This window comes from Akebia trifoliata, chromosome 6 (assembly GCF_017979445.1).
Source record: "Akebia trifoliata isolate Shusen 1 chromosome 6, ASM1797944v1, whole genome shotgun sequence".
Taxonomy (NCBI): Eukaryota; Viridiplantae; Streptophyta; class Magnoliopsida; order Ranunculales; family Lardizabalaceae; genus Akebia; species Akebia trifoliata.
Genome location: NC_141380.1, coordinates 22470660 through 22614838, shown reverse-complemented (window position 1 = coordinate 22614838; position 144179 = coordinate 22470660). Strand labels below are relative to the sequence as shown.

At 35.1% G+C, this 144179-nt stretch overlaps 2 protein-coding genes and 1 long non-coding RNA gene across 4 annotated transcripts; 2 read left to right on the top strand and 1 right to left on the bottom strand.

Moving 5' to 3' along the window:
• Positions 1-38259: 38259 nt before the first annotated feature.
• On the bottom strand, positions 38260-53960 carry LOC147400421 (uncharacterized). The gene is made up of 3 exons (XR_015179329.1): positions 53432-53960; positions 52956-53246; positions 38260-49382 (listed from the first exon to the last, which is right to left on the bottom strand). It is a non-coding gene; the product is annotated as an uncharacterized LOC147400421 (long non-coding RNA).
• Positions 53961-65884: 11924 nt separating this feature from the next.
• On the top strand, positions 65885-76780 carry LOC147400420 (uncharacterized). Of its 2 annotated transcripts, XM_086446098.1 has the most exons (4): positions 65885-66871; positions 68389-68478; positions 69146-70407; positions 76356-76780. In XM_086446098.1, exons 3-4 carry the CDS (start codon positions 69153-69155, stop codon positions 76469-76471), a joined length of 1371 nt encoding a protein of 456 aa, XP_086302224.1. In that variant the 5' UTR covers positions 65885-66871; positions 68389-68478; positions 69146-69152; the 3' UTR covers positions 76472-76780. The 2 variants fall into 2 exon arrangements, 1 of the variants encoding a protein (XP_086302224.1); XR_015179328.1 differs by lacking the exon at positions 69146-70407 and having other exon boundaries at positions 76356-76478.
• Positions 76781-94879: 18099 nt separating this feature from the next.
• On the top strand, positions 94880-95722 carry LOC147400419 (uncharacterized). The gene has a single exon (XM_086444587.1). It carries the CDS (start codon positions 94880-94882, stop codon positions 95720-95722), a length of 843 nt encoding a protein of 280 aa, XP_086300713.1.
• Positions 95723-144179: the final 48457 nt, after the last annotated feature.

Genomic DNA, 144179 nt, shown 5'->3' with positions numbered 1-144179 from the left:
TTTAATCTCAAAAACCAATCTTTCCATAAAGGATTGATTGTTTTTTTCAGAATGGTCTTGATTTCCCTATTAGAAATCTCTACCCGTTCACATATTTGTGGATGGTAAGGTGTTGCAATTTTATGAGTAATGAGGTATTTCCTTATCAACGCTGCAATGTGAACCACCATCACTTATGATAGTCAATAAAGTACAAAATCTTGATAAAATGGTTCTTTGACAAAATTGATCTTCACTTAGTGATAGTTTGTTCTACACGCTACAACTTCTACCCATTTGGATACGTAATCAATGACAATGAGGATATACTAATAACCCTTGAAGATAGAAAATGATCCCATAAAATCTAGGCCCCAAATGTAGAAATCTTGATGATCAAGATAGGATTCTGAGGCATTTTACTTCTCTTGAAATTTTTTCCTAGTTTTTGACATCGATTACAAGATTTTCTAAACTTGTAGGTATCTTAGAAAATGGAAGGCCAGAAGAAAACAAACTACAAGATTTTCGCCGTGGTTTTCTTACCACTGAAATGCCCTCCATAGGCATGATTATGACAAAATTCTATAATATTGGCTTGCTCACAGATGGAACACAATGTCTAATGATTTGGTTGGAACATTACTTAAATAAGTATGGTTTGTCCCAAATTTTTTAAAGGAAATGAAGTTTTTCTTGCCTAGTCATTGAGATTGGCAATTGACCTGTAATTAGGTAGTTGACAATGTCAGCATACCACATATTGTTAGAATTAGAAACTTGTATAAGTTGCTCATCGGGAAAAGATTTAGAGATGGGTAAAGATTCTTTAGATGACTTAATGACAATCCTTGATAGATGATCAACTACGACATTCTTTACACCCTTTTTGCCTCAAATCTTGAGATCAAATTCTTGCAAGAACAGAATACAATGGATTAACTTTGCTTTAGCATTTTTCTTTGATAGAAGGTACTTTAATGTAGCATGGTCTGTGTAAACCACAACTTTTGATGCCATTAGGTAGGGGCAGAATTTATCAACATCATAAACCATTGTTAGCATTTCGTCTTTGTTGTAGAGTAGTTTAATTGAGCATCACTAAAGATTTTTCTGGCATACTAGATAACGTGAGGATGTTTATCGATTTGCTAATCTAAAACAACGCATATCGCATAATTCGAAGCGTCGCACATAACCTTAAATAAAATGTTCTAATTTGGAGGTTGAATGATGGGTGAGGTTAACTCGAACTTAAGCTTATTGAACGTGGAAAGACATGAATCTGAGAAGTTCAAAGGAACATCCTTGTCTAAGAGTTCACATAAACACTTTGAGATCTTCCCGAAATCTTTAATAAAGATATGGTAGAAACCTACATGGCTTAGGAATGACTTAATTTCTTTGCATATTCTAGGAGGTGGTGACTTTTCAATTAAACTAACTTTTACTTTATCTATTTCTATCCCTTTCGTAAAAACAATATGCCCTAACACAATTCCGGATGTTAAAATAAAATAATATTTTTCCTAATTGAGGACTAGATTGACTTCTTTACAACGCATGAAGACCAAAGTCAACTGGTGGAGACATTCTTCAATTTGATCCGAAGACTGAAAAATCGTCCATGAGCACTTCAACATATCTTTCTAGTATGTTTGAAAATATACTCATCATACATCACTAAAAAGTAATTGGTGCATTGCATAACCCAAAAGACATGCGACAATACACGAAAATTCTGAAAGGGCATATAAAAGTAGGGGTGCACATGGTTCGGATTTTGGCAAAATTGGAACCGAACCAAACATGATTGGTTCTACAACTTTGGAACCGAACCAATCCAATTACCCTATAGAACCGAACCAATCCAATCCAATCTTGGTTCGGATTGGTTCGGATCGGTTCTCGGTTCTCATACTTAATATTTTCAATTGTAATAAAAATCATTAAAAAATAATGAACTAATCCAATAGTAAATATTATTCCACCTCTCCATTTGTCTGATTCATCGAAAATATAAAATAAAATTTATGTTTGAAACTTCTAATCTAAAATTTATGTTCGAATAAACAGGAACATTAGAAATTTCAATTAGAAATTTATGTTTGAATAAAATTAAAAATAAATTTTTTGTTCTGAAATTTCTGGTATTCTAAAATTTCTGTTCAAATAGAAGGGAACATCAGAAATTTATTTTCCATTCCATCCAAGTTACAGAGAATCTCACACACAGTTATATTATATCCGAGTGAAACTCTTCGTTTTCGAAACGAATGAGAACGACGGCAACAAGAAAGAGAGAGAGAGAGAGTTACCTTTGTGTTTTTCGACGAGGTGAGGTAAGAGAGGGAGACGACCGAGAATGGAACAGACGGCGGCGAGGTTTCAAGAGAGAGAGAGAGACCTCTGTGTTTTTCGACGAGGTGAGCAAAGGAGACGACCGAGAATGGAACAGACGACGGCGCAGTTTCAAGAGAGAGAGAGAGACCTCTGTGTTTTTCGACAAGGTGAGCGAGGGAGACGACCGAGAAGACGGCGGCTAGGTTTTGCGATTTTCAGACTTCCCCCAACTTCTATTCGAAAAAGAAGAGAGAAATAAAGAAAACAAATTTTTTAAAATCATTATATATATATATTGGTTCGGATTTCGGATTGGTTCGGTTTGTTATATTCTTAATCCAAAACCGAACCAAATTAACTGGATTTTTTTTTTCCGATCCGTACCCGAATCGTGGGTGTGTTTAATCCGAACCAATCCAATCCAAAAGCTTCGGATTGCTTCGGTTCTCGGATTTACCCAATCCAATGTGCACCCCTATATAAAAGTAGTTTTTTTCCTGATCGGTGGGAGCAATGGGTATTTGGTTGTACCCAGAGTATTTATCCAAGAAGTAATAATAGAAATGTCCTGCTAGATGTTCTAACAATTGATCAATAAAAGATAGTGGAAAGTGATCTTTAGGAGTCATTGAATTGAGTTTCATATAATAGATACACACTCTCCATCCTATTTGGACTCAAGTGAAGATTAACTCATTGTCTTGGTTCACAATCATGGTGATACCAAACTTCTTAGGAACAACCTGAATGAGACTTATTTAACGACTATCAGAAATGGGGTAGATATTACCTGTATCTAATAATTTCATCACTAGATTTTGGATTACATCCTTCATGATAGGATTTAGTCGTTTATGAGGTTCTAAGGAAAGCTTAACGAAATCCATTAGACGAATGTGCACATTACCATAAATGGATTAATTCCGTTAGTGTTAGCTATGGTCCAACCAATAGCTTCTTGATGTTTTCTCCAAACTTTTAATAACTTTTCCTCCTTAACTACACTAAGGTGTGAGGAAATGATCATAGGAAAATTTTGATTTTTGCCGAGAAATGCATATCTCAAAGTCTCTAGAGTACTTTGAGTTTTAATTTGGAAGACTTGATTTGGGAAGGAACGAGAGTGGAAGTACGAATAGGAAGACTTCCGACTTTTATGTGCCAACGCGTATAGTCTAAGTAAGGAACAAATTCAAGTAAAGCATTAACTTCACTTATGGACTCTTTTATATTAAAATCTTGATAAAAAAAAGGCCAAACATCTTTCCAGGGGATCAGAAAATCTAAATCTTGACACATTCGATTGAGAAGCGCATCTATCATGTTCACTTCTCCAAATCATCAACTACATCAATTCCTTGGATATTATGAAAAACATTCAATTTGACTTTCATATTCCTAAATGCCAAAGTCATAATCTCATTTCTTTAATGAATAACTACATCAGAAGTTGCTAAAAATAGACATCCTAAGATTATAGGAACACGACTATGCGGATTGATAACTGGCTCTGTGTTTAAGACAACAAAGTCAACTGAAAAATAAAAATCTTTGATTTTTACTATCACATCTTTAATTATACCCTTAGGACCAGTCCTTAATAGATCTGTCGACTAAACTCAATGTGATATCAGTAGATTTTGAAACCCCCAAACCTAGTTATTTATAAATTGAGTACAGTAAAAGATTCACACTCGCCTCGAAGTCGAAGAGACATTTTTCAACCACTTGATCTCCAATGTAAATGAAAATTGTCGGACATTCAGGATCTTTAAATTTTGATACAACCATTTGTGGGATGAGAGACGAAGCTTGGGCTGCCATAATGGTTTCTCGAGGAAATGATGCTTTTCTCTTACTTGTGATCAAATCTTTAAGGAATTTGACATAAGAAGGTATTTGCTTAGTGATATCTAAGAATGGAATATTGATGTGCATATTTTGAAAAACTTCGATGATACTCTTGAATTGTTTATTCTTCTTATTGTCTCTAAGACAATGGGAAAATGAAACTTTTGGAATTGGTGGAACGATGGAAAGTTTTTTCAAATCTTGGTCCTTCTCCTTAGGAGATTCTATGATTTCTTCTACTTGAACTTTATCCTTTAATGTGGTATCATCTTCCTCGTTGATAGGTTGGACCTTCTTGTCCACCTTCTTCCCTAACCTCAAGGTATGCATAGCTTGGATGGAGTCTTTTGGATCTCCAAAATGGCTTCCTAGCTCGAATTTACCCTTCGGTTCATTGGGAACCGTAGGTTGACTTTTAGAATTAGGAACAATTTGATTGGGAAATTGACATTTCTTTCTCCCTCCAAGGGAAAGAGCTAACTGGTCCAATTGAATTTCCATCTTAGGTATGGATTCAGCAGTGACCTTATTAATCTGGATTTGATTTTTATTGGTCTGTTGTTGAATTTGGATGAGCTATTGTTGCTGTTTCATCAACTTTGCCATCTTGGCTTCTAAGGATGACTATTGTGGCTAGGTAGATTATAATTGCTCACAAAATCTAGAATTATGGCTATGCATTTAGTATATTTCCAAGATTAATATGGTACTTGTGAAACAATGGCTTGCTTTATGGAAGAACCGACTTGTTTATGATAGCTTTTATTGTAGCTTGGCGGACCACTAGACTAAACAGGTTCATCTTGTTTGTACGAAAAATTAGGATGGAACCTATTATCTGGATGATACATTTGGCAATAAAAATTCTGAAAACAATCTTGAGACTTGTGAAACTGAGTGAGAATCATAGTAAGGGTTAGATGCTAAGATAGTAAAAAAATCTAACTTCTTTCTAAGACTGTGCAAACTACTCACTAGATCAGAAAACAATCTTGAGATCGGGATCTACCTTCATCTCATACATTCCTAGCTTCTTAACGAACGAAATCTTCTCTATCAAACTCTTCATTATTAGTGCTCCAATTTGGAGCACTCTCGCTTAGTTCAACTAGAAAATTGTACACTTGGTTGGGAATCTGGTTCATGAATTGAACCTTATATATAAACTCAATTAATGTACGTTGATTTATGGTTAATCCTCGATAGAAGTATTGCACCAATTATGCTTTGTTAATGACATGGTGTGGGCATTTAACTAACAAATAATTGAATTTCTCCCAAGTTTGGGAAAAATCTTCATTTGGATGTCCTATAAAATTCTTAATTGCAGCCTTCATTATCTCGATTTTGACCTCGGGATAAAATTTGGTCATGAATTTATTGGATAGAACATCCCATGAATTCATGGAATTGGGAGCTAGGGAGTTCAACCATGTGTAGACACCCCATTTTTTTTTCATCTACCTAATTCGATAATTCGTCACCTGGTTTTGGAGGATTCCTAATGATGAATATAAAAAAAACTCGAAGGCTTGTGAGTACTACTTTATTCCTTATGTTTCTAGTTTATTTTCATCCCCCTACTCGTCACAACTCGACATAGAAGTTTACGCACGCTTAGGATCGCTACACTTTACACCCGACTTAGCAAGTACGTACGCATAGGTTCGTTACACAATTCGATAACTTAGAGACCTTGCAATGGTAGAAAAATATAACTTTAGAACTTAGAAATACTCACACAGTGACTGAAAGAAACCTCACTTTGAAATCCCAAAAAAGCTGTAAAAATCACAAAAATTACGAAAATACCCTTCATGACGAAAATATCCTTCATAAATTTTGGATGTCTAAAAAGTCTCGAAAATACCTCCATTGCATTCAAAACGTGATTTCGAGTCTAACGGAACCCAAATCAATGAAAACAGAGAAATTTATGAAAATTTGTAAAAGAAATCATCAAAATGATGAAAATACCCCTAATATACCTCGGACCTTCGAAAAATCTCGAAAGTACCTCCATTGCACTCAGAATGTGATTTCGAGTCTAACGAGACTCAAATCAATGAAAACAGAGAAGTTCAAAAAAAATCTATAAAAATCACCAAAAGACCAAAATACCCTTCAATATCCAACTTTACAATTTAGAGATCCCGAACCCTAGGACGATGTAAATCGAAATCCAATCTAAACTAAAAATAAAATTCAAATTAAAAATTAAACAATTCAACTTAAAAAATCCAAACAATTAAAAATAAAATCAAACAATTAAAATTAAAATCAAACAACTAAAATTAAAATCGAACAATTAAATCCAATAAAAAAAATTTTCAAATTAAAAATAATAATAATAAAAAAATTCGATCAACCAAAATAAAAATTTCAAGTAATCAACCATCAAAATTAAACTCAAATTCTATCAATAAATTTAAAATTTAAAATCGAACCCAATCTAAAATCAAATTTAAATCAAAACTCGACCAATCGAAATCCAATCAACCGACCAATTAAAAATTAAAATCAATTTAAATTTCAAATTAAAACGCAAATTAATCAACCCGTTAAATTAAAAATTAAATTCAAATTAAACAATTAAAAGTCAAATTAAAATCAAATTGAAAATCACCTAACCAATTAAAATGTAAAAATAAAATTAAAATCGAATGATCAACCAATCAAAAATTAAAATCAAATCAACCAACAACCAAATTTAATATCCAAATTCAAATTAAATTCTAATCGAAATTCAAAATTTAAAATCAAATACAAATTCTAATGTAATTTAAAACATCAAATTAAATTTGAAATCAAAATGTCGACTAAAATAAAAAAAAAATTGAAATCAACCAATCGGAAGCAAAATCAATTCATTAACCAATCACAACTCAACAGTAGTAGGCTACCATTAGTACGAGTAGCATGGAATCTCCCTCTCTCATTCTTTAAAAAAAAAAAAAAAAAACAACACGTTTCCTCTCCTTCTTCTCCAAACACCAACGCACCACTCCCACGTCCTCTCTCCCATTTATCCATAACAGCCCACACCTCTCCCCCCTCTCTCCCTCTCTCCCACTCTCACGTTTTGAAGAAGGAGATCATTATAAAACATAAGGGGAGCAAAGGATAGAGGACATGGTTTTTTTTGGCTGTCTTCAATTATTTTTTAAGAAAAATTGCTCCATCATCTTCTCAAAAAAAAAAAAAAAAACCTGCAACTATCCTTTTCCTCATCGATAAACTCAACCACTATCTTACCTCCATTAATATCCCAACCCTTCTTCTTTTCACCATTAAACCCAATCTCCAACGTCTCTCTCTTCAAAAAAAAAATTCCACAAAAAAAAAAAAAACAGCAGCACCTCTCTTTTCTCTCTCTCTTGTTGCACCTCATTTCTTACAAACCATTACAGCCCCCTACCTCTACCCTTCCTTATCTTCTTCCTCTCCATTACACAAAAGAAAAAATAGAAACAAACATTTTTTTTTCGTGGCTGCCATTTTTAAAAAAAAACCTGCAACTCAAAAAAAAAAAAAAAAAGAAGAAAAAAAAATAAGAGAAGAACCAGCAGCTACATCTTCTTCTCCCTCTCTCTCTCTCTCTCTCTCTCTCTCTCTCTCTTTTTGTTCCTTGTGTACCCGCAACAGCAAGTACTTGCGAGTCTCCTAATTCGACCTGAAGGAATCCATACGATATTGCTTCATGTTATAAGTAAGTTTTTTTTTAGTCTTTTTTACATTTTGCTTTTTTTTTTTTGTATAATGTTTCTATGTTTTTCTTATTTATTTATCTTCGCATATTCATCGGGTTAAACTATTTTTTTAGATGCGTTTCCATATTTTTTTTTTCTTTGAAAATTTTTATTTTATTTTACTTTTTTTGTTGTTTATTTTCATATATCAATAGGATAGGAGAATATGTATGTTGTTAATTTGTTTATTGATAGGTTAGGAGAATTATTTTTGCCTTTGTTTCGTTTATTTATATTTATTTACTCCATTCTCGATCGCATTTTTAATGCATTTGAATCAATTCACTGATTTTCGAGGTATGCGTGGCGCCATGGCAATCTTTACAATTCCAAACTATTAATGGATCGATTCGTCCATTTTTAGATTAATTGATATAACTCGCTTATATCAAGTTGGTGGATTGGCTCATTGGGTGTTCATATTGTCAAGTAGATTCATTGATTTTTTTTTTTTTAGCCAAGTCGCAAATATTGGAATTAATCAACTCATGAATTTTTTATGCATGAAAAATTAAGAAATCGATTTTTTTAAGGAAAATCAATGAGTCTACTCGCTAATTTTCATGTGCATTGGAAACCGAAATTTCCCATGAAATTGAACAACGAGTTGGCCCACTGATTTTAGGACACGTGGCAACTCAAAATTTGTGAGTTAACCCATTGATTTTAGGACGTGTGGCAACTCAAAATTTGTGAGTTAACCCACTGATTTTAGACACGTGGAAACTCAAAATTTGTGTGTTAACCCACTGATTTTAGGACACGTGGCGATTCCAAAAAAAAATTGTGATTCTTATGATATAAAAATTGTAAGTCGACTCGCTGATTTTGGAGACATTGAGAATTCGAATCGAATTTTTTAAAAATTAGGCACGTGGGTTAAATCACCAATTTAATACACGTGGCGATTCCAAAAATTAGGATTCTTTTCGTTAACAAATTGTGAGTCGACTTACTGATTTTAGGGATATTGAAAATTTGAATCGATTTTATTTTAAAATTAGGCACGTGGTTAACTCACTGATTTAATACACGTGGCAACTCAAAATTTGTGAGTTAACCCACTGAATTTAATGCACGTAATGGTTCAAAAATCGAATCTCTTTGATAAAATATCGTCAATGAGCCAATTCACTAATCTTATATACGCGGCATTGAAAATCGATTTTGTATTGTTCAAAATATGATCGAATTGATCCATTAAATTTTGGTGTCATGTATGCCTCATTAAATCATGTAATTATTTTAACCGTAGGATTTGTTTAGTAAATCCGATGCAATTTGATGATGATTGGACCCTAGTTTGACTTTTAGTATTTGAATGTTGACCGTAGGATATTTTTGGATCGCAGTAGAGACTGATCATCTTGATCAGGCGGGTTCGGTGCCTAACACCTTCCGAAATCTGTAATCTAACCCCTTATCCATCTCTCTGATCCACAGACCGACCCATATCCATTTAGAGTTTATTTTGGTTCTTAGACTTAAACTAGGTGGCGACTCCCTATTCTCTTAAAAATCCCCGAGATACGTAGATTGGACCCCTAATCCGCTATTTAGTGAAACGGTCGGGGGTCAAGACGATTTCAGTGGCGACTCCACTGGGGACTTTAGGGTCAAACTTGACCCAATCCAAGACTATCCTTAGGTTGACTTTTTCCTCAAGTCAACCCAGTTGACTCAATGAGACTCTTATATTAGGCTAGATCTGGTCCTTTCTTTCATTGGCATGTGATTAGATGTATTCAATTATTTATCTCTGTTGATTGGTTTGATGATTGGATGTATTTAATTTGAATGGTTGGATATTTGCGAAAAACGACCCGGGCGCACTTTGTCCCTTTGCATACACTCACGAGCATGCATACGCATATTTGCATCATGTCATGTCCTTATAAACCCAGTAGTCGGATCTAAGCTAACCTGGTCCTTCGGGACACGAGGGACGCCCGTGAACGCTACAACTTCAGTACAGTACCTTCGGGTATATCAAACTAGAGCACCATGTACTGTTTGACCAAGTAAAACTTGAATAGTATATCGGTGTTTCGGACTGAAGTGACCTAAGCTTTGTCCTAACCTAGCCTCAATCATATAGAAAGCCTAGAACTTAGGTGCGGTCCTATTAGGCCACGACTCGAATTGACCATAAGTGCTCCCGGGTTGTTTTTCTCTAAACTAACCAAAAGGTAAGTGGGTGGACCGATCCACACCGCTCAATTGGAACCCGCAATATCGGTCCAACCCAATAATTGTAATTGAAAAGTTGTGTTGGCCAAATCATTTTCCAACCCATTAGCCCAATTGGTAAGTTGATCTTTCGGATCAATATACGAGCCGATTGGGTTAATTGGTTTAATTAAATGTCAATGAGGTGATATATTATTTTTTTTAATCCATTGGATAAAATCGATCCGAATGTGGTAACTGAACTTTTTTTCTGACCAATTCTATTCAATAGATCAAACCTTTCTTTAAATTAAAATGGTTGAATCACATTAAAGATCGTACCAAAATATAGATGTGGATTAATGTATCAGTAATGAGAGTTAGTTTCTTTTGGTTAGATGGCTCATGATGATGTACAAATGTTGATGGAAAGAACTTTAGATGCGTTCACCACCATCGAAAAGTACAATTTTGGTGCATATGGACTTCAAAGCGTATTTTCTCTCAAGTCAGTAACTATCAATTGGAACCTTTTATGTGCCGCGGCCAATTTCTGGGACCCGAATTACCACGTATTCCGTTTTGGTTCAGTCATACTTTGTCCAACTCATGAAGATTATTGTAATATTATGGGGATAAGCACATTGGGTCCGATGATTCGTCTTCCATCAAAATCCAAATTCACAAACGAACTCTTGAAAGGGTTAGGAGTTAAGCAAAAAAAAGCAAGAAGATTCACAGATCATGGTTTACTGAACATGCAGAGACTTCTAGAAGTACACCAAACTCCTGAACAAGAAAATCCTAGGGATTTCGCTCCAGAACCTCATAGGAAGGCCAGAGATTTTACTTTATGTCTGAGAGTATTGTCAACATATTTTTTGATTTCATTTAGGATGGGTCATCAGTTACCGTGCTTCTTCGCAGATATTGCCGAACAACTTAAAAACAAGGTTAACCCAGTCCCCACAATTCTCGTCGAGACTTTTGAGGGATTATCAAATGAGAATACACCAGGAGAGGCAGGATTTCAAGGAAGTCCACATTTGCTTTATCTGTGGTTATGTATCCAACTTCGCATCGCAGAGTTCCTGCAAATCAAGGAAAGTAAATGGGAAAAATTCACAAGAAAGGAAACATTGGTGGACTTTGCATCCATAGAAGACTGGAAGGACTAGCTCTCAAATTTAACTACACAAGATATAAATTGGGATAGATTGGGATCAAGAATGGATGAAGGCACCGTGCTTTCTTCAAAAGGGTCTGATCATGTAATGCTCACTGGTCTGTTGAATACATCTTTTTATTGCCCAATGATGATACCAAGACAGATAGGATTCCCTTTATGGATCCCAATGCTTCCGAGGAATCGACATCCTATTAAAGAGCTGATTGTGCACTTGGCAGAACACATAGCTACCGCTTGGGACCATCAGTTACTTATTAAATCAAAAGATCAACAAGCATTCAAGAAGTAGAATAGAGAAGTAGAAGAGCATGTAGGGTCCAAGATTGAGTTATCTTTGTTTTAAGAGGAGAGTCTCCTCATTTCTTTTGTGTTCGCATTTATCTCATTGGTATGATTTTTAATAAGAAGTCTTTTTTTTTATAAGGCCCTAATTAATAATAAATCACCTCATCAGACATAAGTTCAACCAGCACAACTCATCAATTATAATAATAAAAGCAAATGCTATCAAAAGGGACCAATTCTTAATTCACCTTTGATGGGGTTTCAGGATACTATTGCGTCCAAACTTAAGCGTCCGCCACCTAGTTGGAGTCGAGAGTCAGGTCGTTTGGAAAAAACATCAGCGCCAAGTGAACCATCAAAAATGGCTTCTGAATCTGAACTCGCAAAAATTCGTAAGATCCTGGCAGTCTTTGCAATGGATATGAACAACATAAAAAGCAAGGTAGAAGTGCTAGAACATATCTCTGAGTCAACAAGGGACCAGCCTGATGATCAAAGGGGCAAGGAACCGGAAGGTAGCATAGCTAAGAATCTAGATGAGGTTTATGAGCTTGACGGAACTGAGGAGTATTTTAATGAGAATCCAATGTTGGCCAACAGAATGACTCAGTTGGAAATAGCCGTGAAAAATATAAAAGGATTGACGAAATTGCAGTAGGAATAGAGGCTTTGAATCAAATTCCTAAGATTTGTCTACCAGAAAAGTTTGTAATGCCGGAAATGGAAAAATTCAATGGAGTAGGCTGCGCAAAAACGCATCTCAAGGTATACGTCACCAACATGCGCACAATGGGCCTCAGTGACGAACAAATAACATTATTGTTCCAGCGTACTCTATCAGGATCAGCGTTGCGATGGTTGATGTCCCAAGATTCAGTTGTAATTGGGACATGAGAAAATATCAAGGATGTTCTGGCACCAGTATAAGTACAGCACTGAAATCGAAACTTCTCGAAGGGATTTGGAATCCACTAAGCAGAAAAATGGGGAAACATTTACTGATTTTATTAGCTGTTGGAGGGCTAAGGCTGCACAGATGTGGGATAGACCATCAGAAAAGGAACAAGTGGCAATCATCTTGAAAAACCTTTCACAGGGGTATGTTCAACATTTAGTTGCCCAGTATCTCCCACATTTGAATCCCTGTTACAAGCCGGAAGCAACTCGAGGATGCTTTTGCCTCTGGGATCTTTCCAACTCTTCTGCCAAAAAACCCTTCACTAATTCCAAACCCAACGTCAGTCATGCCTATATAGCCAACACTTCCACCACCTCAGTTCAACCCCCAGCTCGAACTAATAATCAAGCAAATTCAGGTAGAGCCCTCCCTCGACAGTCACCAATCTAGGGATGACCCTCACTGTAGCCTTTCAGAAACTATTGAAAAAGGGCTCCTCACCCCTCTCTAGCCTACACTTCTGCCAAACCCCCTACCAACTTCACATAACCCTAATGTCTTTTGCGAATTCCATCAAAGCCCTGGTCATCATACTGATCGTTGCATCTCTCTTCGCCATGCCATCTAAAATCTCATTGATGATAAAAAAGTCATCATTCCTACCCCAACACAGCCAAATGTCACTACCAATCCACTACCTGCATATCAACCTCCGCCAACATTGAATATGGTCTCCAACACCCAACTATCATTCGACCCAGCTTCTCTCATACACCTAATCTACGCCAAACCACCCAGTTATCCTCTTGTTGGAATAGCTTTCAATAATGAGGTCTATGCCATAAGTCATGAGCCATTTGATCTAACTGAAGATGAATCATACTGTCTATCCCCACCTCGCTACGATAGCCCATCATATACCAGCCACCTCTTGGCACAAATGATCTCAAAAAGCCCATTCTCTGTAACAGATGAAGATCCCTACCTATTGGCTGAAGAAGACGAGTCATTTCCATTCTCTTGTGATGAAGTTAAGCACATGACACGAGGAGGAAGAGTCTTTAAGCCACCGGAACTTAGCGTTGACAATCCAGCAGTCCTGGTAAGGAAGGAAAAAGTAGACCCCATTCAGGAAACTATTGAAGAGGATGATATCGTGATCAAACAGTTAAAAAAGGCAGGTGCCAACATTTCAGTTTGGGATTTGCTCATGGCCTCCACAGCTCACAGGGAAGCTGTTCTTAAAACGTTAAGCGCAGCCCAAGTTTTCCTCAACACATCTCAATATCAACTAGCCAGTATACTAGGGGCAACCTATGCTGAAAATAGTCTGTCCTTCTCAGATTCAGATCTTCCGAAAAAAGGGCCGAACCACACAAAGCCACTGCATATCACCGTTGACTGCAACGGAATGAGAGTCCCTCTAGTCTTGGTAGATAATGGAAGTGCATTAAATGTCTGTCCTCTGAAAACCGCGACTTACCTCGGGTTCAAGACAGACGACTTCAAACCAACTAGCCAAGGCGTCAGAGCTTACGATAATATAAAAAGGGATGTACTAGGGATTTTGCAACTACGAATATCCACGGGTATAGCAGACTTCCCTGTGGAATTCCAAGTCTTGGATATTCAGTCATCCTTCAACTTATTACTAGGGAGATCGTGGCTACATCAAATCAAAGTTGTACCTTCTACTTTGCATCAGAAGATTAAATTCATCAAGGACGGTTTGGTGATCACACTTCATAGGGATGCCGAAATTATGGGGACTGTGAATGAAATAGAAACCAAGGATAAATCGTTGTCTGAAATTCAACCCGAACAAAAAGAAATACAACTCAACGGGTTTGAATTTGAAAATATTCATGCTGTTCAGTGAGATGATTCTACGAAAGAACTGGTACCTATCGATAATACGTTCAGTTGTTGCGTGGCCAGCATGTTCAAAAGCACGAGATTTTTCCCAGGCATGGGCTTGGGTCGTAGACAATAAGGGATTAAAGCTGCACTAGCCATTCAAGAAGTAGTTGGGACATTCGGATTGGGGTACGAACCTACCAAGGAAAGATAAGGCGAATACGAGGAGGCAAGGGCATGTCATCGATCTAATCAACATTAAGCCTTATTGTAAAACCCTTAATGGACGCTTCGTGAAAGCAGGGGAAGATTTTCCTTATTGTGATTTTTCAGAACCTTTCATCGATCACCTCACGGGTACCTGTCAGCCGGGATTTGAGATTTTCTTTGGAATGAGTTGGCCTGACAAGGAAGAAGATGAAGCATCTAAAGAACTCAAAGGGGCAGATGATTGGCAGACAACTGGGGATTCACTCAATATTGCTCAAATGTTTCTCGAAGAAGGAAACGTGTCAGTCTTGTTAGTCAAAAATGGTACTCAAAACCCACAGTCTATAATCACACTCGCAGTCGGGTTTCTTTCCAATTACCATGTAATTAGTCCTTTGTTGTATGTTGGGTCTAGTCATGATGAGTCTGTCGAGTTTGTAGTAAATCCTATCACCCCATCTATCTTTAATGAAATAGAAGAAGTTTCTGATTACCCCGAGTGCAATAATGATTTAACTGATAATCTGACTTCGAATGATGAATCTTCTGATGAAGAAACTCCTATCGAATTAATTAAACTACTTGAACAAGAAGATGAACGTCGGGCTCAACCAGTAATGGAAGAAACAGATCTAGTCAATCTCGAGACTAAAGAAAATCCTCAAGAGATTAAAATTTGAGTCACCTTATCTCCCGAGGAACGCGAAAGGATAGTAGATCTGCTCATAAACTTCAAGGACGTATTTACGTGGTCTTATGAGGACATTCCAGGAGTAAGTACAAATATCGTTCAACATCGGATTCCATTGCATCCCGATGCTCGGCCAATGAAGCAGAAACTTCGTCGTATGAAGTCAGAATGGACTTTGAAGATTAAGGATGAGGTCACTAAGCAGATAAATGTAGGATTCTTGGAAGTGGTAGAATACCCAGAATGGATAGCTAATGTAGTTCCAGTTCTCAAAAAAGATGGAAAAGTGAGAATGTGCGTGGACTTCAGAGATTTAAATAAGCCAGTCCAAAAGACAATTTTCTGTTGCCTCACAGAGATGTATTGGTCGATAATACAGCAAAGCACGCCATGCTTTCATTTATGGATGGGTTTTCGGGGTACAACCAGATAAAGATGGACCCTCGCTACATGCAAAAGACATCATTCATCATGTAATGGGGAACATTTTGCTACAAAGTCATGCCTTTCGGTTTGAAGAACGTTGGGGCTACCTATCAGAGAGTAGCTACAACCTTATTGCACGACATGATGTATAAGGAGGTTGAGGTCTATGTGGATGACATGATAGTGAAATCCAAAGAACGATCGGGACACGTCGCTGCATTAGAGAAGTTTCTTACAAGGATCCAAAAATACCAGTTACGCCTTAACCCTCAAAAATGCGTATTCGGAGTGACTTCTGGAAAATTACTTGGATTCGTAGTCAGTCAAAGGGGGATCGAAGTAGACCCTGGAAAAATCAAAGCTATACAAGAAATGGCACCTCCTAAGACTGAAAAACAGATTCGAGGGTTCTTAGGCAGAATTCAATATGTCAGCAGATTTATCGCTCAGCTCCCAATGTGTGTGAACCTATATTCAAGCTTTTCAAGAAGAACGAGCCAACAGTATGGAATGAGCAATGCCAAAAAGCTTTCGATCAAGTTAAGGAGTATCTCTCAAATCCACCCATTTTAGTTCCACCGACCCCGGGTGAACCTCTCCTCCTTTACTTGTCAGTCACGGAAGAAGCTATGGGATGCATGTTGGCACAATACGACAAAGACAATCACAAAGAGAGGGCCATCTACTATATTAGCAAGAAGATGTTAGAATATGAACGAAAGTATTCAGCTCTCGAAAAGACTTGCCTAGCACTAGTATGGGCTACTCAAAGGCTTCGGCACTACATGCTCTCTCATTTAGTCATTCTGTTATCTCGGATGGACCCCTAAAATATCTCTTCGAGAAGCCAGCATTGACAAGTAGAACTTCACGTTGGTTGTTGTTGTTATCAGAATTCTACATTACACATATTACGCAAAAGTTCGTCAAGGGAAGAGCAATAGCAGAATACTTGGCTGATCACCCAGTGGCAGAAGGAACAAGACCTATCGATCAATTTCCAGATGAAAATATCCTGAACCTTAAAGAAGAATTGCGAGATAGAGTATGGCAGTTATACTTTGATGGAGCGGCGAATCAGAACGGGTATGGAATAGGGGCAGTCTTGTTCTCTCTTGAAGGATGTCACATTCCGATTGCTATTAAGTTAGCTTTTTCCAATACTAATAATACAACTGAATACGAAGCATGTATTGCCAGACTCGAGGTTGCTTTGAATCTGGGTATCACAGAAATTGAAGTATTTGGAGATTCAGCCTTGGTTATACATCAGTCGTTGAAAGAATGGAAAACTAAGGATGTGAAACTGAAGCCCTATCACGAGTATCTGCTAAATTTAGTAAGGAAGTTCAAAGCCATCTTGTTCCAACATCTTTCGAGGGAAGAGGATAGATTCGCTGACGCTCTGGCTACTCTTTCCTCGATGATCCATTTGCCTTCAGGCATGGAACTAAGGCCCATCACAGTCGAAATCAAAGATAGACTTGCATATTGCCATCAGGTCGACATCGCTGCTCGACTCCCTGACGGAAAGCCATGGTACATTGACATTCAGAAAATATTGGAAAAACAAGAGTTCCTAGTTGAAGCGTCAAGGAAAGAACGACAAACCCTACAGAGATTCGCATCCCAATTCATCCTGTGCGCAGGAAACTTATATAAGAGGTCTTATGATGGAATTCATTTTTCATGTGTTGACGAAAATCAAGCTGAACGATTAATGGAAGAATTGCATTCTGGAGATTGTGGACCGCATATGAGTGGGAAGATGTTAGCCAAACGAATATGAGACAAGGATATTATTGGCCAACAATGGAAACAGACTGTCATCACTTGGTTAAGACCTGCCATAAATGCTAAGTACATGCTAACCTCATACATGTACCTCCATCTCAGTTAGTTGGTTTGACTTCGCCGTAGCCATTTTCTGTTTGGGGTATCGACATAATTGGGAAAATCACACCTAAAGCATCGAATGGACATGAGTACATTCTCGTGGCCATTGATTATTTTACAAAATGGGTAGAGGCCACTTCATATGTTGTTCTCACTGCATCCAAAGTTGTCAAGTTCATCCAAACACATATTATCAGTCAATATGGGGTTTAAGGATTTGCTAGAGATAACCTAGAGGTTTAAGGATTTGCTGCATTCGCTAATTGCAGTCGAGATGCCTACAAAAGTAATAATTTTTTAAGGAACTAAAAAAAGATAAGTTTGCGTGTGATTAGTGTCTCAAAACACTGATTTATCTGCATTTTTCCCAAGCATTTATCTTGATTTCCATCTTTATTTCATTAAATTAGATAAATAAATATGTTAAATATCAAATTATCACATTTCATGTTATATCATGTTACTTAGGCTTAATTGCACAAAATAATTATAAATATTAGAAAATTGATCCCATGTGTTCACTATACAGGTCAATAATCAACTCATCTAGATGAATACCACATCACTTAAGTAAAAGTGCACTGTAATCAAGAAGTCAAAGGAAACAACCAGTAAAAAACTAAGATATGGAGGTCTTTAGAGCAATGCAACGCAGTTAAACCTCAATGTGGCGCACAATCCACCTTGGTTGGATTGCCCTAGAATTTTTCCTGTTTAATTTGCATGTGAGATTATACACAAGAGTGATGACGACTATTTTTAGATCCTTCGAGAATACCTCAAATATATAAATATATAATTTTCCCAATTAAGAAAGAGTCCTTGGGCTCTTTTCCCTTCTCTTCTTCTCCCCCCAATGGCCTTAGCATTTTCTCTGTAATTTTCATTTCCTAGTTATGTTTTATTTCAATAACTTTTGTAATTTCTCAAGAAAATCATGTATCTTTGTTATTATGAATACAAGTATTATTATTATTATTATTATTTTTACTTTCTTTTATATCCTTATCATTATTATAGGCTATATTCCCTCCATTAGTGAGAGGAGGAAGCTTAGGATAAAACTTTAATTCTGTGTTATTTCTTTATCCTTCTATGTTCTTTATAATGTTAATAGGATTCACTTCAAGGTTTTATTCGAATCTAATGGATTAAAACTTTAGTTGAATATCTATACCTTATATGCTTAACTTAAATGTTTTATGTTTATAGATAAAATTAAGATAGAACATGTTTAAACTAAATATTTGGTGGTTACTCTAATCACTAATGATTTTATACGCTAATCGTAGGTTACTCTAATCACTAATGATTTTATATCTTTTGTTTACTTATTACAATTTTCTCTTCTATTGTTTTAATTTCAGCAACATTTTACTCTCCATTTTGTTTCACAAAAATACAAAAACAAGTTCAAACTATAACTTAGATTAACTTCATTTCTTGCTAACTTGGTAACATCCCCAATTTCTTTTGGGTTCGATCCCATACTTGCCCACAAGCTAAGGAGAGTATAAATATTAATTTCTGATAAGATGACAATAACACCACAACTTAGCTTTTGGGCAAATAAGGGATCGAGTCCAAAAGAAATAAGGGATGTTATCAAGCTAATCAAAATTAAGTTAATCTAAGTTACAAATTTAAAAAATGTTTTTGTATTTATGTGAAATATAATGAAGAGTAAATGTTGTTGGAAAATAATGCAATAGAAAGAAAATTTATACTAAGAAATAAGATAATAAAGTCATTAGTGATTAGAGTAATCTAGGATTAGTAAATAAAATTATATTTAAGTTTATCTTTCTGTGCACTCAACCTTAAGGGTTTGGTGTGAGCTCCTAGGATTGGAAGATATAACATGAAGTTTGAAATAATGCTATAGTTAGGATTCCTTTACTCACTAATGAGTGAAGTCCCTATTACTAATTATCTAAATTAAACATATTTTATCTTGATCTTACAAAAATGTAAAACATCTAAGTTAAGCATAAGAGGTGTAGAGATTCATCTAAAGCTTTAATCTATGGGTCAGGTTCAAGGGCCATATGAGAAAACATATGTAAAAACTTTCGTTTTTAATAAAATTTTAAAATATGGGTTAGAAATTTTGGATTGAGCTGATTTTTTGTGAGATGATCTCTATGATGGGAAGATCATCCAAAAAAAAAATCAGCCCAATCTAAAACTTCTAACCCCATTAAAAGTGATTTAGAATGTGGACTGTCGATTTTTTACCAATTTTTATCACTAATTTGTAAATCACTTTTGATGGATTTAGAAGTTTCTGATTGAGTTGATTTTTTGTGAGGATGATCTTTTCATCATAGTAACTATCCTTGAAAAAAATCAGCTCAATCCAAAACCTCTAACTCTTATTTTGAAAAACGAAAGTTTTTTCATATGTTTTCTCATATGGCCCTTGAACCTCCCCCTTAATCTATTGGAGTTGGATAAAACCTTGAAAAGAGCATTATAAACATAAAGAACATGGAAGGTTAAAAAACATTAACACAAAATTAAAAGCTTGCTCCAAGACTTCCTCCTCTTACTAATAGAGGGAATCTAGCCTATGGTCATTGCAAGATTACAAGAAGAAGTAATGAAACCAATACTTGTATTCATGTGGTAACCAATGTACACTATCTCCTTCTTTGAGAAATTATAGAAAGTTGTTACAATAAAACCTATCTAAAAAATAAAAAATTATAGAGAAAATCCCAAGGGCATTGGAGGGAGAAGATAGAAGGGACAAGGGCCCAATGATTCTTTTCTAATTGGGAAAATGATCTATTTATAGACTTGAAGTGCTCTAGATGGATCTAAAAATAATCGTCATCACTCTTGCGTATAATCTCACACGCGGAACATACTATAGCAATTTTAGGGTGCTTCATTCGAAAAGAATTGCTCTATATTGATTTGGAGACATTCGGATCTCCAATTTTGCAAGGAAACTTGATTTGTCTTCTAGATTGCAATGCACTCTTGATTGATTGATTTTGTGTTCATCTTGATGATTTGATCATTGATGTGTATAATGAACACACAAGACCAGTTTTCCGATAGATACATTTATTTTGTTGTAGACACCCCATTTTTGCACTCGCCTGATTAATCAACTCGTCAACCCGATCGCAATGATTCCCAATGATGGATGTGTATTCCATTGCTTTATTTTGTTACCAGATGTGTTTCAGAAATCCGGATGAGGTATCTCGAACTGACAAAATCTTAGAAATCACGCTACGCTAGGAAAATACGACTCCAGAAACATAGAAATCATCATCTTGCAAACCAAAAAGAAGCTTCACGATAAAAATCACTAAAAATTGACCAAATTACCAAAATACCCCTAACATCAAAACAACCCTAGAGCCTACATTACGCTTAGGAAAACCCATTCAAACACATAAAACAACAAATCGGAACCAAATAAAATCATTTCACCAATTTTAACAAAATTCGACAAAATTACGAAAATACCTCTCATAAAGTTCACGACCATTTCATACAAAAAACTTCATAAATGACAAAAACCAACATTCCCATTGAATTCCTTACGAAAAACTGATTCCAAAACATCCTGGAACATGGAAAAACGACTTAAAACGTAAAAAATCCTCTCCGAGGGCAAAATGGTAATTTCACAATTTTAAAAATTAAATATTTTGAAATTAATAAATAAATCATTAAATAATGTAAAGTGAAATATTAATAAAATTAATTTTAAAATGTGAACAAAAAAATCAATCAATCAGACTTTCAGGCAAAATTGTTGAGGGTTCGCAAGATATTTCTTTAAGGACCCCTCCATTTGGGGGTCCAAAGAATTAAAGATATAATAGAGAGGGATTCTCCAAAAATTTAAAGTCAATCAAGCAAGACTAAAGTCAAGATATTAAAGTCAATCAAATAAAACTAAAGTCAAAATTAAAGTCAATTAAGTAAATTAAAGTCAAGTATTAAAGTCAATCTAATAAGACTAAAATCAAAACCCTAAATCAAAATCCTAATCTAAATTAATCAAGTCAATCTCATAAGACTAAAGTCAAAACCCTAAATTAAAACCCTAATCTAAACTAATCAAGTCAATCTCATAAGACTAAAGTCAAAACCCTAAGTCAAAGCCCTAAAGACTAAGTCCATCTCATGAGACCAAAGTCAAAACCCTAATTAAAACTCTAAAAGAAACCCTAATCAAACCCTAATGCTTCTAAAAACTTTATAAATAGGAGCCTCCACACCCTATTTTCGTATCAAAGAAAAAACCCTAGGAAAAGTAGTAAAGAAGCCTCCCAAAAACCCTAATTTTGGAGCCCCAACTCCTTCCCTAACACCCCTACTCCGATTTTAACCTAAAAAACACCCAAAAACCTCTAAAAAACATCTCAAAAATGCACAACAAATTTGAAGCACTCAGATCGAAGAAGGAGATACCTTACCTCGGAGATCAGGAATCAGATCCGGAGATAGAACGAAGTAAGGAATACGGTATAAGGAGCCATTCTAACCAGATCTGAGGGAATAACACTTTTGCAGATCAAAGGTAAATTTTTTATCTTTTATTTTTTTTAATCTAGGTTTATCATTAGCAATGTAGATCTATTTGGGATAAGTAGAGACCGGCATTGGCCGGGCGGGGTTGGTGCCTAACACCTTCCAACCCCGTAACATGATCCCTGGATTCAGATTTTCTATAGTAGATTAGTTCTTTTTATCCATTGTAGGGTCAATTTGGTTCCTAGACCGTAATAACTAGGTGGCGACTCCCAAACCTCAAGGGTCAAAAGCGGATCCGCGCACCCCGCGGATCGAGGGCGCTTTCAGTGGCGACTCCGCTGGGGACTATTGAGGATCAAACTTGAAAAACCCCAAGTATGGGAGCATTGCCAAGATGACCTAGTTTTTTTTTTTAATTTAGTTGGATTTATTTTATTTATTTTTTCTGTTTATTTATTTTTTTTGTCTTGATTGTAGATGATTTTGGGTATTGCATTTTTTTTCCAATTAAGGATCACTTTTTGATGACCCCTAAATAATGAAATATTCAAATTGACATATGAAAATGATGGAATGATGAAGGTTGGGACAGTAATGTTAAAACGTTTTTACAAAATATTCTAGTGAGAATTAAGTCTGGGAACCTTTAATAAAACGTAGATCTCATCGAGTAGATTAATTTAGAACTTGAGTTCACTCAATTTCGTTATCGAAAGCCTTAGATATCATCGATGCAAGTTCAATCTGTAAATCTGGAATTGTTGTTGAATGAAAGTTGGGACAGCAATGTTAAAACTTTTTTACAAAACATTCTAGTGAGAATTAAGTCTGGGAACCTCTTAATAAAACGTAGATCTCATCGATTAGATTAATTTAGAATCTGAGTTCACTCAATTTCATTATCGGAAGCCTTAGATATCATCGATGCAAGTTCAATCTGTAAATCTGGAATTGTTGCTGAATGAAGGTTGGGACAGCAATGTTAAAACGTTTTCACAGAATATTCTAGTGACAATTAAGTCTAGGAACCTCTTAGTAAAACGTAGATCTCATCGAGTAGATTAATTTAGAACCTGAGTTCACTCGATTTCGTTATCAGAAGCCTTAGATATCATCGATGCAAGTTCAATCTGTAAATCTGGAATTGTTTCTGAATGAAGGTTAGGACAGCAACGTTAAAACGTTTTTACAGAACATTCTGTTGAGAATTAAGTCTAGGCACCTATTAATAAAATATAGATCTCATCGAGTAGATTAATTTAAAACTTGAGTTCACTCAATTTCGTTATCGGGAGCCTTAGATATCATCGATGTAAGTTCGGATTGTATTTTCTAAATTCACAGAAAATTCAAATTTATCTAATGTTAGCACAATTAATGTTCCTGAGAGTGAGCTCATCTCAACCATTGTCATTCTATCATCAATGTAACATCTATTGGAATCTCGATTTATTTTGGATCACCCAAAAATAACCCTTGATTAGACCAGAGACAACAAATTTATGGGCTTTTTTAATGTTGGATCACATTAATTATTATTTGTGTTATATGCCCATATAATGTGCCATGATCTCTACAGATATATTTGTGATGTGTTTGCTTTCATCTTAATTTCGATGTGATTGGTTTTGTATTATTTTCTTGATCAATATTCATTTGATATCCATATATGATGACATAATCTGGCCCATGGGCCCATGTGTTTGAAAAAGGCCCCGGGCACACCCCACCCTGTTTTGCACACACCACATACACGTTTACTGTTTTGCACGCTTGCACGTCCCATATAGCCAACGTGGCACTAGTGCGTGGCCCGGTCTCTTCGGAGATGCGACGTCATTCATGAAACCACAACTCCAATCACGTACCTTAGAGTATATCAAACTGGGACATCAATACCGTCTGATCAGGTGATTCTGAGAAGTATATTGGTGCACCCAGGCTGGAGCGACCTGAGCCTTTGACCTATTGTGAGCCACACAGTCACATGTCCCGATTGCCAACGTAGTACTAGTACGTGGTCGGTCCCCTCGTGGGATGCCAAACCATTTATGAAAGCTACAACTCTTGACTCGTACCCGTAGGTATAAAAGATAATCTAAGTATATCAATTGCACTTCTTGGTCAAAATCGGTGCCTAAGCAAGATCTTGCCCCGCTGTACCCTACTGTACGAGGGGGATAGACTACGTCTATTCTAGACGAGAGGTATTTAAGTGGGCCCTTGCTCAGCATTGCGCGCCACCTTTCAACTGGAGATCAAACTGGCTGTTTTTGGCTTCAGAGAAGTGAGTTGAGGTTTTAGATTATCACCTATACGGTATATCAAACCAAGTCATCATGTATCGAGAGGTATATAGGTGTACTTGAGCAAAGGTGGCCAGATAAAATGCATTGCACGTAGTAAGCTTAGAGTCTAGAAACCTTCCTTGTAGGTCACGACTCGAACTTATCGTGGGTGTTCCCGGGTTGTTCATTGAATGGAACCTGGTGAATGATGAATGTATGTGAATGATGAGATCAAAACGCATGTGAATGATGAGATCAGAATGCATGTGAATGATGAGATGAATGATGAGATCAGGAATGTGCAAGTTTGTCTTCAAGGATAAATTTTTTGTTGTTTAACCTGATTTGAAATTACAATATCATTGCGTACACCAACCCAATAAAAAATCCATTTTAAACTTGACCCAGTCCATCTCGATCCAACGATCATTATGAGCCGGACCATTTAAATTGAAATAGAAATCAAATTTTCAAAGAGCAAAAATGGTTTAGGAAGGGAAAGTATTTTTCAGAAAAAGTGTTTTCCAAAAGAAGTGTTCTTTAAAAAAATAAAATTTTCCAAAAAAAGTGTTGTTTTCTAAGAAAAAGTGTTTTCCAGAAAATGTTTTCCATAAAAACAAGATTTTCCAAGAGAAAATACTTTCCAAATAACAAACTATTTTTCAAAGAAAAAATATTTTTCAGAAGAAAATGTTTTCCGAAAGAAAAGAAAATGAAGGAAAAATTATTTACAAAAGATCTATTTTTGCATGAAAAATTTTTGAAATATGTTTTTCACCAAAAACCTATTTTTTTGCATGGATCTTGTAAAATTATCAAAATATGTTTTTCTAAAAAGAAAATGACTTGCAAAAAAATAATCAGATTTGTGAAAGTTTTATTCAATGAAAACATTATTTCCAATAATTTTCAAGAGTGCAATAAAATTATTTCCTTCTGAATAATCATTGAACGGATGAATTGTTTAATGGATTGGTGCACAAAATTCAATAAAATCTCAAGATTCATTTAAAATGTTATCAAGGGGGTGACACTGAAATTGGTTAAATTCACCTTCAAAGAGGTTTAAGGGTTATCATTGTACCTAAGCTCAATCGTCCACCGTCTAGCTAGGGTTACTAGTCCAGTCAGTTGGAACGAACGTCAACGCCAAATCAATCCTTTAGAATTTCTTAACATCGCCCAGTTATTCCCTGAAGATCATAGTACTTTAGTCTTGTCGGTTATAAGCAATGTCTCAGTCCTTAGTCCTAATCAAGCCCGTTGTGGGTAGTTGTATTGAGTTTTCATGAGTTATTTGAGTTAGCTCGAGTCCAATTTTTCAATGTCATATTTTCTTTAGATCGAGTCTACTTTTTTTCTGTCGAGTCGAGTTAGTTTGTCGAGTCATAGAGGTGTCTGTCGCCCCTTTTGAATTTGATTGGCTAAAGGAAATATTTGAATATCTCGAGCGCATTAACGAATTAACTACTAATCTGGCTTCAAGGATAGATTTCTTTCTTGAGAAAGAAGATAAGAGTCAGGCTCAACGTTTAATCAAGAAAACAAAGGTTATTGACCTCGGAACAGAAAATATTTCCTAAAGAGATTCAAATAGAAACCCTCCTATCCCTAAAGGAACACGAGGGGATAATGAATTTACTCAGAAATTTCAAAAGACTTGTTCGTGTGATCTGATGAGGATGTGTTAGGTGCAAGCTTGGGTGTTGTTCAACACGGAATAGATACTCGTCTATATCGATGGAATTAAAGAAGATGTTATAAAATGTATCAGCACTATCCTTACTACATCTTGAGTTTCAAATCACATATTATCAGTCGATATGGGGGTACCTTTTGAACTGATATCTGATAATGGGTCGTACTTCAAAGCATAATCATTATTCTATGTTTAAAGTTGAAGATCCGGAAGCACAAATCATCCCCCTACCGTCCTCAGATCAATGGAACGGTTGAAGCAGTTAGTAAGAGTCTCAAGACTATCATCAGGAAAATGTGTCAAAAACATCGAGATTGGTCAGAAAAATTATCATTCACGTTATGGACATATCGAACTTCAATTCGATCCTCTACTGGAGCTACTCCCTACTCCTTAGTGTATGGCATGGAAGCAGTCTTGCCAGTTGAAAGGGAAAATCCTGTATCTCAAGGTCTTGATGGAAGTTAATTTTTAGAAACAAATTGGGTCTGTCAATGGAGAGGAGTCACTTGCATGTTTGACAAGAAAGTCAAAGTTCATCACTTATGAGTCAAGGATCTAAAGCATCAGACTACCCAAGAAAAAAATTTAGAGTACTCTTCTTCGATCCTAGAAAGTTTGAACCCAATTGAAGAAATTCATTCATTAAGGAAATATTGTCTGGAAAAGTCATCAGACTTCAAGATCATGATGGAAGTGAACTACCAGAACCAACCAACCTTGACCAGATCAAGCGGTACTACATTTAAGGAGGCCATCTTTGGCCGAATCAATTTTCCTGTTACCCAGTTCAATATATCCTTTCTCAACCCCTTTGCAACCTTTTTCAAAAAGAAAAATTATGCCTTTTCTTTCTTAGCCCGATCACCTAACCTAGGGGAGGAAGTTCCGAACTACGTTTTGGTCTGATCCCAAAAATTTGGGGTACGTAGGTAACCTGAGAAGTTACTTCAGGCCCGACCACATCAAAATAAAAAAATATATTCCTCGACAAAGAAAGAATCTAAAAGAAAAAATTCAAAAGAAAAAGAAATATCTGCAAAATGGGGAAGAAAATTCAAAGCAAAATAAAAGAAATGCCACACAAGGGGCATTCGGATTTTTGAGCCTCAAAATCCCTTTCTTTTTATACCCAGTCCTAAGCTTACCTATGAAAGTCCTCTTAAGTACCGCGCGAGAAGTCAAGGAAGATAGCAAAGCATGATCAGACATCAATTCCAGAAATTCAGAAGGGAAGAAGAAAAAAAAAGTCTGCTAAGTTGAAAACCCAAAAAGGGCGACTTAGACAAAAATTAAGGCAAGCTCGCAAGGTTGAAAATCTGAAAGGACAACCTTGACAACAATCAGAGCAAAGAAAAGAGAAACAATTGTAAGCTCGCTAGATCGAAAACCTAAAAAGGCGATCTAGGCAAAAGCTAGGGCATGCTCGCTAGATTGAAAACCTGAAAAGGCAATCTAGGCAAAATTTAGAGCAATGAAAAAATAAAAGAAAATCTCCGTTGAGTTGAGAAGCTGAAAAGACAGTCCGAGCCAAAACATCAGAAGTTCGAATGATCAAGTTTCAATACCCAGTTTGAACCAAATATAGACTCATTGGATACAAGTATCTCGTCTATGATTGATCTGAAGAGTTTCATATCCCTAAATGAACCGACGGGGAGAAAGAACAAATTCTATGATGAATTTCAGAAAGAAATATTTTGTTCCAATTTCTTTGAGCCTGACTCAAAATCTTTAATATAAAAAGTCAAAATTAAAAGTTAAACCTTTATTGCGCTTGCGGTAATCAAGGATTTCAAACTTTCATAACAAGGGCACTTCCATTTCCTAAAGAGTACAGTTTCCCCCCTTACACTAGGGGCATTTATTTTCAAATTATATTCGATTATCCCCAGTGCAATGTTCCTTGTCAAACTAGGGGCATTTTTGTTCTGATACCTGGTCAATTTCAACCCCAAAGGATAAGGTTAACCTTGAATTAAAGGTTACCCTCTTGATAGTAATTTTGAAAACTCCTCAGATCCAAAGAGAGTTAAAATGTTTACCGGACCTTCATAAAATCCAACTTTTTATTAAAAAAAATTCAAATGCGAGGTTAATCTCCTGTTCGTTCCCAAAAAGAATTAGTTCATTACTCTTTCACTCCGAGTAGGTAGAGTAGAACTTCCAAAAAAAAAAATTTAGTTCATTACTCTTTCACCCTGGGCAGGTAGAGTAGGACTCCCAAAATAATTAGTTCATTACTCTTTCACTCCGAGTAGGTAGAGTAGAACTTCCCGAAATAATTAGTTCATTACTCTTTCACCCTGGGCAGGTAGAGTAGGACTCTCAAAAAACTTAGTTCATTACTCTTTCACTCCGAGTAGGTAGAGTAGAACTTCCAAAAAAATATATATATATAGTTCATTACTCTTTCACCTTAGGGCAGGTAGAGTAGGACTCCCAAAAAAATTAGTTCATTACTCTTTCACTCCGAGTAGGTAGAGTAGAACTTCCCAAAAAAATTTCATTACTCTTTCACCCTGGGCAGGTAGAGTAGGACTCTCAAAACAATTAGTTCATTACTCTTTCACTCCGAGTAGGTAGAGTAGAACTTCCCAAAAAAATTAATTTATTACTCTTTCACCCTGGGCAGGTAGAGTAGGACTCTCAAAAAGCTTAGTTCATTACTCTTTCACTCCGAGTAGGTAGAGTAGAACTTCCCAAAATAATTAGTTCATTACTCTTTCACTCCGAGTAGGTAGTGTAGAACTTCCCGAAATAATTAGTTCATTACTCTTTCACCCTGGGCAGGTAGAGTAAGACTCTCAAAAAACTTAGTTCATTACTCTTTCACTCCGAGTAGGTAGAGAAGAACTTCCCAAAAAAATAGTTCATTACTCTTTCACCCTGGGCAAGTAGAGTAGGACTCCCAAAAAGCTTAGTTCATTACTCTTTCACTCAGAGTAGGTAGAGTAGAACTTTTCCAAAAAAAAAAAAAAAAAAAATTTAGTTCATTACTCTTTCACCCTGGGCAGGTAGAGTAGGACTCCCAAAAAAATTAGTTCATTACTCTTTCACTCCGAGTAGGTAGAGTAGAACTTCCCAAAAAAATTAGTTCATTACTCTTTCACCCTGGGCAGGTAGAGTAGGACTCTAAAAAATATATATAAATTCATTACTCTTTCACTTAGAGAAGGTAGAGTAGGACATTCAACTTTCTCCCAACTTTTGCTCAGATTTGTCTCAAATCTCATTAAAATTTTCTCGAGTTTTGTTTTACTCAGTTTCACACAGTACACACACTTGCACATTTGTTTTATTAGTCAAGGAGAATTTTCTAAAATTCAAGGATCTGACACTATTAGTGAGAGCTCTCGCTCAAGGACCTGACAACTTTTTAGTTCGGGGAGAGCTTTACCTTCAAGGATCCGAACGCCTCGACGAATTGCTAAATCAGGCTGCAAAATGAACTGTCACTAGCTTTGGCATTCAGATATCGCACTATCTACCAAAATAGATTTGTTATCTAGTTTGCTTCAACCCTTTGCCAAAGAGGGGCATCTGTAGACACCCCATTTTTGCACTCGCCTGATTAATCAACTCGTCAACCCGATCGCAATGATTCCCAATGATGGATGTGTATTCCATTGCATTATTTTGTTACCAGATGTGTTTCAGAAATCCGGATGAGGTATCTCGAACTGACAAAATCTTAGAAATCACGCTACGCTAGGAAAATACGACTCCAGAAACATAGAAATCATCTTGCAAACCAAAAAGAAGCTTCACGATAAAAATCACTAAAAATTGATCAAATTACCAAAATACCCCTAACATCAAAACAACCCTAGAGCCTACATTACGCTTAGGAAAACCCATTCAAACACATAAAACAACAAATCGGAATCAAATAAAATCATTTCACCAATTTTAACAAAATTCGACAAAATTACGAAAATACCTCTCATAAAGTTCACGACCATTTCATACAAAAAAACTTCATAAATGACAAAAACCAACATTCCCATTGAATTCCTTACGAAAAACTGATTCCAAAACATCCTGGAACATGGAAAAACGACTTAAAACGTAAAAAATCCTCTCCGAGGGCAAAATGGTAATTTCACAATTTTAAAAATTAAATATTTTGAAATTAATAAATAAATCATTAAATAATGTAAAGTGAAATATTAATAAAATTAATTTTAAAATGTGAACAAAAAAATCGATCAATCAGGCTTTCAGGCAAAATTGTTGAGGGTTCGCAAGATATTTCTTTAAGGACCCCTCCATTTGGGGGTCCAAAGAATTAAAGATATAATAGAGAGGGGTTCTCCAAAAATTTAAAGTCAATCAAGCAAGACTAAAGTCAAGATATTAAAGTCAATCAAATAAAACTAAAGTCAAAATTAAAGTCAATTAAGTAAATTAAAGTCAAGTATTAAAGTCAATCTCATAAGACTAAAATCAAAACCCTAAATCAAAATCCTAATCTAAATTAATCAAGTCAATCTCATAAGACTAAAGTCAAAATCCTAAATTAAAACCCTAATCTAAACTAATCAAGTCAATCTCATAAGACTAAAGTAAAAACCCTAAGTCAAAGCCCTAAAGACTAAGTCCATCTCATGAGACCAAAGTCAAAACCCTAATTAAAACTCTAAAAGAAACCCTAATCAAACCCTAAGGCTTCTAAAAACTTTATAAATAGGAGCCTCCACACCCTATTTTCGTATCAAAGAAAAAACCCTAGGAAAAGTAGGTAAAAAAGCATCCCCAAAACCCTAATTTTGGAGTCCCAACTCCTTCCCTAACACCCCTACTCCGATTTTAGCCTAAAAAACACCCAAAAACCTCTAAAAAACATCCCAAAAATGCACAACAAATTTGAAGCACTCACATCCAAGAAGGAGATACCTTACCTCGAAGATCAGGAATCAGATCCGGAGATAGAACGAAGTAAGGAATACGGTACAAGGAGCCATTCTAACCAGATCTGAGGGAATAACACTTTTGCAGATCAAAGGTAAATTTTTTATTTTTTATTTTTTTTAATATAGGTTTATCATTAGCAATGTAGATCTATTTGGGATAAGTAGAGACCGGCATTGGCCGGGCGGGGTTGGTGCCTAACACCTTCCAACCCCGTAACATGATCCCCGGATTCAGATTTTCTATAGTAGATTAGTTCTTTTTATCCATTGTAGGGTCAATTTGGTTCCTAGACCGTAATAACTAGGTGGCGACTCCCAAACCTCAAGGGTCAAAAGCGGATCCGCGCACCCCGCGGATCGAGGGCGCTTTCATTTGTGCAATTAAGCTTACTTAACATGATATAACATGAAATGTGATAAATTAAAACTTAACACAATTATTTACCTAATCTAATGAAATAGGGACGGAAATCGAAATAAATGCTGAGAAAAATAAGTATAAATGAGTGTTTTGAGACATTAATCAAGTATTGAGTTGGTTAGATGCCTTGAACAAGAGGAGATGAGAAACTTTGAAATGGCTCGACAGGCTTCTTACATCGAGTAACTCTAATGTGAGTTGGTAAGAACTTGTAATACATTCCGTCATTTCGAAAACTCTGATTCAATCATCTTTATTATTTTTTGTAGGTTCTTCAACAAGCACGAGAAGGTGCTAGTTCTTCTTATTAGAAGTCATTATGGGTTAGTAAAAAGATATTTTGGTTAGTAATTATGTATTCAACAAAATGACTATGCTTATTAGCATGTAATTTTTTTTGTTTTGATCTCATTAGGGAGCTTTTGGGACCAATGCTCCTTACATTTCAACTAGTATTTACTAGACATCTTATTACCTAGAACCACCTATTGAGCCACATCGGGCAAGTGACTTTGGTCATCAAGGGTACTACTTGGGAAGTAGCGAGAACTATCCATGCATGGTTCACAGACTGTTGGTTCACAAAACCTTCTGAGTCCCAAGCCAATTATGTATCTAAGGAGCATGAGTTTGAGTATATAGTTGAGCCAATTACGTATCAGAGGCTAGGCCAGAGGCTGAAGGAGAGCCAGTGCCTGAGGTAACGCCGACTATGACTCGTTCAGAATAAATCTGGGCTAAGAAGTTCCGTCGTGGTACCAAAAGCTTTTTTTGGCTGGCATGAGTATTTTTATGAATTATTTTGTAATAAAAATACATACCTCGTAAACTTGTGTGAGTGTAAAATTTTTATTTAATTTTACCTAAATTCGTCGATTTTCACATGTCTTGCCTTTTAAATGTATGTATCAATGAATGTCGATTTTCTTTAAAATCAACAAGTTAGTTTTAAAATGCGAAGGGGGAAATCCCTAGGGGTTTTATAAGCAAATTTGTCGAAAAATAATGAAATTTGTTCTGGCCCAACCTTAGCCAATTCTAAACTTTTTCGTTAGCCTTGATTTACCTAAAAATTTACCCTGGCGGTGGGTCACCCTTGGCCAGGCAAAATTTCCCCCACTTTGTAAGTAAGGTATGGACTAGAAATTTTTACGATTTTAAAACTCAAAAATTGATCTTTTGTTCATAAAACTCACGATTTTGTAGAAAAAATTTATTATTCTCTTACTTCAAATCGAAGATGGAGCATACCGACTATTCAAGAATGAGTGATAACGAAGTCGGGGAAGGATCCAATGCCTCGGGTTCTACTTTTCTCAACCTGAATCGATATTCTATCAAGGAAAGCCATACTACCCGATGGATTCAATCTATGTCTACAGATGAATGAGCAAGATGGAATGGTGAGAACAAACTAGGGTTTATTCTATCTTAGTATGAGGTAGAGGTGAAATGGGATTTGATTAAAGCTATGATCAAGTGTTGGATCCCGGATTCTAACGTGTTTTGATTTGAAAAGTATAAGCTTACACCAACTATCAAGAAATGTTGAAAGGATCATCGGGTTTTACTTCTCTAACAAGGTAGTCTCTCCGCCCCTTACACCTAGCTATTAGAATGAGATTGTCCAATTTCTTGGAATTCGTCGCTCTAAGCTAGAAAAGCTAGATGGGGATTCTATTTTGATTCAATTATCAAAACTTTCCATCTTTGAACATACATTTTTGGGTGCTAAGCTGAATATCCGATTTAGTGCCTTATGTTTGATGGTTGAGAAACAAATCTTGTTCTTAGGGAAGATAACCTAGTGGATCCCAACTTGATAAACATAATCACTTAAGTTCGCGAAGTAGTCAGCTAACTTAAATAAGTTTAGTTGAGCTATACAAAACTTTGATAGCTTGCGTTGTTGAGAGGCATCTTTTTTTCTAGGGGTATGCACCCCTTTTGTAGATAAAAACACAAAACACACCTATTTTATTTTTTTTCAAATTGTTGTTTGAAAATTTCTAAATTTTTATGAATTTTTTGTTTAAAAACATTTATTTTAATTATTATTTGATTACTTCCCTGTTCGGACGCCACTTTGGCTTTTTGATCATTTATCATTCATTACGACAATTGAATGTCTTCTCTTATAGCGTCAATTTAGTTTTCTTGACATCGACGAGGGAGTTCAATTTTTGTGATTGGAAAGGAGAATGGGTACGCTTATCTTCAGTCTGTCAATGAGAATATGATTAGATAGGTAGGCTCTTTTCAGCATTCTTCTCAACCATCTCTATCTTTTATTAATCACTGTTTCTTAGTTGATTGGCTTGTCGGAGTCTACTCGCTATTTTTTGTTCCGAGTCCTCCGCCTTTATGATCACATTCAAGGAATCTATTGTCGTGAGGACTTTAGTGACTTAATTGGAAATTTTGGCTCTTTAGACACTCGTTTATGAGATCGACTTTATAGGGTTTGGTAGAATGTGGAGATTCTCTATGCTCCTATCTTTGCTTTTTTTATGATTTTGTTCAGGTACAGTCTTAGCTTAAAGATTTGATGGGTGGTCGTCATTTTTCTAGTTTTGGTCCCCATATTGATTTACGTGTTTCTCGCATCCACGGCTACCGTGATTTGATTGAAAAGCTTCGAATAGATCACCCTTGTATTGAGCGTATCTAGGTATAGTCTAAGCATAGGCTATAGTATGACATTGATTGTTTGAGTGTCGCTTTGAGTGACAGTGAGACTTTGACACGTAGTAATGCTGAGCGGTATAAAGTTGAGATTGATGATATCAAGATGGGGCTAAGCTCCAACACTCGCGTTGATGCCATGGCTTTGTATCTAGTGAATAGAGATCCTACCGATGTAGACAGAGTGATTGTTGATTTGATGGCTCCAGACTGCGACTTAGAGCTTCGCCTAAACGTTTCTTATGTTTCACGTAACTAAACGTAACTTCCATGTATTTTTTGCATCTTTATTTTTTGCACACTTGAAATTACAAGGCGTAATTTTCATGTAAAATTATGCAATGAATGGAAAAATAGTTTTTGGTATTATTAGCCTCAGATATTTACTTCTTATTTTGAAAACTATTGTTTTGATACAAATTCTAGATTTTTCTTCATAGGCCGAAAAGATAAATTTTTGAAAGTCTTAAGATTTTTTTATTTTTAAATTTGTAAAATAAAGTTGAAACAAACCAAGTAAATTATTTTTGTTTGCAAAGTAATTTGAGTAAGGCAAGATTAGGATATAAGTAGGTCAAGCCTGAATATATTGTAGTCATTAGGGTAAAAGGTCAAATAGATTATGTGAACCCATTATTCGTTTCTCCTAGATCCTTTAGACTCATCCCCATAATCGAAAAGGTTGGTTTTCAGGAATTTGAGGGGGTTAAGATGAAAGGTTTATATAAAGAGGAGTGATTGGGTAGATTGGAGATATCCAAAAAATTTTTGGCAACTTTTTATTTTTTTGTTTGTTTTTCTTTTATTCTAACAATATTACCATCGATGCTTGTTAAGATTTTCACCGAGTCTAGTTTTCTATCATTTTTGCACATTGATGCCCTTTTTGGGATTTTAATCGTGTCGGTAATTTTTATCTTGCCACAACTAATTTTTTTACTCATAGCGCCCTTTCAGGTTTTCACTGTGCCCTTTCAGGCTGTGTTATATTTATTAATATTACAAAATAAAATAGATACAAATACTTGAGCCCATACAAATTCCCAATGACTCTAGTTGTCTGGTGATTTAAGTTGAGTTAGCAAATCAGAGACTCTACTTTGTAGTTACTCTTCTGATGATTCAATATTGTTTCTAACTAGGTAGTTGCGTTTGCTTTCGAATATCCAATCTGATTTCCCCTCTCATGTCTTCCAGTGACTCTTAAGACTTGGGTCCGACATGCGGACACAAGCTCACTAACCCTAATTGCTCCTAACTACTTCTTTTTGTTGCTGTCAAATGTTGTTTGAATTCCATCATCGCGAACCAGCTGACTTTAGGATCTTACGTTGAACCCTTTACCTGATCGGAAAGGACTTTTATTAGGCTGTAATGTAAGTTATAGCTATGGTTGAAGAATGAATGGATAAAAAGCTCAAAAATAAAAATAAATGCAAGGTAAGGGCCTTGTTATTTTCCTAAAACTACTTTTTGTTTAGAACTTTCAATGATATTATCCTCTCGACTTTCTCTTGGCCTTCGAGATGTGAATTGAACCTAAGATTGAAAATTCTACTGTTGACTTTCTTTTTTGTATTTTTTAGTTGTTCATAGTTTATCCTCATGCGGGCTAGGAGTTATCTGAACTTTTTCTTTTCTTTTGACTATTTTCTTTTTCTCTTGCTTTTCTTTTTGTTGAAAATACCTAGTTATTCTCCCAAATTGCCCAGTGTATTTTCTAGCTTTTCCCAATTCTAGGTGGTCAAAGAAACGATTAGGCTTAAGGGATTTAACTAAGGGATATTTTGGTAAAATGATGAGAAATGAAAAATGATTTCTCTTCCTTTCAAGTATTGGATCTTAGGCGTACTATTTCTTAACTGTGTCAACATTTAGTAACTCAGAAAATACTTCACCATACATTTTTTTGAGGATTAGCTCACCTCCAGACATCACTTTCTTGACTATGATGAGGCTTTCATAGTTCGGCTTAAACTTGCCTCTTGGATTTTCTTGAATTGGGAATATCTTCTTCAGAACCAGATCCACCCAATTGAAAATATATTGGTCTAACCTTCTTGTTGTAAGCTCATGCAATTCACTTCAGATAGAACTATCCATTACATATTACAACAAGTCTTTTCTCTTCAATTAGGTTTAGCTAGTCATATCATGTTCTAACTCATTCAACTTCTTCCAACTCTACTTCTATAAGGACTTTGAGAGAAGCAATTTCTACCTCAATTAGAAGAACTGGCTCCATCCCATAGACAAGTGAAAATTGTGTTGCCCCAGTAGAGGTTCTATAAGCATGGAGGGCAAAGGGGAACATTTCATGCCAATCTTTTTAAGTTATTGCCATATTTTCAATGATCCGCTTGATAAGATAAGATTTTCACAACGAGTTAGAACATGGATACCATTTATGGTATTTTATCTAAAAATCTTCATAGAGCTTCTTCATGTCTTTGTTCTTCATGTTGTGAGCGTTATTTGACACAATAACACTAGATAAGCCATATCTGCAAATGATATTCTGCATCAAGAATCTGATAACTTACATTATCGCAACGTTTGTGTAAAACATGGCTTCCACCCACTTAGTAAAATATTTTTGATAGCAACCAAAATAAATCTGTGACCATTTGACGCTTTAGGATTGATCGGACCAATGACGTCTATGCCCCAAAATGAGAAGCCATGATGATATCATGTTGTGGAGTTCATTTGGTTGTGCATTGATCTTATTGGCATATATCAAACATAAGTGGCATTTCTTGACATGTTGAAAATAGTCTCTCTATTATGGATTAGTAATAACCCATCTTTATTATTTTCCATGCTTACATGTGCCCATTCATGTGACGGCCGCAGACCTCTTCATGGACAACTTCTATGAGACGTTTAGCTTCATTTCCTGCTAAACACCGAAGGAGAACTTCGTCGTGTGATCGTTTGTAGAGTATCCCATTACTTAAGAAGAATTGTCCTGCTAATCGCTGAATAGTTCTTTTTTTGACTTCTGTAGCTTTTGGAGGGTAGGTTCTGTTTTCTAAATAAGCCTTTATATCAAAGAACCATGGAGTTTATACTTCTATGTTCTTTATCTCAATAAGCGAACATCAAGCTGGCTCATCTTGAATCCCTATCTCCAAGGGGTTATTATTGTTTCTTTAGTGACTCTGATTATGGAGGCCAAGATTGCAAGTACATCTACAAACTAGTTTTTAACCCTTGGCATGTAATTGAAAGTGATTCAAGAGAAATTAGTACTTAGCTCTTCGATATACTCATGGTACAATACCAATCTCTGTTTTCATGCATGTCATTCGCCAACAGTCAGGTAGACAACTATACTAGTCTCCAAATACATCGATCTTATCGACTTTCATTTCTACTACTACCTTGAGACCTACTATGAATGTTTCATATTCTACTTGATTGTTTGTACACTGGAAACGTAACCTAATTGCTAAGGGCACATACGATCTGTCAAGCTTCACTAAAATGCCCCGATCTCATTACCCTTTTGATTGACTGCACTATCAAAGTACAATTTCCAACCTGGTTTGTCTTCATTTCCTCCATTTCTATAAAAGGAATGGTTTCATCTGAAAATTTCTTCTTTTAATGGTTCGTAATCTAGAAGAGGGTACTCTACTAAATGGTTTGTGATAACCTGCTCCTTGATTGCCTTTTGCATGACATACTCGATATTGAATTCTAATAGTAATAGTTGTCACTTAGCAATACGATCAATGAGTGCAAGTGTCTCAAAAAAGTACTTCACTTGATCCATCCTAACAATAAGTTGTACTTTATAGCTTAGTAAATATTGGTGCAATCTTTGAGACATCCAAACTAGGATGCAACATGTCTCCTCAAGCGAAGAATACCTTACCTTGTAATCTGTAAACCTTTTGTTGAAATAATATATCGCCCTTTCCTTGCGACTAGTCTCATCATGCTGCCCCAATACACATCTAATGGATGTTTCAAGTACGGAGAAGTACATTAATAGAGGTCTCCCTAAGGTATGGGGAACTAATGTTGGAGGATTCAACATATACCTCTTGATTTTGTCAAATTCCTCTTGGCAGTCGTTGTTCCAGTTTAAAGTCTCATTTTTTCCTTAGGAATTTGAAAATAGGTTCACAAATTGACATGAGTTGTGCGATAAACCTATTGGTATACTTAAATCTTTCTCAAGAAACCTCATATCTCTGATTCTGTCTTTGGTATTGGCATTTCAATGATTGCTTTTGCTTTAAATGGATCTACTTCAATACTTCTTCAGCTTATGATGAAACCTAAGAACTTTCTTGAAATTGCCCCAAATACACATTTTGAATGATTAAGCCTCAAACTGAGCTTTCTCAGACAATCGGAGATTTTGCGTAGGTTGACGAGGTGGTTTACTTTTGAATCAAACTTAGCGATCATACCATCCACGTAGACCTTCATATCTTTATTAATCATGTCGTGAAAAAGAACAATCATGGCTCGTTGATAAGTTACTCCAACATTTTTTAGACCAAAAGGCATAACTATGTAATGAAAAGTACCCTAAGGTGTGATAAATGTGATCCTTTCTTGGTCCTCTTCTACCATCTTGATTTGATTGTAACCAGAGAAACAATCGATAACGAGAACATGTTATGTCCTACTATGTTATCAATAAGCATGTTGATATGCGAAAATGGAAAATCCTCCTTCGAACTAGCTTTATTCAGGTTTCGGTAATCTATGCACATCCTTATTTTGTTATCTTTTTTCAATAGTGGTACAATGTTTATAAGCCATTCTAGATAACTTGATACTACTAAAAATCCTATTTGAATTTATTTTGTAACCTTGTATTTGACTTTGAGAATCCATTCTGGTTTTAATCTCTTGAGTTTCTACTTGATTGACCTTGCATTGGGAATAATGGGTAGATGGTGCATTACAATATTAGTATCAAGCCTTGGCATCTCCTAATAGGACCATGCGAACACATCTTGGCACTATCGAAGGAATTCGATCATTTTCATCTTCTGGGTTGGGGTTAGAAGGGATCTAATTTTGACTATTTTGAGTCATCTTCGAATCCGAGATTTACTAAGTCTATTTCCTCAATATTTGTTTGACACTCTTCTTGATGACGTTCTACAAGTTTTTTCAATTCTTTTGGCACATCGAGATCTTGTGCACCAAACTCTTCCTCAATCTCCATGAAATCAAAATTGAGTTCGAGATTGCAATCATTCAATCCCACAAGCTTTTGATTTTCTGAATTTTTTTTGAGATTTTATTAATGAAGGTGGACCTTCTAAACAAATACCCTACGAGATAACAAGAAACTAACAACATTTTTTTGAAGGCCTTAGTAGCCTCAAAAGTAACTGAGATAATGTCCCAATTGCGAAGAACATTCGTTTCTTTTGTAGGTTAGACTATCGAAAAAGAGGGAGTCTCCATCAACTCAGTTGTGATAACCATTATAGAATCATAATGGTCATGTGATAGTAATACCTCTTTCAAAGGAAGGGTTACAATAGAATTCAATCAATACTTGGTGTGATTAAAAAACCGCCATTGTTGGTGTTATTCATTTTCACGGACTCTCTTTTCCCGAAGTCCTCCCTGAATAAGCTATTGATGTCATCCTCAAGGGATAGCTCATGTTCGGGGAGTACTTCTTGCTCTTTTTGTGGTTGTAGTTACAATTGCTGGTCATCAATTGCGTTGTCATCACTTATCATTGTATAAGTCAGCACGGGGAAAGTCTCCTTGATGTAAGGAACCTTCCCAAGATCCCAAATCTTAGATTCCTAATGCTCTATCCTTGCTAGCTTGAGCTCTTTCTTTTTTGCTTTCATTGCTTGCTTTTCCTTCTAGGTGGGTTTGAAACCGAGGTTGAACCATGGCATGGCTTTCTGGGTAGAAATAAGCCTTGTTCTATCTTGATTTATCTTCCTTAGCCCTTTCCTTGGATAAAATCCAAACTATTTCATCACCCTTCTGATCATCATCACTGTTGGTGAAAATTTTGCCTTCTTGATATATGTACCTTCTGAAATGTAACTAACTGACTCGAATTGGAAGGAGTGATACATGAGTAGTTCACTCGACCCTTTAATATCTATGTATGGCACATCCGGAGATCTATCTATTAACAATATATCATCAATTTGTTAAATGTAACTTAATTATGGGAAAATTTAATTAGTGGGATTTCTAACATTTATTTTGATAAAATTAAAAAACTAAAACTTGCTAATTCATCAATTCATTAAAAAATGGTATGGTTACAAAAGTGGCTCTTCTATGTCTAATGCCCCTTAATTCATAATATTTTACTCACACGAAATGAATGCCCTGATCATATTTAATCCTTTGGGTTTGGAGAAAGATCACTATTGCATATATCACTATTCGATTACTTAAAATTAATAGCCCATTGGAAGAAGACTATAGTTCTTTGGATTAAGTTCGACATTGATGAAATCAATAGTAGTGATCCGCCTCCAGTGGATTTGTAAAATATTTAAATAATGATTTGTTTCATTTTTGGGAAAACAACAAAACACAAAACCAAATGTAGACAACTCATCGAAGGATTGAAATTGATTCCTACTTAATGTTCTATTGTAACAACATAAACAAAACTCATTACTTCTTAACAAAACTTTTAATGGTGAGATATTTATGTGCATGGTCTATAAATCATTGAATGCAATTCATTTTGACACATTAAAGTCTATGAGGTGACCGATCAACAATCCTGATAAATTGAAAGTAGGATATTTGACTAGTGTCTCAAAGCACCAATTATATGCATATTTCCTAGGCCTTTACCATAATTTAGACCCTAGTTATACCTTTATTATCAAATAAGCATGTTTATGCCTCATATCGTCTCATTACCTACTTTATCACATTAGTTTAGCATAATTGCATGAATAATTAATTAAATTAGAAAATTTTGAAGATCGTGTGGTTGATTGTGCAAACTTCGGATCGGAAGGATAAAAATAAACAAAGTGAAGTAATTCAAGTGTGAAATTGAAATGAAAATAGTTAATATTTGGTCCAACTTTCTATTATGACGTTCTGATTGTAATGTTTTGTTTGAATTGTCCAATTGCGTTTCTTTGATCTTCTAATTTTGACTTGTACAGCTGAACACACGATGATCAAATTTTTAAAAAATATATAAATTCACATAATTATGCCTATTTTAACATGATAAATTAGGTAAGCTAATGACATAAGAGAATTGCATGATTATTTGCTAATTATGGTATAATTAAGCTAAGAAATATGATAACTGTCTTAATAAAGTGGGTTAAATAATGGATTCTAAGGCATTGATCAGGCTTGTTTCGTATAAGGTTGTTCTAGTTTTCTAATGTTTTTCATGAAATAGAGGTTTAACTTGCTTTTAGCCTGCATAATAAATAATACATACTTTAGATCATATCAAACACAAGTTCGTAGTTAACACAAATCCATGCAATCGATAAATTAATTTGTTAAGTATTTGTTAACGATATATTAACATCACACATAACAAGATTAAGATTTAAGAAAAACTCTCTCCAACTACTATAAAAAAGATAATTTTAGATAATAAGAAAAAATTCTTAAGAAATATTAAATAAATGTACAAGTTAGATTGGAAAATACAATCCACTAAATTCAAAGGCTGGAATAAGTGTCATCATTTAAAAAGATAAGTCAATTTTTTTTTTAATACGTAAAAATGTTAATATAATTTTTTTAACACTTACTTAATAGTCCATGTGTAACGCATGTGCATGTTCCTAATTATGATAAAAACAAATTCTTACAAAAATAAGTGGTTTAATAAGTAAACCAATTTTGATAAAAATTACGTCAAATAATCGATTAGATCTGAGTTCTAGAACACTTTTTTCGTAATACCAGTCATCGTTAACCTACCCTCATCTTCAACCATTAAGATCTAACACATATTCTCATTAAACCTTCATAGCCCCTAAACAAGATAGAAGTTAATTTTCGAAAGTAGAAGATGATAGACTTTTGGGTATAAAAGGGTTTTCTTTAAAAAATTGAATCCCATGCTTTGAAGAAGGGGTTTGAATATACTTGAAGAAGATTTTATTTTTTAAAATATTCAATGATTTTATTCTAGGGGTTGAAGTTGATGGATTGAAGACGAAGCTATAAAATTTTAGGAGCTTGAAAATGATGGATTTTTTGGTAGAAATATCAAGCATACGATTTGAAGCTATGGATTGAAGACAACCAAGGTTAAAAACCCCATTGAACCCACCTTCATGCTAAACATTAATACTTGCTTTCCTAGCAAAAATACAGTTATTATGAAAAAGAAAGAAAAATAGAATAATTGACTCTCTATCCATAATAATCTAATAAGTAATGCTTCCCGCAATACAAATTAATTGTAAGTAGTAATTAATAATTATTTTTTCCACTAATTGAATATAAGAAGAATAAGGAATGCCACTGAGGTTATTTAATATAAGTTAATTTATATTCCTTCCTACTATTAAGGTTCTTCTTCGATAATGTATCAACTATTCAATCTAGGCTATCACATATCTAACCATGCATGGCATAGAGATCTTACAGTATGCAACAACGAATCGAAGCAATTCATTGGTTTCACATCAAAATACATTTTCGATTCAAATAGTTATCAATGGATAAGAAAGAACTTATCGACTGAATCGAAAACTTTTCTTAATATACCCGGTAATACATATAAGAATTCTCATCATCGAATCTCACCTTTTTTAATAACTCATTGATGATCGAGCAGTAGGTATTTCTCTCAAATTCTCATCCTCATCACTGCCAATAAAGATCTCATCATTAACATCATAGTTGTTGTCCTTCATCACCTCATCGTCATCATCTAATATTATTGTCATGAAGCAAACCTCAACAATCATGGGTAGAATCATGTGGCCCATGTTAGAATATATCTTAGTAATTGAACATGTGAAAGAAGATATGTACATTACCATTTCCTGTTTGATTTCCGTTAAGATGCTCATTCCAGAAAGCATATTAGATATGATCCATATAGATATAAAGTTATATGTTAGGAGAATAGAATTCACTAAGTACGTTTGTATGATTGAGGGAATTTTTACCCCTTGAAGTATATTAGAAACTCCATCTTCTGAGTTAGAGATAATGGAGTTCCTAATATCCTTTAAGATGTAGAAATTTCCTCAATCAAACGAACATACTTAGTGAATTCTACACTCCTAACATATTACTTCACATCTTCGTGAATCATATGTGATATGCTTTTTAGAATAAACATCTCTATAGAAATCAAAGATAATAGTATTACACATCTCTTTTTCACAATACAATGGCTGAGAAAAATTCTAATATGGGTCGTATGACTCTACCCATGGTTTTCGAGGTTTGATTCATAGAAGTGATACAATATAACGACGATGATGGAGAGGAGGTGGTGGAGGAGGACGACACCGATGACAGCGAAGATGACAACAATGAAATCATTATGGATATTAACGTGGACGAGGATTTGAGAGAAATACACACTTCTTGATCATCAATTGGGTCATCTAAAAAAATGAGATTTTATAGTGAGAATTCTTGTATAGGTTCCAAGATATATCTAGAAGAGCATTCAATCGATGAGTTCTTTCAAACTTTCTTTATTGTCTAATTTATATAGCTTCATCTATTTCAAGGTCTTTATATTTTCAATATCTTCCACCCTCATTTGTCTCTCATATTCACAAGCTTGGAGACCCCATCTCAATTTGAGAATTCTTGTGTGTTTCAAAAACACGGTTATAAGTTGGAACCAAATCAGACTTCAATTGAATTTCAAGTTGACTTGACTCAGAGTTAATCATTTGAACCAACTCACTGACTCATCTTGATCTTAACTCAATCGAGTCATGAATCAATTGAGTCCGATTAAAATCTCAACAAACTTCAATTTTATAACAAATATTCATTCCGTTAAAAAAAATCAATTTTAGTCTATCTTAGACTGAAGAACATGTAAAGACTGGATCGAGGTCCTCATTTCGGTCATGTGAACTTGAATGCTGGACAAAAGACATCTCAGCCCTCTAGATTTCATGGTTCAAATTAAGTTTGAAATTTTTTTTTTTTTAAATAATTTTTCTTGCAAAGTCTTGTCTTTCAAAATGGACGACCAATGAACTCCTAAATTGAAAACATAAATCCAACAATATGTGTTTTTTTTTTCTTTTACTCGAACTTGACTAAATGAACATTCGATTCTAATACAATTATCCCCCCCCCCCTTCATTCACACACACACACACACACAGAACCTGAGGGGTCATGCCAACATGAAATCTACTATCTCAAAAGTGATGTTCACCACAACTAAGAATATATCTCGACCATAAAATAACACTAGAGAAATAATATGGATAAGCATTTTACATATGTCAATAAAAAAAATTCTTTCACAATCCGTTGTGCCAAAATGGTCCAATTTATAGAGAAAAATTAATCTTAAAATATTGTCAAATTTAGAGGATGTGTCAAAGATTTGATAGTTAATGCCAAAAGATTTTATAAGTTGTCAAATCTTTCTTGTGGTCATTCTTTTTTCTAGTATACTTCACAAAAGAAATTATAGCACGAAACCATTAGCAACATAACTTAAGAAGCTCAACAATTCAACTGTTAAAAATCAAGCTCATTGAACAATTACGGACATTACACCTCGATGTCACATATTACATGAACTAATGAAAATGAAACGACGAATAAGTAAAAAATATTTATTCTATTTTCAACTAATTTAGGAAATTGTTTATGTCTAATGCGAAAATCAAACCTCACAATAGTAGAAGAATATGCAGTAGAATTAGGGCATGTCAATTATTACAAAGCTCGAAGATCTCATTATGCAAGATCAAGAGAAGTGAACTTCCAAAACATATTGTTAGATCTAGTGAATGTGTGTAAGATTTTGTAATTAATGCCAAAAGATTTTATAAGTTGTCAAATCTTTCTTGCGGTCATTCTTTTTTTAGTATATATCACATAAGAAATTATAGCACGTAACCAATAGAAACATAACTTAATAAGCTCAACAATTCAATTGTGAAAAATCAAGATCATCAAATAATTACATGCATAACAGCTCGATGTCACATGTTGCATGAATTAAGGGAAATGAAGCGACGAATAATTAATAAATATTTTACTCCATTTTAAGTTAATCTAGGAAATTGTTAATTTCTAATGAGAAAATCAAAGCTCACGATCATAGATGAATATATGGTACAATCATGACATGTCAGTTATTATGAAACTCGAGGATCTAATGATGCAAGATGTAGAAAAGCAACCTTAAAAAAATATTGCTAAATCTAGTCAATATATGAAAGATTTGGTAATTAATGCCAAAAGATTTTATAAATTGTCAAATCTTTCTTGTAGTTATCATTTTTTAGTGTACATTACAGAAGAAATTATAGCATGTAACCAATAGTAACATAACTTAAGCAGCTCAACAATTTAATTGTCAGAAATCAAGATTATCGAACAATTATAGGCACGACGACTCGGCATCACATGTTGTGTAGTAATGAAAATGAAGCATTGAATAGTTTATAAATATTTACTCAATTTTAGGATAATCTAGAAAATTGTTAATGTCTAATGAGAAAATCAAAACGCACGGTCGTAGATGAATATGCTATTAAATCATGGCATATTAGTTATTGCGAAACTCAAGGATCTAATGATGCAAGATCAACAGAAGCGACTTTCCTAAAAATATTGTTAAATCTAACTGATGTGTGAAAGATTTGGTAGTTAATGCCAAAAGATTTTATAAGTTGGGAAATCTCTTCTATAGTCATCATTTTTTTAGTATACATTACAGAAGAAATTATAATGTGTAACTAATAGCAACAAAACTAAGAAGCTCAACAATTCAATTCTGAGAAATACAGATCCTCTAACAATTATGGACATGACAGCTTAATGTCACATGGTGCGTGAACTAATGAAAAATGAGATGATGAATAATTAATAAATATTTAGTCTATTTTAAATTAATCTTGAAAATTATTAATATCTAATGAAAGAATCAAACCTCATGATCATAGATGAATATGCTATAGAATAATGACATGTCAATTACTATGAAGCTCGAGGATCTAATGATGAAAGATAAAGAGAAGCGACCTTCCAAAATAGATCAAGTGAAACGGGCTTAAAATGTACCATAAAAATGACTTTATGTTGTAGCATGCATGTCATGTGGATGAACTTAGGAAAAAGAATGATTTTAGCCTTGCATGTAGATGCTCACGTGAAAGAGATTATATGTCACTGATTTGTTGAGGGTAACTTAATTTCTTGGGTAAAATTTAATTAGTGTTATTTTTTACATTCAATATAGATCAAACCAAATGACTAAAATTTGGCCGATTCATCGATTCATTATAAAATGGTGCAGTTAAAAAAAATGAATCTCACGACTCTTGTACGTCTAATGTCCCCTAGTTCATGTATGTGAATTCTAGTTGGCTCAAAATCCAAAGATATTTTGAGACAAGAGAATTCAAAATCCTTTCTTGGATACATGAGATCAATACCTTGATCAAGCCAAATCCTTCGGGTTTGGAGGAAAATTGATGTTGCATAGATTACTATTCCATAACTTAAACTAACCCATTGGAACAAAAATACAGTTCGTTGGATTAAGTTCAACGTTGATGGAATAAATAGTAGTGATCTCGCCCCCAATGGAACTGTTAGAGATTGAAATAGGAAAATGGTGATTTATTTCAAAATGATTTTTTGGAAAAACATCAAGAAATAAAATCAAATGTAGAGAACTCGTCGAAGGGTTGAAATTGTTTCCTACCAAATGTACTCTTGTGAGAATAAAACCAAAACTCGTAACTTCTTAGCAAAGACTTTAATGGTGAGAAATTTCTGTGCATGATCCATGGACCATTGAATGCAATTAGTTTTGACACGTTAAAGTCTATAAGGTGGTCGACAGACATCAAAGCAAATTGAAAGTAGGATATTCTGGCATATGGAGGTCATCCTTGGTTTTCTAAATATTTTTATATAGGTGATTGAAGAGTACGTTAGAACTTTGGTCTAAAATAGTTGATGAATTGAATAAGAACTATAGAACCTAGGTTTAGGAAAGCAATACCTTGAATGTCAATTTTCATAGTAGAAAGCTTATTAGTTATGAAGATCAAGGCATGAGCTTTGCTCATTTTCCTTTAATTGAGATTCACCTTTGCACTCGTGAGGAAGATGTTATTAAGAAATCACGATCACCTCTCATCTATCCTTTACTAACCGACATTTCTAAGCGATGGATCTACAAACTCTTTGATGATTTGTAATACAGGAAATCAATAAAATTTGTATGCCTAGCAATAGAAAATGTTGACAATAAGAAAAATCATTAAAAGACATCTCCAGTCAGTTTTTATAGAGAAGAATAGAAAGATGAGATCAATTTTTCTATATTTTTTAAGGGAAGGAAACCTTTCTTTTAGACAACGGTTTTATGTAACATTTTAGGCATGATGTTCAAGAATGATTAATAACGTTGGTCTTTAAAACACCATGAATGTTCTACTATTAATAACATTTATTTATTTAAACTCTATAAATAAAATAATGCTTAAGTGTAAAATGCCATAATGTTTTCAAAAATGAATGAGGGAATAAAAAAAATGTGGCAACAAAAAGCTCACCTGATTTTTCGAGGTTCATGTTCTCTCTTAACAACAACAACCGATGAAGGTCACCATTCGATTATTCTCTCTCTCTCTCTCTCTCTTACTATTTAGATCTTGGTACTTTCTATCTCTGTTCTCTTCTTTATCATTCCAAAAAAGGAATTTGGAGTTTTTTATTGCAGGATTTCTTTCAAATCGAAGAGTTGAAAGAAACCACCTTAGCATAAAGAGACAAAATGTACCTAGGAATCTAGGATCTTGTCATATTGTTTCTGATTTAATTTCTTGTTGGACTATATTTTGCAGTTTTTCGTTGCCAAACAATCTCTTCGATCGATAAGATATGTTGTTTCCATAATCTCTTGCGGTGGTCTATAGTTCAGTTGTCAAAGTTGATTTCATCATTTTATGCCCAGGAGATTGATTTTCTTTTTTGTCTGTTTTTGTTTTAGGGCTCATGAATTGGGTTTCTTGAAGAATTGAATCACAAGGTGTGTTTCTAAACCCAAATTTCTCTTGATCGTAGGATTTCTTTGTTCTATGATCTGTCATTTATCCAATTTTTATGTCTCAATATTGGTTTGATTTATAGCTTGATGGTTTGAATTCTAAGAAGAAATCTCTCAATTCGATTTATAAGGCATTATGTTTTTTGAATTATAATCTTAGTGGAGTTTTTGGTGGAAAACTATTTGTATGATTCAAGCACACATAATCATTTTCTAAACCCAATGATTATGTTTTTGAATGTTGAGTTGTTGATCTCAATAATTATGTCTCGGAGGCATCAGATATAATTGGAATGTGATAGTTGTTGATTACATTGTAGTTGAAAGGTGTAGTATGAACTGTCGTTTCTTTGCAAATGCAGATCGTTAATGTGATTAAATCTTTTTGTTCTTGACTTACAATCCATCAAAACAAGAACTAAAAAGGTCTTTTTTGATTTTTACACTTGTGACGAAGAGCATTCTATAATCCTAATGATAAATTGCAAGTGGAAGTAGATGCCATAAAAAAAAGATAAGAGGAAAAATAATAAATTGACTAAAAGGTTTGATCAAATGCAAAGCTTTAATAGTTTCCCACCAATCTTAAATGTGATCAAAGAGTCTGTAATGCAACTTTTACTTTTAGTTCTTTGGGTTTATTTTTCTATATTGTGCTAGATAGCCACTCAAAAAAAAAAAAAAAAAAAAAAAATCATTTAAGAATATTGTTCTTTTTAAATTTTCGTAAGTGGGGGTGGTAAAGCTCTATTTTCAAGTTTGATACTCAGAGGTTCACACAAGTCATTCACGTTTCAAGGTAGAATTAGGTTTTTTTTTTTTTTTTTTTTTTTTTTGATAAGTTGAAAATTTAATAAAAAAGAACAAAAAAAATGGGGTCACAGGTGACCAATCCGAGAAGAAATACAAGAAAATGGGAATAACAAGAAGACCAAACACGACTATAGTAGAATCATGAAATTCCAAGATGTGGCACCGAATAGCATAACAAAAACGAACTGCATACCTTTTCTATTTCCTTGCTTTGCAAGACCAAGCTGACTGAGAACATACTCAAGCTCTTTTATTCAGAAGTACATCAATTTATCCTATGGTATACATACAAGTAATTGTATCACATGAAAGACCATTTTTGGGATAGATGAAAGAACACCATAACTGAAAAATAAAAATAACAAATATACTAGAATTTCCATCATATTTAAGAGTATATACAAAAAATAAATAGTTAACCTCAATGTCACAGATAAAAGTGCTTGTGCTGCAAATTATAGTTAATAACATGTTCAATCACTTTAGATCCAATGTAACAACCCAAACACTTCTGTCGTAATTGACATTCATATTGAGTGTAAATCGCCCAATCAGCTGACACTTCAGTTCATGTTAGGAATACAATATATATAAAACTTGTACTTGAAATAATGGATTTTAGGATAAGTGGGTTGTAAGATTTAATATAGGCAGTGCATCTTTAGTAAGTACTCTCCCAGGGATGACATGCTTTTATTTTAAGTATAATAAAAGAAAAGAAAATCTGACAAATGAAAAGTGGGATCGAAGATTTCGTACTAATCGAAGATAGAGATGACAGTAAAATCTGAAAAATGAAGATTTCAGAAAAGAAAATAATTAATGAAGAAAATAAAGAGAAAAAACTTGCAAAGACGTCACTTCTTTTCATAGACAAAGTACTAAAACAATCAAGTTCTAATAATCACGTGATTGTCTAGGTCATATGAAAAGTGTTCTAGTAGCAAAAATTAGATTCACATGCACTTCTTTCCACTTAGATGGGCTTAATCGGTTCTCGCAAAAGTTCACATTTGGGGGTCCGTTATTATTTGTGAAAAAGAATGGAACGATATGATTAATGAGGGTTAGGAATGCTTTGGAAATAAAACGGGAATTTGACCAAAAAAGTAATATAATCCTCAAATCATATGTAAGACTTAGGAGCCAAAGAAAACATTCTAGTTAATTAAAAATCTACTAATTTCCGATTATGACAAGTTGCATTTTCAGACCACACTTAATATTGTAAAATCTTATTGTATTTGCCAAACAAGATTTTGCACAACATACTCAAGTAGTTGTGGAGCTGTATTTTCAGACTATTAACATGCATGTCCATAATTTAAAAAAAAAAAAACTGTGTTATAGCAAGCAAGGTTGTGCTTACCCTCACTTTTACTTATTCCGACTCAATCAACATTGCATCCTCAACTAGGCTATAATCCAAGAGGTAAGATTTCCCTTAAAAGTTTAGGGATGAAAGAATTATAACATCAACATTTCCGAAGTGAGAATGCAAATAGGGAAAAAAACTGATTCATCTTTAAGTACATTTACAAGGAAAAAAACATTTTCTAGAGACAAGAAAACTCGAAGTTGATTTTTAGTGTGGGTGATCTCCAAAATGCGATTCATTAGTTAGTTAACAAAAAATTATTGTACCAAAAAATAGGGTTGTGTGTTTTGCCAAAGGTATAATATCATTGAAATAAATAAGAGGAAGCCTAATGATGCTGGACGATGAGGGGAGAGAAGAAAATGGGGGTTTAGTGAATTTGGTTTAGGATTTTGGGTAAAGATTAAGGATTTGAGATTGGATTTACGATTTAAGTTAGGATAGGGTAAACTCAAAAGGTAAAATGAAAGCAATTATTGTAGGTATGACACAATCCCAATGAAAATGGTAAAAGGTTTGTAGGGTAAGGTTTCAATGGAGAGAAAAAATAAATACCTACCTCGATAGAGAAAACAAATGTACCTTGGACTCACTCTAAAATGGCCTCATACCACAATATTAATGGGAATATCAAAGCTCTATCTTTCTTTTTCTTCGTCATTGAAGAAAATTACAACAAGAAGCAAGTAGTTATAATGTTTTTTAAACCCTAAATCTATTATAAACATCCAACTAAAATAAGGATATCCAATGGTTGTAAACAAAACTTAAAACAACTTAAATAAAACAAAAGTAAAAAATACATGTCCCAATCCCATAACTTTATTTCCCTTGAATTTTCAGCCTATGAAAACTCATTAAAAATCTATAAAAAGTTACCAAATTGCCCCCTAACACCTATGCTAACATCATAGGCTAACAAAACATCAAAATATGCCCAAAAAACATACAATTAAAGTCCTAAAATAGAAATTTAAATAAAAATTAAAATCTACTCTTCAATATTTGATGTCCCCATCACCTAAGATGTGGGTAAGAAACACTTGCATTGAGCCCATTGATACCATGATTAGTTAGCCCACTCATTAACAAACATTACGTTTATCACACTTTTAAATCGGACCTTAAATCGGGACTAGTAGTTTTGAACATCTCAAACTATGGGTAGGTGTAAGATAAAGTACAATGTGTCTCCATGATCTCTAGGGAAACTTGGTTAGCCATGTACACTCTAAACCCTTGTGTGGCTAGAGTTATTCCATGTTCAAGAATACAAAAAAAATATACATCTATAACTACTTTTATCTGCTTTGCTTTGTTGTCTCATTCCACACATGGAGTGAAATAAACAAAGGATACTACAACTCTCAATTAATAGAGTTGGAGATGAAGCTAAGAACTTGGTCCACTCAAACATAACATGTCAGCACTGGTAATTGTAGGCAATAGAAAACAAAAATGTTCCTCAAAACTGTGCTGTTTTGATTGCATTCATTCAAATTTTGTTAGGGAGAGATAAGATTTAGCAGCAGAATGTCTCTTGCCTGTCATTGCACCACTTTAGTTTTGGTTCATCCAAACTCAAATTAGATGATTTACCATTATAAATAATCTTGGTAATTATTCAATTGGAAGGCATGTGTACTTATCATTAAGTGTAATTCAACATATTCGGCAAAGTACATCTCAAATTATAAAAATCCTCATTAGGTTTGCTACCACCTCAACCTCTCACTAAACCCCCATTGTCTCCGTGGAGCACAATAATTATTCAGAAATTAAGAACACAACATATTTTCTTGAGAAATTTGATTGTGTAAGGGCACATAACTAAAGTCTTTTATCCTCTATATACTTTTTTCTTTTCCTTGTCTATGTTTTTAATTTTTCATAAATTTGAAAGCAACTTCAATTTTTTTCCATGATCAAAGGCTTCAAGAATGGATCACTGAACTTCCAAATTCTAAATGTTATTAGAATTTTTTGCTCTCTTGGTCAACCCCTAGGCAAACCAACCTACCAAACAAAATAGCAAACCTAGGAAAAAAAAATTCTTACAAACTCGATCCGTTTTGAAGTGGTAGGCAAACCCAAAATCATACCCGTAAATCAGGAAACGTAAGATAGGTTAATTGACTAAAATTGATTTCAAAAATTGTCTTGGGAGGATGATTAGGCTCACATCCAGCAACATAGGGTCGTACCTTCCCAGTGAAATGTTATGTGTCGACTCTACAGATCTCCTAGGAAAATCTTCCATTTTGTTCATAGAGTTCAAACATCTAATCTAAGCATACAACAATGATTAACATAGCCACACCAGCTACATAATAAAACCTCTAAAACAAAATCCATACAAGGTCTCCATAAAATTTTCCCAAAAAAAAAAAAAAGAGCTGCAGCAGTTGAAATTACCACAAAAACACAATAATTATTTAGAAATTAAGGATTGGAACCTAAATAAGTTTACCTTATCTGGTTGAGGCCTGCAACTACTGATTTGAGCTTCGAGAGCTTTTCATTATCAATTGAAACCCTAAAGTTGGAGAGATTTCAGATTTCAGATGGGGTTTAAAAAAAAATCCAGTTGGCACTTCACCTCCTTATCACCATTTCCCTTTCTCAAAACCAAATCCATCTCTCTCTCTCTCTCTCTCTCTCTCTCTCTCTCTCTCTCTCTCTCTCTCTCTCTCTCTCTCTCTTTCAGAGTTAGAATCTCAATCAATCTGATCCAAAGCTGTAGTTTTCAAGCTCACCTACTCTGCTCAAATCAATAATATTAACACAGACATCAGGGAGAAGAGAAAGACAAACAGATTGTAAACAAATCGCCATTAAAAAGCAGATATAGAGAGATTCTTCTCTTCTGTGATCTCTTAAAACTATAAAGAAAGAAGAAAATGAAGAAATCAACAAAATTCGTTGTTGGAGATACAAAAAATCAACCTGAATCTTTATTTGAGATGAGAGAATCTCGCGAGATGAAAGTAGAAGAAAATTCGCAATCACATTTAGTTATGAGTCCGCTCTCCCAGGAGAGGAGTATACGAACGACTCTTTTAGCCGTTGGATTTTAACAGGTCAGATCTTGGGATTTATAGCCATGCAAGAAATTTGCAACATCACACACCTACTGCTGACAAGGAATCCATATTCCAAATCTAAAGAAATTTGAATCTTTCCCTCTCCATCTCCCAAAATCCTGCCGCAACAACCCTAACCTTTCTGTCTCTATGGCATGGATCGATACCTTTAATTGACGAAAAGTTTAAAAAACAAACATGTTTTGATCTTCAGGTTCAAAAAATTGATCTTTTCTCCCCCTTTTTCTTTTGCTTTGGATCTAATCTGATTTCCATGATTCTCTACATCTTCTCTTTGCGATCTTCGATTTTATTTTATTCTTTTTTTTATTGATCATTGGAATGAGAAAAGAAATTGGATGAAATGTGCAACCTCCACCTTGGTAAAAAAACTAATAATAATTTAAAACTCAAAAAAAAAAAAAAAAATAGAGTCGGAAGTTGTGATTAGCAATCATTGGTTTTTAAACTCGTCCAAGACCGAGAAGTATCACCCGAGTAAACTCGATATCGGAACTGAACGAGATCAACTCACAAAGTATTTTGAGACGATCTCGTATCGTGAGATAAGCGAATCATTTCGGACGATATTTTTCAATATCTCGAACGATACAAACGAGACAGTGCAGAACATGATTAACTCACAAGTTAAATGAGACGTATTGGACGAGATTTTGAAAATCTCGTTTGAGTTAATCGAGACAAATGAATTAAAGCCTCAACCCTTTATTCTTGCACTTCTAAATCGATTTCTTTTTATTTTATATTTTTTTGAATTCATTTTTTAATAGGAATCATTTCTGAATTTTTCATATTGTTAAATGGTTAAAAACCATTGTCCCAATGTCGAACGAGACGAGACGTATCGTCCAAGTCAACTCGGTATTGGAGTTGAACGAGATGAGACGTTATACTAAGTTTAAAAACCATTTTAGCAATAGTAGTCTTTAACTATTACTCGTACTTTCCTAAGCACTTTTCTGTTCGCCCTTTCTTGACTGAAAAAGAGAAATAGAAAATTATACCCAAATGTGTGTGTGTATGTGTGTGTGTGAGAGAGAGAAAGAGAGAGAGAGAGAATCTTGATTTAAGAGTTTCATTGTTTTGTTTTCGTTTGTTCGAGCTTGATCGACTTCGTTCACAACAAATAGATAGGAAAGGGGTTCATTGTATCTGCTAGGGTTTTGGGAGAGCAACCTAAAATTGAATTGATTTTTTGTTTTAGACTATAGATTATGTGGGAGCAAGAGTGTGATGTGGCAAAGCAATCTGAAACTAAAGTTTCCTTAGATTGAAAAGAGAGAAAACGAAGATATCATAAATCCTAAAATGATTCATCAAAAGTAAGGAACAAAGGTACTTTGACTCAGATTGTTCAATTAAATTATATTAGGACTCATACTTTTGAAATAGAAAGAACAATAGTTTGAGAATCCCCCCTTTCTCCTAGATTCCTCCAATGATCAATAAAAAAATAAAAAAATAAAATCAAAGACCGCAAAGAGAAGATGCAAATAATCATGGAAATCCGATTAAATATGAAGGAAAAGAAAAAAATGAGAAAGGATCAATTTTTTTAAACCTAAAGATCAAAACATGATTGTTTTTTTACACTTTTTGTCAACTAAACATATCGATCCATGCCAAAGAGAGAGGTTAGGGTTATTGTCGTAGGATTTTGGGAGATAGAGAGGGAAATATTCGAGTTTCTTTAGATTTGGAATACGGAGTCCTTGTCTGCAATAAATGTGTGATGTTGCGAATTGCTTATGTGACTATAAATCTTGAGATCTAGTCTACTAAAATTCAACAACTAAAATAGTTGTTCGTATACTCCTCTCCCATGAACTAGCGTGGGAGAGCCAGATTCATAAAGTTATTAGTTGTGTAAAAGTTTTAATAATAAACTCCAAAGCTATATTTAGGCACATTTTTGGGTTAAAGAATAGTCCTAAACGGTTCTTAACTAAAGACTATTTACAAATTATAATTGTCCCATAAAAATGTGCCTAATCAATCATTGTGTGTAGTGACATACAAATGGAAATCAAGTAATTTGCCATGCTATTACACATTTTGCAACCAACTTTTTGACATTACAAAGTCTAATCAACAATAAAGATGGTTTGCAAAATACGGTCACTAGTAAAGAATGATTGGAAAATAAATGGTCAAAATTCATTGATGGAAAAGATTTCAAAAATACAAATTTTATTATTTGATTTTTGGACTTCATGCGAGTTGATTGTTTAAATTGGTTAACTGTTGGTGAGAATCTTGCTTATGGAGGATGGTAATGATATACCTGCAATATACTACATATTTGAAGGTATAAAAATGGTGTTATATTCTTATGTACTGATTTTTTATGAAAATAGAAAGAAGAAGTTTGAAATAATTCTTGATTTTTGAATTTAATGTAATACAAAAATATTATCTAAAATTAATGGTTGAGGCATGCACAAAGCACTGTCCTAAAATAAAATTCGCTCTAATTATGATACCTCAATTCGTAGGTGTTTGCATTCTAGGATACAACAACCCATGTTTCCAAGAGGTTCGACAATGTTATGTGCTCTCACAACGAAGAATAAAAGTATACTAATAACGATAAAATAGCGAAATTTGTTTAGTAAAATATGAGAGAAAATTATTTTATTAATTTTTTAAATCGACTAAATAAGAGCATATGAAATATAACAAGATGTCAAAAAGGCTTTTGCTCAAAAATTTAGAGGTACACCTGAACTAACAAGTAAAGAGTTAACCATATCTTTCAAAGTTATATTTGTTCTTTCTGCTATATCGTTCTACTGGGGAGAATAATAAGCAGTAGTTTGATGTAAAATTTCATTTTCTTGACAAAATACAGTTAAATGATTAGATTCATATTCTGCCCCTCAATCATATCTTAAAATTTAAATTTTCTTTTCAAGTTAATTTTCAACTTTAGATTTATAAATTTTAAACATTTGTAATAGTTCATCTTTACTACTTAAAAGATAAATCATACAAAATCTAGTGTAATCGTCAATAAAAGTTATGAAATTTTTTTATTGTCTCTAAATTGAACATATTTGATATCACACAAATTAAAATGTATTAATTCTATAGGTTTTATAAATCTTTCAACAATTTTAAAAGGTTTTTTTAGCAAAGTTTGACTCAACACAAGTTTCACATTTTTAAGATGTATCAAAATGCATTTTAGGAATCATACCACTATTTATTAATTTGATAGTCAATCTATTATTAACATAGCTTAATCTAACATGCCAAATATTAGAACACCCAAAAATATAAGCAGAAGAAGTAAAATCAAAAATTACATTTAGTTTGAATAACCCATCACATAGATAGCCCTTGCCTACAAACATTTTATTATTTGTGATTATACATTTATTATACGCAAACACCATTTTGAAACCTCTTTCACTTAAAAAATAATCTAAAATCAGGTTTCTTCGAATGTTTGGAACATGAAGCACTTCATTCAGAGTTAGAATCTTGGTAGATGTGAAATTCATATTCACTTTTCAGTTTTTCGATTATAGCGGATGTGGATGAATTTTTCATGAACAATTTTTCATCTCCAACGTTGTTGTAGGTGGAAAACATGCCTCTCTCAGAGCATATGTGTTTGATGGCTCCCGTATCCAACCACCAATCATTAGAATTTCTTACCAAATTTACTTCTGAAACAACCACTGATAGGTTCTGAGTTTCAATCACATTTGCTTATTCATGTTTCTGATGGTGGTGTTGATTTTTCTTTTTGTGATAGTTCTTGGCACGGTGTTCAGGTTTATTATAGAAATAAAAATTTCCTTTGATCTTTTGGATATTGACTTTTAGACTATGCAAGTTCTTCTTTGCATTCTTTTTTTTTTTTTTTGAATTCGAGTTTGAACTTTCTAGTGAATTTGAAAGGTTAATCTTTCACTATATTCACTTTAGAAATCATAGAATTTGTCTCATTTTTCTTTTCATTCTTTCGATTATTAATGGGATTATTGTTCTCCTTCCCATAGAAATCAATTTATGAAACTTTCCTTGACTTGTGGGGTAAGGAAGCGATCGAACCCAAAAGAAAGTGGTTAGTTACCAAGCTAAAGAAATGAAGTTAATCTAAAGTAATATCAAAATCTATTTTTGTGTTTTGTGTAACAAAAATGAAAGTAAAATTCATTGGAAAATAATCAATAATAATGAAAATTAAACTAAGAATAAGAGAAGAATATCACTAGTGATTAGAGTTACCTAGGGCTTGCATTTAAAACCACATCAAGGTTTCTATCCTTCTTTTAACTCACTCCAAGGACTTGGTGTGAGCTCTTTAGGTTGGAAGATATAGCATGGAAGCTTGAATAATATAGAAGTTAGAGCTTTTTCACTCATTAATATGTGAAACTTCTACAACTAATTATCTAAATAAAGCATGTTTTATCTTGATCTCATCTAAGCATAAAACATCGAAGTTAAGCATGAAAGGTGTAAAGATTCATCTAGAGCTTTGATCCATTAGAATTGGATAAAGCCTTTCAGAGAACCCAATAATCATCAAAGAAGTATAGAAAGATAAAGAACAAAAATATAGCAATAAAAACTTGCTCCTAAGCTTCCTTCTCTTACTAATAGAAGGGGTCTAGTCTATGACTATTGCAAGGAAACAAGAAGAAATAGTAAAACTTGAAGAAATAGATACTATCCTAAAATGAAAAAATTACAAGAGAAGATGCCAAAGGCACTAGGGGGAAAAGAGAGAAAGATGGAGGAAGGACCCCTAAGAAGGGGGGCTTTTCTAATTGGGAAAGGGGTCTATTTATAAACATTAGATGCTTTAGAAGGACCCAAAAATAGCCGTCATCGCTATTGCGTATATGATCACATGCGAAACATACTCGAGGAATTTTAGGACACTCTAATCGAGGCCCATCGTGTCGTCCAAGGTGTTCACCACACCATGGTAGCATTGGTCTTGAAATTTGGCCAAGATGCTTGTTTGATCCTCTAAATTGAAATGCAATGTCTAGTCTATGATTTTAGGGTCCAATTTAATGGTTTAATCTTTGATCTGCATAAGAACACGCGTAATGTGGCGCCCCGCCGAACACTAACACAAATCCTCATGTCAGATCTCGAGGTACTGGTGGCACCTCGAAATTTCGGCATGGTCTCCTCTGTTTATGTTAGCATTCCAAGCGTTCAACTTGCACCTGATAAACGACATACAATCCTGCATATAACAAACAAAATATAATACTAGCGAAACCTATATACGTCTAATAACGTACGAAAGATCAGAGCGTGGAAGAAGAAATTATAATACAGGATTATACGAAAATTTCTCACTCTAACATAAGTCTTATCGCTCAGAACAAAATCTATAATACTTTTTGGATAAATCGACACCACTAGGGGTAATAACCCCAATACTCACCAAGTGACGAACTCTGACTGTCTATTTGACCTACCAGATGATTCTCATTCGTGCTCTATATCTGCCTCGCCAAACTTCGGATCTGAAACTAAAAAATGGAGAAGGAAAGGGTGAGTAACAATGGTTACCTAGTAAGGAATAACACAATTTCTGTCAATAACCTCTTCTAACATGAACGAATAAGCATACTAAATCATTTTAAAATATACAAAATTTTACAGAAGAAAATACGATTAACTGGTACATATAGCTAGGGATGAACAACTAAACATTTTAAAACTCACATTACGTCGATCAGCAGTACTCATTATAACATTCTCTTTTTATACAAATTTAATTGATCAAATGGAAACAATAAACATGGATTTCATTTTATATATCAAAATAATCAACAGATACATAATACACAATGGTGGAGTATTAGAATTAGAGAGTTGGGATTCACGACTGGATCGCTCCCAATCGGGACACGATGTTACAATTCTTCTCTGGCTTTTAGTTCCTGATTTTGTGGCCGGTCACTGCATGTACCACGTTTGGTTGACCATTTATCCGACTCAGGCTGGCCGTTTGACGTGACCGTAAGCAATGGGTCTCTTTTCGATGTGTCAGAACGTTCGACTACTATAGATTATTAGTGATCACTGACTAATCATCTTCGTCTATGCCTATCAGGCGTACATGTGATTCCCAAATATACAAACCATTCGTATACGACCACATTTACATTACAAGTTCACTGGTAAAGATAGAGAGGAATATCCCGGATTCCAGTTGTGACTTCACTCTCATACGCGTCCCATACCACGTATAAGCTTGGTGGTCCCTATCGTACATCCCAGGATAGTACACCACTCCGGATGATATGACGCACTATCCCTTCAGGCATTCACAAACTCTTTAACAACTCACAAAATAGTTACATATATATATTATTTTCATTTGAAAACAAAAGAGAAATTAACAATACAAGGTTGAGAATGGATATCCAGTTTCCTACCATGCAAGTGTGGCCACCCGCCCTAAAATAAATAACATAACGGAAATGTAAACAGCGCCTCGCACTAACAAAAATTTAAATAAACATGCAACCAACAATATTATCCCTGGATATCTGTTCACCAAACTACACACAACACAACAACGTAAAATGCAGACATCACCCCTCGGGTATGACTCTGACATTTTACCGTTTCATACCCTTTTTCCATTTTTTCGATTTTTACAGTTTTCAATCTCTTCAATAAAATATCAATTTTCTGATATTCATCAACTCAATATGAGTTCATTGAATATTAAATCACATTTTCCAACTATAGAATTTATTTTTATCAATAATATTGAAAAATAATACAAATTTTATATCAAAACAGGGTCTGAGCAGTGCACAAGACCCAATTTATGGAAATAACCCGTTAAAATACAATTAAACATATCAATCATGCAATTTCTGACGTGAATTTTTGAAATAACAAAAGGATTCTATATTTTGGAAAATATATCCAAATCTTTTTTCGATAAAATCCTAAATAAATTTTCACAATCTACGATTACTAATAGAAATTGAGAGTTCCTTACAATCTCTAGACGACGGAATTGAAGTACGTGCACGAAAATCGAGGCAAATGGTACGAAAATTGAGATGGACCGAACTTCGAAGTGGCTGATTTTTGAAGATCTCGACGCCGTCATCCTTTCTCCCTTTTGCGACGAAGGACGGTTTGACCCCGAAACCGATGAAATTCGAGGTCGAAGTTTTCGAAATTCCCGTATATAAATATGACTGATTTTTGACGATATCGGGTGAAATAGAAAGTGAAATGACAAAAAGGTTGGGTGGGTTTTGTAGATGTCGAGGCTGCGAACGTTTCTCCCTTCTGTTGCGGTCGTCGACGGTGAGCCGTTTGTAAAATCTGAGGTAAAATATCGGAGAAAAAAAAATTTTCCGTTTATTATTGCGGTTGTATGGACAAGTTGGGGAAGATGAGATAAAAAAAAATTAAAATATTATTTATATAAAATTTGGGACGAATTCGATATTTTGTCAATTGTTTTAATCGACGATAACTTGGCCATCCGAACTTCAAAACTGACAAATGAATACTCTATTTCGCCTAATTTTTCGTTTCGGATCTAATGGTATAGTCAATTTCTACCAATTATGTCTCTATTAAAAGTTTACATTTTTTGCCTGATGTGACCCATAAACTTGACGTCGTTTTCGTTTTTGACGATAATTTGACTTCCTGATATAATAGAATCTTAATAATTTTTATTCTAGCAAAAAATTACTATTTTAACTTGGTCCGACCCGATAATCGAGGATTTTGCAACTTTTATATTCAGACTCGCATTTAAGCGTGCTTACAGGCTAAAATATGTTTTTCGATCATTTTGAATCCAATGGTGAGGTCAGATTCCATTAAAAATGATCAGAAACATCCTAAAATTTTACCCCTAAGTCCCACTTTTAAGATTTTTTTAAAATTCCACTATTTATTTTTTCCTCGAGATATAAATTGAAAATTCGGGGTTTTACACGTAATTAGGATTTTTCAATAAATACAATTTATTATGTACAATTAAGTCTAATTAGCGTACAGAAACATACAACGTGATATTTCGAGGCTTAAAATAATTATTAACTTAATATGGAGACAAAATGAGAAAAATCAAGATAAATATTTGATAAAAGTGTGGATAAATTAGTATTTTGAGACACTGATTACACTCCCAAACTTACTTTTTTATAGTACTTAAAAAATAAAACTTTCACTTTCGTAAGCACTTCGACAGCATTTAATGAATGCAACAAGCCCTTAAACCGCTAGGTTATCCTTAGTGGACGAGTTTGACTTGTAAGGGTTTGAAGAGAATATACCCACAAAATTCAAAACTTATATTAAAAACATAAGTTAGTTATGATTTGTTAGTCATTTGGAAATAACACTTAGTATAGAGTCCCAACTCTCATTTTTCTATTGAAAAACTTAGACTTAAACTAACCTTTAAGAAATAGTAATTCTATCTTAGAAATTTTAGAGATTCGATTTTCTAGAGTGAGTTCGAAAAAATCTTTAATCTACCTAAGAATAGTTTGATTAACTTAGTATTTAATTCAAAACTTAGCATCCTGTCTGGCGTAGTGAGAAGTGTAGATGTTCACTTTAATACCTCTAAGTTTTATCTATGATATTTCAGTCTACTCATGTTTTCACACTTTATGACTTTCACCCTGCTGAAACTTTAAACTTATAAACTTTGAATTTTTATTTATTTCTTTACTTCAAGGGATTTTTTTCTTTTCTACTCATTTTTATAAGAAAATAGGTAGCCCTTTTCAAGGTAGCTAGACTAATTCAATAGTTGTTATTCAAGATATAATCACCCTAGTTCTATTTTTCTTCTAATCAGCTAACCAAATGAATAAGGAAGTCAAAGTTCATCAAACCCAGTTTTTCCTAATACTTTAGGTAGAAAGAAGGTAAAAAACTTAGGATATGTGTGGATTGACTTTTCTAAGTACTTCTGACTTTTGCGGGAAGTCAGAAGCACTTTAAAGGTGTTTGGATAAATAACTCCTGGAAAAAACTACTTTACTGTGGAGTCATTTTAGTGTTTTTTCACGAAGTATCGATGGTGTTACTTCTCTAAACTACTCTTGCGCGGAGCCACAAAACATTGTCAAAATGACGTGATTGGGATAAGTATGCCCATCATAAATTTTGAAAATTACAAACCTACCTCAAAAAGGCAATTGGAATAATATAATATTACTATCCATTGATATGATAGTAGCCTTTTGGTGTAACATTTGGGACAAGTATACCCCTCATAAATTTTGAAAATTACAAGCATACCCTTAAAAATGCAATTGCAGTAATATTATATTACTATCCATTGATGTGGTGGTAGCTTTTTGGTGTAGCATTTGGGATAAGTATACCTCTCATAAATTTTGAAAATTACAAGTATATCCTCAGAAATACAATTAAATAATATATTTTATTATTATCCATTGATGTGATGGTAGCCTTTTAGTGTAGCATTTGAATTTGGATTTCTACCTCCCTCTATTGCTCACTCAATGATTTATCCATGAGCATTCCAACCATGGTTGAAATTTTCTTATTGCAAGATTGATGTGAACACTTACACACAAATTTACTATCCATTGATGTGGTGAAAACTTTTTCATATTTTTAGTGGTTATATATATTTGCTCACAATATCTTCTATTTGTTTATAATTGTTGGGTGTTTATATTAGTTTTTTTGGGTAAAAACAATAACTTTTATTTCTTTTGAAGAATAATTTGTTGAGTTGTAACGCTAAAAATAGTAACTGATACTTATAAGGGCATTTTGATCATTTTAATAGAATCCAAAATAGTTTTCAAACACAAAGCTCTATCAAAAGTACTTTTGACAGTACTTTTCAGAACCTGCATTCAAAGACACAATAGTTATCCATCTATTCCAGACAGTACTTCAAAAAGTATTTATGAAAGTACTTCTGGCTCTCGTATTCACACGAGCCGTTACTTAATTCAACCTAGATTCTTGGTAACCTTATTAGAAGTAACTACAAATAAAAGGTAAATTTACTGTAATTTTTGTTTAAGAGAAACACAAATGAGGATTCTAAATCAAAGCTTCCAACTAAAAATTAATTTAATATTTTTAACTAAATGTTTAAAGATACAAACAAAGATCTTGAACAAACAACAAAATTAACACCAAAATATTTTTTCAAAATTTTTATGATTTTTGGAATAAAAGAAGAAAAAATAAAAGAAAATCGACCCATACACCCTCAAACTTAAATATGATATTGTCCGCAATATTTCAACATGTACATGCAAATGAAAATTTGAAATTAACAAGCATAAATAAAGTGGGTTGGATAGTACCTAAAAACGATCCTACAGTTTTATTGATGCTTGACACAATGTCTCTTGAAATGAGACAACACACTACTCACCACTATTACAACATTGATTGTATCTGTTGTATTAATCGTGATCATGTTGTATTATGCTAGAAGCACCACAAAAGATACTGTGCTCATAACCTAGGTAAATGGATTCTATGCTATGTAGGATAAACACACACTAGTAGTTTCAATCTACATTTTGTAAAATAGTAATAAGACGAAATAACTAAAATCCTAAGATTTGGATGGTAATGATAGGTATGAGTATCGCTTAATGTTATAAGGGCTCAACTCGTCACTTTTAAGCATGTAGCCGTCTCGATTCGTCGATGACTATTTGAAGAGGGTCAGCAAGGTGAAGACTTATCGATAAGTAGACCATTTTTTTTTGCTAAGTGTTGTGCAACCTTAAACATATGAGACCAATTATGATTTTTATTTTAGAACCTACCGCTTTGATTCCAAACTGGTAACTATTTCCAATGAAGGAAATGGCCAAGTTATGGGCCAACAAAAATGAAAAACTATATTACTCACTTGAAATCTAAAATTACAAAAAATGAAAACAAAAATAGTGAGTTGCTTCTTAGCAGCGCCAAGTTTAATGTCTTCAATTAGACTTATTGGAGTTGAGAATTTCAACTTGGATTACATAGATTGCCTCCCAAGCAGCGCTAAGTTTAACGTCTTTAGTTGGACCTATGAAAAGGTGTTATTGAAAGGAATTTTCTTATCATCAAATTTGATTGACACCTTAATTGATTTTCCATCCCGTGTGTAACTTGGACAAATATTTATGACTCGAACGATATGAAAATTATGTTGCAAAATATCCAACATCCTACTTATGTGTTTCTGTATTAAGAAATTCACCTTTTTGAGAAATTGTTCAACTATTGTGTTCCCTATGATGATGAAGATTATAAGACCAATAAGGTCTCTATAATTCTGCAAAATAATAGGTTGGGAGGAACACATACTTTGATCGATTTCTAACTAAGTTTCACTATTGGTGGTGATTAGACTCTTAGGAGTTAGTGTAAATAGAGGATTGAAATTATTTTTCATTTTTTCTAAGACAAGATTATCTTTCGAGAATGGATTAATAGACAACTCTAAATAAATTTCTTCTTCCTTGATAGGTTGTTCCAAAGATTGATTTTTGGGATTGTTTCTTCTAAAAACAAATCACTCTCTTATAAAGAGATAGCTTGTTATTCTAGTTGTAATTTCATCTTCCCTATGGTTGGTGTTATAACCTGATTGATGTCTATTTTGATTTCAAAGGAAAGTGGGTTATCAACTATGGATAGACAAATATGGAGTTCCTCGGGGAATTGAAATTGGTTTCTAACGGTATCTTAGAAGAGTGGTGGATTTTTTGGGATTGGGATATCCTCATTTTTGAATTGATCAAACTTCCCTTCTTGTTCTAAGGATAGCTTTAGGTATCTTAACTGGATCTCCATATGGGCCAGGGCTTAAGCATTTTATTGTTATTGTTAGAGAAGTTGTTGTTGAATGAGTTGTTATTGATTTAACAATTTCATCATCATGGATTCTAATGCGATTGGTGGTTGAAAAGTTGAAATAAGACAATCGTACATCGATTGAGACTCTATGAATGGTTGAAAGTTTGAGTAAGATTGTTGATGAATCATTGAGTTGTCGTGCGTATGGGTGTCGAAAAATCTATCCCGAGTGAACTCGTTCTGCTTATATGAGAAATTTGGAGGAGACTAACTTTTCGAATGATATGGATGACTGAACGGGTTAGGGCTCGGCATCAAATAATAATTGTACTTATGAAAGATTTGGGATTGCTTATTCCTTATGATGGATAAGTTTGGGCAACACTCGACTACGTGACCATAACTGTAACACCCCGAATTTTTAATTCGTATCTCGAGGAAAAAATAAATAGTGGAATTTTAAGAAAATCTTGAAAGTGGGATTTAGGGGTAAAATTTTAGGATGTTTCTGATCATTTTTAATGGAATCTGACCCCACCATTAGATTCAAAATGATCGAAAAACATAGTTTAGCCTGTAAGCACGCTTAAATGCGAGTCCGAATATAAAAATTGTAAAATCCTCGATTACCGGGTCGGACCAGGCTAAAACAGTAACTTTTTGTTAGAGCAATAATTTTTAAAATTTGATCATACCATTGGGTTCATAACGAAAAATTATTCAACATGGACTATTTATTTGTCAAATTTGGAGACCAGAAAGTCGAATTATCGCCAAAAACGAAAACGACATCAAGTTTAGGGGTCACGTCAGGCCAAAAATGTAAATTTTTGATGGAGACATAATTTGTAGAAATTGACTATACCATTAGATCCGGAACGAAAAATTAGGCGAAATAGAGTATTCGTTTGTCAGTTTTGGAGTCCGGATGGTAAAGTTATCATCGATCAAAATAATAACCAAAATACCGATTTCGTCCCGAGACCTTATATAAATAAGTTTTTATTTTTTTTATTTAACTATTCATCTTCCTCAACGCGTCAAACCAGCCACGTTTTTTAAAAAAAAAAATTTGTTTTTCTCTCGTTCTTCCAACGTCGATTCGTCGCAAACGGTCCACTTTCGACGATCGCCGCAGAAGAGAAAAAGTTTCGCAGCTTCGACATCTACCAAACCCACCCAAGATCCATTCATTTCATCTCCTTTTTCACCCGATATCGTCAAAAATCAGCCGTATTTTTATACGGAGATTTTCGTCACTTCGACCTCGGTTTTCATCGATTTCGGGGTCAAACCACCTTTCGCCGTAGAAGGGAGAAGAGACGAGCACGTCGAGATCTTCGAAACCACCAGGCCAGTTTCGAAAATCAACCGCTTCGAAGTTCGGTCCGTCTCGATTTCCGTGCCGATCGCCTCGATTTCCGCGCACAAGCTTTGATCCTTTCGCCTAGACATTGTAAGGAACTCTCAATTTCTATTAGTAATCATAGATTGTGAAAATTGCATTTAGGATTTTATTGGAAAAATTTGGATGTATTTCCGAAATATAGAATTCTTTGTTTATTTCAAAATTCACGCCAGAAATTGCATGTTTGATATGTTTAATTGTATTTTTAACAAATTATACGTGGGTAGAGTATTTTAACGGGTTATTGCCATAAATTGGGTCTTGTGCACTGTTCGGACCCCGTTTTGATATGAAATTTGTATTTTTTTAATATTATTGATAGAAATAAATTCTATAGTTGAAAAGTGTGATTTAATATTCAATGAACTCATATTGAGTTGATGAATATCAGAAAACGGATATTTTATGAAGAGATTGAAAACTGTAAAAGTCGAAAAAAGGGAAAAAGGGTATGAAACGGTAAAATGTCAGAGTCACACCTGAGGGGTGATGTCTGCAGTTTACGTTGTGTTGTATGCAGGTTGGTGAACGGATATCTAGGGATAATGTTACTGGTTGCATGTTTATTTACTTTCTGTTAGCGCGAGGCGCTCTGTTATGTTGTTTATTTTAGGCCGGGTGGCCACACTTGCATGGTAGGAAACTGGATATCTATTCTCAACCTTGTATTGTTAATTTCTCTTTTGTTTTCAAATGAAAATAATATATATATGTAGCTATTTTGTGAGCTGTTAAAGAGTTTGTGAATGCCTGAAGGGATAGTGCGTCATATCATCCGGAGTGGTGTACTATCCTGGGATGTACGGTAGGGACCACCAAGCTCATACATGGTATGGGACGCGTATGAGAGTGGAGTCACAACTGGAATCCGGGTTTATTCCTCTCTATCTTTACCAGTGAACTTGTAATGTAAAGGTGGTCGTATACGAATGGTTTGTATATTTGGGAATCGCATGTACGCCTGATAGGCATAGACGAAGATGATTGGTCAGTGATCACTAACAATCTATAGTAGTCGAACGTTCTGACACATCGAAAAGAGACCCATTGCTTACGGTCACGTCAAACGGCCAGCCTGAGCCGGATAAATGGTCAACCAAACGTGGTAAGGGCAGCGACCGGCCACAAAATCAGGAACTAAAAGCCAGAGAGAAATTGTAACATCATGTCCCGACTGGGAGCGATCCAGTCGTGAATCCCAACACTCTAATTCCAATACTCCACCATTGTGTATTATGTATTTGTTGCTTATTTTAATATATAAAATGAAATCCATGTTTAATGTTTCCATTTGATCAATTAGATTTGTATAAAATAAAAAAAATAAAAAAAAAGAGAATGTTATAATGAGTAATGATGATCGACATAATATGAGTTTTAAAATGTTTAGTTGCTCATCCCTGGCTATATGTACCAATTAATCGTAGTTTATTCTGTAAAATTTTATATTGTTAAAATAATTTAGTATGTTTATTCGTCATGTCAGGAGAGGTTATTGGCAGAAATTGTTTGTTTCCTTACTGGGTAACCATTGTTACTCACCCATTCCTTCTTATTTTTTTTAGCTTCAGAGCCTACAATTGGCGAGGCGGGCATAGAACCAGCAAGTGAGGACGATCTGGTGGGTCAGATAGACGACCAGAGTCCATTACCTGGTGAGTATTGGGGTTATTACCCCTAGTAGTGTCAGTTCCTCCAGATAGTTTTGTGGATCATATTTTGAGCGTTAGGAATTTTGTTAGAGTGAGGAATTCTTGTATAATGGTGTATATAAGCTTTTTCTTCCGCACTCTAATTTTTGTACGTTATTAGATGTATATAGGCTTCCGCTAGTACTATATATTATTTGTTTATATACAGGATTGTATGTCGTTTATCAGGTGCAGGTTAAACGCCTTGGAATGCTAACATAAACAGAGGAGACCATGCCAAAATTTCGAGGTGCCACCTAGTACCTCAAGTTTTGACATGGGGTTTTTTGTTAGCGTTCGGTGGGGCGTCACAGATGGTATCAGAGCATAGCATTAGATCCGTATGGGATACAGATCTACTATGTTTTGAAGAGTGGACTGATACCATAGATATTAGAATAATATTAAGAATTCAAAATTCGAGCTTATTAGTAGTTTCGTATTGGAATTACGAGCTCTTCCGTGTCTAGAACTCATAAAGCCTGGTATGATTAAGATAGGATTCTAGGTTCGTTCTTTTAGTAATGAAAAGTGGTGTTCATTACTACATCCTTTGTTAAAGTAGTACATGATGCTTTCATAATAACGACTTTAGTCATATGATGATAAATGCCTTCTTACTGATGAACAGAGACGAGATGAGCGAACGAGGCAGAGGTAGAGGCCGAGGGAGAAGCCGGAACGCCGTAGAGGCGGGACAGGCGCCGGATCAGACCTCCGATCCGATAGCGCAGATAATGTCGTTTATGGGGCAGATAGCTGAGTCCCAAAACAAGTTTAGAGAGGAGATGCTTGAATCACAGGCTAGATTAGCCGAGGAGGTGGCAGAGTTGAGGGAGCGTCAGGCTTCTTCACAGGGGACCGATCCCATTCCACCTCCGGATCCACCACAGAGACCACAGCCACAGGTTGTACCATCGAGAGTCACGAGGACTCCCCCACCCCAAACACAGATAGATCCGGGGATGTGGCTACAAAATTTCCAACGACTACGTCCACCCCGATTTGGAGGTTCTTCCGACCCGGCTGAGGTCGAGGAATGGGTTTTAAAAACCCGGGAGATTTTGAGTGTCATGCAGTGCCCGAGAGACCAGTGGGTAACGATGGCTACATTTCAGTTCGATGGGGATGCCAGCCATTGGTGGCGATCCGAGAGGAATGTTTTGGGAGAAGGACCTTTTGAGTGGGTCGACTTTGAAAGGATGTTCTTAGACAGATTCATATCCGAGACGGCTCGAGAGATCAAACATCAAGAATTTTCGGGATTGGTGCAAGGCAATCTGTCTGTTACAGATTACGAGCTGAAATTTACCAGATTGTCACGATATGCACCCGAGCTTATTCCGACTGATCTGCAGAAAGCCCGCAGATTTTTCAGAGGACTGCAACCCTACTTGAGGGCTAGGATGTCAGTGATTGAGACCACCAGCTATAGAGATACGGTGAGTCGAGCTCAGAGGGTTGAGCGAGAGGAGAGGGAGTTACAGACTTCGAGGGGGCAGACCAGTCGGCCCCAAGCTTCTTTTCCACCTAGATCTGACCCGGCCAAGAGGCCGATGTATTCGAGATCGAGTGCCTCTGGACCAGCATATCCACAGTACCGTACTCCTACTCCACCGAGTTATGGATCAGTTGGGGCTCCAGTGAGGCCAGTAGGGCCAAGGGGACCAATCGGACAGATTTCGAGACCACAGGCTCCAGCTTCCCGACCAACCGCTTCGCAGAGACCTATACAGACGGGACCACTGACATGTTTTTCTTGCGGCCAGACAGGACATATCAGAAGAGACTGCCCTCTATCACAGCCACAGGCAGGGGTGACTCCCAGACCCCAGGGCAGGGTTTATCATCTGACCCAGGAAGAGATACCCGTTTCGGATGAGGTGTTGGAAGGTACAATCTTAATTTCTAATATAAAGATTCGAGTCTTATTCGATACCGGTTCCTCTAGATCTTATATTTCCACTGAGATTGCACAGCTGCTAGATTTAAAAATTTCTGACACAGGCCGGGTTATGAAATTATCTACCCCATTGGGAGATCGACAGATAGCCCAGAAACTTTGTCGAAACTGTGTAATTAGGATAGATGACCAAGAAATGATTACCGACCTCATGACATTAGATTGTTGCGACTTTGATGTCATCTTGGGGATGGATTGGCTAGTACAGAACCATGCCCAGGTCGATTGTTTTGCCAGATCAGTAGTCTTTAGAAGACCAGGGTATCCGAAAATCAAGGTTCAAGGATCTAGGTATAGAAGAGATGCTCCTTTACACAGCCAATTGGGAACTTTGAGAACATCAGAGATAAAAACGTCAACGGATATGGTAGAGGTAGTCAGGGAGTTTGGGGATGTCTTTCCAGAAGAATTACCGGGTTTGCCGCCATGTCGAGAGATAGAATTCTCGATTGACTTGATGCCAGGCACAGGGCCTATTTCTATTTCTCCATATCGAATGGCCCCGGTAGAAACTCGAGAGTTGAAAGTGCAGATTGATGAACTTATGAGCTTGGGATTTATTCGACCGAGTTCCTCACCCTGGGGAGCACCGGTTTTGTTTGTCAAGAAGAAAGATGGGTCGCTTCGATTATGCATCGACTATCGGAAGCTAAATCAAGTGACCATTAAGAATAAATACCCTCTTCCCCGTATCGATGATCTGTTTGATCAACTACATGGTGCCCAGTACTTCTCTAAGATCGATTTGCGATCCGGGTACCACCAGTTAAGAATCCGGGAGGCGGACATTCCGAAGACTGCATTTCGGACCAGGCTAGGACACTTCGAGTATCTAGTGATGCCTTTCGGTCTAACGAATGCACCGGCAGCATTTATGAATCTCATGCACCGGGTATTTTGGGAACATCTAGATCGATTTGTTATTGTATTCATAGATGACATCTTGATCTATTCCAAGTCAAGGGAGGACCACGAAAGCCACCTCAGAATCACACTACAGTTGTTACGAGAGCATAGGCTATATGCCAAGCTTAGCAAGTGTGAATTCTGGCTTCAGAAGGTGAAGTTTTTAGGACACGTAGTGTCAAGTGAAGGGATAGCAGTAGACCCTTCCAAAGTTGAAGCTGTACTATCGTGGAAACAACCAAAGACAGTGACAGATATCAGAAGTTTCCTCGGAATGGCAGGATATTATAGAAGATTTATTAAGGGATTCTCCACTCTTGCAGCACCATTGACAAAACTAACTCAGAAAAATGTTCGGTTTGAGTGGGATGACAATTGCGAAGCTGCATTTCAGGAACTGAAGACAAGATTGACGATCGCTCCAATTTTAGTATCTCCGATTGCAGGTGAGGGTTTGACGATCTTTACTGATGCATCCGGGATTGGTTTGGGAGCTGTACTAATGCAATTTGGGAAGGTTGTAGCATACGCATCTAGAAAACTGAAAAATCATGAGAAAAACTATCCTATTCATGATCTTGAGTTGGCTGCGATAGTGTTCGCACTACGCATTTGGAGACATTATTTATATGGAGAGAAGTTTGAGGTATTCTCCGATCATAAGAGTCTCAAGTACATATTTTCACAGCGAGAATTAAATATGAGACAACGACGTTGGATGGAATACCTCAAGGATTATGACTTTACCCTTGAGTATCACCCAGGAAAAGCCAATGTAGTCGCTGACGCGTTAAGCCGAAACACTGTAGCTTATATGATGACAAAAGAATGGCAGTTGCTTGAACAAGCTACAGAAACCGTTTTTGAGACTCCAAGAGAAAGGTATAGACCGCACATATATCTGGGTACATTGAGGATTGAAAACGAGCTGATAGCACGAGTTAAAGGAGTCCAGAAAGTAGATGAAGATGTGGAAGGATATGAACTGAGAGCTAGGGACCTGACTGACCTAGATTGGTCGAAAGGATCAGATGAGGTTCTCAGATTTAGAGGTAGGATGTGGATACCTCAGGACTCACAGTTGAGATCCGATATACTGGGTGAGGCACATCGTTCTCGATATTCTATTCACCCAGGAGGTACGAAGATGTATAGAGATCTGCGAAGAAATTTTTGGTTTCCGGGTATGAAGAAGGTAATCGCAGAATATGTAAGTAGATGTTTGACATGTCAACAGGTCAAGGCCGAACATCAAAATCCCGCAGGCTTACTCCAACCATTACCCATAGTAGAATGGAAATGGGAACATGTGACTATGGATTTTGTAGTAGGGCTGCCGAGAGCCACTGATGGGTCAGACGCCATATGGGTGATTGTTGACCGACTCACGAAATCGGCACACTTCATTCCGATTCGAGTCTCGTTTGGCATCGATAGACTGAGCTAGATATACATAGCTGAGATAGTTCGACTGCATGGAGTGCCAGTTTCTATTGTGTCAGACAGGGATCCTAGATTTACTTCTCGATTCTGGGAGAGTCTACACAAAGCCATGGGTACTCAGTTGAACTTCAGTACGACTTTTCATCCACAGTCTGATGGACAGTCTGAGCGAGTTATTCAGATTTTAGAAGACATGCTGCGGGCATGTGTTTTAGATTTTGGAGGAGGTTGGAAACGTCATTTACCTTTGGTAGAATTCTCCTACAATAATAGTTTTCAAGCCAGTATCGGCATGGCACCATTTGAAGCTTTATACGGTAGGCCGTGTCGATCACCAATATGTTGGGCAGAGACAGGAGATGCCACAGTGTTGGGACCCGAGATTGTTGAGGAAACTACTGAGATAGTACGCAGCATACGAGACAGATTAAAAACCGCTCAGAGTAGACAGAAAAGCTATGCAGACAAGCGGCGCAGATCTTTGGAATTTCAAGTTGGGGATAAAGTATTTTTGAAAGTATCGCCCAGAAGAGGAATCTCCAGATTTGGTATAAAGGGTAAATTAAAGCCGCGTTTTGTGGGACCATTTGAAATAGTTGAACGGATAGGACCAGTGGCTTATAGATTGATTCTACCTCCGCAACTTGAGCAGGTTCACAACGTGTTCCATGTGTCCATGCTGAAGAAATATTTGCCAGATCCTTCGCATGTAGTTGATTTACGAGAGTTAGAGGTAGACGAAGATGTGTCTTACGAGGAAGGTGCGATACAGATACTTGACAGGAGAGTAAAACAACTCAGATCTAAGTCTATCCCTCTAGTCAAGGTATTATGGAGACACCACAACGTTGAAGAAGCCACTTGGGAGAAAGAGTCAGAAATGAAAGCTAAATATCCAGAATTATTTCAAAACTAAGGTACGATTTCAATTTCGAAGACGAAATTTTTATTAAGGGGGGGAGAATGTAACACCCCGAATTTTTAATTCGTATCTCGAGGAAAAAATAAATAGTGGAATTTTAAGAAAATCTTGAAAGTGGGATTTAGGGGTAAAATTTTAGGATGTTTCTGATCATTTTTAATGGAATCTGACCCCACCATTAGATTCAAAATGATCGAAAAACATAGTTTAGCCTGTAAGCACGCTTAAATGCGAGTCCGAATATAAATATTGTAAAATCCTCGATTACCGGGTCGGACCAGGCTAAAACAGTAACTTTTTGTTAGAGCAATAATTTTTAAAATTTGATCATACCATTGGGTTCATAACGAAAAATTATTCAACATGGACTATTTATTTGTCAAATTTGGAGACCAGAAAGTCGAATTATCGCCAAAAACGAAAACGACATCAAGTTTAGGGGTCACGTCAGGCCAAAAATGTAAATTTTTGATGGAGACATAATTTGTAGAAATTGACTATACCATTAGATCCGGAACGAAAAATTAGGCGAAATAGAGTATTCGTTTGTCAGTTTTGGAGTCCGGATGGTAAAGTTATCATCGATCAAAATAATAACCAAAATACCGATTTCGTCCCGAGACCTTATATAAATAAGTTTTTATTTTTTTTATTTAACTATTCATCTTCCTCAACGCGTCAAACCAGCCACGTTTTTTAAAAAAAAAAATTTGTTTTTCTCTCGTTCTTCCAACGTCGATTCGTCGCAAACGGTCCACTTTCGACGATCGCCGCAGAAGAGAAAAAGTTTCGCAGCTTCGACATCTACCAAACCCACCCAAGATCCATTCATTTCATCTCCTTTTTCACCCGATATCGTCAAAAATCAGCCGTATTTTTATACGGAGATTTTCGTCACTTCGACCTCGGTTTTCATCGATTTCGGGGTCAAACCACCTTTCGCCGTAGAAGGGAGAAGAGACGAGCACGTCGAGATCTTCGAAACCACCAGGCCAGTTTCGAAAATCAACCGCTTCGAAGTTCGGTCCGTCTCGATTTCCGTGCCGATCGCCTCGATTTCCGCGCACAAGCTTTGATCCTTTCGCCTAGACATTGTAAGGAACTCTCAATTTCTATTAGTAATCATAGATTGTGAAAATTGCATTTAGGATTTTATTGGAAAAATTTGGATGTATTTCCGAAATATAGAATTCTTTGTTTATTTCAAAATTCACGCCAGAAATTGCATGTTTGATATGTTTAATTGTATTTTTAACAAATTATACGTGGGTAGAGTATTTTAACGGGTTATTGCCATAAATTGGGTCTTGTGCACTGTTCGGACCCCGTTTTGATATGAAATTTGTATTTTTTTAATATTATTGATAGAAATAAATTCTATAGTTGAAAAGTGTGATTTAATATTCAATGAACTCATATTGAGTTGATGAATATCAGAAAACGGATATTTTATGAAGAGATTGAAAACTGTAAAAGTCGAAAAAAGGGAAAAAGGGTATGAAACGGTAAAATGTCAGAGTCACACCTGAGGGGTGATGTCTGCAGTTTACGTTGTGTTGTATGCAGGTTGGTGAACGGATATCTAGGGATAATGTTACTGGTTGCATGTTTATTTACTTTCTGTTAGCGCGAGGCGCTCTGTTATGTTGTTTATTTTAGGCCGGGTGGCCACACTTGCATGGTAGGAAACTGGATATCTATTCTCAACCTTGTATTGTTAATTTCTCTTTTGTTTTCAAATGAAAATAATATATATATGTAGCTATTTTGTGAGCTGTTAAAGAGTTTGTGAATGCCTGAAGGGATAGTGCGTCATATCATCCGGAGTGGTGTACTATCCTGGGATGTACGGTAGGGACCACCAAGCTCATACGTGGTATGGGACGCGTATGAGAGTGGAGTCACAACTGGAATCCGGGTTTATTCCTCTCTATCTTTACCAGTGAACTTGTAATGTAAAGGTGGTCGTATACGAATGGTTTGTATATTTGGGAATCGCATGTACGCCTGATAGGCATAGACGAAGATGATTGGTCAGTGATCACTAACAATCTATAGTAGTCGAACGTTCTGACACATCGAAAAGAGACCCATTGCTTACGGTCACGTCAAACGGCCAGCCTGAGCCGGATAAATGGTCAACCAAACGTGGTAAGGGCAGCGACCGGCCACAAAATCAGGAACTAAAAGCCAGAGAGAAATTGTAACATCATGTCCCGACTGGGAGCGATCCAGTCGTGAATCCCAACACTCTAATTCCAATACTCCACCATTGTGTATTATGTATTTGTTGCTTATTTTAATATATAAAATGAAATCCATGTTTAATGTTTCCATTTGATCAATTAGATTTGTATAAAAAAAAAAAAAAAAAAAGAGAATGTTATAGTGAGTAATGATGATCGACATAATATGAGTTTTAAAATGTTTAGTTGCTCATCCCTGGCTATATGTACCAATTAATCGTAGTTTATTCTGTAAAATTTTATATTGTTAAAATAATTTAGTATGTTTATTCGTCATGTCAGGAGAGGTTATTGGCAGAAATTGTTTGTTTCCTTACTGGGTAACCATTGTTACTCACCCATTCCTTCTTATTTTTTTTAGCTTCAGAGCCTACAGTTGGCGAGGCGGGCATAGAACCAGCAAGTGAGGACGATCTGGTGGGTCAGATAGACGACCAGAGTCCATTACCTGGTGAGTATTGGGGTTATTACCCCTAGTAGTGTCAGTTCCTCCAGATAGTTTTGTGGATCATATTTTGAGCGTTAGGAATTTTGTTAGAGTGAGGAATTCTTGTATAATGGTGTATATAAGCTTCTTCTTCCGCACTCTAATTTTTGTACGTTATTAGATGTATATAGGCTTCCGCTAGTACTATATATTATTTGTTTATATACAGGATTGTATGTCGTTTATCAGGTGCAGGTTAAACGCCTTGGAATGCTAACATAAACAGAGGAGACCATGCCAAAATTTCGAGGTGCCACCTAGTACCTCAAGTTTTGACATGGGGTTTTTTGTTAGCGTTCGGTGGGGCGTCACAATAACTATCGCACAAGACACATAAGGATCATGTTCATCTACTCCTATGACATACTCGGACTTATGGAGTGGGTTGTGAATTGGTGGCTTTTGAAAAGAATTAATTCTATCATGTAGACTATTTACTTCATTCAATATGTTCGATATGATATACTCATAACCATTCTCCATCGAAAGATAAAGGGATTGAACTACTACACTCCTTAAATGTCTATTAAGCGCTCAAAACACACAATCGATCAAAAAAGAAAAAAGTAAATACTAAACCTAGATAGGTTGCCTAACTCTAGATAGCTCCTAATTGGGTAGAAATTACATAACTATCCTTTCAAATCAATTCTGTGAAATCAAGTTTGGATCATTTAGACCTCCAGATCGAAGCTGACATGTAATGCATAAGTAAGGGCACTCTTAAGTCGCCTTCTTTTTAAATAAACTGAGTCTATCCCTTCTAAGGGCAAGATCTTACTAGATACCAAAAGTGATCAAGAAGCGCAATTGGCAGAACTTGAAGTAGATTTTTTCTATTAAGTTCATAGGCCTTATAGTCAAGTTTAATTGATTTTAATTAATTTGATTGGATGACTAGTGAAATTAATTGTCCTAATTAGAGTAAGGAATTGGTAATCACTTCCAAACCTTATCTTATTGAGTCATCCCTAAGAGAGGATGCTCTTTACTACATAATTAACTAATCCAAGTGTATACAAAGTTGAAAATAACAAAAAAATACAAGGAGTAACCCATTAGCAAGGAGAGGCATGGGTACTTTAAAATTATCTACTAGGTCAGATAGGGTGAAGATGAGTTGAGTCAACTTAGGCCACCAACTCCAGATTTAGTATGCGAATCTAAGGAGTCGTGATGATATCGTCTAACCATCGTCCTTCCCTAACCTTGAGGAAAAACGTATCCCAAGCCTCGATTTCACAAAGGAATCTTAACAAGATTCGATCCCGCAATAGGGGCATCGAGCTGCCTTTGGGAAATTATTTAGTTGGATGTGCAAGATTAATGGGTGCTACAAAGATATGCAGACAAACCAGTATTTGTTAATTGAGTAATAGAGGCAGATTTTGAACTATATTGAGAAGAATAGAACACACACAATAGCTCAAGTGTCGTCGAGTTCTGATTTTGATTATGACTCAATTTTTAGGTTTTTAAGATTTAGTAGTTAGTATTTATCATTTTCCTTGTACTTATTTTAAAACTTATTGGATATTGTGATTGTTATGAGTACTGATTCTCTCTTAAATAGTTGTTACAAATTTTGATACGTAACGACATTCCGATTTCAGGTATGATTCAACATTTTAACCATTTCCCATTCATGCACATAATTTTAAATATTGAGGACATAATTTGTTTGGGTTTGGGATATGGTTGATTCTAGGTCCATTTTTGGATAATATTATTTTCAAGATCTTGGTACCTATATTTAAACATATAGCTTTAAGTTCAAAATTAGTCTTATGTTTGAAAACTCTAATCTTGAGTCCTTTTAAATATTCCTCTTTAACAAAATTTAGAATAAAGTTATTTTAAAAAAGTTCATTTCATATCTGACTAAGATACTTGGAGTTTAAGCTAAATTGAGTAGGTATTGACCCTCTTATCTGTCTAGGGTGTTAGGAAAAATCAAGTCTAGTGATTAGACTAAGTACCTTTAAAAGGGCTACTTACTTCAAAATTCAAAACAATAAATATGTGTAAATGACAACAAAATGAAGCAAGAAATGGAAAAAAATATAGTGAAAATACTCTAAAGAAACTAAGGTTAAAAAATAGAAAAAGTTAAAAAGAGCCTAGAAAGATCACAAAAATATTTAAATTTTAATGGGGTGAAAGTCATCAATGGTAAAAATGAAAGTAAGCTGGAAAATCACAGATTAAGCTCTTTAGAGGTATTAAAGTTAACATCCACATGTCTCATTAACTTAGGCAGAATGCTTAATTTGGAGTTAAACTAGGGGTAACCTGTGGCGCCCCACCAAACGCTAACACAAATCCCAAGGCCCAATCCCGAGGTACTAGGTGGCACCTCGAAATTTCGGCATGGTCTCCTCTATTTATGTTAACGTTTCACGGAACTCAAACCTGATAAACCAATTTATAATACAACCTGTATATAAAGCTGTAAATACAGGAAAATAACAGCGGAAGACTAATTACATCTAACATGTAAGTAGATCAGAGTGCGGAAGATTTAATCATATACAGGCTTACCAAAACACTCTCACTCTAACAGATGCCTAAACTCTCAAATCCAAAAACTACATACATCCTGGATGAAACTGACAATACTAAGGGATGTGGCCCTAGTGCTCACCAGGCGATAAAATCTGATCGTCGATCTGATCGACCAGATACTCCTCAATTACTGCCTCTACGCCTGCCTCGACAGCTGCAAGTGCTGAAACTAAAAAAAATAGGAAGGAAAGGGTGAGTAACGAAAGTTACCCAGCAAGTCCACAGCCAATTCCTACTAATAACCCTTCCTAAGCATGATCGAATAAAGCATACTGAATATTTTTAATACATGCAAGGTTTTACAAGATAAAATACGATCAACTGGTACATATAGCCAGGGATGAGCAACTAAACAGTTTAAAGATTACACATTGCATCAATCATCCATACTCATTATACATTTTCCATTCTATGCAAATACCGTTGACAACATTAAAGCGATAGACATGCTTTCCAGTTTATAATTCGAAATATAACAACAGATACATAATACGAGTGGTGGAGTATTGGAATTAAAGAGTTGGGATTCACGACTGGATCGCTCCCAGTCGGGACATGATATTCCTCAATAACATCGTAGTTCCTGATTTTGTGGCTGGTCGTGTCTACCACGCTTGTGGAACCATTTATCCGGCTCAGGCTGGCCGTTTGACGTGACCGTAAGCAATGGGTCTCTTTTCGATGTGTCAGAACGTTCGACTACTACTAGATTGTTAGCGATCACTGACTAATCATCTTCGTCTATGCCTATCAGGCGTGCATGTAATTCCCAAATGACACTCCACTCGTATACGACCATCTTTACAAAACACGTTCACTGGTAAAGATAAGAAAGGAATGGACCCGGATTCCAGTTGTGACTCCACTCTCATACGCGTCCCATACCACGTATGAGTTTGGTGGTCCCTACCGTACATCCCAGGATAGTGTACCCCTCCGGATGATGTGACACACTATCCCTTCAGGCATTCACAAACCCTTTAACAGTTCACAAAATAGCTACGTATATATATGATTTTTCATTTAAAACAAAAGAGAAATTAACAGAACAGGGTTGAGAACGGATATCCAGTTCCTACCATGCAACCGTGGCCACCCGGCCTAAAATAAATAACAGTACTCAGCGCAAGTGCTAACATAATCGGAAATAAACATGCAACCCTTTCATTAATAACCTGGATATCCTCTCACCAACCTACACACAACATACAATGTAAAATGCAGACATCACCTCTCGGGTGTGATTCTGACATTTTACCGTTCATTCCCTTTTCCCATTCTCTCAACATTCTCATTTTTCATCCTTTCAAATCAACCATTCATTTTCAATCTTTCAAAGTCATTCTTTTGGTCTTTCCATTGAAAACCATCGAAGTTTATAAAAAAATAAGGTCCCAGCGATGCTCGGGACCAAAGCTGTTAAAAATAGTGAAAGCTGGTGAAAATTTGGCTAAGTGTCAGAAACTCAAATTTTCAAAGTTCTCGAAATTAAAAACGGGTTTTTCGAAATGAAAGTCTTGATCATGAGATTCGACACCATATAGTTTTTGTAATCTAATTCAAAGGAACGCGAAAGTTATTTCATTTTGAAAACTTGCCGAAAACGTCGAAAAATACGTTTTGTTCTTGAAACCAAAATTCGGATTTTGATCCTTTGAGATTTGGATCTTGAAACCATTTCCATTGTTCCAAAATGGGGGGTAAAACCTTAATTTCATTAAAGAACTTAAAGTAAATGGAAAGTAAAAATTAAAGAGGACAAATGGAAAGTAAAAATTAAAGAGGACATTTACTTAAATGTTTTTAATGAAATAAAGGGTGGAAAATAGTGTATAAGGTGTGAGGAAGTCAAGCCAAGAGTCAGAACACTGTTCTGAAGAGAACTGTGTCTGTCGGTGGCTGTCGGCGGCAGGAACAAGATTCTATCGGTGGAACCAACAGATTGGTCTTCGGCAGATGTCGGTGGGACCGACGGTCCTGCCGACAGTGTAAAATTTCATCGCGTTATTTGGTTTCGTCGGTGGCAGAAACCTCATTCTGTCGGTGGGACCGACAGAATGCCTTCGGTAGGTGCCGGTGGCACCGACCCTACCCGCCTACAGCCTGAACCTCACTCGCGATTTTTGGGTTTTTCGATCCCTTTTTCGATTTCCTTTTTCATTCTTCGAACCATTCTACCCACCCACGATTTTGTTATCAAGATTCGATCAAACATAAGCAAAACACCTACTTCTACCATGAATTTGAAATCGAACAACAACTTTCTACGATTTAAATGCAAACAATAAGTTTTGTTTTAAAACCCTAAATGCACATTTCGGAAATCTAAAGCTACCAATAAGAATTGGAAGTCCCTTACTTGGTTGTGGACGCCAAGGGTACAAGCTAGCACTACAACTCAAGGTTGGATGGCTCAAGAGTCGAGGTTGGGCTGACTTGGATGCCAAATGAGCAAGGGTTCGCAAGGTATCCGACAATGACGATCTCCTTCGCTTCTATAATGAAGTATAGACCTAGCTCCTAACTTGATGAAGCCCTCGGACGGAAGATGTGGAGGTTTACTCGAGCTACCGGGCTGGTTTTGATGGAGGATGGAGAAAACGAACAAGAATGAACAACCAAAGGTGGTGAAGTTGTAGCCCTCGACGTGGCCGACAACTTTGCCTTCTTCGTCGAGGTTCAACTCGGCTTCGTTCGCTCACAAACTTGACGGAAATGGGTCGAAACCCTTGGGTTGAGAAGTGGCTGCCGTTTGGTTTCCTTGGAGAAGAAGAGAAATGAAATGAAATAAAAGAAATAAGATTTCTTTTATAATAAAGCTGATGGCATACTTGTAATTTTCCCATCATTTCTAACTTCGTTCGTAACTTAACCATTCGGACTCGGAAATTGACAAGTGAATATACCATTTCGAATAATTTTTCGCTACGGACCTAATGGTATCATCAAATCTTTCCGATTCTCGCTCTAACGAAATTCCACTATTTTGGGTCCCACTTAATGCGAAATTCGAGGATTTTATAACTTTTCTACCCGAATTCGAATTCGGACTTGCTTACAGGCTAATGTATATATTTCGATCCTTTTGAATCTAATGGCGAAGTTGATTTTCCTAGAAATTAATCATAACAAGATCCGAGTATTTTACTCTAAGTCTCTCCTTCGATATTTTCTTCCAAATCTCACCATTTACTTTCCTCGAGATATGAGTTGAAAATCCGGGGTGTTACATTCTCCCCCCCTTAATAAAAATTTCGTCCTCGAAATTTGAATCATATCTTATCGAACTTTTTCGCCACCCTACTAACACAATATGTATAACCAACCACACTTGTATGCGATTATCATTCATTCATGTTTTCAAACCCATTTCTTTTATAACTCCTAACCACATGTCACATAGTTTTCATCAACCCAATACATGCATCCAGTAATCACTCCAAATCATTCTCATGCCCCAACTAATTTATCATTTGTATAATCATCGAATACAATGAACTCACATCATATCAATTCCCCACCAATTTCTATCAAAAATTCCTTTATACCTCCTCTATCATTTATCATTGTTTTCCTTGCCAACTATATCGCCTAGGATGCGTACTTGCACCTACAATGAAAATCACTCTTTAATATGTTGTTTTACTACAAACACCACTATACTAACACTACTTCGCAAATCACATCAAATCTTTATTCCCAATACACCAACATTTCTACATTCGAATCCATATTCCAAGTTTTGCTTATCGTGATATTTCCTCAAGGCCTTTGTCATAATCTTCGTGATTTAAAACCTTAATCATGAGGGTAACTCTTACATCAAACAAATTGTTTCACAATTAAATCACGCGTGAAGGGTATGTAAAACACTTCTTCGGCATAGCACGTAGAACACGCAGTGAACCTACTTAAGATCTATTCGACTACTTCAAACGGTACCATAAGCCGCAAGTCACATGCCTTCTTTTCCTACTCCCAAAATCACAGTATTGGCCGGTTACTGTTTAAATATCATTGTAATATCAATTAATTCTTATTCATGTAACTATATATTTTTCCTAAATCATACATATTTCTACTTATCGCCCAATACTGATAGTACCATGATTAGCCTTTACAAATCCCACAACTATCTCTTGTGAATTTCAATTCATAAGCAGTATCGTTGTCTTAACTTCTTCATCTATTTTCTCACAATTCTCTTAAGTCACCATTAATGCAACCTTATCACAACATTATTCTTCCTCGTATATTATATTGATCCACCTTGTTTTCAAAACTACCTTTTCTACCTAAGTCTTCCCTACCGTCATTCCAATTCGTTTTAGCAATACTATTCACTTATACAATCGTCAAATTCAACATGCTCCCCCATTCATAAATTTATTTCTTATTTCTCCTAATGAAACGTATCTTTCACACATCAAGTTTTACTTCAAAATACTCGTTCATTCTTGTCATCCACAAAAATTTCAATTTTCAATTGCATACCTAATAAAAAAAAAATTTTCTTTTGTAGGTTCCTACTTAATCTTCAAAGAACCTCATTTTTCCTCCCCAAGGTATCACTCTAACCTCACTTTCTAACAGTTACTTTTAGCCTTAACTCACCCATACTCAACACCATATTATTATCACGTCTTGAATATACTTATACCACAATACACATCTCTACTCATAATACCCTTCCTACCTTACCTAACTGTGCCTATCTCCTCAACATTCTTTGTCCCATAGTTTTTCACAACTTTTCTGATAGTGTTGTAACTAGTTTTATTACTCGATCCGTCTCAATAAATTTCTAGCTCCAATAAATGGGAAAAATCTTAGCAACAATATATGATCTAAAGGAATCAATATTAAATAGAACTCCAATTTCTAACATCATAATTAAAAATCATACCTTCTAAAACATTGTCAGAAACAGTTAGTTCCTCTTGGGTCACACTACCTGCCTGCGGCTGTGATAGATGACACTCTCTCCTAATATGTCCCACTTGACCACACCCATAACATGTTAATGACTTTGTCTTTATAGATTTCTGTGGAGTGGGCAGTCGGTAAACTGGAGTCTGAATCCTCTGGGTCTGTCTCGTTGGTACTCTTGGCCCTATTGGCCTCGTTGGAATTCCAACAACTCTATGACTTGGTGATGAGGGAACCCCACAACTCGGTGGTTGAGTAGCTCTATTCTGTGGGTAAACTGATCCCGGGGAGATTGGCCTCGAATACATCGGCCTCTTGGCCGGGTCTGATCTGGAAAGATGAGAGGTCGGGGGTTGACTGGTCTGTCCTTGGGATATTTTTAATTCCATCCCCCCTCGTTTTCGACCGCTAGTTCGATTCGCTTGTGATGCTATAAGCATGCCATCGACCTTGTTAGAATCCAGTGACCTTATTGTTCCTTGAATTGGCCCATCTAACATCTTTCTGAGCCACGCATCTTTAATCGGTTGTCGTCGACCCGAACATTGCACCCCTTTGTGTCCCAACTTACCGCATTCATAACATGCCACTACTTTTTCTCTCGATCGATTTAGTATTATATGTTGTTTCTTATAAAACTCTTCCATCTCTTGCACGGGTATTTCTATAGTCTCGCTACTTATGTATGGTAGTTTTTCCCGTGACCCTACTAGTTTCGTAATTGTCTGTCTCTTGTTGGATCCTAAGTGCCCTTCTTCAAATAGGCTTGGAGGCGATGATTGTATTATCCTTATTTCTTCTCGTAATCCTTCCTGTGCTGGGATATCTACTCTATGGTTCTTTTGGGATTCATCCTTAAAATAGTGGTCGAGCTTTTCTTCTATTCTTTCTAGTCTTTTCGTTAATTGACCCACCATGATCATTTGAGCCTCAAACATCTCCAATTGTCTCTTTTCCATGCGTGCTTGACTTTGGGATAATTCCAAGACTGCTTCTATTAACTGTTCTATCTTGGTGAGTTTACTCGACCCAGGTAGGTCTTCCCCACCACTTTGACTCTGCGTCGTGGGTCCAGTTGTAACTCTACTTCCTTGCATCTTTCCTAACCTGCGAGTTCAGTAATCTACTATTTATCAGAAGCAAGGTACTCCTTAGATCCATGTCAACATCATTCTTACGAAAGCATTAACCATGATTATAATACGTAATCTAGTAATGAACACCATTTTCATTACTGTAGAATGAACCTAGAATCTTATCTTAGACTTACTAAGCTCTACGGACTTCTAGACACGGGAGAGCTCGTAATCCCAATACGGAACCACTGATAAGCTCGGACATCGGATTCCTAGTAACACTCTAGGATTATCTTTAATGCCTGTGGTATCAGTCTATTCTCCAAAATATAACAGATCTGTATCCCATACGGATCTAATATTGTGCTCTGATACCATCTGTGGCGCCCCACCAAACGCTAACACAAATCCCAAGGCCCAATCCCGAGGTACTAGGTGGCACCTCGAAATTTCGGCATGGTCTCCTCTATTTATGTTAACGTTTCACGGAACTCAAACCTGATAAACCAATTTATAATACAACCTGTATATAAAGCTGTAAATACAGGAAAATAACAGCGGAAGACTAATTACATCTAACATGTAAGTAGATCAGAGTGCGGAAGATTTAATCATATACAGGCTTACCAAAACACTCTCACTCTAACAGATGCCTAAACTCTCAAATCCAAAAACTACATACATCCTGGATGAAACTGACAATACTAAGGGATGTGGCCCTAGTGCTCACCAGGCGATAAAATCTGATCGTCGATCTGATCGACCAGATACTCCTCAATTACTGCCTCTACGCCTGCCTCGACAGCTGCAAGTGCTGAAACTAAAAAAAATAGGAAGGAAAGGGTGAGTAACGAAAGTTACCCAGCAAGTCCACAGCCAATTCCTACTAATAACCCTTCCTAAGCATGATCGAATAAAGCATACTGAATATTTTTAATACATGCAAGGTTTTACAAGATAAAATACGATCAACTGGTACATATAGCCAGGGATGAGCAACTAAACAGTTTAAAGATTACACATTGCATCAATCATCCATACTCATTATACATTTTCCATTCTATGCAAATACCGTTGACAACATTAAAACGATAGACATGCTTTCCAGTTTATAATTCGAAATATAACAACAGATACATAATACAAGTGGTGGAGTATTGAAATTAAAGAGTTGGGATTCACGACTGGATCGCTCCCAATCGGGACATGATATTCCTCAATAACATCGTAGTTCCTGATTTTGTGGCTGGTCGTGTCTACCACGCTTGTGGAACCATTTATCCGGCTCAGGCTGGCCGTTTGACGTGACCGTAAGCAATGGGTCTCTTTTCGATGTGTCAGAACGTTCGACTACTACTAGATTGTTAGCGATCACTGACTAATCATCTTCGTCTATGCCTATCAGGCGTGCATGTGATTCCCAAATGACACTCCACTCGTATACGACCACCTTTACAAAACACGTTCACTGGTAAAGATAAGAAAGGAATGGACCCGGATTCCAGTTGTGACTCCACTCTCATACGCGTCCCATACCACGTATGAGTTTGGTGGTCCCTACCGTACATCCCAGGATAGTGTACCCCTCCGGATGATGTGACACACTATCCCTTCAGGCATTCACAAACCCTTTAACAGTTCACAAAATAGCTACGTACATATATGATTTTTCATTTAAAACAAAAGAGAAATTAACAGAACAGGGTTGAGAACGGATATCCAGTTCCTACCATGCAACCGTGGCCACCCGGCCTAAAATAAATAACAGTACTCAGCGCAAGCGCTAACATAATCGGAAATAAACATGCAACCCTTTCATTAATAACCTGGATATCCTTTCACCAACCTACATACAACATACAATGTAAAATGCAGACATCACCCCTCGGGCGTGATTCTGACATTTTACCGTTCATTCCCTTTTCCCATTCTCTCAACATTCTCATTTTTCATCCTTTCAAATCAACCATTCATTTTCAATCTTTCAAAGTCATTCTTTTGGTCTTTCCATTGAAAACCATCGAAGTTTATAAAAAAATAAGGTCCCAGTGATGCTCGGGACCAAAGCTGTTAAAAATAGTGAAAGCTGGTGAAAATTTGGCTAAGTGTCAGAAACTCAAATTTTCAAAGTTCTCGAAATTAAAAACGGGTTTTTCGAAATGAAAGTCTTGATCATGAGATTCGACACCATATAGTTTTTGTAATCTAATTCAAAGGAACGCGAAAGTTATTTCATTTTGAAAACTTGTCGAAAACGTCGAAAAATACGTTTTGTTCTTGAAACCAAAATTCGGATTTTGATCCTTTGAGATTTGGATCTTGAAACCATTCCCATTGTTCCAAAATGGGGGGTAAAACCTTAATTTCATTAAAGAACTTAAAGTAAATGGAAAGTAAAAATTAAAGAGGACAAATGGAAAGTAAAAATTAAAGAGGACAAATGGAAAGTAAAAATTAAAGAGGACATTTACTTAAATGTTTTTAATGAAATAAAGGGTGGAAAATAGTGTATAAGGTGTGAGGAAGTCAAGCCAAGAGTCAGAACACTGTTCTGAAGAGAACTGTGTCTGTCGGTGGCTGTCGGCGGCAGGAACAAGATTCTATCGGTGGAACCAACAGATTGGTCTTCGGCAGATGTCGGTGGGACCGACGGTCCTGCCGACAGTGTAAAATTTCATCGCGTTATTTGGTTTCGTCGGTGGCAGAAACCTTATTCTGTCGGTGGGACCGACAGAATGCCTTCGGTAGGTGCCGGTGGCACCGACCCTACCCGCCTACAGCCTGAACCTCACTCGCGATTTTTGGGTTTTTCGATCCCTTTTTCGATTTCCTTTTCATTCTTCGAACCATTCTACCCACCCACGATTTTGTTATCAAGATTCGATCAAACATAAGCAAAACACCTACTTCTACCATGAATTTGAAATCGAACAACAACTTTCTACGATTTAAATGCAAACAATAAGTTTTGTTTTAAAACCCTAAATGCACATTTCGGAAATCTAAAGCTACCAATAAGAATTGGAAGTCCCTTACTTGGTTGTGGACGTCAAGGGTACAAGCTAGCACTACAACTCAAGGTTGGATGGCTCAAGAGTCGAGGTTGGGCTGACTTGGATGCCAAATGAGCAAGGGTTCGCAAGGTATCCGACAATGACGATCTCCTTCGCTTCTATAATGAAGTATAGACCTAGCTCCTAACTTGATGAAGCCCTCGGACGGAAGATGTGGAGGTTTACTCGAGCTACCGGGCTGGTTTTGATGGAGGATGGAGAAAACGAACAAGAATGAACAACCAAAGGTGGTGAAGTTGTAGCCCTCGACGTGGCCGACAACTTTGCCTTCTTCGTCGAGGTTCAACTCGGCTTCGTTCGCTCACAAACTTGACGGAAATGGGTCGAAACCCTTGGGTTGAGAAGTGGCTGTCGTTTGGTTTCCTTGGAGAAGAAGAGAAATGAAATGAAATAAAAGAAATAAGATTTCTTTTATAATAAAGCTGATGGCATACTTGTAATTTTCCCATCATTTCTAACTTCGTTCGTAACTTAACCATTCGGACTCGGAAATTGACAAGTGAATATACCATTTCGAATAATTTTTCGCTACGGACCTAATGGTATCATCAAATCTTTCCGATTCTCGCTCTAACGAAATTCCACTATTTTGGGTCCCACTTAATGCGAAATTCGAGGATTTTATAACTTTTCTACCCGAATTCGAATTCGGACTTGCTTACAGGCTAATGTATATATTTCGATCCTTTTGAATCTAATGGCGAAGTTGATTTTCCTCGAAATTAATCATAACAAGATCCGAGTATTTTACTCTAAGTCTCTCCTTCGATATTTTCTTCCAAATCTCACCATTTACTTTCCTCGAGATATGAGTTGAAAATCCGGGGTGTTACATAACCTAAGGGTTTAAGGGCTTGCTGCATTTGCTAAATGCAATCGAGTTAGCCTATGAAAATGGCATTCATTCATTTTTTTGTTTAATTTTATTCAGGACTAGCAAAATTTAGGTTTGGGGGTGTGGTAAGTGTTAGAAAATATAGGGTTTCAGGTTAATTATAAGTGTACTGAGCGTAATTCCCAACCTAGACTTATTGTTCTTGAGAAATAGTCCCGAAATTATGTTTTTAGTTGAATTAGATTAATAATTATGTCATTTTTACTTATTTTATTCAATTTATTTTGGATTTAATTTTCTCATGTCATGTTAGTTTTGTAGACATTCCAGAATCTTGAGGCCAAAACATGATAGTCTAAAGTGATAAAGATCAAAAGATGAAGGAAAACATGAAAGACCAAGGTTAGAGTTAACAAGTTGATTGTGGCATGGTGAACCCTGCCCCAGATGCAGTACAAGTAGTAAGTTGGTAGATTTCTTTTGTCACACACATCTTATTAAGAAACAATGTTATCAAGTAGAACTAAAATCTTATCAACTCGAGTTCTAGATCTTTTGAAGTTATAAATACACCCTTCTGGTTTATAGAGAAGGCTTGGCAGAATTATATATATCTCTCTCTTTTTACCTCTTTCCCTTCTTTATTTTCTTATTTTTAGATTATATTTCTATTTTATGTTCCTAGTTTTTAAGTAAAATAAAGATTGTTCTTCTTTGATTATCAATGAAAATTCTGTTGTCCTTGCTAATTATTCTCTTGTGTTCTGCCATGGCAAGATGCTAATCTTCCCGCATAAGATAGGAGGAAAAAGCCTAGAGTTAGTGAATTCAAGTGTTATTTTGATTTTCTTACATTTTCAGTTTAATCATTTTAATGGGTTATTTTCAAGGAATTCCGAAGGATTAAAGGTAATTTAGTAGTATTTCATTTACATTTGGCAAATTTACCAAAACATGCACAACTTTTCAATTATTTACCAAAACGGTACACTGTAGCAATTAATTCTGAAAACGATAAATTTACCGTTTTCGTAATTAATTTTTTTACCAAATCGGTAAAAACAGTAAACCAAATATTTTTTTTCGAAAATAGCCTTTTCTTAATTTTTACTGAAATTACCGTTTTGTCATCTCCTCTTTCATAAAAATTTCTATAATTTCATTTGTAATGATTTCCTTCGAACAACTTTAGCAAGAAATCGAAGACGAAGAGGTTTGCAACCTCCCCCCCCCTCTCTCTCTCTCTCTCTCTCTCTCTCTCCATTGGGGAGATCTAGAAAATATTACAAGTTTCCCTCTCTCTCTCTCTGTCTCTCTCTATCTTTATCTCTTTCCGTTGTGAAAACGTGAGAAACTTGAGAAACTTGCAAGTTTCTCCGTCTTTGTCTCTCACTGTTGTGGAGATCATGAGAATAGTTTCGATTTATCTCTCTCTGTTGTGGAGATCGTGAGAAATTTGAATCGAAATTGTTTGTGTATGTGTTTTGGGGTATTCGAACCCTAGATTGTAAATTCGATTAGGTACAATTAGGATTTGAATTTTTAGACTATTTAGGGTTGATGTAAATTTTATCATTTAATGACTAATTTTTTGGATTGATTTAGATTTGTTAGAGTTTCACGTTTACTGTTGACTTTCTAGAATTGTATTAGATTTTTAATGTTTAAAGAAATGCAATGATAATTTTTTCATTATTTAGTTTTATTAAAATTTTATAGAATTTTTAATTATAAGATGATATTTTTCTCATGAGTTAGAACTACAATTATTAGTGTCTTAGAACTTGATTATCGTGTTGCATTTAATGTGTTTGATGTATTGCTTCTTAAAGGTTCGATAGAATGTGTACCATTTTTTCCTAGTATTTTTATAGATTTTCCATTTTGTCACAAATAATCTCACTCTTAGTATGAAAATATCATATGTAGGGAGAATGTAATAAATGGATAAAAGGAAGATTTCGTTAATATACTTTTATGATGGAGAGATTGTAGACCCATTTGACGGATTTAAGTATAGTGATAAATGCAAGAATAAGTATGTTGGACGTGATATTTCATTTAAGATGTATGAAGTCACCGCATGTAGTCGAGATGAGATTATTTTGAAGTTAAAATACTTGTATATAATTAGTCATCCATTCGTAGAGATAGATATAGAAAACGATGCAGACGTTAAAGAGATGTTGTTTGGAGTACCGGAAGATTCCCAAACCATATACGTTTTCATCATGAAATCTCGACGCCTTGTTGAAATGAAAAATGATACCAAGCGTATGAACTATGAATTGTATTCTAGTCTTTCATTTTGAGTTTGATCCCAATTCAAATTTTTGACTAGGAAAATATAATGGTCATAATATATGTGAAGATGGTTGATTATTACAAATGAATTTTAGTTTTAAGCTAAGAGACCTTTTTAGGGAGAGTAGTTCGTCTTCTAAAAAGGGGAGGGTTTCCTTAGGTTCCCATTTCTTACAATTCCTATCGCAAATCAGGTTTGTTGATCTATATCTGGATCACCCTCCTGATATTTTTAGCTAGATTAGGTATCTTGCTCTTGATATTGTTAGCGATGGACATTGCTATTGGGTTTTTGTCGATATGATTCCCCTTTTGGATGTAAATTTGGCATTCATTGTTGTTACCACACATTTGCTATGTTTCTCTTATCTCTGTCCATGTTGAAGTTAGGATATTATTAGTTTTAATAAAAATCTGTACGTCAAGGCTCAAGATTTCAAATTCCAAATCCCCTTTCGACAGGAAGAAATAAACATTCACAATGAAATTGGATACTTCGTAGTGTAACTTCGAAGCTTCACTTATTGCTTCAACCTTCCAAAATTAACCCCACCAAGCTTGTGAGTAGAGGGAAATACGATTGACTTAAGCTGAGCTTGAGCATAAAATTTTTGAGGTCAATGCTTGAGTGTTGTATGGGTGTTGGCACAAATTCATAATCTATTTGGAAGCGAGTATTATCCAAGTCTTACGCTCAAACAGAAACAGTAGTAGTGATTTCTTATTTGTAAACCGTGCAAACATCTTTCAAATGCTTAATTACAGTACATACCTCATGTTTTACACTCAAAGTGTCATATATTTAACTGGTTTGCAGACAAATTGCTCAGTGGCAATAGTTTGGATTTATGCCCATCTTCTCACCATCGGTGGGACCTATAAGAATGTACCTTTAAAGACTCAACAGAGTTACCATACTGTTCGTGATGGTCTTGTCGATGGTGCTCTATGGTAAGGCTTTCGGCCTTTATTTTTGTAACTGCTCTGTTTTTGTTCTCTATAGTTCTAGATTTTGTTAATTTATTATTGTTTTGGGTAGTAGTTACATTGTTTAATATGTGATTCAGTTGTGTGTCCATATATGATATGTAAAATTTGTAACCAAGATATGAGATCCAGTTGTGTATGGCCGTACATTTTTTTTCATTATATAACATCTCATGGTATGGACGTACGGTTACATATTACTAGGGCGAATCGTACCCACCAAATTCGTGTAACATACCTATATGCATGTAAGATAGCAATTTTTTGATTTCTGAAACATGTATAAATCAGTTCTATGTTTCAGTGATTTGTTAAGATACATGTATTTTTCATATAAGTATATCACGCACAAAACATGGTGACATAGGAAGACAATGAAAAACCTTTGAATAGTGTCTTTTAATGTACACCTAACATGTAAGGTCTATTCTACCTCAAATTGCCAGTATGTAACCAATAAAAGGTGTTGCTAAATTTTTCTTCAATGCATTTATTTATGAAATGTCGATTTTTTCATTTATACTAGCCTTACGACATTGACTAAAATAGTTCTGATCTAATGTCAGAAGGAGCCTTCTAACATTGACTAAATAGTTCTGATCTAATGTCAGAAGGCTCTTTCTGACATTGATTAAAATAGTTCTTATCTAATGTCAAAAAGAGCCTTTTAACATTGAGTAAAATAGTTCTGATCTAATGTTAGAAAGCTCCTTCTGACATTGACTAAAATAGTTTTGATCTAATGTCAAAAGGAGCCTTCTAACATTGAGTTAAATAGTGCTGATCTAATGTCAGAAGGCTCCTTTTGACATTCACTAAAATTGTTCTGATTTAATGTCAAAAAGAGCCTTTTGACATTGAGTAAAATAGTTCTGATCTAATGTCAAAAGACTCCTTCTGACATTGACTAAGATAGTTCTGATCTATTAAATTTTTAATGTTTAAAGAAATGCAATGATATTTTTTTTCATTATTTAGTTTTATTGAAATTTAGTAGAATTTTATATTATAAGATGATATTTTTCTCATGAGTTAGAACTACAATTGTTAGTGTCTTAGAGCTTGATTATTGTGTTGTATTTAATGTGTTTGATATATTGCATTTTAACGATTTGGTAGAATATGTACCATTTTTTGTATATATTTTTATAGATTTCCCATTTGATCACAAATAATCTCACTTTTAGTATAAAAATATCATATGCAGGGAGAATCTAATAAATGGATAAAAGGAAGATTTCGTTGATATGCTTTTATGATGGAGAGATCGTAGATCCATTTGGCGGGTTTAAGTATAGTGGTAAATGTAAGAATATGTATGTTGGACATGATATTTCATTTAAAATATTTACCGACATGATGTATGAAGTCACCGCATGTAGTCGAGATGAGATAAATTTGAAGTTAAAATACATGTATAGAATTAGCCCTCCATTCGGTGAGATAGATATAGAAAACGATGCAGATATTAAAGAGATGTTCTTTGGAGTACCGGAAGATTCTCAAATCATATACATTTTCATCACGAAATCTCGACGCCTTGTTGGAATGAAAAATGATACTAACTGTATGCATACACAGAATATGTTTGAAAATAGGTATGGGACATCATGAACTCGTATCTATTATAGAAAAAAATTTATTTGTTATATTTTATTTATGGTTGATACGAATGATTTACGATTTTACACATGCAGAAGGGAAAAAATGTTAGAGCCGATTGTGGTCCCTTCGAAGTTGTTGAAAATAGAAAGATGTGTAACTAGGTTCGTTATTTCTTTAATTTTATTTTAAATTAAGAACTTGTTGTAGTCTAAGTTATATCGATGCAATTCATCTCTAATTATTCATTCAATCCCATTTACAAAGGAATGTTGAAAACGATCCTATTTCAACAAATCCAACCAAGGAATGTAATGATACTGGACGAGTTCAGGATTCATCACCTATTAGGTTAGTATATGAAATTAGGCATATGCTAGGGTGATTCGAAACTTAAAAAATCATATATAAATTTTTCATGAATTTTTTTATTCATATTGTCATGTCTATAGTAAAGTTGGGAGTTCAATTTATCCACCCGGGCATCGAAATGTTTCAGATTCGGATCCCTCCAATCCAGACCTATGCGTCGATATTTCAGGATGTTCAACTCTTATGTATGTCTACTCGTTTACTTTCTTCAATTAATTCTCTTAGAAATATTTCTAAATTTGGCACGTCTATGTTTAGATACAATTTTCCTTCTGCAATGAATTGTCTGTTTGATGGTGGGGATGTTGATATGAATGAGAGTGTTTGCTCTCTTAGAGAAAAAGTAAATTCTTTGAGTCGCGTAATTCATCCGAAAAGAAAGTCTTGGAAAATAGTTCATGTAGTAATTTCGACGCAAGAGAGGAGTTTAGTTGCAACGTAGACATGAGATTAGATTCTGATAAAGGATCTGATGGTGTTGAATCTGACAATATGTGGGAAAAAACTTATGATGAAGGATACGATAGCCCATATTTTGAGGATGAAGTTCTTGAGTTTTCTCTTGAAAATCGTTCTAGAGGAAGGATGTAATTAAAAGTTGTTAATAAGTATGGTTCAAAAAATTTGTTTCAAGTAGCTTTAAAAGAGTGTACGATGTTGTCAAACTTCCAAATTGAACCCATAAGGATTTGTCACACAGCGATCTCCGCCAAGTGTGCTAACCAAAGTTGTCCTTGGCGCATTCATGCTACTAAACTCCACGGGGTTCCAACTTTTGAAATAAAGAAGTTAATCTCCAATCATACGTGTGCATTACCAACACGTGATCGTGACCATAGGCAAGTCAGTAGTCGTTGGATTGTAGTTCGAGTGAAGGCGACTTTGAACGAACATCCCAATATGACACTTGCCCAAATTATCACGTATATTCAAAAATACTTTGGTGCTACAATTTGGTATCGTAGGACGTGGAGGGCAAAAGAGTTTGCTATATCGGAATTGGTTGGTTCATGGGACGAGTCATATCGTATATTACTATCTTATTGTGCAGAGTTAATGCGTGTTGATCCTGATGCTGTCACTGTACTTGTATGTAGAGAAGAAGATAGGTTTGCGATATTTTTTTGGAGTTTTGGTGCTTGTATTAAGAGTTACAGAAATAACATAAGAGGTATTATATCAATTGATGCAGCCCACTTAAAAGGTAAATACCGTGGCCAACTCTTAGTTGCAACTAGCTTAGATGGTAATAACAAGGTTTTTCCAATAGCTTTTGCGATCGTCGAGAGTGAAAATACTGATTCTTGGTCATGGGTTTTTCGAATCCTCGGAGATAGAGTTATTGGAATTGAAAGTCGGTTCGTATTGATATCTGATCATCACCCAGGCATTCTGGAGAGTGTCCCTCTTGTATTTCCCAACGTCATCCATGGGTTTTGTTTAAGACACCTATGTGATACCTTCATACGTGAGTTCAAGGACAATGTTGCCAAATAGAAGATCTGGATGATGGGAAAGATATATAGCATTCCAGCATTTGAACGTGAAATGCTTGAGTTGCACGACATTCAACCCAAATATTACAAATGGTTAGGTGCCATCGATAAAAAAAAATGGACTAGAGCTTACTTTTCTACCAAACGATATCGCATGATGACGACGAACATATCTGAATGTATGAGCAAGATTCTAAAATTAGAAAGGGAACTTTCGATTACAACTCTTGTTCATGCAACACATACTAAGTTATCTAAGTAATTCTTTAAGTGGTCTGAAGAATGCAAACTATTCAAAGATCAGTTGACTCCTTTTATTCTGTGTGAAATTAAGAGATTTGATATTCCATCAAATTATGTGGATGTTCGTCAAACTAGAACGCATATTTACGAGGTTGGTGTACTTAAAAATAAATATGTTGTCGATCTGGGAAAGTTGAGTTGCACATGTCGTCGTTATGACCAGCTTGGTCTCCCATGCCTTTATGCCATTTCTGTCATCAAGCATGTAAAATGTCACCGTATGATTTTTCAGAGGATTGGTTCACAGTTGATCTATACCGAGAAACATACAAGGATTCCATCAATCCCACGGTTGATGAAAGTCAATGGATTGTTAGATGTGATGATGTGATCGTATCCCCTCCAGATGTCGTAATGCAGCTCGGTAGGCCAAAGAAAAATAGAGTCAAAAGTCAGTCCGAGAAGCATTTATATTATCGATGTGAAAATTGTGGATGTTGTGGTCACAATCGTAGGAGATGTGTGTACCCTCCTGCTTCATAATTGAGGTTGGCTTCTACTCAAAAAATAGTTATGAATATTTTTGTACAATCATATTATATTATGATTTAGTGTAAAGAAGATCCTTCTGATATTGTATAAAAGACATTTTCTAATATAATGTCAAAAGGATCCTTTTAATATTGTATAAAAGACATTCTGATATAATGTTAAAAAGATCCTTTTGACATTATATCAGAATAATTGTATTTAAGTGTCCATAGGATGAAATATAGAAAGAGATATTTTTGAGAAATAATGATCTTTTTATTTTACTTGAGGTGTCCATATGAATCATTATGATAAAATTAATTATTTTTTATGAATTCAATGTCAACAAGATCTTTCTAACATTTTATTTATTCATTATATTCAATTGTCCATAGGATCAAATATTTAAGAATTTATAAATGGCTGAACATCTATTTCTTTTCGGTCAATGAACATGTTTAAACAAATTTATATATTTTTTGGTCAATGAACATGTCTAAATAATCACTTAGGTATATGATTTTGATTTATTTTATAAAATTATAAAGATGTTTAAACAATCAATTGGATTATGATGGTCCATCATTTTGTTATAGTATGAAGAATCACTTGTAAGCGTTTTGCAAACATGAGCTTATTACTATGTTTGTGTATATTTTAATGGCTTAAATTTTAAACATTATTGTGCAGGTATATTTGGATGGCTAAATACTATGTTGTGTTCATTGGACGTAAGCCTGAAATATACTCTACTTGGGAAGAGTGTTATAGGTGTGCCGATCGTTATCCCGGAGCATGTTATAAATCATTTAAGGTATTAGAAGATGTTGAGAAACACTTTCTTGTCTGAATCAAAAGAAAAATGACAAGTTGGAGGCTTGTGGGATGTCTTGTGTTTTAGTTGGTATTAGTATGGTTTTATTAGCAGTTATGTTGTTAGGTTTTTATGTAATGTGATGTTATTAGAAACAAACCTTTAAAATTGTAATTGAGCAATGACAACTCCTTTTTGTTTAAAATGGTTGTGAATGATATAAGTAGATGTTTTATCCTCCCCAAAAGTTAAATAATATTCAATAAGATGCCTCTATAGAAGGTAATTTATAGAATTTTTTTTAAATGATGATACGACCACCTTCTGTTTTACACAATTCTTGAGTTACTAGAATAGATCTTTATCTCTATAAACCATATTACATTATCTAAAAAGTGATTTGTGTCCCTCTCTCCATTCTTTCATTGCTAGGACATTGTCACGTATCTTTCATAATGAAATTAACATGATTTTAAATTTGAGTTATAGGTTTGTATTGTCAATATCACTTTACTAACAAGAAAAAATAATACGTAATTACAATAGTTGAAGTGGGTTATATTAATAAACTTCATCGCCCATTTCAATAGTTGGGTAGTGTTAGTGAAAAAATAATTGAAAAGTACTCAACCATTTTTATTAATAAAAATAAAAACATTCTGATCCCATTCTTTAACACATAAATAACAAAAACATCAACATTTATATCACGCTCATACATCCTCCTACAAATATATTAGGGACTACTATCTTGATTAATGTCATTCTCCATATAATATGGAGAGCGAATATTGTTACTCTCTAATACCTCATCTATGAAATCAAAGTTCACATTTGAATGTTTCGCATTATCAGATCCTAGAATTTGTTGTCTACTTTTTCGGATAAACATCCGTCTATTTTCATCATACATGTTATTATCGGTACTTTTGTAGTTGTCTGGGTTGTCCTTGCTCATATACTCTCCTATCCTTTTCGGAATAAATATACACAGACTTCTCATCATACGCCTTAGTTTCTTACCATCATCGAGTAAATCTTGTCAGACCGCATTTTTTCTAGCCTTCTCGTTTTTATCGGTTGATTCAATAAGTTTCGTGTACATCTGAGGCTCGTAATAATCAAGTTTGAGCTCATCAACCTCATTCGATTGCATATTTGCCATGTTAGAACTCATATTCCTTTGTAAAAATAACTCCAAAGGTGTTTGTATTTTTTGGATAAAAACACCATCCTATTTATAGAATCTTAAGCTCGTTTATTGTAAAGTCTTATTTTATTCAATACATAAATAATATAAAAAATAAGACATAATGACTTGACTTGACATTCGTGACATATTAAATATTTTGTCTACTTTTACAAAATTATTTTTATAAAAGATCTGTGTAAATCTAAGTGATTGAATGACTTGACTTGATATCTATGACACATTGATTCTTTTGTAAAATTTTAAAAAATTAAATTTTTGAAAGATGTGTAAATCTAAGTGAGTGAATTACTTGACTTGACATCAGTGACACATTGATTATTTTATAAATTCTAAGGAAAAAAATATTTCCAAAGATCTATGTAAATCTGAGCGAATGACTTGAGTTGACATCTATGACACATTGATTTAGGCAATTGAAATTTGTGAATTTTTTGATAAAATTGGAACATGTAGCTCCAAGCCTGAAAAAAAGGCAATGTCACAAGTATCATTCTAATAATACATTTTAAAAAAAAATTAATTTTTTTATATCAAAATGATTTATATAAACATCTCAAGTACAATAGAAAGATGATCATTTCTCATATAAGATCCCTTTGTACATTTCGAGAAATTTTTTAGTCTCTTTGGGATATTTTATCTCTGAACATTGATTCTTACAAATTTGTATCCAGTCGACCCGTCATCTGTATCTATATTTTTAAGAAAATGTATGGAAACTTCTTGACGAGAAGAATCGAGTGTCATTGTCATGTTAATCGTGGTTTATTTCTATACTAAATTTAGAAGAATTTTGATAGAGATGTTGAAATGCATTTTGTTATTTCACATGATTTCCATTGGATGGTAACCTTCTTTTAGTAGGTACTTGTGTCCAAATGATCCTCATATTTTGTGTTGTCTATTACTTGCACATATATAAATTATTCATTGAATGATATGTTGCAATCTTGTGATTTTTTTTTTCATTTTATGACATTTCTTTCCTTGAGAATTTATTGGGTTCCATCAAGAAATATTACGATAAGAGTTAGTTTTGGTTTGTGATGCTTGTGGTCATAGTCCCTAGTAAGTATTTGTTGGGTTGGTTTCAGCATGGCATTGAGTTGTTCATTTACGATGTTGATTATGTCCAATGGTTATACCCATCTGATCAATGGAATATTGAATTGTTATGCCCTCCTGCTTAGAAATTTATATGAAGGTTCTTGTCTGAATGGTTATTATTTAGTCAATGATATGCATATTTTGAGCCTTTTAACATTAGATGAGAACTTTTCATAAAATCTGAGGTATGTTATTCAATGTGCAATTGTGTTGTTTGAGATTCAAGTCCTTTGTAGAATATCATCTTTTTAATTGCTAATTATTCTCTATTAAACATGGATAAAATTGTTATATTAATAATTATCAAAAGACTAAATGGTGTTCTTTTATCCTTTAAGTAGTTGATATTGATATTGGAAAGTGAATATCAATATGAAGGTTTTACTTGGTATACAAATCTTTTGTAGCTTCAAGTGAAATACTTTGTATATCTTCAAGTTTAAATGCAAACATTAATACAATTTATATGACTCGCATTATTTATTGTAATAGCAAGTTCCAAAACATGCAAATATGACCATTTATTTTATTTTCTAAGACAAGAACCAAGGAGACTAGGGATATATAGGTGTATTTTAAAGGTTGTTCTTTGATCATCTAATCCATTACCCAAGTTACCAATACAACGTGAAGCGGATGAGGGGTACTGTTGTAGTTATCATTATAACTATTTTTTATATGTATATTAATCTATACATACTTGTTTTAAGGTTTGTAATAGATGGTCAAAATAATCCCTTGTTAAGTCCATTTAAAGGATTGGTTAGACCAATCAATATATTATTATGCATTTTATCTTGAAAAATTTACACGTGTCTTATTATATATTGGATAGTAAAGAGGAGTAAACTATTCATCTTCATTTTTTTCAATGCCTACCCGATGGGTCAATTGTTGATTTTCAGTGACAAAAGTATGACATGCCATGGAAAATTATTTACAAAAATAAGTGAATTATTGATTTTCAATGGCAAAAGTATGACATGCCATGCAAAATTAGTTACAAAAATAATGTGTTCTTCACGAAGTACGAGCTCAAAGATAGTATTAGTTATTACAAAAAATTAATTGTGTTTTCCATCAACTTATATGGGGGTGCCCATAGGCTATTTGAGAATTTCGAAGAACTTGTGGGACAATCTAGGTCCAACTCCTTAGTAGGGAAAGTTGGTATATATTTAAATATTGAATAACTTTAAACATTTAATCTCATAACTCTCCTTCTATGCTTTGTAGTAGTCTATAAATATTGAGGAAAATAATTACAAAATTTCTTTAAAAGGTTTTTCAATATTTTTGGGAAAAAATATGTCAACTACAAACTTTTATTGTCAAATTTGAAAAAGAGACATGAGTTCTTTTCTTTTTATTTTATTTGGATTAACTTCAAGATAAGCTACTTAAAGATGATGTCTAATGATGAGACTATCGTTGTTCTTCTCACCGGAGTTAATAATAATCTTAGTTGTACCTTACTTGTGGGGTAAGTAGGGGATCGAACCCAAGAGAAAGGAGGAATAGAACTAAGCTAAGAAGATAAAATTCAAATTAACTAAAAGGAATTAAAACTATTTTTTTTTGTATTTTTGAACTTATAAGAAGATGTAAAATTGCTAGAAAATAAACTAAAGTAAATGAAATTAAAAGCAAGTAAACTTATGAATTAAAACACCATTGGAGGTGGATCTACCTAAAACATGTTAATGAGCAATTTCTAGTCTCTAGCCTTTTTATAACTCAATCATAAGGGCTTGGTGTTAGCTCCTTAGATCGGAAAGTTTTGCAATTAAAATGAAATAAAGAAACAAAAACAAAGTAGAATTTCTTGAGAACTTCTTACTACAAATTATCTAATTTAAGCATACTTTATCTTGATCTAATCTAAGCATAAAGTATCTATATTAAGAATAAAATGTGCAAGAAACTTAAAGAGAATTCATAAGCATTTTAAATAAAAGAAAGGCATAAAATTAGAAATAACACAAGAACTTGCTCTAGGCTTTTCCACTCTCCAATGGAGGGGAACTTAGCCTAATGTCATTGCAAGAGAGGGAAGACAAGAGATGAAAGAACTTTTCTTCATTTCATGGAGAAAATTACAACTTCTTCTTCTTCTACTTCTTACAAGACTAGTTAACCTAAAGAAAATAACTAGAAAATGAAAATACAAAAAATAAGAGAATAGGCAAAGAGCCTTAGATTAAAGGAGTCTTGGATAAGAGAACCAAGATGGGACCCTTTCTCTAGAAATGAAGGCTCTATTTATAAAGAAAAATGTGTGTAGAAGAGTCTAAAAGTAGCCTCCACTTTTCTTTGCACAAAAAGACAAAAGAGGAGAATATGAGTTAAGGATTAGGGCATTCCAAAGTGTTAGGGCATTCCAAAGTGGGCCCAAATGCTTTTGCCTTGAGATTTTGATTCCAAATTGTTGATTTTCTGCACAAGAAACACACGTAGTTAGATTTATCTAGTAAATGAATTTATTTATATATAATTAAGTCTAATTAACATGCAACGTGGTGGTTTGAGACTTATCATGATTATTATCCTAATATAGAGAAATAGGTACAAAAATCAAGATAAATATCCGGAAAATGTGCTTATAATTGAGTGTTTGGAGACACTCATCATCTAACATAAAACTAATGGTACATTATTTTAGAGTCTTTAAAAATATAATCTTTCATACCAGGTTAGAATCCTTGTACAATTTAAAACCGTGTAAGTGAATATGCTACATGAATAAAACGGCCTGTAATCCCTAAATGTATATGCAAAGAATGTTCCCCATTCCAAAAGATACCCAAAAATACTGTCATATTTTCGTTTCTTCATTAAAGGCAGTAATCATTATAAAGTATCAATTAATAAATATTATCAAAACCACTAAGGACCTCTCTTCGATGGTCTCAAGCATACAAAAGAAATGTAGTATAAGCACATTGTAGCAAATATAAACAACTATATGTGCATGAATCCACTCATGTTTGATCCCACGTAGAAGTATAAACAATAGTTATATATGAAAATTGAAGTTGAGCATCCACATAGTACAAATCTGCATCAAACAATTAAAGAAGATGAGTCAGTTCAGTTATAAAAATAACTTTATTAATTAATAAGATGAGTGAGTTCTAACAATTGCCAAATAACACTATTTTACGTTATTATCAAGTCATGTATTTTAGTCAATGTATGAAGGAGTCTTTCAACATTAGATCATACGTGTGTATATATATATATATATATATATATATATATGTATATAATTTATTAATTTTAAAAAATTTATAAGTCGTCTTTTGACATTAGATCAAAAGTATTTTAGTCTATGTTAAAAGGTTCCTTTTGACATTAAATCAGAAATAAATTTTTCAATGTCAGAAGGTACCTTTTGACAGAAGTAATATAGACATTAGATCAGAAGTATTATAATCAATGTCATAAGGTGCCTCTTGACATTAGATCAGAAGTAAATTCTTCAATGTCAGAAGACACCTTTTGACATTAGATCAGAAGTAAATTCTTCAATATCAGAAGACACCTTCTGACATTAGATCAGAACTACTTTATGTAATGTCAAAAGGCACTTTTTGACATTAGATCAGAAATATTATAGTCAATGTCATAAGGTGCCTCTTGACATTAGATCAGAAGTAAATTCTTCAATGACATAAGGTGCCTTTTTACATTAGATCAGAACTATTTTGGGAGATGTCAGAAGGCATCTTTTGACATTAGATCAGAAGTATTATAGTCAATGTCATAAGGTGCCTTCTGACATTAGATTAGAAGTATTATAGTTAATGTTAAAAGGTGCCTCTTAACATTAAATCAGAAATAAATTCTTTAATATCAGAAGACACCTTCTGGCATTAGATCAGAAGTATTATAGTCAATGTCAAAAGGTGTCTCTTGACATTAGATCAGAAGTAAATTCTTCAATGTCAGAAGGCACCTTCTGACATTAAATCAGAAATAAATTATTTAATGTCAGAAGGCACCTTCTAACATTAGATCAGAAGTATTATAGTCAATATCATAAGGTACCTCTTGACATTAGATCAGAAGTAAATTCTTCAATGTCAGAAGGTACCTTCTGACATTAAATCAGAAATAAATTCTTTAATGTCAAAAGGCACCTTCTGATATTAGATAAGAAGTATTATAGTCAATGTCATAAGGTGCCTCTTGACATTAGATCAGAAGTAAATTCTTCAATATCAGAAGGCACCTTCTGACATTAGATCATAAATAAATTCTTTAATGTCAGAAGGCACCTTCTGACATTAGATCAGAAGTATTATAATCAATGTCAAAAGGTGCCTCTTGACATTAGATCAGAAGTAAATTCTTCAATGTCAGAAGGTACCTTCTAACATTAAATCAGAAATAAATTCTTTAATGTCAGAAACATGATTTTCAGCATTGGATCCAAAATCTACTTTGTATAGTAATAATACCTATGTCTATGAGTCAAACAAATTATCTTTATTTGATTTGAATGAAGTGCCTCTAATGTCACATGAGAACTCAGAATTTGTCAAATGACTAAATCTCCTTTTCAATGGTTAAAACATGAACAAATGACTAAAATTAGAGCAACTACACAGTTTTTAAGAAAAGAAGGTAATAGTTAAGATACAATTAATTGATAGCAAGTATTAAGAAATGGGTATTCTTCAACTTTTCTTCTCCTCTACTAAAAATCCGAAAGTAATCTTCAATAAATTACAACAAAATACAGATCTCAACACAACCCAAATCCCAAAATTCTCACAAACCCACAGAGAAAAAAATCAGAAATCTAAGTTCCCAACAAAGTCATTGTTGCTACCACCCAATGAGTAATTGAGTATATTAGTTTAAGAAAAATCATTCTTTTAATCTTCTCCACTAACATTGATTATATAAAAATAATAGAGTCACGGTGCAATGTCAGAACAATACCTTAGTATCTTGTGTTTTGTCTGCTAGTTATATGCATCTCAAACATCTGAATCTACACACAATATGACAAGAATATTATAATTAAAAGATGATACTTATATTGCTTTAATATATGAAGTAATGAGTATTTGAATGATTCCACCTTTCATAATTCAACAAGGCATAGTAAATTAGATTTTATATTTGTTTACCTGACGACAACTCAATTACTTCTTTATTGTTGTTTTGTTGATTTCTTTTAACTTTGCCCAACGTTGCAGTCCGAGTTCGAAATGACACATTTTGTCTTTGGGATGTTTTCTTTCGTAATGACATGCCATTCTCTGAGATAGTCCCTGGTTGTCGTGATGACCAAAATTTTAGAATTTTTCGTTTCACTTTCCATATCACAAGGGCTACATAAGAAAAAGTATACATTTATAAATACTTTAAAATCATATTGTGAATATTAAACAATCAAAGCGACTCACCTTCAATTTTTCTTTGACTATTATTTACATCACGATCGCTCTCATCCTCTTCCACATTACCTGTAAGTATTAAAAGGTTTAATTTAGTACTAATGTATACATATCATAATTGAAACTCGTCATTTATCTTCACATTCGGTACACAAAACAAAATACTACTTAGTTCTATCAGTACGATTCACATGTACACCTTATTATAATAAAATTGTACACCTCATTTCTCATTAAGGATCCATTGGAAATACAAGTACTAAATTCTATATCCCCAAAAGAATAATTGTCACATGAGATCATATTGTATTTTATACAATGTTAGAAGAATCATTCCTTCTGACATTGTATTCATATAAAAATACAAATTAAGTAAAATAGAACAAATCTAACTAACTCCTCTTAGTTTTCCTATTCGGTTGGGCAGGCCCCTTTCCTTTTCGGGTTCTTTCGTTCATTGCATATTGGGCTCATCGTCTGCTAGCGGAGGAGATGGAGACCGTTGTTGTGGATGTAGAATTTTGTATGCTTCCCTTTGGAGCAACAACTATGTCTCTGCTTCTTGGTTGGGCCCTAAGGAAATGGATTCCTTTAGTAGACCCAACACTTTGTTTCTCATCTCAATCTAACTCACATACATATGTACTAATTAATATTGCAAAAATGAGTAAATAATAAGGCACAAGTTCGATTCAAATATGTAAAATTAAATATATATATAGACTATGAAATTACCAATTTAGCGACATCCTCGGGGACCGACGCTCTAGAAGATTGATTTTGTCGTTGTACAAGTCCAATACAATTGTCCGGGTTCTGGACAATCGTATGGGATATGTTTGTGAACCATCGTTGGTAAGTTGATTCCGCATCCCATGGAGAAATTACTTTTGCTCCCAAATGTTTTAATTTTCAAACATGCTTGAACCAATTCTTCCAGTGTTCCTTCCTAAATTTGTACTCTACCCGATAAGCGAGTACATTGAGGCCCTTTTGTTCATAGGTAGGCCGTATCGGGTAGGGAGGGATGGTTTGGACGTATCCAAACTGTCGAAGACACCTTACTGGATGGTAAGGTTCAACGACGTTGTCCGCCCGTAAACAACCATCATAGAATGTCACTGGGTTAATCGGAATATATTGTCGATCCTCCCTATATGGGTCCCAGATGACCTGCCAAGCATATAAATTAGATTAAACATAATTACGAGCTCATTATATTATAGAAAATGGGATACAATGCATACCTCTTCTTTGACCATATCATCTATGGTCTCACGTAAGCATTGAAGTTCGTCGTTAGAAACAATATTTACAGAAGTTGGTTTCCACCGCTTCATACGTGGGTCACTAACCTTCCAATCGTTATTTAAATCCACTTGGAATCGTGGGAAATGCTCATAAATCTATGCCTGTAAATAAAAATACAAACTTGTTATTGCATTTGTTATCAAATTAATAACAAAACAAGATCTAAGTTACGCATACCTGCAGCAATGGAAGATATCCCGCTATCTGTGTCACATCTTTTCTTGATGCGCACCCTAGTTGTCTATACAAAATCGCAAGTACAGCTGTCCCCAAGAGAAATCCTTGACGTTTTAAACGTCCCGTAATAATGTAAGGTATTTCGCAAATACCTTCTTCCCGATTTTATCAGCAAAGATTGTACATCCCAAAACATATAACAGATATCTTCTGACCACACTATCTAATTCTTGTTGAGTTGCAGTGTAACTGTACCCTTTAAAATTTTGAATTAACCAATTCATAGAACCGTGTGGCCCCTATTAAGGTGTATTTCAGCCGCTACCTCTTCAAGTTAAAGATCCAAAGTCTCAACCACTAAATGTCTAGCTGTTTCACCCAATAATGACCTCAAAAAGATTGACTGACCAGTAATTGAAATACCTAATATCTGGTCTATTTCATCTAGAGTAATAGTCATCTCACCGAATAGGAGATGAAAGGTATTCGTTTTAGACTGCCATCTCTCAATGAAGGCGGTCAATAGCGTTTTATTCAAAGAATGATATTTGAACCTAGCAAGGTTTAAAAGACTCGAATCTTGAACTTTTTGTTGAAAAGTCGGTGTCTCAATCTCGAAATCCCAATCATCCAACTTCTTCGAATGATTAAAGATAGTGAGGGCATCGATTGCCTACAAATGATTACATGACGAACATAAGAAAAACAAATTGCCTGACAACTAATTATATCAAATAATTGAAAAGTTAATGAAGAACTTACTTGCGATTGCCAAATAAAGAACGCTTTGTGCGTCCTAAAAGTTCGTAGTACTGAAAAATCCACAGGACCTCCAGGAATTGATTCTTCACGATGTTCTTCTGAACTTGGTCTAGGTACATCGAGGTTTGAATATCTTCTTCCTCGGGTTCTAACCATTTTGAGGACAGAAAAGAGAATAAATAAAATCAATTTCGTTTAATGCATAAAATCTTCCAATGTTCAGTAGGAATATTGCTCAAGAAGTAAAGTAAGTTTCTCAAGCCCCTTACATTAAAGCACTATATAATGCATAACAGAAGTTATATTAAATTCAATAGAACTGAATAGAAGTGCACTAAATAGAAATACTAAAGTACATATGTAGTGGTCTCCCATCCCTTACCGACACTGATAAAGATAACAAAAAAACCTATAACATGGTCAGTAGTCACTAATATCATACATTAGAGTTTGATCATCAATTTAAACATAGCATAGAAGTGAAACTATCAACTATAGCAGCAATGTCACTGATCTCTTACATTAGAGCTTGATTATCGATTTGAATATAGCATAAAAGTGTAATTGTCAACTATAGCAGCACTGTAACTAATCTATTACATTACAGCTTGATCAACATTTTGAACATAACTTAGAACACCATTGTAGTAAATAAATCACAGAACACTCATTATATTAATCATAATAATCACAAAACACCATCATAGTCACCAACAAAAATATATTGAAACATAAAAAAAAGAGAAGATAAAGAAAGAAAGGTAATAGAGGACAGATTGACAGATTTTTTAAACAATTTCTGCTCCAAACAAGTAGAGAACATGTTTTTAAACAATTTCCCAGATGTAATACCCCATCACACGCAGTTTTATCAAGAAATTTGTGTTAATTCCCTTTCGATTCTGAAAATTTTAAGTCTAAAACATCCATCCAAGTCTTAATCGAACGGTTGGTTGAAATTGAAGAAATAGAAACTAAAATTATAGCGAAAATAGAATCAGTGAACTTAACAAAAACTTAATCAAAGAGTAAAAAAATAAGAGATAGGGAGAGAGGGAAGAGACTAATCTCGGTATTGTTTGTCGATGGAATCGCTTGCTGAAGGAGAAGAATTTGTAATTGCAATCGCTAGAGAGAGACCTTAAAATCGAAGATGACGCTGGGGAGAAGATGATTGTGGGGAGTTTTTTCCGCTACAATCATTAGAAAGAGAAAAATAGGGAAGACGAAGATGACGTAAGGATTTGCAAAAAGCAACAGACCTTAAACTCGAAGAAGACGTTGGGGAGAAGATGAATGTGGGGAACACTGCAATCGTTTGAGAGTGGTAAAGAGAGAAGGACAAAAAGTATCAGCGCCGTCAGTCGTCTCCTCTCTCATATTTGGAAATAAAATTTAAAATTGGTGGGAATTGCGTGCTGACCATTATGAGAAGTGATGGTTGAGGTACTTTTCTCAAAATTACCTTTATAAATATTTCTTAATCCAAATACATAAGAAAGTGCTAATGAAAAAGAACGAATATATTCCTTAATGTTAAATTGAAAATCATTTTCCTTGTGGTCAGGGGAATTTCAAAATCCAACAAATGGAGGACTTATGTTGGTGATGGACAATCGATTGTCACTGGAAAAATCTGCAGAGTAGAAATTTATTATTTTCCTTAGAAACTGAAATCCTTATAATTTTTTAGGTGTAATCAAACAAACCCTTACTTAAGGGTAAAATTGGGATCATACAGGAAAATTTGACGAAAAAACTACTCTCCAAAAAATTAAATTTGAAAAGTACCAATTTGGTACTTCTTATAAAAGTACTATTTTGACTCTAGTGGGAAATTACTTTTTTAAAGTATTGAATGTCCAAACGATAGAGTAATTCTTCATTATCTCTGCCAGAGCCAAAAGTACTTAGAGAAGTCAATCCAAACAAGTCCTTTGACTATCCGCAAGATGGGTTTTGACAAATAGGCATAGTGACTTCTTCACAAAGACAAATTCACCAATGCTCTTGCGCAGAGTAACAATTCAAAGGAGTTGCTCATATAAACAATTTCTAACTCCCTGCAAGAGTCAAAAGTAGCCTATGAGTCCTATCCAAACGTCCACTAAGTTTCTATTAAAAAATAAATAAATTTTCTTTATTTTCTTACACATTTATGCTTTCCTTTAAGGATAATGAGGGTGGTGATTCCATGTTACTCGTACTACAATACTTTTTCCTTCGATGAGTTGTGATTGGTCAATTTAATTTTATTTTGATTTTGAATTAAATTTTGATTGGGTTTTGCCGACATGAAATTTGATGTTCTTCTGTACTTTTAATTTGATTTTGTATTTGATTTTAAATTTAAATTGTCCACTTAAGATTTAATTTCAATTTGGTTTGGTCGATTAAATTATATTTGGAGTTTTGAATTTGTTGAATCAACAATAAAGATAATTCGATGGAATTTGAATTTGAATTTATTGGTAGATTGATTTTTCGTTTTTAATTTGATTTTGAATTTTATTTGGTTGAGTAATTTTCAATTTGAATTTTTTATTAATTGATTTGGATTTTTTAATGGATTTTGATATTTAATTTGATTTAATTTTTAATGGGGCCCTTTGTTAATTTTTAATTTTTATTAGATTAGACTTTCAATTTGATTTCAATTTTGTTTATCATGTTTTCGTAAGGATCAATGTTTCTTGAGAAGTCGTTGTAATTGCACACTCTTTCGATTATTGTTTCTTTTTGTTGAGTGCTTACTAATTGATATACTATTTCAAACAGGCAGGAATGCTTCTGAAGTCACTTGTGATAATTGGAGTCACGGTCTTGTAGACACCACCTTTTTTGCATCTGTCTAATTATACAATACGTCGGCTGGCTGCCGTGAATTCCTATTGATAATCACAATGAACTCCAAGGCTTATGAGTATTGCCCTTGATGATTTTCATTTCTAGTCCTTTCATCTCCCTTACTCGCTACGATTCGACATAGTAATTTACGCATACTTAGGATCATTGTATCGTAAATCTGATTTAGCCAACACGTACGATTTAGGTTGGCTACAAAGTTCAATAATTTAGAATTCTCGCGACTGCAGGAAAACACAACGAGAATGCCCCTCATGAATTTTGGACCTCCGAAAATTCTCGTTACTACCACCTTCGCATTCAAAATGTGATTTCATACTAATGAGATTCAAATCGATGAAAATAGTAAAATTTATGAAAAATCATAAAATTTACCGAAGGAAAATGATTTTTCTTCTAACATGACGCCAAAGTTTACACTCTTGGACTAATATTTATTCTTGTTATATATAAAAGAACTACTATTGGCAATCTAACTTTTGGTGTGAAGATTGTGATTGGTTGATGTGGGTAGTGGTTGATGGGTTAGGGTTGTGGGTTAGATAATGAATGGGGTATGGATAGTGGTTTGTGGTCTTTTAATGTATTGGGCTTGGATTTTAGTATGGGTTGTAAGTTATTTTGGCTTTGATGGAGTTTGTTTTAGATTGAATTTTCTAGGGTGGATTTATTTTAGGGTTTAGGTGATATGGGATCGATTTTGGGTTGAGGGTAAGGTGAGAAATTACTTTAGGAAATAGGTAAAGGTTTGTGGGCTTCGAATAGGCTTAGGGTGTTTGCGGGTTTGGAGGTGGAGTGATGGAAGGTAGATGAATGGTAGGTATCCCAAATCTCACATATTTTAATTTATTAATTTTTTTTAGGTTTTTAAAATCATGTATTTGATCAAAAATGCCACGTGTTGGCAACTTGGACCTTTTAGGCCCGTTGGAGAATTTTATCAATTTTTTGAATGCAAGCGTGGAGCAGTGAAGGTTGGGACAACGTAGGATGAGTCTGGTCCCTTTGATGGGTCCCTTAGACCATTGGGTGGTCCTAGGGGCAACGATTCAATCAAAACTACCATTTTTTACTGTTTTGGGCCTTAGAGGCCCGTTGGCCTATCTTGTCAAAAAATCGGTGTTTTGCATGGAACGGGGTAGATGGGAGTATGCTAATCTTTCCCTATGGGCCTGTTAGACTCTCAAGGGGTCTTAGGGGCCTCAATCTTGACACAAACGTTGTATTTTAATGATTCGGGCCTTCGAGGCCCGTTGGCCAAGTTTATTGAAAAACTACTATTTTTGGGTCCTTTCGAGTAAGGGCACGTTCAAATTGGGGTGTCTACAAGGGTATAATAGAACCAAACCAATCCGATAACCGAACTAATCCGAAGTATCTATAACAATATATATATATATATATATATATATATATATATATATATATATATATATATATATATATATATATATATATATATATTTATTATTTAAAAATCAAACCCTTTGTTAATTTTGTTCTTCTATTATCTATTTCTCTCTTCTTCAACTTCATCTCCTCTATATTTTTTTTAACAAAAACTCAAACAAAATGTACACAAATCTCTCTTTCAACTCTCAAATGGGATCAACCCATTTAAAGAAATTTTTTTTAAAAAAGTTTGATTCCTTATTTTTTTATGAGAACCTTTATGCCGTGTTTGTTAGATGAAATATACTAGACGAACCTAAACTTAGAGTCGTTAATCTACCATTTATGGATTACTTTCCTCACTAATCCATCCAAAATACCAATTTTAAATTTGTTATTTTTTTTTTCTAGTCTCATTGAGCTTCCTCTAATATTCAATTTATACAGATTTCAGTCAAACTTTAATCATAAACTCATTTTCATTTTTAAAATAGGCATTATTTACGATTTGATCCAAAGAGTTCCTCTTTTGAAAGAAAAAATACTAGTTTTTCTATTTTAAAAGTATGAGAATTGAGAACCAATCCGAACCAAGGTTGTTTTGGATTGGTTTGGTTCTATATGATAATTGGATTGGTTCGGTTCCAATTTTTTAGAACCGATTATGTTTGGTTTTGTTCCAATTTTGCAAAAATCCGAACCATGTTCACCCCTAGGGGTGACAATAGTTCTTGGTCATCTCCTATTCATATATGATAGGGGTGTCAATGGATAGTCGAAATCCGATTTAATAATATCCACTCCTATATAATACGTATATTATGTATTCATGTTACACAACAAAACTTTTATATATACATATATGACATTGGATATATATGTCATACAACAAAACTTAATCATTTAAACTTCATCTCCTCCAATCAAAAACATAGAATCAGCCATAACCACGTCTTCATCAAAATGGTTTCGAGGTTCGACTGTGCCTTGTCCGACCGGCGAGCATCAGGTATATATTCTTTCTTTTTTCCTCTCCCTCTTTCTCTCTTGCAGTAAAATCCTATTTATTTTTCTCGACTGTGCGAGTTCCATAACCACTGTCTTCTCCGGTTGATGAGCATCCAAGATATGTCATCTCTCTCTCTATGTCACACACAGAGAGTAAAACCCCATTTTATTCGATTTGTGAAGAGTAAAATGGGTGGAAAATTATCATTTTTGGAGTTGAAAAATTAAAGAAATTCGATTCATTTTTTTTTAATACTTCGACTAATTGAGGATAATGGTATTTGGTAGGATTTTTTATCGGATCGGATATTATCTGATATCTGATATAATTTTCAATTTCGAATTCAAATTTGGTTAGTGATATACGATCGGGTTCGAATTCAAATTCGGATTTTGTTATTTTGTTTTTTGGATTCGTATTCGGATATAGCAATATCCGAATCGGATATCTATCCATTGATTGCCCGAATATAATGATGGAAACATTTCCCGTTCACCCTCTCTTTTATCATTGAAAAAATTATGTTCCCTTACCTAACGAAACATAAATAGAGCGAAACTCATTCGACCGAACCCTCGATAGAGCCTTCTTTCGTGAACTCTCTCCCTCTAAAGATTACGGTGGTTAGTTCTCCATCAACGAAAACCCTCAACGGTGGTCGGTTCTCACACCAAGTTGATAGCAAGTATTAAGAATAAACGGAGAGAGTCATCTCTCATTTGCGCCTTCGGCAGAACCCTTCTTGCTTTCTCTTCTGTAAATTTTTTTAAGTAAGAGTTCTTTTTCTTCTCTAACCATTCTTGAACATTTATAAGGTTTTGTGCTTTTTAGTTATTGGTTTGGGGTATAGCTTGGAATCAGATTCATTATTTTGGGGCTAATGGTAATTCAAACGTGTGTAGAATAGTTATAAGGCTTTGTGTTTTTAAGTTTTTGGCTTGGGGTTTAGCTTGGAATCAGATTCATTGTTTTGGGGCTAATGGTAACACAAACGTGTTTAGAACAATCATAAGGTTTTGTGTTTTTTAGTTATTGTTTTGGGATTTACCTTGGAATCAGATTCATTGTTTTGGGGCTAATGGTAATACAAATATCTATATACAAACTACTTAACTAGATTATTCTCATCTAACACATATGTTAGTAGTGAATGAAACACAACATAGCAAGCTTTGTATGGAAATGTACTCTGTTTTGTCAATCACCTTTCAATTATACTTGATACTCTTAATTATACATTACTTCTTGAGCGACAGTCTTATTGAACATTGTAAGATTTTCTGAATTAAACGAAACTGATTTTATTTATGTTCTTTTGTGCTCAGAATGGTTAGAAGCAAGGGAAATAAATGTGCAACCCCTCTTGCCACCGGACCTAGTACCTCTGAACATGAGGAATAAGACATTCCTGGAGGTCCTGTAGATACTTCAGTACTGCGCACTTTTAAGACGCACAAGGCATATTTTATTTGGCAATCGCAAGTAAGTTGTATATTAACTATTCCTATAAATTGATATAATTAGTTGTTAGGCAAATTATTTTTTCTTATATTCGTCATGTAATCGTTTGTACGAAAGCGATGCGTTAACTATATTTAATCATTCAAAGAAGTTGGATGATTGGGAGGTTGAAATTGAGAATCTTGCTTTTCAACAAAAAATTCAAGCTTCTGATCTATTAAATCTTGGTAGGTTCAAATACCAATATTTGAATAAGACATTGTTGACCGCCTTCATTGAGCGATGGCACCTGAGACTAATACATTTCATCTCTCATTCGGTGAGATGACAATTACCTTCGATGACGTCGACAGATATTGGGTATTCCAATTACTAGTGAGTCAATTTTTGTGAGGCCATTAATTGGCGGAGCGGCCAGATGTTTAGTTGCCGAGACTTTGGATGTTCAATTGGAAGAGGTGGCGGCTGAAATGCAACTGAATAGGGGTCATACTGTGTCTATGAATTGGTTAATTCAAAATTTTAAGGGGTACAGTTACACTGCAACCCCACAAGAAGTAGACAATGTTGTTAGAGTATATTTGTTATATGTTTTGGGATAAACAATTTTTGTCGATAAAATCGGAAATAAGGTATTCTCAAGATACCTTACATTGTTGCGCGACGTTCAGAACGTCAAAGACTTCTCTTGGGGTACCGCTTTACTGGCGATTTTGTATAGACAACTGGGGTGCGCATCAAGAAAGGATGTGACACAAATAGCTGGATATCTTCCATTGCTATAGGTATGCATAGATTAGATCTTGTTTTATTATTAATTTGATGTATATATAATAACAAGTCAGTATTTTCATTTGCAGGCATGGATATATGAACATTTCCCACAATTCCAAGTGGGTTTGAATAATGAATATCATGTTGGTGACCCCCATATCAAGCGGTGGAAATCAACTTTTGTAAATGTTATTTCCACTGACGAACTGCAACGTCTACGCCAGACCATAGATGATATGGTCAAGGAAGAGGTAAGCATTTTATCCAATTTTCTATAATATAATGAGCTTGTAATTATGTTTAATCTAATTTATATGTTTGGCAGGTGATCTGGGACCCATATAGAGAGGACAGACAATATTATCCAATTAACCCAGTCACGTTCTACAATGGTTGTCTGAGAGCGGACAACGTCGTTGAACCATACCACCCGGTAAGGTGTCTTTGACAGTTTGGTTATGTCCAAACCATCCCTTCCTATCCGATACGACCTACCTTCGAACAAAGGGGTCTGAATGTACTCATTTATTGGGTTGAGTACAAATTTATGGAGGAACATTATAAGAATTGGTTCAAGCATGTCTTCAAATTCAAAACTTTGGCATCTAAAGTAAGTTCTCCATGGGATGCTGAATTTGCTTATCAACAATGGTTCGCCAACATATCTCATACGATCGTCCAGAACTCGGACAATCGTATTGAAGTAATACGACAACGACCAACTCAATTTGATAGAGCGTCTGTCCCCAAAAACATCGCTAAACTGGTAATTTCATAGTCAGTAGATTAGATTTTGCATATTTGAATCAAACTTGTGTCTTATTATTTACTCATTTTTGCAATATTAATTAGTGCATATGTATGTGGGTTAGGTCGAGATGCGAAATATAGCATTGGGTCTACTGAAAGAATCCATTTCCTTAGGACCCAACCAAGAACCAGAGACATTGTTGATGTGCCAGAGGAATGTGTACAAAATTATTCATCCACAACAACGGAGTCCATCTCCTCCGTTAGACGATGATGGAGGTCAATCTGCAATGAACGAAAGAGCCCAAAAAGGGAAGGGGGCTGACCAACTGAGTAGGAAAACTATGAGGAGTTAGTTAGATTTGTTCTATTTTGCTTAATTTGTATTTTTATATGAATACAATGGATCCTTTATGAGACGTGGGATGTACAATTTTATTGTAATAAGGTATACATGTGAATCGTACTGATAGAACTAAGATGTATTTTTTTTTTGTATCGAAAGTGAAAATAAATGAAGATTTTCAATTATGATATATATACATTGGTACTAAATTAAACCTTTTAATACTTGCAGGTAATGTACAAGAGGATGAGGACGATCGTGATGTAAATAATAGTCAAAGAAAAATTGAAGGTGAGTTGCTTTGATTGTTTAATATTCACAATATTGTTTTAAAGTATTTTATAAATGTATAACTTTTCTTATGTGGTCCTTGCGATATGCAAAGTGAAACGAAAAATCCAAAAAATTTGGGCATCACGACGACCAGGGAGTACCACAGAGAATGACACGTCATTACGAAAGAAAACATCCCAAATACAAAATGTGTCATTTCGAACTCGGGCTGCAACGTTGGGTAGAGTTAAAAGAAATTGACAAAACGACAATAAAGAAGTAATTGAGTTGTCGTCAGGTAAACAAATATAAAATCTACTTTACTATGCCCTGTTGAATTATGAAAGGTGGAATCATTCAAATACTCATTGCTTCATATATTAAAGCAATATAAGTATCGTCTTTTAATTATAATATTCTTGCCATATTGGGTGTAGATTCAGATGTTTGAGTTGCATATAACTAGCAAACAAAACACAAGATACTAAGGTATTGTTCTGACATTGCACCATGACTCTATTATTGTTATATAATCAATGTTAGTGGTGAAGATTAAAAGAATGATTTTTCTTAGACTCATATACTCAATCACTCATTGGGTGGTAGCAACAATGACTTTGTTGGGAACTTAGATTTCTACTTTTTTCTCTGTGGGTTTGTGAGAATTTTGGCATTTGGGTTGTGTTGAGATCTGTGTTTTGTTGTAATTTATTGAAGATTACTTTTGGGTTTTTAGTAGAGGAGAAGAAAAGTTGAAGAATACCCATTTCTTAATACTTGCTATCAATTAATTGTATCTTAGCTATTACCTTCTTTTTCTTACAAACTGTGTAGTTGCTCTAATTTTAGTCATTTGTTCATGTTTTAACCATTGAAAAGAAGATTTAATCATTTGACAAATTCCGAGATCTCATGTGATATTAGAGGCACTCCATACAAATCAAATAAAAATAATTTGTTGGACTCATAGACATAGGTATTATTACTATACAAAGTGGATTTTAGATTTAACATTCTACCTTAGTTTGTAAAACTGAGTTCTCATATTTGGTTTTTTATAAAACTGTGTTTTTGTTTGAGATTTGTTCATATTTTTGCAAAACTAAGATGAAACGCTATAGTTCAGAGTGTTTATGTTATTTCGATTACCGGCAAGATGTTATAGGCAAAATAAGAACAAGCCATATCCAAAATCACGCTATTGTGGTGGTGTCCCTGACGCAAATATCAGGATCTATGATGTGGGGATGAAGAAGAAGGGAGTTGACGAGTTCCCATTTTGTGTCCACTTGGTGAGTTGGGAGAAGTAGAATGTCTCGAGTGAGGCTCTTGAGGTTGCTAGGATTGCCTGTAACAAGTACATGACCAATTTCGCTAGGAATGATGCATTTCATTTGAGAGTGAGGGTACATCCTTTCCATGTTCTGCAGATCAACAATATGCTTTCATGTGCCGGAGCTGATAGGCTCCAAACTGGGATGAGGGGTACGTTTGGGAAACCTCTTGGAACTTGTGCAAAAGTAAGCATTGGTCAGGTCCTTCTATCCGAATGCTGCAAGAATAACAATAGCAACAATGCACAGTTACACATTATTAGGGAGAATCTTACCCACGAAATTCGTGTAATATACCTATATCCACGTAAGATGTCAATTATCTGATTTTTGAAACTTGTATAATTCAGTTCTATGTTTCAGTGATTTGTTAAGATGCACGTATCTTGCATACAAGTGTATCACATACAAAAAATAGTGACATAGGAAGGCAATTAAAAACCTTTGAATGGTGCCTTCTAATGAACACCTGACATTATCAGAATTTACTTCTGATCTAATATCAAGAGGCACCTTTTGACATTGACTATAATACTTTTGATCTAATGTCAAAAGAGGCCTTCTGACATTAAAGAATTTATTTCTGATTTAATGTCAGAAGGTGCCTTCTGACATTGAAGAATTTACTTCTGATCTAATGTCCAGAGGTACCTTTTGACATTGACTATAATACTTCTGATCTAATGTCAAAAGGTGTCTTCTGACATTAAAGAATTTATTTTTGATCTAATGTTAGAAGGCACCTTATGACATTGACAATAATACTTCTAATCTAATGTCAAAAGGTGCCTTCAGACATCTTCCAAAATAGTTCTGATTCAATGTCAAAAGGTACCTTATGTTTGGAGTGCTGATTCCATTTTATTCACCCTACTGCTTGTAGATGAGAATAGGTGGTACAATTTTGATAACAACCAGATTTCATCCATTAACGAGGAAGACGTCAAGTTTGTTGTTGCTTATGTGTTATTCTACTTATGTGCTTACTACGTTGTTAAGGAAAGTATTTTTATAATATTATGTTTATAGTGATTGATATTTATTATACTAATTGCATCAATTTTCAAATGCTTAATTGTAGTACATACCACATGTTTTACACTCAAAATGGCATATATTAGACTGGTTTGCGGAGAAATTGCTCGGTGGCGATAGTGTGGATTTATGCCCATCTCCTCACCATTGGTGGGGCCTATAAGAATGCACCTGTAAAGACTCAACAGAGTTGCTGTACTGTTCGTGATGGTCTTGTGGATGGTGCTTCATGGTAAGGTATCCGGCCTTTATAATATTCTTGCCATATTGTGTGTTGATTCAGATGTTTGAGACAAAGAGAACTAACTGACAAAATGCAAGATACTAAGGTATTGTTCTGACATTGCACCGCGAGTCTATTATTTTTATAAAATCAATGTTCGTGGAGAAGATTAAAAGAATGATTTTTCTTAGACTCAGATACTCAATCACTCATTGGTAAGGCTTCCAACATTTATTTTTGTAACTGCTCTGTTTTTTGTTCTCTATAGCTCTAGATTTTGTTAATTTATTATTGTTTTGGGTAGCAGTTGCATTGTTTAATATGTGATTCAGTTGTATATCCATATATGATATGTTAAATTTGTAATCAAGATATAAGATCCATTTGTGTATGGCCGTACATAATCTTTTTCATTATATAACATCACATGGTATGGACGTACGGTTACACATTACTAGGACGAATCCTACCCACCAAAATTCATGTAGTATACCTATATTCATGTAAGATGCCAATTTTCTGATTTTTGAAACATGTATAATTGAGTTCTATGTTTCAGTGATTTGTTAAGATGCACGTATTTTGCATACAAGTGTATTACGCACAAAAAATAGTAACATAGGAAGACAATTAAAATACTTCTGATCTATGTCAAAAGGCGCCTTATGACATTGGATAAAATATTTCTGATCTAATGTCAGAAGGCCTCTTTTAACATTGACTAACGTATTGTTCTGATCTAATGTCAAAAGGCACCTTTTGACATTGGATAAAATACTTCTGATATAATGTCAGAAGGCGCCTTCTAACATTGGCTAACGTATTATTCTGATCTAATGTCAAAAGACGCCTTTTGACATTGGATAAACTACTTCTGATCTAATGTCAAAAGACGCCTTTTGACATTGGATAAACTACTTCTGATCTAATATCAGAAGGCGCCCTCTGACATTGACTACCGTATTGTTCTGATCTAATGTCAAAAGGCGCATTTTGACATTGAATAAACTACTTCTATATAATAATTTTTTATGCATTCTGTGTGCATTATGTTGGATTGCGTATTATGTTTATTAAGAACATTTCATATGTTCATTTTTAAGAAGAGATGCAGTCGAAATTTCTATAGAATTATGAACTTTTTAAAATTAAAAAATATTATATTTATAAATTTATTATATATCATCCTCACAAGAAATAGGATGGTCACTATGATGAGAAGATCATCTTCACAAGAAATAACCTCAATCTGAAACTTATAAATCCATCATAAGTGATTTACAAATTATTGGACTAACTTTTTTTCGGATGATCTTCCCATCATAGAGATCATCCTAAAAAAAAATCAGCTCAATCCCAAATTCCTAACCCATATTTTGGAAATTTATTAAAACCGATTTTGTTTTTACATATGTAATTTCATATGGCATACCTTGATCCATTCCCTAAATATCAGCTTTGTAAATATATATTTATAAGGGTAATTTGGTAATTTTTTATGCATTCTGCGTACACTATCAACCTTAACTATATTTGACTCATCTACTTTGATTGGTTCATGCAGATTTCAACTATGTGGATGCTCAACTTCAATTTTATTAGTGTTAGCTATTGTTTCTACTTTTACGTGGTATCAAACATGAGTGGATTCATGCATCTATATTTGTTTATTTACTACAATGTGCTTCTACTATATTTCTTTTTTATGCTCGAGACTATCGAAGAGAGGTCTTTAGTGTTATTAATATTATTAAGGTTTATCATGAACATTTGATATGCCTATTTTTAAGAGGAGATGCTGTCGAAATTTCTATAGAATTATGAACTTTTTAAAATTAAAAAATATTATATATATATCTGGGGGCGATTCATGATTACTGAAATAAGGAAAAATATAACTACTGAAAGTCATTGCCATTTATGGAGAAAAGAAATGTGTAACTTTATTCTATATATAACTGTATTTTTGAGTATATTTTGGAATGAGAAACATTTTTTGTATGTACCTTTGGGGATTAATTTGCAGGCATTGCCATTTATTTAAGAGGTTCTAAATTTTGTCATTATGTGTGAGTTGGCCAACATGATTATTATCAAATATTATAAATTCAATCTTCAAGTTTTAAAGTTCTAGTAGCAACAATGCACTTAATTGCGATGGCCAAATAAAAAAAAGTTATTTCATATGGCATATTCACTTACACGGTTTAAAATTTTTAACTTGTACAAGGAATTTAACTTGGTTTTAAGGATTCTATTTTTAAGGACTCTAAACTAATGTACCATTAGTTTTATGGTAGACATCATCTTTAAGTAACTTTTATTGAAGTTAATCCAGATCAAATAAAAATTAAGGAATTGATGTCTATTTTTAAAATTTGGCAATAAAAGTTTAAAGTGGATATATTTTTTGGAAACTATTGAAAGGTCTTCCAAAGATTTGTTTTCAATTTTTTTTTTAATATTTACAGACTACTACAAATCATAGAATGAGAGTTATGAGATTGAATAAATAAAATTATTCAATATTTAAGTCAAATCATTCACTCAGATTTACACAGATCTTTGAAAATATTTTTGTCCCGAGAATTTACAAAAGAATCAATATGTCAAAGATGTTAAGTCAAGTCATTCACTTAGATTTACACAGATCTTTGTAAATATAATTTATAAAAATTTTACAAATAAATCAATGTGTCACAGATGTCAAGTCAAGTCATTCACTCACTCAAATTTACACAAATCTTTGAAAAAAATTCTCGAAATTTTACAAAAAGAATCAATGTGTCACATATGTCAAGTCAAGTCATTATCTCTTAATTTTTATATTTTTCATGTATTGAATAAAATAAGGCTTCACAATAAACGAGCCTAAGATTTTATAAATAGGAAGGTGTTTTTACTCAAAAAATACCAACACCTTCAGAGTTATTTTTACAAAGGCAAATCAGTTCTAACATGGAAAATGTGCTATAGAATGAGGTTGATGAGCTCAAACTTGATTATTACGACCCTGAAATGTACTCGAAACTTATCGAATTAATCTATAAAAATGAGAATGCTAGGAAATATGCATTTTGGCAAGATTTGCTTGATGAAGGCAAGAAACTAAGGCGTATGATGCGAAGTCGGTGCATAAAACCTTGGTAGGGAGTTGTGTCGGTAAAATTAAATAGTATAATATAATTACATGGTGACACTATCATTTATGATGAGTTAAATGTAGTTTGGTAAGTAATATCTATTCTTTGAAACTATTAGTTCACGTCCGATCAAGCTTAAACTGAGACATGTGGATATTATGTATGTAGCAGTGTTAATATGCATTTATTGACCCTAATAAATAAAGTGATAAATTTATTAACTTTTGTGCAGGGAGTTAGGTGGGCAAAATGAAATATGGTGACATGAGCATTCATAAGGAATTAAATGTCATTTGGTAAGCATTAAATTTCAATGTAAATGCACTTAATAACTCCATTAATAGTTATACGACTTTATATTCATTATATAGTCTTATTGAGGGAAAGAATCCAAATTTTATTCCTACTTAGAAGTTGCAATGAATCACGATGAGAATATACGTCGTGGATTTCGGACGGGAGATGCATATAGAAAGCACATGCTAGAAATCGAATGGATTCTACTTGTAAGGGATTCAAAGAAATTGATTAAAACATCCAAACTCGTGTAAGTACCTATCCCAAAAAGACGTGCGATTTCGATGCCGCATCATAACCTATATTCACTCCAAGCGGCAGTTATGAGTAACCTTAGGTATCAAGAATGTGTAGACGAGTTGTATGGATTTCATCACATGAAGTTGATAACGATCCCAACTATGCATCTACTTATGCTATGTCGGATGAAGACAATGACAGTTCTTCTGACTTTGAAGATTAATTTTGTTACTATAGACTTAAGAATTTAATTACGTATGTTTAGATTCTAAAGTTTTTGATGAAAAACCAAGTTTGATTAATTTCATCACAATATTAAATGTGTCGCTTGTAAATTATTTTTCATCTAATTTATGTACCATTTAAAAAGTTGACAAGGCAATAGAGGATCTTTTAGATCATCTTTATGTGTTTGAAGTGTCATTTACTAAATTCATAATCTATTTATCCTTTTTCTTCCCCTTGATTACAATGTAAATGGTCCTATACTTGTCATGAAATTTGAATAGATTTAACAAACACTGAAACAATGTCAGAATGAATATTTTGACATTACATCTAAAGTATTTTAATCAATGTCAGAAGGCGCTTTCTAACATTAGATCAGAAGTAATTTTGTCAATGTCAGAAGGCGCCTTTTGACATTAGATCAGAAGTAATTTAGTCAATGTCAGAAGGCGCCTTCTGATATTAGATCAGAAGTAATTTAGTCAATGTCAGAAGGCTCCTTCTGACATTAGATCAGAAGTATTTTAGTTAATGTCAAAATGAGACTTTTGACATTAGATCAAAAATAATTTAGCCAATGTCAAAAGGCTCATTTTGAGATTAGATGATGATTTTTTATTAAATGTCTAAAGAAGCATTTTGACACACTACAAAAAAGGGGCTTTTAGAGGCCTTTTTTTGGGGCGATTTAGCAAAGCGTCGCCTAAACAGCAACATCAATAGCGGTTTTAGATTAGTCGCCTTCCAAGAGACTAAATCAGTGGCATTTGGTGAGAAACGCCTCAAACAATCAGAAAATAGATGCGATTTTTGGTAAAACGCCTTCAAAGAGACGATGACCATTGCAGCTCCTCAGGTTTCTATTTTAGTCACTCTTCCAGTTCTACAGTTTTGAGTTATTTGTACCATTTTCTGTTATTTAGTTCTCATCCGTAAAAAACTCTGTTAGATATGTGTCTAACAAAATTATTATGCCACTAAAGGTGATGATTCAAGTGTATTGCATGTGTACTGTATGGGATGAACCCCTCTCTCAAACTGCATAGTCATTTATGCCTGACCTGAGTTGATCTTTGGAGCTAATCGAAGTTGGACAAAAGTTGCTATTGTTCATTCTCCTTCAATGCCGCATCCAATACCATATTTTAATGTTTTAGTACTTGCTTCTACCATTGTCTATTTCTAAGACTTCCATTGGCCATTTATTTGAAAAAACATACATGCTATTGGTGGCAATATGGGCATTGTCAACTTGGCTAGTGCGGTGGTAGAGATTTATGCAGGATTTTAGCCGATACAAGTACTTTGTATTGAAGTCGAATGGGTTTGGAGGTAATTTTAGTTAGGGTAGGTTTTCGAACCCTAGTTTCAGATCAACCTCTCTTCTTCTATTCTTTTATAGTTTTAAAGTTTTGTTAATATTTAATTTCGTTATTAGTTTCAAGTTTGTAAGGGTGCTAGTTTCAGATCAAGATCAATAAAATAAGATAATTTTCTTTTCTATCATTTCTCTTATTATGATATTTATTTTCTATGAAGCCAAATGATTATTTTAATTAAAACTTGCATATGAACCCAGGTTGATTTATGTTCTTAGGTGTTTCATTATTCTGTACTAATAATTAAAAACTATTTTAAATTATCGTAAATTACGATGGTTTGATCATAAATAAAGTCAAGTTAACTCATGCTTACTTTTCGGTAGTTTGAATTAGAATTTTAATATTAAAATTTGACATTGAATAAAATAGTTTTGATGTAATGTCAAAATGCTCCTTCTAACATTGAATAAAATTCTTTTGATCTAATATCAAAATGAGCATTTTCATATTGACTAAATTATTTATTATTTATGATCAAATATCAAAATGAGCATGTTGATATTGACTAAAATAGTTCTGATCTAATATCAAAAGACGCCTTTTGACATTGAATAAAGCAATTCTAATCTAATGTCAAAAAGTGCCTTCTGACATTGACTAAAATACTTCTTATCTAATGTCAAAAGGCGCCTTCTGACATTGACTAAAATAGTTTTGATATAATGTCAAAAGGCTCCTTCTGACATTGTTTTAGTATTCGCTAAATCTATTTAAATTTCTTACTCATTCTTGCCTTACATAGTCAATAAAACAAGTATGTGACACCCCGCCAAACGCTAACACAAATCCGAAGGCTGCCTCAAGGTACTAGGTGGTGCCTCGAGATTTCGGCATGGTCTCATCTGTTTATGTTAGCGTTCCACGGAACTCAAACATGATAAAACAGTAATCAAAACAAATCTTGTATAAAACATGTGACAAAAACATACAAGGTATGGAAGAGACTGAATGACGAATGGTAAAATATACAGGATTACAAAAATTTATCCTCGATCTAACATAGCCCTAGCAGTCGGTCCCAAAACACTATGTACACCTCCTAGGACGAACATACTCCTAATAGAAGTAGTCATGATGCTCACCGGACAACGAACTCTGGTCGTCGATCTGACCGACGAGGTGTTTCGTGGCTAATAGCTCAGCACCCGCTGCGCCAACTGAAGGCTCTACAACTAAAAAAAAATGGAAGGAAATGGTGAATAACAATGGTTACCCAGTAGGTCCACAAATAATTCCTACTAATAACATCACCTAATGTGATCGAATAATTGTACTGCATTATTTCAAAACATGCAAGTTTTACAATTGAAACTACGAATAACTGGTACATATAGCCAGGGATGAGCAACTAAATAGTTTAAAAGTAACACATAGCATCAATCATCCATACTCAATATACATTTTTCATTTATGCAAATACAGTTGGTAATATTGAAATAATAGACATGCTTTTCAGTTTATAATTCGAAATATAGCAACAGATACATAATACAAGTGGTTGAGTAATGGGATTTGAGCGTTGGGATTCACGACTGGATCGCTCCCAATCGGGACATGATGTTACAACATAAATCTGGCTTTTAGTTCCTGATTTTGTGGCCAGTCGCTACACTTACCACACTGGTGACCATTTATCCGGCTCAGGCGGGCCGTTTGACGTGACCGTAAGCAATGGGTCTCTTTTTAATGTGTCAGAACGTTCGACTACTACTAGATTATTAGTGATCACTGACCAATCATCTTCGTCTATGCCTATCAAGCTTGCATGTGATTCCCAAATGACACTCTACTCGTATACGACCACCTTTACAATATACGTTCACTGATAAAGATAAGAAAGGAATGAACCCGAATTTGCTATTGTGACTCCACTCTCATACGCGTCCCATACCACATATGAGCTTGGTGGTCCCTACCGTACATCCCAGGACAGTGCACCCCTCCGGATGATGTGAACACTATCCCTTCAGGCATTCACAAACCCTTTAACAGCTCACAAAATAGTTACGTATATATATAGTTTTTCATTTAAAACAAAAGAGAAATTAACAGAACAGGGTTGAGAATGGATATCCAGTTCCTACCATGCAACTGTGGCCACCCGGCCTAAAAATAAACAACAGTACTCAGCGCACGCGCTAACATAGTTGGAAATAAACATGCAACCCTTTCATTAATAACTTGGATATCCTTTCACCAACCTACACACAACATACAATGTAAAATGCAGACATCACCCCTCGGGTGTGATTATGACATTTTACCGTTCATTCCCTTTTTCCATTCCTTCGACATTCTCACTTTCCATCTTTTCAAATCAACCATCCATTTCCAATCTTTCAAAGTCATTATTTTGATCTTTCCATTGAAAACCATCAAAGTTTATTAAAAAACAAGGTCCTAGCGATGCACAGGACCAAAACTGTTAAAAATAAGGAAAGCTAGTGAAAATTTGGCTAAGTGTCGGAAACTCAATTTTTCAAAATTCTCGAAATTGAAAATGGGTTTTTGAAATGAAAGTCTCGATCATGAGATTCGACAACATATAGTTTTTGAAATCTAATTCAAAGTAATGTGAAAGTTATTACATTTTGAAAACTTGCCGAAAACGTCAAAAAATACGTTTTGTTCTTGAAACCAAAATTTGGATTTTAATCCTTTGAGATTTGAATTTCGAAACCATTTCCATTGTTCCGAAATGGGGGGTAAAATCTTAATTTCATTAAAGAACTTAAAGTAAATGGCCATTTACTTAAATGTTTTTAATGAAAATAAGGGTGAGAAATAGTGTATAGGCAATGGGGAAGTCAAGCCAAGAGTCAGAACACAGTTCTGAAGAGAATTGTTTCAGTCGGTGGCTGTCGGTGGTAGAACCATAGTTCTGTCGGTGGAACCGACAAAATACTCATCGGTAGGTGTCGGTGGGACCGACGGCATCTACCGATAGAACAAAATTTTTGACGGCTTCTTGGTTTCGTCGGTGGTAGAAGCCTCATTCTGTCGGTGTGACCGACAGAATGCCTTCGGCAGGTGCAGGTAGAACCGACCCTTCCCGCCGACAGCCTGAAACACACTCGCGATTTTTGGGTTTTTCGATCCCTTCTTTGGATCTTTGTTCCGTTCTTCAAACCCCTCAACCCACCCACAAATTCAACATTAAAAACATTGATAAAACATCATCAAATCTCTATTTCTAGCATGAATTTCAATTCAAACAAAGATTTCTACGATTTAGAACAAGCAATAAGGTTTGTTAAACAACCTAAATGCACATTTCGAAAATCTAAGGTTACCAATAGGAATCGAAAGTCCCCTACTTGATTGTGGACGCTAAAGGTGATGAACTCATACAAGAATCAAAGTTGGTGGTGAAAGAGTTGGTGTTGAGCTGAGTTTGATGCAAAGTGAGCGAGGGTTTGCAACCCCTTTGACGACGGCACTCCTTTGCTTCCACAATGAATGGTGGACCTAACTCTCACTCGATGGAACCCTAGGTGAAGATGTGTTAAGATTCACTCGAACCATATGGCTGGATTTTGATGGAGGATGGGGAAAACAAATGAGAATGGGTTAACAAGGAAGGTGAGGTTGTAACTATCGTCGTAGCCGACAACTTTGTCTCCTTCGACAAAGTTCAACGGTCCTTCGTTCTTAACGGATCTTGAGGAGAAGAGAAGGAAAAATCCTAGGTTGAGAAAATCTGAGTTTTTGGTGCTTTGGAGAAGAAAGAGAATGAGTTAAAAGAAAATAAGTTTTCTTTTATAACAAGTGCGAGGGCATACTTGTAATTTTCTTATTATTTCTAGTTTCGACCGTAACTTGACTATCCAGACTCGAAAAATGACGAACGAGTATACCATTTCAAATAATTTTTCGTTACGGACCTAATGATGTGGTTAAATCTTCTTGATTTTTGCTCTAACGAAATTCTACTATTTTGGGGTCCCACTTAACGTGAAATTCGAGGATTTGTTAACTTTTCTACCCGAACTTGAATTCAAGCTTGCTTACAAGCTAAAGTATATATTTCGATCATTTTGAAACTAATGGCGAAGTCGATTTTCAACAAAAATGAACATAGTATAATTCGGGTATTTTACTCTAAGTTATCTTTTTAGAATATTCTTTGAATAAATACTATCTGATCTCCTCAAGATACGAGATAAAAACACGGGGTGTTACATTCTTCCCCCCTTAATAAAAATTTCGTCCTCGAAATTAAGATAGTACCTTAGTCTTTAAAACAATTCTGGGTACTTAGCCTGCATCTCGGCATCTTTTTCCCAAGTGGCCTCATCAATGTTGTGGTGCCTCCACAATACTTTGACTAAAGGAATGGCTTTGGATCTGAGTTGTTTTACCCTCCTATCAAGTATTCGTACCGCACCTTCCATGTATGACACGTCGTCGTCTACTTCTAACTCCCGTAAGTCTACCACGTGCGAAGGGTCTGGTAAGTATTTCTTCAACATGGACACGTGGAATACATTATGAACCTGCTCAAGCTGTGGGGGTAGGATCAATCTGTAAGCCACTGGACCAATCCGTTCAACTATCTCAAATGGTCCCACAAACCGCGGCTTTAACTTGCCCTTCACGCCAAATCTGGAGATTCCTCTTCGGGACGATACTTTCAAGAATACTCGATCCCCGACTTGAAATTCCAAAGGTCTGCGTCGCTTGTCCACATAGCTTTTCTGTCTACTCTGAGCAGTTTTTAGTCTGTCCCGTATAATACGCATTGTCTCAGTAGTTTTCTCAACAATCTCGGGTCCCAATACTGTGACATCTCCTATTTCTGCCCAACATATCGGTGATCGACACGGCCTACCGTATAAGGCTTCGAATGGTGCCATGCCAATACTAGCTTGAAAGCTATTGTTGTAGGAGAATTCCACCAACGGTAAATGGCGCTTCCAACCTCCTCCAAAATCCAACACACATGCCCGTAGCATATCTTCTAAAATCTGAATAACTCGCTCGGATTGTCCATTAGACTGTGGGTGGAAAATTGTACTAAAATTCAATTGAGTACCCATGGCTTTGTGGAGACTCTCCCAAAATCGTGAAGTGAATCTGGGATCCCTATCTGACAGGATGGAAATCGACACCCCAAGTAGTAGAACTATCTCAGCTACGTATATCTGGCTTAGTCTGTCAACGCCAAATAAAACTCGAATTGGGATGAAATGTGTCGATTTCGTTAGTCGATACACGATTACCCATATAGCATATGACCCGTCACTGGCTCTTGGTAACCCGACTATGAAGTTCATGGTCACATGTTCCCATTTCCATTTCACTATGGGTAATGGTTGGAGTAAGCCTGCTGGGTTACGGTGTTCTGCCTTGACTTGTTGGCAAGTTAGGCATCTACCTACATATTCTGCAATTACCTTTTTCATACCCGGAAACCAAAAATTTCTTCGCAAGTCTTTGTACATTTTTGTACCTCCTGGGTGTATCGAATATCGAGAATGGTGTGCCTCACTCAGTATGTCAGACCTCAATTATGAGTCCTTCGGTATCCACATCCTACCTCAAAATCTGAGAACCTCATCTGATCCTATCGACCAATCCAAGTCGGTCAGGTCCTTAGCTCTCAGTTCATATTCTCCTACATCTTCATCTACTTGCTGGGCTTCTTTAATACACGTTATCAACTCGTTTTCAATCCTCAACGTACCCAAGTAGATGTGCGGTCTGTACGTTTCCCTCGAAGTCTTGAACACTGTTTTTATGGCTTGCTCAAGCAATTGTCATTCTTTCATCATCATGTGAGCTACAGTGTTTCTACTCAATGCATCGGCAACAACATTGGCTTTCCCTGGGTGATACTCGAGGGTAAAGTCGTAGTCCTTGAGGTATTCCATCCAACGTCGCTGCCTCATATTTAATTCCCGTTGCGAGAATGTGTACTTAAGATTCTTATGATCGGAGAATACTTCAAACTTCTCTCCGTATAGGTAGTATCTCCAAATACGTAATGCGAACACTATAGGGGCTAACTCAAGATCATGGACAGGATAATCCTTCTTATGATTTTTCAACTTCCTCGATGCGTATGCTACTACCTTCCCACACTGCATTAATACAGCTCCCAAACCAATCCCAGAAGCATCTGCAAATATCGTTAGACTTTCACCAGGAGTTGGTGATATTAAAATTGGAGCGGTCGTCAACCTTTCCTTCAATTCTTGGAATGCAGTCTCGCACTTGTCATCCCATTCAAATCAGAAGTTTTTCTGTGTCAATCTCGTCAACGGTGGTGCAAGGGTGGATAGTCCCTTAATAAACCTTCTATAGTAGCCGGCCATCCCAAGAAAACTTCTAATATCGGTCATTGTCTTCGGCTGCTTCCACATCAGCACGGCTTCAACCTTAGAAGGGTCTACCGCTATCCTTTCATTGGACACTACGTGTCCTAGGAACTTCACCTTCTAGAGTCAGAATTCGCACTTGCTAAACTTGGCATAAAGCTTATGCTCTCGTAGAATCTGAAGTGTAATCCTGAGATGTCTCTCGTGGTCCTCCCTCGACTTAGAGTAGATTAGGATATCATCTATGAACACAATGACAAACTTGTCGAGGTGCTCCCAAAATACCCGGTGCATCAAATCCATGAATGCTGCCGGTGCATTTGTCAGACCGAAAGGCATCACTAGATATTCAAAATGCCCTAGCCTAATCCGAAATGCAGTCTTCAGAATATCTGCTTCCCGGATCCTCAACTGGTGGTACCCATATCGCAAATCAATCTTAGAAAAATATTGGGCACCCTGTAGTTGGTCGAATAAATCATCAATGCGCGGAAGGGGATACTTATTCTTGATGGTCACTTGATTTAACCTCCGGTAGTCGATACATAACCGAAGTGACCCATCCTTCTTCTTAACAAACAAAACCGGTGCTCCCTAGGGTGAGGAACTCGGTTGAATAAACCCCAAGTTAGTAAGCTCATCAATCTACACTTTCAACTCTCGGGTTTCTACCGGGGCCATTCTGTATGGTGCGATGGAGATAGGCCCTGTGCCTGGTACAAAATCAATTGAAAACTCTATCTCGCGACATGTAGGCAAACCCGGTAATTCGTATGGAAAAACATCCCCAAATTCCCTGACTACCTCTACCGTATCCGTCGATGTCTCTAGTTCCGATATACTCAAAGTCCCCAACTGGTTGTATAAAGGACCGTCTCCTCGATACCTGGATCCTCGAACCTTGACTTTAGGATAACCCAGTCGCCTGAAGACTACCGATCTCGAGAAGCAATCGACGTAGGCATGGTTCTGCACTAGCTAGTCCATCCCCAAAATGACATCAAAGTCAGGACAATCTAACGTCATGAGGTCGGTACTTATCTCTTGGTCTTTTATCCTAATTACACAGTTTCGACATAATTTTTGAGTTATTTGTCGGTCTCCCAATGGTGTAGATAGTTTCATTAACCGGCCTGTATTAGAAATCTCTAATTCTAGCAACCGTGCAATATCAGTGAAAATATATGATCTAGAAGAACCGGTATCAAACAAAACTCGAATCTTAATGTTGGAAATAAAAATTGTACCTTCCAACACCTCGTCTGACACTGGTATCTCCTCCTGAGTCAGGTGGTAAACTCTGCCTTGGGGTCTAGGAATCACCCCCGGCTGTTGCTGTGCTGCAGGGCAGTTTCTCCTTATGTGTCCCGACTGTCCGCAACCAAAACATGCTAACGGTCATGTCTGAACAGGTCTTTGTGGGATGGGTGGTCTCACACTCTGTCTAGTTGGTCCCCTTGGCCCTGTTGGCCTCACTGAAGCCCCAACTGGTCCATAACTCGACGGTATAGGAGCTCGATACTGTGAATACATGGGTCCAGAGGCACTCGATCTCGAAAACATCGGCCTCTTGGCTGGATCAGCCCTAGGGGGAAATGAAGTCTGGGGTCGACTAATCTGCCCCCTTGAAGTCTGCAACTCCATATCCTCCTGCTCAACCCTCTGAGCTCGACTCACTGTGTTTCTGTAGCTAGTGGTCTCGATCACTGACATCCTGGCCCTTAGGTAGGGTCGCAGTCCCCTGAAAAATCTACGAGCTTTCTGCAGGTCGATCGAAATGAGCTCGGGTGCGTATCGTGATAACCTAGTAAATCACAGCTCGTAGTCCGTAATGGATAGGTTGCCTTGCACCAAACTTGAGAACTCCTGATGTTTAATCTCTCGAGCCGTCTCGGATATGAATCAATCTAGGAACATCTTCTCGAAATCGGACCACTCAAAGTATACGACCATTTACATTGTAATCAAGGGGAAGAAAAATGATAACTTCCTGAATTTGGTGATCTTAACCCGTAATCGAATTTGGAGGTTTAACAAACAATAACACAGTCATCTAATTCATCAATCACAATAAACGAAATAATAATAAAAAATTAAAAATAAAAGATAAATCATAAAACAAGCTCAAATTTCATATTATGTATTGAAATTCCATTATGTCACAAGGTCAATGAGAAGCAATATGGCACTAACAAATGAAATTGAGTCACATAATTGCTTAGAAATAAAACACAATCAGAAGCAATGGTCATGATGCCTTTCATATCTTTTGGCTCTCTCCGCTATATCGTGTTCGCTTATTTTCCTCACGGTTTAGATTTTTTCTACATTGCCACTGTTCTAGACTCGTACCTTTTCAATATCACAACTCTTTGAAAGTTTCAAAATCTTCACAAACCCCCACATGACAGAGAATTCTACGTCAGTTGGAGAGTAATATTTATGGTACAACGCACTCCTCACCAATCCAGATTTCTTTTGCGTGCTGAGTGATTTTCTGGTCACTGCAGAATTAACATGCATTGCTTCCACAACAATATATTAACCGATGAAATTGTAACAGAAAAATAGTAATTTCTCTCAACGGCCCACCAGTTCCACATCCCACGTCCAGTACCTACAGTGACAACTGAAAAGCTGAACTTCAAAATTTTCCCGAGATGAAAATATAGAGTCTTATAATGATTGTAAGTACATCTGAATGAAACAAACCTTTTGGCCATGTTTTAAGCCTAATTTTAAAGTAAGAAAGTGCTCATGCCGTTTGATACTCATGCATAGTGCTCATGCCGTTTAAGATAATGCCATCTGTATAACCACCTCAAGAATAGTCCGCAACCTGAAGTAGGACATATCTTCCTACAAAGAGTGATGCGTAAAACAGTCATCAATCTTACTAATTGAATGTTTCCAAATTAAGTTAAAAATAGATAAATGGGATACAGTAGTACCTGATTGAAATTAAATTCCAACCCACGGTTTGCGTAATCAATATATTTTAAAATAAACATTCCACAATCCCATGTATTGGTATGTTTGGGAATGTTCTTACGATCGTAACAAGGCCAATGTGGGATGTCAATCTTCACTGACCCCATCTGCTTGAGTACTATCGAGAAAAATTCTTTCTACGCATTAACAAATTATAATGTGATAAGTATTTGTGGAATTCCTTACTAAATTATCGTAATAATCATTAAATAACTTATCAATACATACCAATGCTTTAATTTCAACTTTATAGACTGACATACAGTCCTTAGAGAGGGAATCCAAAAATTCTAATTTCTTATTTTTTATGTCCAATATTGCAATGGCCCAATGAGCGTTTGCGTGAATGGGAAAAAATACCTAGCGATTAATAACAATGTGAGAATGAGAGGTAATTTAACAATAAAATAAATATACGGAGGCACGAGATAAGAAAAAAACAAACCTTATCACAAGATGTTATATGATATTTAAGATAGTCAAGTCTGGTAAACATTTTGAGGTTTATATTTAGTTGGAATTTTTCGCCCGACACACTCTCAAAATTATTCAACAAGACCTTACCCACTGACTAGTCAGAGTAATCTTCTTGAGCTTCCTTAAGTAATACCTACACCGATTAATACAAAATGCATTATAAAGATATATACATCTAACTTAAAGATATGTAAATGATGTGTCTATGTCAATTGGACGTACAATATACATTCGACTAAAGAAATGACATTTGAGAAAATGATCTGGATGTTGCAACTCTCTCCTTTTAAGAAATTTGCAATATACATCGATTATCTGTGTGGTAACAAAGTCAGAGAAATATTTAATCATTCTAGAATTGTAACACCCCAGATTTTCAACTCATATCTCGAGGAAAGTAAATGGTGAGATTTGGAGGGAATTATCGAATGAAAGACTTAGAGAAAAATATTCGAATATTGCTATGATTAATTTTGAGGAAAATCGACTTCGCCATTAGATTCAAAAGGATCGAAATATATACATTAGCCTGTAAGCAAGTCCGAATTCGAATTCGGATGGAAAAGTTATAAAATCCTCGAATTTCGCGTTAAGTGGGACCTAAAATAGTAAAATTTTGTTAGAGCGAGAATCGGAAAGATTTGATGATACCATTAGGTCCGTAGCAAAAAATTATTCGAAATGGTATATTTACTTGTCAATTTCCGAGTCCGAATGGTTAAGTTACGAACGAAGTTAGAAATGATGGAAAAATTACAAGTATGCCATCAGCTTTATTATAAAAGAAATCTTATTTCTTTTATTTCATTTCATTTCTCTTCTTTTCCAAGGAAACCAAACGGTAGCCACTTCTCCACCCTAGGGTTTCGACCCATTTCCGTCAAGTTTGTGAGCGAACGAGTCCGAGTTGAACCTCGACGAAGAAGACAAAGTTGTCAGCTACGACGAGGGCTACAACTTCACTACCTTTGGTTGTTCATTCTTGTTCGTTTTCTCCATCCTCCATCAAAAACCAGTCGGGTAGCTCGAGTAAACCTCCACATCTTCCGTCCGAGGGCTTCATCAAGTTAGGAGCTAGGTCTATACTTCATTTTAGAGGAGAAAGGAAACGTCATTGTCGGATACCTTGCAAACCCTCGCTCGTTTCGCATCCAAGTCAGCCCAACCTCAACTCTCGAGCCACCAACCTTGATCATTGTGCGAGTTTATCACGTTCGACGTCCACAACCATGTAAGGGACTTCCAATTCTTCTTGGTAGCTTTAGATTTCCGAAATGTGCATTTAGGGTTTTAAAACAAAACTTATTGTTTGCATTTAAATCGTAGAAAGTTGTTGTTCGATTTCAAATTCATGGTAGAAGTAGGTGTTTTGCTTATGTTTGATCGAATCTTGATAACAAAATCGTGGGTGGGTAGAATGGTTCGAAGAATGAAAAAGGAAATCGAAAAAGGGATCGAAAAACCCAAAAATCGCGAGTGAGGTTCAGGCTGTAGGCGGGTAGGGTCGGTGCCACCGGCACCTACCGAAGGCATTCTGTCGGTCCCACCGACAGAATGAGGTGTCTGCCACCGATGAAACCAAATAACGCGATGAAATTTTATGCTGTCGGCAGGACCGTCGGTCCCACCGACATCTGCCGAAGACCAATCTGTCGGTTCCACCGACAGAATCTTGTTCCTGCCGCCGACAGCCACCGACAGACACAGTTCTCTTCAGAACAGTGTTCTGACTCTTGGCCTGACTTCCTCACACCTTATACACTATTTCTCACCCTTCATTTCATTAAAAATTAAGGTTTTACCCCCCATTTCGGAACAATGGGAATGGTTTTAAGATCCAAATCTCAAAGGATCAAAATCCGAATTTTGGTTTCAAGAACAAAACGTAATTTTTGACGTTTTCGGCAAGTTTTCAAAATGAAATAACTTTCGCGTTTCTTTGAATTAGATTACAAAAATTATATGGTGTCGAATCTCATGATCGAGACTTTCATTTCGAAAAACCCGTTTTCAATTTCGAGAACTTTGAAAAATTGAGTTTCCGACACTTAGCCAAATTTTTACCAGCTTTCTCTATTTTTAACAGCCTTGGTCCCGAGCATCGCTGGGACCTTGTTTTTGAATAAACTTCGGTGGTTTTCAATGGAAAGACCAAAAGAATGACTTTGAAAGATTGAAAATGAATGGTTGATTTGAAAGGATGAAAAATGAAAATGTTGAGAGAATGGGAAAAGGGAATGAACGGTAAAATGTCAGAATCACACCCGAGGGGTGATGTCTGCATTTTACATTGTATGTTGTATGTAGGTTGGTGAAAGGATATCCAGGTTATTAATGAAAGGGTTGCATGTTTATTTCCGATTATGTTAGCGCTTGCGCTGAGTACTGTTATTTATTTTAGGCCGATTGGCCACGGTTGCATGGTAGGAGCTGGATATCCGTTCTCAACCCTGTTCTGTTAATTTCTCTTTTGTTTTAAATGAAAAATCATATATGTACGTAGCTATTTTGTGAGCTGTTAAAGGGTTTGTGAATGCCTGAAGGGATAGTGTGTCACATCATCCGGAGGGGTACACTATCCTGGGATGTACGGTAGGGACCACCAAACTCATACGTGGTATGGGACGCGTATGAGAGTGGAGTCACAACTGGAATCCGGGTCCATTCCTTTCTTATCTTTACCAGTGAACGTGTATTGTAAAGGTGGTCGTATACGAGTGGAGTGTCATTTGGGAATCACATGCACGCCTGATAGGTATAGACGAAGATGATTAGTCAGTGATCACTAACAATCTAGTAGTAGTCGAACGTTCTGACACATCGAAAAGAGACCCATTGCTTACGGTCACGTCAAACGGCCAGCCTGAGCCGGATAAATGGTTCCGCAAGCGTGGTAGACACGACCAGCCACAAAATCAGGAACTACAATGTTATTGGGGAATATCATGTCCTGACTGGGAGCGATCCAGCCGTGAATCCCAACTCTTTAATTCCAATACTCCACCATTTGTATTATGTATCTGTTGTTATATTTCGAATTATAAATGAGAAGCATGTCTATTATTTCAATGTTGGTAATCTTATTTGCATAAAATGAAAAATGTATGATGAGTATGGATGATTGATGCTATGTGTAATTTTTAAAACTGTTTAGTTGCTCATCCCTGGCTATATGTACCAGTTGATCGTATTTTGTCTTGTAAAACCTTGCATGTATTAAAAATACTCAGTATGCTTTATTCGATCATGCTTAGGAAGGGTTATTGGTAGGAATTGGCTGTGGACTTGCTGGGTAACTTTCGTTACTCACCCTTTCCTTCCTATTTTTTTAGTTTCAGCACTTGCAGCTGTCGAGGCAGGCGTAGAGGCAGTAATTGAGGAGTATCTGGTCGATCAGATCGACGATCAGATTTTATTGCCTGGTGAGCACTAAGGCTACATCCGTTAGAATTGCCAGTTTCATCCAGGATGTATGTAGTTTTTGGATTGAGAGTTTAGGCCTATGTTAGAGTGAGAGTATTTTGTAAGCCTGTATATGATTAAATCTTCCGCACTCTGATCTACTTACATGTTAGATGTAATTAGTCTTCCGCTGTTATTTTCCTGTATTTACAGCTTTATATACAGGTTTTATTATAAATTGGTTTATCAGATTTGAGTTCTGTGAAACGTTAACATAAACAGAGGAGACCATGTCGAAATTTCGAGGTGCCACCTAGTACCTTGAGGTTTGGCATTGGGATTTGTGTTAGCGTTTGGCGGGGCGCCACAGATGGTATCAGAGCACAATAATAGATCCGTATGGGATACAGATCCATTATGTTTTGGAGAATAGACTGATACCACAGGCATTAAAGATAATCCTAGAGTGTCACTAGGAATCCGATGTCTGAGCTTATCAGTGGTTCCGTATTGGGATTACGAGCTCTTCCGTGTCTAGAAGCCCGTAGAGCTTAGTAAGTCTAAGATAAGATTCTAGGTTCATTCTACAGTAATGAAAATGGTGTTCATTACTAGATTACGTATTATAATCATGGTTAATGCTTTCGTAAGAATGATGTTGACATGGATCTAAGGAGTACCTTGCTTCTAATAAATAGTAGATTACTGAACTCGCAGGTTAGGAAAGATGCAAGGAAGTAGAGTTACAACTGGACCCATGACGCGGAGTCAAAGTGGTGGGGAAGACCTACCTGGGTCGAGTAAACTCACCAAGATAGAACAGTTAATAGAAGCAGTCTCGGAATTATCCCATAGTCAAGCACGCATGGAAAAGATACAATCAGAGATGTTTGAGGCTCAAATGATTATGGTGGGACAACTGACAAAGAGATTAGAGAAGATAGAAGAAAAGCTCAACCACTATTTTAAGGATGAATCCCAAAAGAACCATAGAGTAGATATCCCAGCACAGGGAGGATTACGAGAAGAAATAAGGATAATACAATCATCGCCTCCAAGCCTATTTGAAGAAGGGCACTTAGGATCCAACAAGAGACAGATAATTACGAAACTAGCAAATTCATAGGAAAAATAACCATACGTGAGGTGTGATATTATAGACATACCAACCCAATGGATAGAAGAATTTTATAAGAAACAACATATACTACTAAATCAGTTGAAAAGAAGAGTTCTGATATATTACGAATGTGGTAAATTGGGATATAAAGGAGAACAATGTTTGGGTCGATATCAATCGATTAAGGATGCGTGTCTCAAAAAGATGCTAGACAAACCAATTGAAGGAACAATACGGCCACCAGGTTTAAATAAAGTTGATAACATATTTGTGCCATCCTGAACAGACAAGACTAGCAATCGGAAGTGAGAGATGGTACAAGACTTACCACGATTGCAAGGCGCATCACTAAATCCAAGAAATGAGGGAGCGTTGGACTTCTTCGCAAAAGGGAAATACTATTCCACCTTAGGGACCATTACCACAGGTCGTGCCTTTGAAGGATGAGAGAATTCCCAAGTCCAAAAGACAGGTAAATCCAAGGATGTGGTTGTAGAATTTTCAACGATTACGTCTATCAAGATTTGGAGACTTTTTCGATCTGATTGAGGTCAATAAGTGGGTTTTGAAGACCTGAAAGATTTTGAGTGACATGTAATGCCGAAGAAATCAATGGGTGACGGTGATTACGTTCTAGTTGGACGAGGATGCTAAGTATTAGTAACATTTTGAGATGAATGTATTGGGAGATGGATCGTTTGAGTGGGTAAACTTCGAGAGGATATTTCTCGATAGATTTATATCTGAAATTACTCGAGAAATCAAATACTAAGAGTTTTTGAGATTAGTGCAGGGTAATCTATCAATTACAGAGACTAAGATATGATGTACATTAGGTTGTCACGATATGCTCCCGAGCTTATCCTGACAGATCTGTAGAAGGCCCGTAAATTCTTTAGAGGACTATAAACTTACCTAAGGGCCAGGAGGTCGATGATTGAGATTACCAATTATAGAGATACGGTAAATCGAGCTTAAATGATAGAATGAGAGGAGATAGAGTTTCAGACCTCCAAGGGACAAATGAGTTGACCTTAGATTTCTTTTCTTCCCAGATCAGATCCGGCCAAGAGGCCGATGTATTTGAGGTTAATCTTCCCCGGATCAATCTATCCACAATATAGAACTCCTCCACTACTGAGTTGTAGAGTTTCCCATCACTAAGTCATAGAGCAGTTGGAGCTCCATCAATGCCGGCAAGGCCAAGAGTACCAACGAGACAGACCCAGAGGTTTCCGACTCCAGTTTACCAACGGTTCACTCTACAGAAATCTACGAAGACGAAATCGTTGACATTCGCATGTGGTCAGGTGGGACATATCGTGAGAGAATGTCATCTATCACCGTCGCAGGCAGGGATTGTGACCCAAGAGGAACCGACTGTCTCCGACACTGTCTTAGAAGGTACGATTTTTAATTATGATGATAGAAATTGGAGTTCTATTTAATATTGATTCCTTTAGATCATATATTGTTGCTAAGGTTTTTCACACTTATTGGAGCTAGAAATTTATTGAGATAGATCTAGTAATCAAACTAGTTACACCACTATCGAAAAAGTTGAGAACTATGGGGCAAATAATGTTAGTGAGATAGGCACAGTTAGGTAAGGTAGGAAGGAGTATTATGAGTAGAAATGTATGTTGTGATATAAGTATAGTCATAACATGATAATAATATGGTATTGAGTATGTGTGGATTAAGGCTAAAAGTAAATGTTAGAAAGTGAGGGTAGAATGATGCCTTGTAAAGGAGGAATTAGGTTTTTGAAAAGATTAAGTAGGAATCTACCGAATAGAGGTGTGCAATCTAACAACCGAAATTTGGTGTGTAACAAAAACGAACGAGTATTTGAAGGTAAAACTTGATGTGTAAAAGATGCGCTTCATTAGGAGATGTAAGAAATGAATTTTTGAATGGGGAAGCATGTTGAATTTGAAGATTGTATAAGTGAATAGTATTGTTAAAACGATTTGGTATGACGATAGGAAAGAGTTAAGTAGAAAAATGTAGTCCTGACATCAAGGTGGATCAATATAAGGCGCGAGAAGAATAATGTTGTGATAAGGTTGCATTAATGGTGACTTAATGGAATTGTGAGAAAATAGATGAAGAAGGTAAGACAACGATACCGCCTATGAATTGAAATTCACAAGAGATAGTTGCGAGATTTGTAAAGGCTAATCATGGTACTATCAGTATTGGGTGATAAGTGGAAATACGTATGATTTAGGAAAAATATATAGTTACATGAATAAGAATTAATTGATATTACAGTGATATTTAAACAGTAGCCGGCCAATACTGTGATTTTGGGAGTAGGGAAAGAAGGCATGTGACTTGCGGCTTATGGTACCGTTTGAAATAGTTGACTGGATTTTAAGTAGGTTCACCGCGTGTTCTACGTGCTATGCCAAAGAAGTATTTGTTAGACCCTTCACGCGTGATTTAATTTTGAAACAATTTGTTTGATGTAAGAGTTACCCTCATGATTAAGATTTTTAAATCACGAAGATTATGACAAAGGCCTTGAGGAGATATCACGATAAGCAAAACTTGGAATATGGAGTCGAATGTAGAAATATTGGTGTATTGGGAATAAAGGCCTGATGTGATTTGCGAAGAAGTATTAGTATAGTGGTGTTTGTAGCAAAAACAACGCATCGAATAGTGATTTTCATTGTAGGTACAAGTACGCATAATAGGTGATGTAGTTGGTAAGGAAAACAATGATAAAAGCTAGAGGAGGTATGAAGGAATTATCGATAGAAATTGGTGGGGAATTGATATGACGTGAGTTGATTGTACGTGAGTTTCACATCTCTCTTAGAATTCCCAGGGTTCATGGAATACCCAGGCTTCCCAGGATTCATGGAATACCCACCCTCCTACAACAAATGACAATATTGCATAAATTACTCGTACTCGTATGGTACTTCACACCTTTAAAATATGAAGTTAACAATTACGTTTGAATAACCAACTGATTGTATTTAAATTGACCATGACATAACATTTCAAATAATATATTTTTTAAAATTTATACATCTTATTCGCTAAAGAAACCAATTGATACGAGGATTACAAATTTCATTTCATCCTAACAATTTCGAGGACATACAATAAGAAACTGTAAATGCGCATAGATATACATTTGAAATCAAAGTATTCGATTGAAAATCTTACAACATAATAAATATACCGGATAGATCCCAAAAGGGGATATTGTAGGACAAACGACCACACACCTTTTGATCAAAATCAGATGATTTCCCCCTAACTAGAATGTCGTTGTCTTCAGACTCTAGCTTTATAGGAGGAGATGAGGATTCAGCCTATAAAAAATCAAAGTTAGAGAGGTATTATTGAAAAGGCGTTTATTATATAGATAACAATTTTCTAACAAAAAATATATAAGTCTAAAAATTAGACAAAACATGAAGCCGAATGTGAGTGATTTTTTTTACATTAAAATTTTAAATATTAAGTATATATATACCTTATTAGCGTCGAATTTGAATTCTGAATTTTGTTCATTATTGAGATAATTACTTTTGAAAATATTAGGCGAACTACGTTTGTTATCAACCTTAGTAGACAGCTGAATAAGAAGAATATGACATGATCATAAAAACCAACTCACATGAAATATTTATTAAATATTTTAAACATTGTTCATGCAAGGTACCTTGTACTTCATGGAGGAAGAGAATGATACTTCAGGTCAATGATTCATTGGCATTGTTTCAGATGTCTTTTTAGCATCAATTTCAATTTCTTCTTCGTGAGGTGGATACTCATTTGTGGAAGTATTCGTGGAGGGAGATGCCTTGTGTATACCAAAAGGAATACTAGAGTCCATTGTAGGAGGCGATGACTTCGGTATACCTAAAGGATCGTCTAAGCCCTTGGTAGGGGTCGATGCCTTATGCATATCTGAAGGATCGACAGAGGTGTTAGTATAGGGAGATGGCTTGATTTTCGAAGGTGCGAAGTCCGAGGCTTTATCGAATTTGACGTTGTACTATTTGATATTAAAACAAACATTCATAATGATTTATAAGTGGATGTAACCTATTATGTGGATTTATCACATATAGTAGAGAAACAATACCTTAGGGCCAGATTCATTATATGACTTCAAACATTTGATGTCTTTTTTCAATTCTTGGATGACTTTAGCATGATCTTTCAACTTTTGTTCCATCACCATCCTTTTCTTCTTCAACTTATCAACCTCCTTTGATTTTTTTCCTTTTAGGATGAAGACCATTTTCCTCTTTCCTCTTGTAACCCTTACAAAATGGAGCAAGAACGGCCTCACAAAATTCAACATTGGTCAATTTTAACTTATTGATAATCTGTTAAAGATGATACATACATATAAAAACTTTGTATTAGATGGAGGTATATATATATATGATTGAAATCGTAATTCAATAATTCATACCGTGCAATTGACAAACTTATCGACGTAAAATTGTCGTTTCTTATTAAGATAATAAGGATACTTTAGGTATCTTGGAAAATGATTGGGAAATACGCAGGGGACTATTATTGGTATATGTTCGAATGCCTATACCTACAAGTGCATTAGAATACATGACGAGTGCTTAAATAAATATCAATAGTTTATAAAACTAGTACTTCGAAGTAAGATTAAATTAATAACTCAAATTTTTCTTTAACTACCTGAAGCCCCAATGCACAACCAACGAAATATACATGTTTACCAGTTTCTTTAAACTTCGTCGCACAGATGCGTAAAGACTTAAAAGGTGGTTGTGTACTAATCTGCCCCATGGGATCCTATTGAAGATCTCATCGCACCATACCATACTTAAAAGTTCTTTGCTAATCTTCAGTGTGTCCTTAGGAAGTAAAAATGTAATAACTATGTACAATAAAAATAATATTTTAAATTCAATTATATTTTCATTTTTTAAGACTGTATTAAGTATAGTCTCAAAAGAATCTAAGGTTATTTCTGTTGGCATGCCAAAATACTTATTCCAAAATAATTATACACAAAGCTCGTCTTTCTTTGAGAGAGAACCGATTCCATCACTACTATACACACCTCTCAAAGTTAATATCAATACAACCTCACCTTCTGAAATAGAAATATCTTTAATTCCAAATGAAAAATAATCATTTTTAGGATTAAATTTCTCTGAGGAGAAAAATCAAATTGATACACATTGGGACACGTGGCATAGATAGTAGTGGAGCAAAACAAGTAGAATTTTAACATGTCTTCTACTCAGATATTAAATTTGAGAAGATTTGTGCAAATCTTTTCGCGTTACACACAACACGTGCCTACAAAATATATATTGCTATGTCATCATATTTTTCAAAATGTATAAAAATATGATACTTAATGTCATAAAAAGAGGATAACATACCATGTCAACGAGATGAAGACTATTTGCAAGACGATTGACCTAACGTAAACCCATTCAAAATAATTAATTAATTTCATAAGCAATACAATATAATATCAGAATGATACTTTTGACATTATATCAGAATGTATTGTATATAATGTCGGAAGGAACCTTCTAATGTGAGATAAAAAAAATATTTAGACAATGTCAGAAGGATCCTTCTGATATTAAATTCATAATAAAAATAAATTATATCAAAATGATTCTTTATGTACAATTTACATTTGACTAAAATAGTTCTGATCTAATGTCAGAAGGCTCCTTCTGACATTGATTAAAATAGTTCTGATCTAATATCAAAAGGAGCCTTTTGACATTGAGTAAAATAGTTCTAATCTAATGTCAGAAGGCTCCTTCTGACATTTACTAAAATAGTT

Excerpts from the sequence above, each read along its gene's own strand:
- LOC147400420 (XM_086446098.1), top strand. The coding sequence starts at position 69,153 with ATGAGCGAACGAGGCAGAGGTAGAGGCCGAGGGAGAAGCCGGAACGCC. Across the intron at positions 70,408-76,355 it reads TTCGGATGAGGTGTTGGAAG|CTTCAGAGCCTACAGTTGGC; the intron begins GTACAATCTTAA and ends TATTTTTTTTAG.
- LOC147400419 (XM_086444587.1), top strand. The coding sequence starts at position 94,880 with ATGTTGTCAAACTTCCAAATTGAACCCATAAGGATTTGTCACACAGCG.